Source organism: Castor canadensis, chromosome X (genome assembly GCF_047511655.1).
Source record: "Castor canadensis chromosome X, mCasCan1.hap1v2, whole genome shotgun sequence".
Taxonomy (NCBI): Eukaryota; Metazoa; Chordata; class Mammalia; order Rodentia; family Castoridae; genus Castor; species Castor canadensis.
In genome coordinates, this window is record NC_133405.1 from 105,237,773 (window position 1) to 105,381,951 (window position 144,179).

General features: G+C 37.5%; 1 protein-coding gene across 5 annotated transcripts; it reads right to left on the reverse strand.

Annotated features, from left to right (window-relative positions):
• Window positions 1-10,051: 10,051 nt before the first annotated feature.
• Window positions 10,052-107,033, reverse strand: Usp9x (ubiquitin specific peptidase 9 X-linked). 5 transcript variants are annotated; one of them, XM_074062245.1, is made up of 45 exons: window positions 106,895-107,033; window positions 82,235-82,488; window positions 77,763-77,908; window positions 75,536-75,615; window positions 73,284-73,396; window positions 71,691-71,909; window positions 66,357-66,472; window positions 65,921-66,172; window positions 65,677-65,815; window positions 64,491-64,643; window positions 63,279-63,383; window positions 62,029-62,235; window positions 61,226-61,362; window positions 59,367-59,500; window positions 56,013-56,100; window positions 53,028-53,370; window positions 51,696-51,791; window positions 50,515-50,726; window positions 49,366-49,606; window positions 48,913-49,062; window positions 48,041-48,161; window positions 43,433-43,563; window positions 42,934-43,212; window positions 40,996-41,121; window positions 39,901-40,026; window positions 38,466-38,632; window positions 35,136-35,244; window positions 34,453-34,599; window positions 33,454-33,600; window positions 32,465-32,687; window positions 30,684-30,904; window positions 28,289-28,479; window positions 25,597-25,770; window positions 23,965-24,106; window positions 22,650-23,403; window positions 22,032-22,155; window positions 21,234-21,459; window positions 19,710-19,839; window positions 17,626-17,811; window positions 16,856-17,076; window positions 16,679-16,767; window positions 14,013-14,169; window positions 13,642-13,854; window positions 13,178-13,273; window positions 10,052-11,630 (listed from the first exon to the last, which is right to left on the reverse strand). In XM_074062245.1, the coding sequence occupies exons 2-45, from the start codon at window positions 82,328-82,330 to the stop codon at window positions 11,493-11,495; spliced, it is 7,665 nt and encodes a 2,554-aa protein (XP_073918346.1). In that variant the 5' UTR covers window positions 82,331-82,488; window positions 106,895-107,033; the 3' UTR covers window positions 10,052-11,492. The 5 variants fall into 5 exon arrangements, with proteins under 5 accessions (XP_073918346.1, XP_073918343.1, XP_073918345.1 ...); XM_074062242.1 differs by having other exon boundaries at window positions 13,594-13,854; XM_074062244.1 differs by having other exon boundaries at window positions 59,367-59,515.
• Window positions 107,034-144,179: the final 37,146 nt, after the last annotated feature.

Here is a 144,179-nt window from a genome sequence, read left to right on the forward strand (position 1 = left end):
CAACAGCAGTTAAAGTGCCTCTAACGGAATCGCTTCTATACAAACACATCTTTTAGTATTCTGTCCTCTCAGGGATCACACTGATTAAATAGTGTCCACATAGCTGTGAAAAGCCCATGACCTCTCCAGAGAAAAAAATATTTAGTTTTTGTCTCCAGTGCCATGCCATAAATATGGAAAACGTTTCATTATTAAACACTGACAAGGGCTGACAAGTGGTAGGAGCACCTGCCTAGCAATGGTGAGGCCCTCAGTTCAAACCCCAGTACCACCAAAAATAAAAAAGAAATAGAAAATTAAACACTGACAAATTGCAGTCTGAAGGCGGGACCCAAGAGCCCCAGTGCTCAGCACCATCCATGAGCCAGGGAGTGAATTTGAAATGACACCTCCTGTCTGTTATTTGGCCAATCCTTTAATACAAAGAAAAGAATTTCCTGTTTTTTTTCTCTTCCTTCACAGCAGCCCCAGATAAGCTGTTTTGAAGTCTTTGAGCTGAAATTTCTTCAGGTACAAAACAAGAAAAGTTGTCCCACCTCATAGGGTTAGAATCAGGGCTATCCTACAGTTTGCTAAACACAAAGTCACCCAATCTTTTTGTGCAGTTCTATTCCAATAGAAATGGCAAAATAAAATGCTACCTCTAAATATCACTTAGCAAATCAATGGGGAAAAATCCCAGTTGAAATTTCCCGGAGCAAACAAAAAGCCAAACAAACTGCCATTTGGTTGGTTGTCTATGAAAATCACCCCCAAGCACTCTGCAGACTCACTGGGTGATGACGAGCATCATTCAGGCAGATATTAGGTAAGATTCTTTTTTTTTTTTTTTTTTAATTTATTTTTATTTTTTTTTTTCATTTTTCTTTTATTATTCATATGTGCATACAAGGCTTGGTTCATTTCTCCCCCCTGCCCCCACCCCCTCCCTTACCACCCACTCCACCCCCTCCCGCTCCCCCCCTCAATACCCAGCAGAAACTATTTTGCCCTTATCTCTAATTTTGTTGTAGAGAGAGTATAAGCAATAACAGGAAGGAACAAGGGGTTTTGCTGGTTGAGATAAGGATAGCTATACAGGGCATTGACTCACATTGATTTCCTGTGCGTGGGTGTTACCTTCTAGGTTAATTCTTTTTGATCTAATTAGGTAAGATTCTTGTGGCTAGTTTCAGCAAGCAAGCCAAGGTTAAACACAAAAACACAACCACAGTAATACCACAGCAAACTGTATTACCAAAACATCTTGAATAAAAATAAATTGTGTTTCTTTCTGAGATGGAAATTGGTTTTTGCTAAACTTCAGGCTTTGTTTTTACTTTTTATTGAAGCAGGTTTATAAACACAGATGGCCAAAGGTGCTATTTCATTTGTCGTTATTTGTTCAGGGAACACTGCAAAGCTGCAAAGCTGGGATGAGGACTTGGAAGGGAGGAATTAATTGCCTTGGGTACAATTAAAGCCCCTCGTTACAAGGCTCTGCACTAAGTGGGTCTGGGCGCTTTCTTTCTTTCTTTTTTTTAAAGGAAAATGTACCAGATTTCAGAACCATCTTTTTCTTGCTCTTGGGACTTGAACCATAGGTGAGAAAAATCCCATGACTAGAAATCTTGTCTTCACAAACCAGGGAAGGCAGCTATGTTATGCACATCTGTGGAGAGCACCATTTTCCAGTCCAGGATCCGAGGACCACACGTGAAGAAATATCAGCAAGCCCTGTTTACAGGAATCTAAGGCTTGTACTGCTCGGCTAGCCACTGAAAACCCGGGGCACAGAAGTTAGTGGAAGGAAATTGATTCAAGGCCGGCCCTGAGTAAAATAAAGGACTGAGGTTTAGAGGAAACTTTTCTGTCTCCAATTTCTATCTTGGGGGCAGTCAGTCTTTTATGGGACACAGGTTACAGTGAGACAATGGAGGGGAAGTCCCTTTCTGGGACTCTCTCCAGAGCCCAGTCTCTTCTTCTTCTTTAAAAGTAGATCTAGACCTGACCTCTTCATTTTATTATTATTGGTACTAGGGATCAAACCCAGGGCCTCATGAGTATTAGGCAAACACTTAACCACTGTACTACATCCTCAGCCCAGTATTTTAGAACTGACTTGTCAATTTTCTTTTTCTGCAGCACTCGGGTTTGAACTCAGGGCCTCATACTTGCTAGGCAGGTGCCCTACCACTTGAGCCACAGCTCCCTGATCTCTTCATTTTGTTTCCAGGCAAAGTCATTCTTTTTCTGCAGATGAAGTCGCCGGAGCTGCACTCCAGAGGCCTCTCAGAGCCGTGCTGCACTCCCACCGGTTTTGGAAATCTTTAAGCCAGATCCTGCTGGTCCTTCTCCGGAAAATGTTGCTTCCAGTTTTCCCTGTGAATTCCTCAGCTTTGAGTACTGTGGCCTCCTGGCCATCTATAACAGGTACTTAAAAACTGCTTTTGCCGAAAAGCACCGACACCTTATTTGGGCCCTCAAGTTAACTGAGAGCAGGAGAAAAGCCTGGCATCCTGGCCTCCATTTCGTATCTGTGTCCTTTGCTCTGAGCCATCCTCTCCTGCAGTCACCTGGCAGCCATCTCGGAATCCAGGAAGGGCAGGACTGATGGATAAACATTCTGTGACAGGAGACAAAGCCACCCCTGCCAGGTAGTAATGACTCATTGTAACAAGGCCTTGCCTGATCCATCCTGAGACACGGAGCCACCCACCGCTTGTGGCTGTCACCTATGACCACTTGAATCTCCTGTGATGGGGACTGTTTAATAACTGTTCGCCCCTCCCCCTGCTCCCAGCTCTTCCTTCTCCATTTAAACCTACAGCAAATGTCTGCACGGGGAAGATGGGCCCCTTCCATGGCGCTGTGCCACGTCAGTTAAATGTCCTCTCTCTGACCTCCACTGTTACTCGTCTCTTGGCGTAATGGGGCGAGTGGCTGGACCTGACAAATGAACACCGAGTTTTGGGCTCCTGTAACACATCTGTCAGCAAAGTTGGGCACCATTAAAAACTGCCCTTGAATGATGGATGCATATTGAATCATGACAGGTGGCTGCTTCTGATACCTGTCAGAAGCAGGAGAGGGAATGGGACTGAAGACTTCATTATAATACCTGATTTCTTTCAATGAAAATAATATTTGGGAGCAGCTATGCCAATTCTGAGCAACAGGTAACGGGTGGGTGTCTGCATCCTTTTTATTTTTTGAGACAAGGTCTATGTATGTAGCCCAGGTTGGCTTCAAACTCTCCATCCTTCTACCTCTGACTCCCAAGGGTTGGGATTACAGATATGTAACACCACACCTAGTTTACTTCTCTATATTTGCTAAAACCCTTTTTTTTTTTGGTGACACTGGGGGGTTTGAACTCAGGGCCTCATGCTTGCTGGGCAGGCATTCTACTACTTGTTACTCTGCCAACCCTGTTTTGTGTTGAGTATTTTCAAGATAGGGTCTCGAGAACTATTTGTCCGGGCTGGCTTTGAACCTTCTGATCTCTGCCTCCTGATAGCTAGGATTACAGGCATGAGTCACAGGAGCCCTCCCCAAATGATTTATGTGGTGTTGTGAATGAAGGTAATGAGTTTAAACCCACCGTATGCACACTTACACTTAACGCAACTGCTCACAGAAAACCACTCTTTGGTGATAGGTAGCAGTACGACAGGAGTGCTGGGATATTATAAAGGGAACTCAAAAATGGAGAATCCCTGGTTCAGTGTAGACGTGCTGAAAGCTCTGTTCTCCTTCATGACCTGCAAGTTAAACTTTTATAGGCCTAGGCTTCTGGCTCCACATTCTTGTAAAACACCTGCTGAGCACCCTGCCCCCCAAATGACTGACAAGGAGAAGGCCCGACTAACTTTGCTCTGGAATGCATACGCATCATTTATGGCCCTGTGCACCTGATTACAAGTGAAGAAAAAAAAGATCTAGTCCAATCTGGTTAAGGTGGGCTACTTTGACCCAGTTGCCTTTTGACAATTACCATGTCATTATAATTTCATTGTACTTTGAAATATCCCACCCCACCCCCCACCATGTTTTTTTCTTAGGTGGTCATGGGTAATTGCACGTGCAGTGATTCTTGAGACATGTAATTCTTTGACAACTTCCAAGTCAATCACTCCCTGTAGGCTGGTCCAAGCCCCCTCAACTTCAAAAAAAAAAACCTGTGCAGCCTCATTGTTCTCGACCTCTTTCTGATATAACCCACTTTCACCTCTGAAAGTGTCTTTATAAACTTCACTATTCTTTTTGTGGAACTGGGATTTGAACTCAGGGCTTTGCACTTGCAAACACACCTCCAGTCTATGTTGCTCTGGTTATTTTGGAGGTAGGGCTCTGAACTATTTGCCCCAGCTGGCCTCCAACTGAGATTCTCCCACTCTTAGCCTCCCAAGTAACTACAATTACAGGCATGAGCCACAGGCAACTGGGCTTAAACTTCACTTTTTGGTGGTACTGAATTTGAACTCAGGGCCTCCCGCTTGCTAGGAAAGCGCTCTACCACTTGAGTCACTCAACCAGCCCTAGACTGGATTTTTTTTTTGTTGCTGTACTGGGGTTTGAACTCAGGGCCTACACCTTGAGCCACTCCACCAGCCCTTTTTTTGCCATGGGTTTTCTCAAGACAGGGTCTTGGGAACTATTTGCTGGGACTGGCTTAGAACCCTGATCCTCCTGATCTCTTCTTCCTGAGTAGTTAGGACTACTGGCGCCCCGCAAGGAGGTGCATCTTTAATCAGTCACCACGGGAGGATTTCTATGAATGGACAGTCCTTTTGTCATACAGGAAACATTCTGAGTTGAGAACTGACTTGGGATGAGCCCCACATTACTGCCTCAGACATAGGCACTGCTCCCTTGGGCAGGAGAGCTCACAGGTCAGCCTCCTGTTTGGTGTGGTACTAAAGTTACCATTGGGACCGGTGACACCCACAAAAGCTGCTGAGGGAGGGAACTGGATGGATTGGTGCTGAATCAGGGTACATTGTTAGTCACTTGAAAATAAGAGCTGCTATTTTCTTTTCCCCACAGGACCTGTGTTTTCAAAGAGTACATTAGTACTTTTTGTTCTTATTCCAAGTAGCAGCTGAGATGAGCTACCCCTCACGTGAGCTACCCCATGCAGTGTCAGTACAACTTTTCAATATACCTATTCTCAAATGAGGTTCAAAAATCAGCTACAAAGAGAGCAGACTTCTTCAGTTTTCAAAGTTGTCACATCAAATTTGTACCAAAAGCTGGGTCTTGGTGGGAATGCACACTTAAACAAATTGCAAGAGCTACTGCAATTAAAGTAGTCTAAAATATGGAACATAGTATTTTAGGATGCTGGTTTCCTTTTCATTGAGACACAAAATGGAATGCTATCTCACATTTTATACATCAGCAAATTCAGAAAACTGAAATACTCCCTTATCCCCATTAACTAAACAGAAGGCCATGCTTTTTTTTTGGCGCAACTGGGGTTTGAACTTAGGACTTCACACCTGCAAGGCAGGCAGTCTACTGCTTGAGCCCCATTTTGACCTGGTTATTTTGGAGATGGGGTCTCCCAAACTTTTTGCCAGGACTGGCCTTGTGCCACAATCCTCCTCATCTCAGCCCCCTAAGTAGCCAGGATTACAGGTGTGAGCCATGGGTGCCTGGCCTTAATGTTTTTAAACTGACCTTGCACCAGACTTCAGTACCTAGATTTGGCTGACATCACATACACGGTACTGACGGTTCTAACTTTGTTATTTTCAGTTCATTCTGGAATTATGTAAAAATTCGAGCATTAAAGCAGCTTCCCTATGATATAAACCATTTATTTTCTATCTTCAGCCTCATTCTTAAAAGCACTTGGCGGAATTAAGTAAGACTGATTGAAATTTTCAATAAAAGGCACTAGCTCACCAAATGTAAGCAGTCACTGTCTCGGTTTCTCATGTTAAGCACAGCCTGAGGGTCTGTTTCCCTAATCCTCCAACAGAGCACTCATTGGTTCAAGAAATGTAGCACAGACACATCCTGAACATTCAGACACCCTAGAACATGGAGTGTGAAGGGCTTTCCTTCAATACACTACATGCCCTCAATGTCGACCTATTTCCTCGGTACCCTGTGTTGTCCTAACAGTCATTGTGTAGGCAGCTCTTAGGTGGGTCAGAAGGCGATTCTATACCTTTGTGAACCAAATACTTCTCTAGATCCACCTGAAGATTCAAATTTACTACCTGACCAAAATTACCCTTTTTTGGGGTGGGGTTGGGGGGTGGTGGTGGTGGTACTGGAGCTTGAACTCAGGGCCTCACACTTGCTAGGCAGGCACTCTACCACTTGACCCACTCCACCAGCCCCATTTTGCACTTTTTAACATCTATACAATTAGCTGCAATAGAACACAAATCCATTTCTATCTTGCAAGGCAGCCACCACCACCAGGTTTTGAGGGAAGGAAGGCAGTATTCTAGTTAAGCCCGCACAGGCACAATAAAGCAGTTGAAAATTAAAATCCCATTTTCCTTTTTTTTTTGGCAGAATAGAATTGGTGTTTGAATTCAGGGCCTCATGCTTGCTAGGCAGGTGATTTACCACCCGAGTCATTCCACCAACCCTTTGTGTGTGTGTTGGGTATTTTCAGGATGGGGCTAGTGAACTACTTAACTAGGATGGCCTTGAACTGCAATCCTCCTGATCTTTTAAGTGAAGTGTCTGAAACTTGTTTTGTAAAGGTTAAGTTTTTGGGCTGGGGGTGTAACTCAGTGGCAGAGCACTTGCCTAGTGTGTGCCAGACCCTGGGTTCCATCTCTAGCACTACCAAAACTCAAAAAAGCTAAAGGAAAAATGCAGGCCACTATGAATATTGTATAAAATCATCCCAAGACTATGCATATAAAGCATATATGAAACATAAATGAATTCTATGTTTAGATTTGGGTCTAAACATTTGGGATATGCCAATAGCCAAAGTCCAGGAAAAAAAACTTAAACACTTTTGGTCCCAGACATTTTGGCCAGTTAAATTTCAAATGAAAATGGTATAATCCAACTAGTGTTTTCCAAAAGGGAGAAAAAGATACTTAAAAAAAAAATCAGAAAAATTAAATAAAAACTTGGGTGTCTTTAGCAGTCATCCTTGAACCTACCTAACTTTTCAGAAGCACCAATGAGTTTCTATAGAAGTCATATTCCCTTGGAATATGACAGTGAAGAGTTACTTTTTATATAGTAGATACTGAAAAACAGCGGATGTGTCTTTTTTTTTTTTTTTTTTGGTTGTACTGGGGTTTGAACTAAGGGCCTCATGCTTGTTAGGAAGGTGTTCTTACCACTTGAGCCATTCCACCAGCCCGTTACTGAATTTTCGCTACTGTAACTTTCCTCAAAACATGTTATCTACTTTCAGATTTAAAAGAACCCTGAAACACCATCTATTGAATCATCTTAGAAGTAATACATTAGGCCAGCATTCAGATTACAGCTCAATCTTCTTACATATGAAAACGCTTTAGATCTACACAATGACTCTTCGTATTTCCCTTAAAAAAAAAAACAATTTCCTGGGCTGGCGGTTGGGGGTGTAGTTTGGTGGGAGTGCTTGCCTAGTATGCCATGCCTGAAGCCCTGGGTTCCATCTTCAGTACAAAACAAAAAACCCAAAAAACCCCACAGATCCTAGAAATCCTATTTTAATAAATAAAGGGAAAAACCAAAATTTAATTTATAAAGTTTTATTTTTGTATATGTGCTAAATCTTAGGAAGTGTGGACAATCTTTATGTCAGTCTGTTGGCTTGTAAAAGGCTAAGAAGTATGTGTGATTTGGATGGTGAAATTGTCTTTTGGGAATGGATTTCAAAATAAAAAATTTGCACTCATCTGTGACTTTAAAATATGGTGCACCTTCCCCTCCCCTTTTCTTATACCTGTCAATCCAGAGGAAAAGTACTACATTTCTGCAAACACAAAATAATTGTTATAAATACAACTGGCAATAAGTTCTTAATACATTCAGCACTTCCGTAGTGAATTATCATACCCAAAACATTATTTTCAAACACTAAACACTCACGTAGGTGTAGGATCAATTCCGGTTGAGGCCCTATGATGAAACTGACTTTTCCTAGGCAACACAAAACCTGGGGTGAGGGGGTGTTGTCTTCCTTTATTGCAGTGTGTTTGTCCTCGTACCTTTAAACTAGAGATCAAAACTGGGCACTTATGAAAAGGCAATTTTCTTATCCAGTCATAATTCTAAATAAGGCAGGGTATATCCACCAAATTAACCACAAAATTAAGCCAAGTAAAATAGTTCACAGGAGAACGTTAAGGTGGAAAAATATTAATAAAAACCTGAAAGAACTATTCTTAGTCATCTGAATATCCAGACGGTTGCTTTCCTTTACAAAAATAATTCAGTACAAGGATTAAAGACTTAAGTTACCATTAACTAATAAAAGTTAATCATGAAAAAAATAGAAAACGTTTTGATAATTCTAAATTCATATACATCACAGCTAAAAGATACAGCTGGGAAATTATTACCAATCAATGAAAGAAAAAAAATCCAATTATGTTCTCATTTCTGCCTGTACGATGCTGAACATGAAAATCTGGTTGGTGGAGGGCTTAGAAACAGCAGCAATTCGGTTTTTACCAAGGTGTACATTGAAGTACTTAGATCCAACAGGGCCAAAGCCCCAGTTCACACAATTTTACAACTAAAATATGTTTAGTTTTTACATTAATAGATTCTACTGTCTTCTATAGGATTATCATGCCACTTAGAAATCTGGGAGTATTTCTTTCAAAGGAAGACTAGCGATTCTGCAACAAACATTTAAAGTAGGAAATGTGGCTCCAAAAAAAAAAAAAAAAAAAGTTGAGGGAGAATTAATAATCTTTAGGCACTTTAAGACTTGAAATTTAAAATGTGCCTTTTATGTTTAGGAAAAGACTTCAAAACCACCACCATGTTGCTCTTACAATGATGACATGCACCTTAAAATTTCTGATTATACATTAATGCTTGCCTAAGAGTTAAATAAAATAATTTGCACAAACAAACAAAAATAACTCTGTTCACTCTTCCTCACTCCTGGTCACAACATAGACCCAGTCTTTCTCAAATGGAGGGAAACATGAAAAAGCAACTAAAGAGAATCTCCCTCCAAAGAGAAAAGTTCACAGCCTTTTAAATGTCAAGTTTTTCTTATCTAGGAAATCCTTAAGTTTTAAAATTAAGTACATTACATACTTTTGTTAAGGAGCAAGAAATATGAAAATCACCTTTCAGATGGTGTAATTAACAATAGTAACATCAAAATAAGGTTAACCTACTTTACTACTTGAGAAAGCTAGTAATTGAACTTTGGAAGTTCAGTGTCATTTGGAAGTCAAAACTTCCAAATGGAATTGCAAACACTATACAACCTTTGTTCAAACTTCAATTCAGGCTAGGGGTGCAGCTCACTTGCCTAGCATGCGCCAGGCCCCAGATCCCTAGCTCTACAAAACCAAGACCAAAATCAATTCAGATGTAACATATTTAAAGTAAAAACAGAACCTTATCCGGTGTCAAAATTTCCTAATACTACAGAAAACCTAGAAGCATAGACTGACTATATATAGAATATTGCAAATAAGATGCCCAAATCTTTCCCTTAAATACCTGCCCCTTTTAATCACAAAATAATGCAGTGCTCAGTTTTGTTCAGTTCTAACTATAGCCTTTTGATAAGACATTTTCCTATTAACTAAACTGTAAAAAATACAACCAAGCTTGTGCTCATTAAATATACATGTATATAAAAAACATACAAAAAGTACAAGATTATTAGGAAACTTTTACAGTGTTAACATCCTGTTTTCTCTTAAGTCTTTAGTAAAGGGCCAAAGGTCCAATCTTTCTGTGCACAAAAACGCAGTATGACTGAAATCCTCAACTCAGTGTTATGCCTATGCTTGCTATGCACAGAATTAACTTTCCATATATAGTCCTTTAAAAAAAGAAAGGGGGGGGGGCAGGGAGACAAAAAAGTAACCAAAAAACCAAAAACACCACAGGACAAATATTCTTCTTAAATCAAATTCTATTTGTGAATTCAGCAAAATAATTTCTATAAAATAAAACAGCAAAATATTTAAATAGAATAGGGTGGACTGTATCTGTTTGCAGGGTTATTTGGTTTTTAGACAGGTTCCAAAAATTACACACATTCAAGCCACCAATTTAAATACAGTATTAACTGATACGTTCCTTATCTTTAATCAAATGTTTATTCTGAAATTGTAATACCTCAATTATATTAACTAACCAGTAGTTTCTTTTAATTAGACCCTGCTTTGAACGTTAAAATTTTTGGAATAATGGAAAAGGAGCTAGGACAATTCTCACTTTCAAGTAAAATTGTGACTGAGCAGAAAATCAGCCAGGTATCTTGGTGCAGAGGTACTCCAAGTACTGTGGGATTCTGATGACTTCCACATTATTGGGATTCAGCAGAAGGAAAGTTTTAGAAGATTCACCTAATAAGCTCTACCAAAGAAACAAAACAAGCACACCAAATAGTCTTCTATTATGCTCCAGCATCCTGGCATAGCAAATTTTTGCATATTTTTTTAAGTCTTTCAAAGTCCCATTACTGATACTTAAGTGTTTTTATCCCACCCAGAGACTGAACTGTCAAACATTAGAAGGAACATATGTGCAACTGAAAACTGTCATATTTCTCCCCTCGTTTTATATTTTATATTCTAGGTGTAAGAAGGAAAAGCTCTGAGCAATGCAGCTGTCCTTTGAGACAACTGCAGTCATTATGGTAATTTTTTCCTCATTGGCTACACTAACTTGGTGTGAAGCCATGCTAAATGTTACAGCATAACTATAGCTTCAAAGTGATTAACCTAATATCAGAATAAAAAGGCAATGAAAAAGATCTAGAAACAATGTTACATCACCAATTTTCCACATCAACCAAATAATTTAAATGTTACCAGCCTTACATTGTTCATAGTAAAGTTGACTCCAGTGGCAAAGAATTAACATGAAACTATTGTGGTGTGGCTGGCATGAATGGGCTGTTTCGTTGCTGTTGGTTTATTTTGTTTTTATAAAGGAGTTTGATCCGACTGCCATGAGGCAGGCAACACTGGCTGCATAATGCAGTGGGTATAACAAGAAAATTATTTTCTGTAGTTTTTGTAGATCTGAGTCTCATCAAGAAAAAGGTTTCTTGCTTAAGAATTAACAGTCAAACATTAATATACTATATACACCTTTGCCATTTACACATTAGCATCAGGCCATTTATTACAAAACACTATACACTTTCCACTGCAGGCGGGTTATATATTGACAGCAAATTTCTGCAGATAAGACAGTGAATAAACTCTCCACTCCAATGTTGATTAGGAATAGTTTTTCTAGTTTTAAATATTAGCCAGACACAGAAAAAGGTTGGACTGTAAGGCCTGGGTGCACAGTCTTGATGGAACCAGTTAATTATGTGCATTTCACTGATCCTTGGTCTGAGGTGGGGATACTTCTTCACTGCCTTCATAATTTTCTTGTGCTCGTTGGCCAGTTCTCTGAGGGTTGTTCATGTGATGTGCTGCTGGGCCTGTATATGGCTGTCCATGCACGTGATTATTCTGGGAAGGGAGAAGAGATTTGCACATTAAAGCTTTTCTCATAGTAAGCAAACTTTAAAATCATGAGCTGAAGTTTGTGAGAACTTAAATCATTTGGGCTGGTGGAGTGGCTCAAGTTGTACAGCACCTGCTTAGCAAATGTGAGGCCGAGTCCAAACCCCAGTAACCACCAACAAACAACAAAAACCCAAACAACCAACCCTCCCCCCCTCCTTTAAACATATTTGGGCTAATAATGAAAAAATTAATTTAAAAGAAAAAAGGCTAGTGTAAATACAAACCCCAAGCCTGCAAATAAGATCAAGTGATTGTATGTCTATACAAATATTTGTCAAAAGTGATTTTTAGTGGCCGTTTAGCCCATTATTGCTTTTGGTTAAAATTCTCCACAAAGAATGGTTTATGAGCTAGCCTACATGAATTTTGACTTCCAGATGATAAATCTAGCCAATGAGTCAACAAAATCTGCAAGTGCAATGACCATGAGTACAGAACAATGTTAATGAAAAACAAAACAGCAGTATTTGAAGACCAAGTAAAGTGGCATGATTTATAAGCTTTTTCAGGGCTGAGCAAAGTTAACTTTTCTCTTGTGGATTTGGTTCTTTAACCTTTTTAAATGCCTGAACCCTTCAGGGCTCTCATTTTTTTGTGTATATCCCCACCAGCCAAATTAAGATCTTCAACTTTACTTTCTACAATTTGCATTCTGAAAATAAGTATGTTGACTATGCTCTTAACTGTTCGGTATGCTTCTATTTATACCCTGAAATCTGAGAAACAATTGCTTAAATAACGTTTCTTAAATTTTCAGACCAGCAATACCACTATCTAGGAACTTGTTAGAAATGTACAGCACCTGCCAGAGACCTACAAAACCACACACTCTGGGGTAGGGTTTAATATTCTGCCCTGTAGCAAGCCCTCTAGGAGGGCCATATCTGGGTTTTAGAAAAGTTCTCATTTAGGGTATTACTTCTAACTTTTTGTTATTTTACAGTTAATCACTTGTGGAAATCTGCCAAATCCTGTATTTTTTTCCCCCTGTAATTTTTATTGTCACTGAAATCTCAGGATAAGTATGCAAGGAATGCTTACTTTATTGCCACACCTTAAGTGTCTTCAGAATTCGTTGGTGAATTGCTGGAGGCGTGGCTCAAGTGGCAGAGCACCTGCCTAGCAAGTACAAGGCCCTGAATTCAAACCCCAGTACCACCAAAAAAAAAAGAGGCACACGATAGTCTGAAAATTTGTTGGTGGCTTAGCCTATTAGAAAATGTCATAATCCTCTGCACTAAACAATGATCATCATTTTATATTGACATGAGTTGTATCAGTTTTAGTAACTATCAGCACCAGAGAGGCAGCTATTTGATAAGGAAACCAGCACTGGGACAAGTTCAAATTTGTACCATCACCCCATTCCTCTTCTGATCATGCCCCTAAAGCTGGTTTAGGTAATTCCTCTATCACTTCACAATCACAGCAAAAATTCTGTCCATCCGTGAAGCATAACAATTGGTTTTAAAGGCTATGTGACTCTTTACCTGCTGATACTGAGATCCAGGTGAATGAGGGTATAATGGGGCATCTTCGGGTGGAGGCGACTCATGCTCATCTGGGGCATCTTGGTCATCTGGCTCCTAATTTTAAATATTTAAAGAAAAAATTATGTAGACAAAGTGAAGCCCATCTTTTTAAGTTTTTCTATTTGAACTAAAATTTCAAAATCTACAGATTTTCTACTGTTAGTAGAAATTTTCTAACAATTTCTTTTATTGTAACTAAAAACCCTGATTTGGTTTCTTTTAGAAATACATCTCTTAGGTAATTTCACAGAAATTTCTCTCCAGAAGGCAGCTCCCTCATTAACTGACCACAACATACTCTAAACAAACAAAAACTTTCTTCCCTTTACACTATCATCCATATATAGACACTGGCCTATAAAGTAAAGAATTACTTTGCATTCTTCCATTTCTATCTGCTGCACACTGGTGGCTTTTTTTACCTCCTCTGGACAGAGTTCACAAGCCTTTGCAAGTGTCATTCTAGCGCTATGTGATCTCTCTAAGAAATAGCCATTTGATGTTTCATTGCTTTGCACTGGGGGAGACCAATTGTTGTAAGTGTATTGAGGATTGCCAGTGTATGGTCTTCTTTCAAGTTCATCTCCGAGCCATTCAACTGCCCAGGTCCACTTCCTTTTAAGATCTCCATTACCCTTCAAAAGAAAATAAGAACACACATGTGGTAACAGGATTTTGAATACTTCAAAGGTAACTTAAAACGACACCCCCCAATTCTCAGAATTATCTTCTTTTAAAACAGAATTTTAATTCAGATTCAGAAATCTACAAAATTTTAAGAAAAAACCCTCACCTGCAGGATTTGGTAAGCAACAGGACAATTGCTAAAGAGAGCTACCATACATTTTATACACTGGTATGCTCTTTTTTGATAGTGATTCTTGGAACGCTGGATTGTGTCAAACAGTCCATCTCGGTCATCTGGAATTCCTTTAAGGGCATTATGAATTCTGAAAGATAACCAGATACAAGAAGATTAAAAACTTTTAGTTGGGTGCTGGTGGCTCATGCCTGCAATCCTACCTAGTCAGGAGGATTGTGGACCAAAGCCAGCCCAGGCAAATATTTCACAAGACTCTATAGCAAAAACAAAAACAAAAACAAAAAAAACCCCCAACTTCACAAAAAAGGGCTGATGGATCAAAAAAAGATTAAAAATGTCTAAAATTACTAGCAGCTAACATTTATTGAGTGTCTATTATAGGCCACTCAATAAATGTATGTGATAGAGTCATTTAACACTAGACAGTGGAGTAGGTACTATTATTAAAAAACCATTGAATGGGTGAGAAAATGGGTAGTTCTTTTTTTTAAACTGGTTACTCAAGGTCATATACAACTAGCAGTTAGACTCAAGTTCACACTCTTATTTGTTAATAAAATATGAAATGATATTACACAAAAGTTGATTTCCCACATTTAATTCAGCACATGTGCCTTATTATTGTCACTCCCTCTCCAATGAGCCAAAAGAGCTAAGATGTGCCTGACTTGTTTAAAGCTATAAATGTTGTAATAGTTTAAACAGAAAAATAGTAAATATCAGATCTCATTAAAATTAACTCAGATGTAATGTTTCAAATTCTTTGATCATATAATAGTACTGAATAATGCCTGAAATCAATGTCAAGAGTTTGGAATTACTAAATTTTGTGGCTCATGAAGACTGATTTTTGACTTAATGCTATTAATGCTATTTTAAAAATATAATTAGTACGAGGACAATTTGCAAATATAAAATAAATCCTGGTAGTTGCAATCCTAAAACTAAAAAGATTGTTAACATTAACATCTTGTTATAGACCTTGTTTCCTTTTTTCTTTTTGCGGTACTGGAGTTTGAACTCCGGGCCTTCATACCTTCTAGGCCCAGCGCTCTACCACTTGAGCCATACCTCCAGTCCTAAAACTTGCTTGCAAGTTTGTTTTATACTGACAGATGGGAGGCAGTCTGCTACATATATTTTTAATGGTTTCCCAAAGTGAACTATTACACTATAGTCTCTATGGAAAGAAAAGTCATGAAACTTGACAGAGTTGTCAACTTGAGATAATTTAAAGTTAATATATTAAGCGTCTACTACAAAAAAAACACCCCCCCCCAAAACCAAACAAAAACAAAAAGTAAATAGAGGAATTCTGGGAAAAGCTTGAGAGCCAGTTAAGCTGGAAAACCTTAAATCAATACTCGAGGTGCTTTGCTGGCCATCTGCGAAAATGTGTAGAGCAGCAAAAAATTCGGGTTGCTCAGTCTGTACTTCTCTAGCAGAAGTTGAAAAAAGTGATGCTCCCTCGTTTTAGCTTCAACAAACGTCTTTCTCTGAGGTCTATGGATAGCACTAGAGTATTTCTTAGTGATTTTGGTGTTTTAAAAAGCATCTCCACAAACATAGCGCATGCTGTTGAGTGTTCCTAAACTATGATGTGCCTTACAGAGAACTTGCTTTAGAGAAGCTCAATGCCAATGAATTAACAATACATATCAAATATAGTGTCTTTAAACAGAAGCACACATTAAAATCATGCCTGTCAACCCCAGTTCCAAGGGAGGCTCCAGGCCACCCCGGGGCTGAAAAGTTCTTGAGATCCCATTTCAAAGGAAAAAAAAGGCTGTGTGGTAGTGGTGCATACTTGTCATGCCAGCTATAGCCGGAAGCCTAAAGTAGAAGCACTGCAATCCAACCCAGCCTGGAGAAAAAGCAAGACAATACCAGAGAAAAATGGGCTGAGAAGGAACTCAAGTGGTAGAGCACCTGCCTAGCAAGTGTGAAGCCTTGAGTTCAAACCCAAATTAAAAAAAAAAAACCCACCAAAAAACCACAAAACAGCAGGTAAATAGTGGTTCACAGGAACCCAACTCTACATCTTGTCCTAGAAGCAGTGGTTAAGTATCCACTATCAGTGTTTGCAATGACTATAGAATGAAACAACTATAAAGAGAAAATGACCGTACTTACTTAAGGACTACTTTTAGGTAACCAAATGTTATTTCATGTAATTAATTCTAAAACTAATACAACCTAAACCTAAAATAATCCTAATATTTACCAAAAGTATGCTAGTTTAAATAATTCAGTTTAAAGAAGAAATTTTGTATTAAGTATGAAACTTGGGCAATGAGGAAAAAAATGAAATTAAATTTGAGGGAAAGGGAGAACTTGTTTTTCACCTTTGTCTTGAGGGTTTTTTGTTTGAACCAGGGCATTATACTTGCTAGGAAGGCTCTCTACTGCTTGGGCCACTCCACCAGTCCTGTTTTGTGTTGGGTATTTTTGAGATAGGGTCTGAAGAATTATTTGCCCAGGTTGGCTTTGAACTGTGATCCTTCTGATCTCTGCCTCCTGAGTAGCTAGGATTACAGGCACAAGTTACCGGTGTTAGACTTGTCTTGAGTTTTTTAGTTAGGTGTAATACCTGGGCAAGTCTAATTATTCTAGCAATAAAAAAGAAGAGCATCCACCTGTGAGTCTGCCAGGAGTCTTCAATCAGTAAGATTTGTAAAAGCAGATCCAAATAGGGCCGGAGTTCGTAAGTGTAGGAATATGCAACCTAAAAACAGGTGAAGACACAGTGAGTAATATATTAAAAGAATAACAAATCAAATCAGAGATGTATGAATATTTATTTTTCCTTTAACCTGCCAAAGAAGTTCACTGAGCACAGTGGATGAGAACTGAGGATTCTCCCAGCAGCAAAAGCGAAGCAATTTGACGGTTTCCTCTGAGTTACTACAGTCTTCGATGATTTTTTTCACATAACTTGTTCTCACAAATAAAATGTCGGCCACATTCTGCTGAATTGGCATTATAGGTTGTGATAAATTAGGATCACCAAAAGGATTGGGAAGAGGAGGATTACCTAGAACAGATTTGGCATCAATGAACAACTAATAAGCCTCTCCACAATAATATAGACTTCACCACAGAAAACAGACTATTAATTATAGAAAAATGACATTGAAAATCAAATTTCTAAGTCAAATGAAGAAAGTAGTATTTGTTATAATAAGATATACCAAGATGATATAATGCAGTACTGGGGTTTGAACTCAGGACCTAGCACTTGCTAGGTAGGCGCTCTACCACTTTGACCCATGCTCCCAGCTCAAAAATTAATTTTTTATTTTATCATTTTTACATTTACTTACATGTGTATACATTATTTGGGCCATCTCAACCCCCCCTCGAAATTAATTCTTAAACTACATCATATAAACAAGGTGGCAACCTCAGCAGCAAGCAGACAGAAAAAAAAAAGATTCCTATTGAACATATTAAAAAGGTACAGAACCCAAATATTATAAAATATTCTCAAGTATGGACTTTCCTTCAGACTCTTAGATCTTCAGAAGTACATTTAATCCAGTACTATATATATATATCCAGCAGTATTAAAAAAAACTTTTACCATTTATTGAAGATTGCATTCTTGATGAAACATTGCAACAGCGAATCAGCTGTGACACTACTGAATATAATTTGCCTAATTCGGCATACTGATACTTGATTGGAGGACCTGGACCTTCATCTAAAGACACAAGCATAAAGGTAGCAGGTACACTCAGTTTTAGCAGCTGTGTCTTCTCTGCCACACCTATAGTAAAGGAGGGGGGAGAAACAGGAAAAAACGGATAAAAACAAGACAGGAAAGCATTAGGATGGCAAGCACTTCATGAATAAAAAAGGCAGTTATTCAAATTATTTGTCTTCAGTTTTATGCTAAAAAGCATATCATTTTTACTTGGCCTTCAGAGACTTATTTAACCAGGATAGAAAATTCACCAGTTGGGTAGATTTGAATATTAAAACCATTAAACAGTGACCATGACCACAGTGTCATACGGGCCACAGAGAAGATGAACTTTCTATGGCCTGGAGAATCTAAGGACTGACCTAGACTGCAATCTTTATTCTAAGGATGACTTAAATTAAGTGACAAATAAGCTTATTTTTGGAGACAGAATCCCACCAATGCAGTCCAGGCTGGAAAATTCAATTAACCACAGGGACAAATGGGAAGTAAAATACATTATATATACATTTATGGAAATATCACAATAAACCCCACTGCACAATTAAAAAAATGTGTTTATGAAAAACTTTCTGTCAACATCTGGTACCCGAAAGAGCTGTATGTTCTTCAGTTAAGAAAATTGTATCAACAGTATCCATGGAGAGAAATCACTTCATTTCTAATATGGTCATCCTATTCTCCCCAGTATTTATCCTTAACTGAGTAAGTTTCTGAAATCACTTCGGTATGCATAGTGAGTAGTTTTAAAAAACCAAGACACTGTTTTCCTGGCCCATCTAACATTAAACTGTGATACTGGCGGAATAAAAAGGTGTGTGTAGGGAGGCCCGTATTAGTAAGTTCAAACAGAAAAAACCTGAAATGACGGGACATACAACTTAACTTTGAATGGAAAGTAATGCAAAAATCTGAATGCTATCAAAACATAACAGCTAAGCTAAAGATGGTATTTTTAGATAAAGTTTTATTAATCACTAAAAAGAAATGATCAGATGTTACAACAGTCTACTTTGAGGAGAGCTGTCATACAAAGGTAACAAATAGTAATTTCATGAATTTTTGGGGTTGGGGGCAGTACTCAGGGCCTTGAATTTGTTAGGCAGGTGCACTACCACTTGAGCTACTGTGCCAGGCCTTAAGTGAATTCTTGACTTTTCTTCTTCTTCTTTTTTTTTTTGGTGGTGCTGAGAATCAAATCCATAGCCTCACATGTGAGGCTACACTCTCAGCACCCCGAGTGAATACTTTTGAGTATTTATAATCTCTAAGTTTAGTTTACTTCAACAAAACTTGTTAAAGATCTCTACTCAAACTTGAATATCAAGACCAGCTTTTGGAAAATACAGATTCCTTGCACTAACTTTGGGATTGAGTCAATCAGCTTGAGACAGGGCCTAGAATGAGTATGTTCAAAAGCAGCCAGATCAGCACTTGGGGATGAAAGTGGTAGAACACTTGCCTATTATGTTCGAGACACTGGGTTTAATTCCCAGTACCAGCAGACAGATCTGGCAGCACTGCTTTAAATAAATAAATAAAAAATAAATAAATGACACACAGATTCTCACTTGTGTCTACTGTAGAGATAAGACAACTATAAAGTACACAGGGAAAAGCGCAGTGTTCAGATAAAATTCACAATAGGTTTTATGGAAAAAAACAAAACTTGCTACTTTATTTGTCTGAATTCAGGGCCTCAATGCTTGCTAGGCAGGCGCTCTACCACTTGAGGAACTCTGCCAGTCCATTTTTGCGTTAGGTATTTTTGAGATAGGGTCTTTCAAACTATTTGCCTGGGCTAGCTTCAAACTGTGATCCTCCTGATCTTTGCCTACTGAGTAGCTAGGATCATAGGCATGAGCCACCGGCACCTGGCCTGTTTCTACTTTAGGTTATATTTCATCACTTGATCTAAATAATTTCATCATTTATGTTAACATGAAAATCTAAATCCTTACCTAAATTGGCATACATCACGAACAAGTTGAAATACTGCTGTAAATGACGTCCATGCTCTGAAACTTCCCTCCTCAAGAGATTTAGTACTGCTCTTAGTAAGTGATCACTCAAGCTTAAATTGTCGTAAGCCTGTAAAGGATAAAATATTAGCTGTTGCTCCCCAGCAAGGTATAGGCATAATTCTATTAGTACAAAAAAGTGACATGTATATATACGCTGAATACAAGCACAAATTTCTTAAGGACTGATTACACAAACTATTAAAACTGGTTGCATGGTCATATACAAACTCAGATGTGGAACTACTCTATGGAACTCAGGGAAAGAGGGAAAGTAAAATAATAACAGAGCATCAGTAATATCACATAACATAAGATGTGAAGGTAGAGACTATAAGGATTTGTATTGAAAGCTGTTGAAATATGGGGGGTAGGAGGGAAAGGATTAAGGAGAGTAATGGAAGGGGTTGAATAGACCAAATTAAAGTATATCCACAGGGGGCATATGTTGAGACACCCCTTTGAACATCAGCTTAAATATTATTAAGGAAAAACAGGTACAGTTTATGGGGGGGTATTAGTGGGAAAGGAGAAGGTCAATGAAGGAGATTAAGGTGACAGTATATGGTAGATGGATTTCATACACCTGTATGAAACAGAACTAAGAAACCTCTTGCAATTGCTTTATGTGGGGCAGGGAAGGGGTTGAGGGGAAGAGACGATGGGGGCAATGTAACTATGAATCCCCCCCTCAATACAATGAATATATCCTAATAAAGAAAAAACAAAAGAACAAAACTGGTTGTCTTGTTGAAGTCTGAGGCAGACTTCATTGTTTTGCCTGTTTGTTTTTTTGAGACAGGGTCTTGGTATGTAGCCCAGGCTGGCCTTGAACTTTGTAATACTGCCTCAGTCTGAGTGTTGGGATTATAGCTGTGAACCATCAAGCTGGGCTTCAGATTTCATTAAAAACCCTTCACACAGTTGTAATTAAGAACAAACATATCCATTAAAAAAACCTTCGCGATTAAGAAAATGTGTATTTTTTGTGTGTGGTACTGGGGCTTAACTCAGGGCCTGTATCTTGAGGTTCTCCACCAGCCCTTTTTTGTGAAGGTCTGCCCTCCTTCCCCACCCCTGCCCCAGTAGGGTCTCATAAATTATTTGCTTGGGTTGGCTTTGAACTGGGATCCTCCTGATCTCTACCTCATGAGCAGCTAGGATTATAGGTGTGAGCCACTGGCACCCGGCAAAAAAATGTATTTTCAACAGTAAGTTTACAATTTAAGTTACTGCATATAACTGAGTAGGGAAAATTCACTTATGTTTTTAAACAGCCAATAATCACTATTCATTGCCATGCAGTAATTTTAATGCAATTCACAGATACTAGTGTGTGTGTGTGTTTGTGTGAGTGATAAAGGCAAACATATCAAAGAGTTTTATACAAGTTTGTGACTTTGAGTTCCAGAAAACACTATTTTTGATAAGCATTAATCATTAAAAAGAAAAGTGTGCAATTACCTGACTAGAAGGTCCAGGAGATGCAAAGGGTGAAGGACATGGCCCATCTTGCAAGGAAAAATGTGCAATAAAAACAATAAGTTTTGCAAATGCACCCCTTACTTCTGCACTAGGACATTCCAAAAGGTATTCAGAGAAGCGATTTGAAACATTAAAAAGGACATTATGAGCAAACCAAAAACGTACATTCTTGCTGTGACGAAGGAGAATACACAATGCATCATACCTAAAACAAACAAACAAAACTTATGACTATCAATTCAGTAACTTCTTTACTTAAGTAAAGGGATAGATCCCTATGAACCAAAAAGAAAGACCTTTTACTGCCAGAGAGAGAAGCAGCAGTGGCTGCTTATAGTACTAAAATTAATATTATGACTTGGTCTATTCTGAGTTATAGAATAGGTAAAAGCTCTATCAGCCTCTAAAAATCCATTATCAAATTGTTCTTTTTCCCTGAACATCTTACTTCTGGATGAGTAAAAACTGTTTTGTTTTATAAGGTTTTCTAATGGCTTCCATACTTTTACAGTTAGAAACTTAAGAAGACCATTTAAAATTTTTATCCTTTGAATCTATGGTAAAATTTAACCTAGGAATTTAAAACCTAATAATTTCTCAATTAAATAGCTTGGACTTTTCAATCTCATTCTTTAGTCTTTTATATAGGGATGTCAAAGATAGGATACAATGTTAACAGAAGCACAATACAGCTTCTGAATTATACTGTACTGCTACCACTGCTACAAAGAACCCTTAATGTTAGTATAATAGGAATGAAAATCCATCACTATGTACCAATCACTGGCAGAGCCACGGACTATTTTCTTTGTGTGAAATCCTGTAGTAAAGAGAAACCGAGCAGCAAGTTGAATACTAATCATAGTAATTTCTTCTGCTTCAGGCAACAGGTGATCTTGCCCTATAAAGAAAAGGCAGATTAAAAAAAAAAAAATCACATTTTCAAACAAGCTTATATTTCAAGAAGTCCTAAATTTCTTAAAAAGACAAAAACAAAAAACACCTTCCTCAGGCTACTTATGAAATAGTCTTTATTTCTGATTTTAGCAGCTCATTATGTTTCAAACTAATGTTCGAGTCAAAAACAAATTGTTACATCAAAAGCTCCTGCCTTCAAATAGTAAGTCAATACATACTGCTAAAAGGTAAAAAGTTAACTTAAATGTGACTTTAAAAGTAAAAATTTAGACCCACCGAAAGTAAAAATGTTAATTTTATGAACTTAAAATGTGTTGATGCCTGCTGAAAAAATTCTACAAGTATGTATTATTCTTTATTACTAAGAAGCTAAACTTTTTTTTTTTTTTGGCAGTACTGGGGGTTGAACTCAGGGCCTCATACATGCTAGGCAAGTGATATACTACTTGAGCCATGCCCCAAACTCTTGACACTTACCCGGAGGAGGGTTTAAATAAACCCCATTACATGTAAGTAGTTTTTTCATAAACTGAAAATACTCCAAACTGTACTGCATTCGGTTATGCATGAACTGTACATTCTGTTTCCGTACACTTCTCTCAATGGCTGACGGCATAATAATCTGATGGGGTCTTGTAGTGATAGCAAGCTCTGATATGTATCTTATCAGCTCTTCATCTTGGTCTATTGTATCCATTCGTTCATAAAAAAGTATATAAGCATTCCACCACCTTTTCTGGCGCCTGTATGACATGCGCTTCATCATGTGATCAAACACTTCTCCCATGTACTCTCCACCAAAACACTGATTTTTCATTTCTTCGTCGTCATCCATTTTACATTCTGTTACATCTCCATCATCAAATTTATACCAGCGATTTCTCTCACCATCTCCACCATTCCTTTGAATGATGTAAGAATAATAATGTCCCCCACTTGCTTGACCACTGTGTACAAGTACACCAACAAGTCTGTATTTTGTGCTTCCTGCTATATCACTTTCAGACTGCTCATTCTGTTGTATCAACTGACTTTCTTGGTTTACATTATCTCTTTCCAACTTAGCAACACCTGCAACTGTGTAAGGTTCCATGTCCAGTTCACGAGGAAATTCAAAATAATCATTGAACTTGATTGCACATTCTCTTTCCCAGTCATAGTCGAATCGTTTTAGTTGGATCGCAAGAACAGGAGGTAATTTTTTAATTAGCAAGCGCTTTACAGTATCAACCTAAATAAACAGAAGTTGTTACTGGATATACTCCACTTCAAAAAAGTGAACGAGGAAAAAAAAAATCCAAGAAATCTTTTAAATACTATAAAGTTCTCTTAAGTCTTACTTGAATTGCTAACTGTAATGAATGTAAGTAATCAAGGTAATTTTTCACAGTTGATTTAAATGTTAACTATAATAATTAATATGGAAATGACAAAAATCAGGGATACAGATATTACTTGTTGCCTGGTTTCAACAATGTCACTGCTATGTAGTCATTATTACTTACTTGATGTTTATTGTTCCTCTAATGAAGGTTATTGCTGTGGGCAAACTGAAGGAATACAGTTAAGTACAGTAGCTACTATTTATTGGGCAATTAAATGGTGGGTACTATTCTGAAAGCTGCACAAGTAGTACCATATTTGATCCTTATAACCTAGTCAAGGAGGTAATACCAAACCTTAAAGATGAGGATTAGGAGTTCCCCCGCCCCCCCCCCCCCGAAAACAACCAAATTCTTCAAAATCCATTAAATGTCAGAATAACTTTTTTTAAAAAGTGGACAATCCATACCTTTTTATTGCATTTTTCACAATGATATGCATTTGCTCCTTCTAATAAGTCTCCTTTGACATACTGTTCCAAAGAATCCAGAAGATTTTGGTGATTTCTAATGTCTACATTCAGAGTCGTAAAAGATTCTTCACATTCGTACCTAATTAAGAAATGATCAAAAGGAATTTACTCCTTTTCTCAATATTTATCTATGAATACTCATAGAATGTTACCAATACTGGTAGCTAGAATTTATTGGTTATTTATTCTGTATTGGTCACTGTATTAGTTGCTTATACACTGTGTATACTAGGTTCTTTGCCTTCATGACAAATTTGCTGGAGAACTATCACCATCATAACTTCAGGAAAACAGGTTCAGAAAGGTTAATGTGGTCAAGATAACTAGGTGAAATGGTGGTATTATTTTTTAACCAGGGGAAATCACCAGGGTCAGCACCTCTGGTATGCAATGGATAAGCTCATCATCTTCATAATCATGGTATCACCCAGCCAGGTAAGTACTGAAGTTTTTATTTATTTTTTGCGGCACTGGGGTTTGAACTCAGGGCTTGGTACTTGCAAAGCAGGTGCTCTACTGCTTGAGCCATGCCTCCAGACCTCAAATGGTGTTTGGAAGCTAGGTCTGCCTCGATACACAGCTTAAGCTCTTCATAGTCTACCATGCTGTTTCAACTGTAGTTTAGACAGTAATAATGGTCTCTGGGTAACTGCTCAATTCTGTCATTGTAGTAAAAGCAACTAGCCAATATATAACTGAATGAACATGTTCATTATAATAAAACCACAGAAACATGTAAAAAGGCAATAGACTGGATTTAATCCCTACTCTGCAGTTTGTTGACTGCTATTCTAGGTAAACAAAGCCCTGTAATAGACTTGGGATCTTTAAGGTATGAAAGAAAAATAAGACTAGTTTAGTTGTTTATCAGGTATTAAGGATCTGACTTTAAGATTATGTTCTTTTAAAAATTTTCACTTGGCAAAGAAAACAAATCTTTCCAAATAATTTGAAAAACTATTTAATACAGTTTGGCCTGTACAAAATACCATCTTACTATGATAACTTGATGAAATGGAATTGCAAACCAACCATTAATTGATAAATGTGTTAAGTCACAGAAAGTAAAACTTTGATGTGATAGGCATAAATGTGTTTATCAGTGATGAACTGATTTAGACATCCTTAAATCAAACAATTTTCTTTTTAAGTTAAAAGTTTTCTTTTCTCAATTCTTGCTGTTTTGTATGCACGCATAACTTAATAACTGACACTGTTCTGAAAGTATTTAATTTGAATAGGAAATACTACTTCAAGCCTGTCACTTACTAAATGATGTATTTACAACATTAGGTTAGTAAGATAAAGGGTAAATTTTAATTAACACCTCTAGCTATGCAAAATGCCATCTTATTTCATACTCTTAAAAGAATTTAAAGAGTATGAACTAGTAAGAAATTAAGCAGAGTAAAAGAAAAAAATTGACAAAACCCAAAAAACATACCACAGTAGTCAGGTGTGTTTTAGGTATTTAATAAACATTAGCACACTCTACCTTTGCATGTAAGAATTTTATTTTGGTTAGTATGCGAACACAGTATGCATTTTTGCTATGTAATTAGCACTTACCTATGTGGACAGCCTTGGCAAATCTTCTGATCAGCGAAGGACCCTCCTAAGACTTTACTTAGCATAGCTGGATGTCCTAAGGCTTTTAAAGCTTCATCTAAACTATCTACCAATGAATTAAAAAACTCCAAAGCATCATGTTGTTCACGAAGATTAACAGGCTCACCCCAAAGCCTAAGGAATGAATGGAATAAAACATGTAACACTCATAACAATTATGTGTTATATTTTTTTTGGGGGGGGGGAAGCAACATAACTACAAAGACAGTATATAGAAACAATTACATGAGGAATTAGGGAGAAAAAAGAGTGCAGTGGAGAGAGTGATGCTCATTGTAAAAGTGGTAGTCCAATGGCAAAGAACTGCCATGAAACTATTGGTGTGGTTGATTAGACAGTTTGGCTCCAATAAGGGTGATTCCTTCAGGTAATATGACACATATGTGCATTTTGAATCCAGACGAAGATGCTATTAAAATGAGGTGGTGGATCTCTCATACAGATATTGTATTTTACTTTTATTCTGTCTAAATTTTGGATTACAAACAGTAAAAAGAACCTATTTACCCTTCATTAAACTGATTTTCCAAAGTGAGAAAAGGTTTGACTTCTTGTAGTATTAAATCTCTTTTGGGTAATCTGAGGACTTAAGTTAGGCAAATCAATCGTGAGAAAACAATCACTTTTGTGTGCTACGAAATGAGAACTGGAACTGCTAAAGTTCAGGCACTGCTGGAAACTATCAGTGACATCTGACTTTGTAACTAACAAAGAGAATGCAAGCATATTCACTTTGACCAAAAGAGTCAACAGATGAATTTTGACTATGCCAGAAGAATAGCCTTTTGATAAATTCTTCTATGTGGCAAATGATCTCATCTTAATCATATTTTACACAAATAGTTTTTATGCATTAAGTTTAAAATCAGATATATCAATATCATTATTTGTGAAACCAATTTCATTTATTAGAAATGACACCAGTCTATTCTTTTTACTCTCAAACTAAAGCTGACTCCCCATACTTTCAAACATGTACACAGTTAACTTATAGAAGAGTAAAGGTGGACTGGAGGTGTGGCTCATACGATACAGTGAAGCCCTGAGTTTAAAACCCTGTACCACAAAAAAGAAAAAAAAAAGCTATCCATTGTAAAGTTATTCTTTACAATGGAGAGATCTAAGAAAACAAGGAATCAGTCATATCATGAGCAATTCAACAAATGAATACCATGTACCCCTCAAATGCAATGAGAAAGCTGATGGCATCATTAATGTACTTTTTGGTTCTCCTTCCTCAAAAGTTTAATCTGAATCTAATCATGAGGAACAATCACACAAATGGAAAAAAAGACATTCCGTAAGACAACTGGCCTGGATGCGTCAAAAAATTTCATTGCCACGAAAGTCACAAGGTAGTCAGGCACTGGTGGCTCACACCTGTAATCCCAGCTACTTGAGAGGTAGAGATCAGAAGGATGGCAGTTCAAAGTCAGCCCAGGCAAATAGTTCACGAGACCCTATTTCGGAAATACCCACACAAAATGGAGCTGGTGCAGGGCTCAAGTGGTAGAGCGCCTGCTTAGCAAGCATGAGGCCCTGAGCTCAAACCCCAGTGTCACAAAAAGCAAAACAAAACAAAACAAATCGCAAGACAAGGGGATGATTTTAGATTAAAGGAAAATAAGGAAGTAACAAAACTAGTGTGATTCTTTCCTGGATACCAGATTGCAAGACCCCCCCCCCCGCCCAAAAGCTATGATGATCCCTTTGAGGAAATATATACTGGTGATTAAAGATTATTAATTTAATGCCAAATTTCTTGGGTATGGTAATTATATGTAAGTAGGGAAAACTGCCTTATTTTTAGAACATACATGCTGAAAGTATGCAGGGATGAAGTGCCATGTTTCTAAAAGCACCAACACTAAGCACTTATACCAGAAGCAGGGAACTGAGGAAAATAGGATATACATTCCGCAGGGATCCCATCAACAAAATCCAAACTATGAGAAAACTTACAAGGTGCAACTGCCAATAAATAATTGTTAAGGGGACAAAAAGAGACTAAACAAAGACTCAAGAGTCCTTATTAAGCTGGCAGAGTGGCTCAAGTGATAGAGTACTTGTCTAGCAAGCATGAAGTCTGAGTTCAAACCCCAGTACCACCATAAAAAAAATTATTAACCAATTGTGGTATATGGAAAATCATTTGAGATAATTGGGTAATTTCACACACTGATCATATTTGATATTCAGGAAGTTTTTTAAAAAAGACATTGGTGTTACATACTGAAGTATCTGTAAGTGAAATTATGTATCTGGGATTTGCTCCAAAATAATGTAGAAAATAGGTAGGAATATACATTAAACAAGACTGGTTGTACGTTGACAACTGTTCAAGTTGGATGATCAGCATATAAGGGTTCATACTATTCTATTTGTGTTTATCAGACATTTCTATAACAAAGTAACATTTTTAGACTAAAGAATGCTAGCATCATATAGTATCCCATGAATATGTTCAATTTTTATGTGCTAATTAAAACAATTAACAGAAAAGGAAAGGAGAAAAAAGAATGTTGCCCGTCCTTACTATGAGTTTCTGAGTCCTATGGGGACAATAAAAAACATCTAAAGACACAATATTACTATTACTTAAATACTGAATATAAAGATGTCTTTAGTTTACCTGAACTGTTTCCAAAATCCTCTGGGTACATAGTATTGTAGTCGAGAAGCAGCTAAATGACCGAAGATGACCTGAAGGTGTCTTAGGACACCAATATTGTACTCCTTCCTATCTTCTGTTTTACTTAATGCTGGTTTGTCTTCAAATTGTTGAGGATATCCAAATACATCATCTCTGGGATCGACATTGCTCTAGAAGCCAAAAAACTCATTAATGAGCTAATTTAACATGTGTTAGAACATGATCGAACCTTGATGACATTATGCCAAAGCCAGGCATGGTGGCTCAATGCCTATAATCCTAGTACTTGGGAGGCTGAGGGCAGGAGGATCATGATTCAAGGCCAGCCTGGGATATATAGAGAACCCTGTCCCAAAAAGAAAACATAATAGGCAAATACTTTGATTCCACTTACTTATATGAGGCACTTACAGTAGTCAAATTCAGAGACAGAATGGTGGCTGTCAGGGGTGGGGTGGGGTGGGTAGGAATAAGAAGCTGTTCAATGGGTACAGAGTTTTAGTTTTGCAAGATGAAAATAGTTCTGGAGGTATATGGTTACATGAATACAGTTAATATCATTTTAACGATACATTTAAAATTGTTAAGATGGTAAATTATGTGTATTTTACCACCTTGAAAAAAAACAGACCTGGGTGCTACAGAGAGTATGTTCCCAGTTACTTGGAAAGCTGAGGCAGGAGGACTGCTTGAGCCCAGGAATTAAAGGTCAGCCTGGGCAACATAGCAACATCCTGGCTAATAAAACAAAACAAAATGAAGCAAGTAGTAGTGGTAGAAGATGTAACATGAAGAAAAGAATTGTTAGTGGTCATGATTGTATGACAGCTACAGAGAATTTTGTTTACAGCTAACTGAACATCTTTCTGTATGTTCTGAATTCTGAAACCTTTTTTTGGTACTGGGTTTGAACTCAGTTTTGGCTTACACACCTTGAACCACTCCACCAGCCCTTTTTATTGTGAAGGATTTTCTTGAGATAGGGTCTCATGAACTATTTATCAAGGCTGGCTTTGAACTGCGATCCTCCTGATCCCTGCCTCCTGAATAGCTAGGATTACAGGCGTGAGCCACCAGCATCTGGCCTGTTTGAGACTTTTGAAATAGAAACAGACAATATCCAGTCTCTGCCCAAGAGAAACTTAAAGTTCAGGGAAGGAAAATAAAAACAAGCAAAATCAAAGCACATCCCATCACCCGCCCCAATCCTACAGTGTAGTTGAGTGCTAGACAACACAGAATAGAGGTATGGCAAGAGTGGGGTTCATGCCTGTGAGTCTAGCTATTTGGGAGGATGACAACAGGAGCATTGAGGTTCCAGCCCAGTTAGGGCAGTTTGTGAGACCCCCATCTTCAAAACAACCAGAGCAAAATGGACTGGAGGTGTGGTTCAAGCAGAAGCATGCTTTCTTTTGAAGGAGGAACCCCTGATTTCAAACCCCAGTCCCATTCAAACAAAACAAAAAACATAAAACATAAAACAGAGGTACCATGGGAGCAAAGGTAGGATGCCGTATTTTGTGTGCCTCATTTTTTTCTTTTTTATGTTTTTATTTTAGTAGTGCTGTAGATGGAACACAGGGACTTATACACAATAGATAGTACCACTGAGCTACATGTCCTGCCTCTTCATTTATTTCTAACCAGTATAATTAGCTGTATTTACTTATGGTGAGAGATAGAACTAGAATTTGAATTCCAATTTTCTCTCTCAGACCAGTGATTATTAACCAGGTATGGATGTACCCAATCCCCATGAAGCCTTTTTGTTTTTTTTTGGTGGGACTGGGGTTTGAACTCAGGGCTTTGCATTTGCAGAACAGGTGCTCTACTGCTTGAGCCACACTTCGAGTCCATTTTGTTCTAGTTGTTTTGGAGATTGGGGGGTGGGGGGGGTGTCTCACGAACTATTTGAAATCCAGCAAGGTGAGTCCATCCCTACTTCCAAACATATTTTAACAAGTCGGATGAAAAAGTACAATACAGTCAACCCTTTATATCCACTGACACTGCATCTACAGATTCAACCCCAGGTAGAAAATACTGGAGAATAAAAATATTCTGTACTGAATATGTACGTTTTTTTTCTTGCCATTATTCTCTTAACAAAAAAAAATCAACAATTTACAATGTATTGGAATTAACATAGACATGATTTAAAGTATAGGGGAAGATGTGTGTAGATTCTATACAAATACTACTTTTTTTTTATACTTGGGACTTGAGCACCCACACAGTTTGGTATTTTGGGGGTATGGGGTGGGGTCTGGACCAGTCTCCTGGTGATACTGAGGGGCAACTGTGTTCTCTTAAGAGAGAATGCTATCTGGTATCAGAACTTCAAACACAGAAAACAGAAGTAACTAAAACATACCTCATTGTCTTGCTTCTCATCCCCGGACATGTCATCATCTACATCACTACCTGTGCCTTCAATTGCAAGAATACCATTCCTGATGGAGGGAATCATGTAGAGTTGCTGAATCACGGAATTCATGTAACAAGTAGCACCAGCATTTTTCAGCCCCACAAATCCTTTCGGTGGGCGGGGTCCAACAGGTGGCAGATATTCCCACTCAGTAAGTGCTTCACAAGCTGGGAGAAGGAAAGAGTATTGCAGCAAGAATACAATCATTTTGTCCTTTCATGCTTTATTAAGCTGACAAACAATAATTCTACCACTCCTATAGCCACCTTGAGGTAGTGCTCTCATTTGGCATTTCTACCTCAATATATCTTTGATTTTATCTTTACTGTTTAGTCATTATTAACTTTCTTAACTGTTTATATTTTTGCTCAGTTTTAAATAATCCCAAAACCACCTGGGTTCATGTCCTGGTTCTGGTACTCACCAATTCCTTTTTTCACCTTAAGGTGAGTTTGTGTTTCCTCCAAGCAAATAGAATAAAAGTAACGCTTGCTTTGCCTATATCCACAGTGCTATTTTGAGAAGTAAACCAGGTAGTGGATTTGAATGTTTTGTGAGAATTGTACATCAATATACATCTCACCTCCCTCCAGCTAGTATTAACCTGGAAACACCGTAAATGCCATCATTTTCTAGTGGACCAGTTAAATACATGACTGAACTGAAAGGTATACAACCAGTAAATGGAATTAGGTAAATATTTAAGGAACAATGACAGAGACATACTAAGTGGAAAACAAAGTAAAAACCATTGTACCATATTCCAATCTGGCTGAAAAGTTAAACAAAACTTATTTTACATATACAGAAAAGCTGGGAGGAAAGATATGAACTGATTGTTAATAGCCATCAAAGGGGACTGGATGGGCAGAAACATACTTTTTAGTGTATACTCTCTTTGGCACTTGAAATTTTTGTCATACAAATATACTACTTAGAAACCTCATTCTATATATGACAGAATTTCTGAAAGTCTAATTTTTACCAGTCTATTTAATCAGAAACATTCAAGATGCTATTTAAAAACTTTATATTCTGAAACACAACATAAAAATAATATGTTTTCAAAGATTTACTACAATGAATTTCTTTTTTTCCTTTTGGCAGTGGTGGGAATCTCAGTTATATTCTTAGCTACTGTAGAAGAACTATGGTTTTCTTAAAATGAAAGCCTCCAGTTGTATTTATTTTTGCTTTTGGTTATTTTATATTTTTGAGTGTGTGTGTGTTTGTGGTACCGGGCTTGAATTTAGGGCCTCATACTTGCTAGGTAGGCCCTCTACCACTTGAGCCACTTTGTCAGCTGTTGTTTCTTAAGATCTGGAGCCTGCAACCTGTTTTCATGGGCTTGATGTTGGTATTAACAGACATCATAAATAAAATGCACTAAAACAGTATCTTCTTACATTCTTCTTTTCAAAACCATCCAGATTTTCTTAGAACCCCAATGTTGGGGTACTTGGCTAAGCAAGTACTTTACCACTTGAGCCACATCTCCAGGCTCCTTATTTCAGAGTTGAAAGATGACATTTAGAAACACTTGAAAATTTTCTATAAGGATCTCTGCTTATGATGATGTTTAACTATACATCCACTTATTAAAAACATTAAGCTAGTAGCCAAAAGAAATAACATGACCCTGAGGATGTTTACTAAAAGAAAAACCAGCAAGCAGAATTTGACACGTGAAATTATCAATCATCACAATTACATTTTAAAATACTTACTAGTTATTGCTGTGCCAATGTAATACATTTCAGTCAAAGAATCTACTATCTGTTTGAGATTCCTCACACAGCCAACAGCTAATGCTACAAGTAACTCAAAACCAGCATTAATTGTAGCTGGTGAACTACAGACTGGGATAGCCTGTTCAGCTGGGAGCTCTCCATTTCTCATGTACTGAAGGTAAACGTTGGATGCAGGAAAGATGAAATCGTCGATTAATTCCTGAAGAGTTGAACAAAGGATTATAGATTAGCAATGACAGAATTAGGAAAAGAAAGAAATGACCTGTAGGAAAATAATTAAGATTACTTATCAGAATTATAGATTTGATTACATCTTAGAAAACTTACTTGAATTTTCTAACTAAAAATCCCACTTCAAAACGCTATTACAATTAAACATACCCAACTTCCCATGTTAAAAAAATTTTAAGTATTAAGATAGAACTGAGTGTAGTACTTAAACTAATTTTGAGTACAAACATACTAAAATGATTGAGCTACCACATACAAGAAACTCATTCAATAAATGATGCAGTCATAAAACAGAAGCTTCTCTTATTTTTTCTTATTTAAATAGTCGATGAAATAAATAATGTACTTTTTTTTTTTGCAGTGCTGGTGGGTCAAACCCAGGGCCTTGTGCATGCTAGCCAAGTGCTGTGCTGTACCCACTGAGCTACATCCCCTTGCCCCTAGATTTTCTAAAGAGAAAAATTAAGTATCACTTATCCAGTTCTTGAATAATGTAAGGCACAAAGCCATTTTAAAATGGATTTTAAAGTAAAAAAGTCAAGATAGTACAAAGACATAATAATGCTAGTGGGATTTAATAATAAACTTACCTTTTTTTGATGGTGCTGGGGATTAAACTCAGGGCCCTGAGTTTGCTAGGCAGGCACTCTTACCAGTTGAGCCACTCTGCCAGCCCTCATGATAAGCATTTACAAGGATATGATATCTAGTTTAGCCAAGAACACTGAACTTACTTTAATGAGATTAGCACCTCCTTTTTCACAACCAATATGAAACTTTTTCTCAGGAGTCTGAAAGGCCAGTAACTCTTTTGTTACCCCAAGATGGCCTTCCAAGATTGTCTCTTCTACATCTGTTTCACCTGTTCTTTTAACATCATCCTTCAAAAAAAAAAAAAAAAATTAAATGACTAACTTCTTAAAGGGAGGTAAATAGGAAAGAGAATCTAGATCAAGACAGAGCTGGAGGAACATAATTGCTCTAAACATTTCCGAAAAGTTTAAGTTCTCTTCAGAACTTTGTAGAAGTATGCTTTACAAGCTTTACAAGCTTCTAGAAGAAATGCTAGTCTGAAGGTTAAAGCTATAAAAATTCTCATATAATTCTGTTTAAGAGTTACAATCAAAAGTGCGAGCCTATGTGGTTCTTTTTTTGGCGGTAGTAGTGTTTGAACTCAGGGCCTCATGCTTGCTAGGCAGATGCTCTACCACTTGAGCCACTCTACCAGCTCAGATTCATTTTTGATGAAATCAATTTAATAATTTTAAAAAAAGATGACCATGTGCAAAAAGGTCCAAGATACCAAAATGGAAGTAGCCAAGTATTAGTATTATAAATTTCATGTAAGCAAAGCATTTTATATAAATAGTTATTATTAATTCTGTGAATCACGAATTACTAATATCCACCAACGCAGTGTATATTCTTTGGTTCATTTTATTACTTTGGAGTTTTCTATTTAACCAAAATGCTCAAAACTATAAAGCATCTATTAGTAAGATTATTAATGTTAAATGAGTTTTAAAGTAAAACAGTCAAGATAATATACCAAAGACATAGTACTGTTAGTAGGATTTAATAATAAACATTTACAAGGATACGGTATCTAGCTTAGAACCAAGAACACTGAACTTACTTTAATGAGATTAGTACCTTTTTCACAATCAATATGAAACTTTTATACAAGCCAATATTAACAATGATAGCAAACACAGTTATTAAGTACAACTTACCCTAATTCTTTTTAGCCAATCGATTTCATTATTGAGAAGAACTTCAGCATTGGGTACATTAATATTACTATTGTAAGCATAATTAAGAAGGTGCCTTAAGAGAATGAAGTAGTCGCCTGAATGTTTAGCTCTTTCTCTGGCTGTGCTCTGAAAACAGTAAGTATGAACAATAAAATATGAATTTACATGTTCCTGCTCAGCATCCACTTCTCAAACACCCAGAGTTAACTAGTCCAAGTGACTAAAATAGGGACAGAAATTTCTAATACTTATTAAATACAGACTGACCTTTTTTTGAGGGGGGAGGGAGGAATATTGAAGTTTGAATTCAGGGCCTGGCACCTGCTAGGCAGGCAGTCTACCATTTGAGACACATTGCCAGTACTTTCCACTGTGTTTTTTGAATAGGGTCTTGCTTTTATGGCAGCCTGAACTGTGGTCTTATTTACGCTATCCTTGTAGCAGGGATGACAATTGTGTGCTACCATATCCAGATTTTTTATTGGTTGAAACGGGGTTTCACTAACTTTTTTGGCTGAGCTGGCACTGAACCACGATCCAGTAGCTAGGATTATAGAGTGAGCCACTGTCAGTTTGACCCAACTTTAATAAAAGCACAAATTCCTGAATGTCCTCATTCAAAGAATGAATCCCGCTGGTAAGCGTATTAAAAAATGTCTTACCCCCAAAACGGTAAAGAGCAGAGTAATGAAGAAAAGTAGAGGCCTGTGTCCCATGCAACATCTAGTGCACATTAAAAAGAATTGCTCTTGTGCCACCTGACGAACAGTTCTGAAATAGAAATGTACCATATTTAATACGTACATGTTAAATATTCAGCTTTATGTTCAGTCTGTAACTTAAAATTGTTCCTAGGTTTTGAGGGATGTCTTGTAACATTTCTCTCTCAACAGCCTAGAAATGCTCCTCTAAATACAAAATGTTCTGCAAGTAAGCCATATACATCTTTTTTTGGCCTTTCACAGAATTTTCATTCAATTGTGCTTTAGAAAAACCACTCTGTGGGAATTCTGTTGCAATCACAATAAGGATTCTTCATACTAGTGGTTTCAAAGGCATGATCATCGGCATCACCTGGGAACTTGTTTAAAAAAATTATATATTATATAGACCTCACTAGAATAAATGCTCCCAGGAAGCACAGACATCATCTGTTTGTTTAACACTGTGGTAAAAATCTAGAACAGTGTTCAGCATATATAGGTGTTCAAGAATCGGTTAACAAATGTAACAGTACTATTTGTTTACAAGATGGTTTGTCTCCATTAGAAAGTAAGCTCTTTTGGGTGGAGGCTTTGCTTTGTTGATGTGAGTTCCTAGTCCCTAGAAAAATATCTGACAAGTAGTAGAGGATTGAAAAGGATCTTTTGACTAAGCATTTGTGTATAACTGTTTCTTTGTGGAACTGCTGGAGAGCTGATTAAGTGTAAAGGACTTGACAATATATTTTGTGTACTACCTTCCTTCCTGGATGTTTGTTTAAGTGGTTTCTGAAAACCATCCATGGACCAATAAACAAGAGGGACTCAGCTGCTCATAAAATTTTTGTGGGTAAGTTTGGGAGTATGAAAGGTGTATATTACTGCTGCTGTCTGGTTTACTTATTTTGCGGCAAGTTACATATGTAGTAGCCCAAACAGAATAGGGGTCCATGCAGAGCTGGTGTTTATGAATTCCTCAACAACCCCTTATACTGCTTGAAACAAACAGTTGTCAGTAACTCCTTGCCTCTATCTTCACAACATACTCAGAATGTGATAATTTCTTATCACTTCTGCTGCCACACATTCAAACCACTGACATCTTTTCTTTGGATAAATGGAATAGGTTAGCTGCTTTCCCTAATACCCTAGCCTACACTCACTATAGTAGCAATGCCAGAGCATGTCATTTCTCTGCTCAAAACCCTCCAATAGATGGATTTCCATCTCACTTAGGGTAAAAGTCAATGGTCTCAGGGTGACCTATAAAGCCCTGTAAACTGTGTTACCTTCTTTGGCCTCATCCCTACAACTGGCCCCCCTTACTCACTCTGCTCCAGCCACACTAATTTTCCTAATGTTTTCTAACATGTGATACAAATTCCTGCCTTAGGAGAGCTGTTATCTATTGTTCCTTCTGCTTAAAATACACTTCTCCCATTATCTACATGGATTACTATATTTTTTCAGAGCTTTGTTTAAAGGTCGCCACAAAGGAAGACTTCTCTGACAACGGAAGATGAAAGTGAACTCCACTGAGCTCTGTACTCCTTATTGCCCCTTACCTTTTTTTTTCCTGCTTTATTTCTCTTGACAACATTTATAATATACTGAATTAAGTTCCTTGTGACAACATTTATAATATACTGAATTAAGTTCCTTACTAGGGTTTGAACACAAGGCCTTGTACTTGCTAGGTGAGTGCTTTATCATTTGAGCCATGCCCCTAGACCTTTTTTGCCTTTGTTATTTTTCAGGGAGGATCTCGTTTTTTTTTTTTTTGGCCTGGGCTGGTCTCAGACCCATAGCTGGGGATGACAGATGTATGCCACTTCACTTTGCTTATCAAAATGGAACTCTCACTAACTTTTGGTGCAGGCTGGCCCCCAACTGTAATCTTCCCAATCTCTGCCTGCCGAGTAGTTGGTATTACAAGTGTGTCCCACCACAACAGCCCCTAAATTCCTTAATACTTATTAGCCTAAGAGGTGAGACACATTTGTAATTTAAGGATGTAGAAATAAATACAGAATATGCAATTTGCTACCTCCAGGTTTAACTTCATTAAAACTGTTGGTTAATCATTTTTCTTCTCACCACCACCTTACCCAAATGCATTATTAACTGGAGTTAGATTGGTTTAATCTATTTATCTTTTTCAATGTGCAGAGCTGTTCAACCATGATAAAAATCTTCAGTGAAGTAGGAAGTAGCAAGTCCTCTCTCCCTGGTTTGTGGCTATTTTGTGAAAGAAATTTCTAAACAGACTAGACTGACTGTGTTCAAGGAAATTACCCAAGGAACTTCTTTAAATAGTAAACATTCCCACTTGAGACTTCACTACATTAGTGTAGAGTTAGGAGTAGGCGAGTTGAATTGTACTCTATGTACATTTAAAAAAATTTGTAATTTTTTAAATAAATTTTTTATTAGGATATAGTCATTGTATGGGGGGACATTCATAGTTACAATTCTGATTGGTCTTACATTGTACATTCTTTACACTGGCCCCATCATCTCTCCCCCTCAACCCCCTCCCTATCCCACATAAAGCAATACAAGAAGTTTCTTAGTTCTGTTTCATATAGGTAGATGAAGTCCATTTGTCATATACTGTCACCTTAATCTTCCTTCACCCTCCCCCCTCCCAACACACACTGTACCTATTTTACAGTCCTGGGTTTTTGTTATTAATACTTAAGTTATACATCGTGTATATTTTTAAAGCTTTATTCATTAGAGTTCATTTCAGCAAATTGCTTATTTTGATTTAACATCTTTCCTCGAGGAAAGTAATTTTCATATGTGACAGAATGATTCAGTGAATATTTTGTTCTTTTTTCACAAAATGTATGTCAGACAGATTAAGTATGTATTAACAGTGACATTAGAGTTTAAAAAGTTACCTTTTATGTGAAGGTAAGGATCAGATTGATGTAAGAGGATGAAAACCAACGTTTTCTACAAATCTGATTTGACTTATACAAAACGCTTGAAACAAAATTACTGCCAGTGATTAAAGAAATGCTCTTGAAGTAAAAGGGCTTTATAATGACCTTTATTCTAGTGTAAAATGCCAAATGTCCTACGGTAACCCTGTCTTATGAATTTCACATCAAACTAACTTGACTATAGAAAACCTGGCACCTAGGATTCCAAGACAGAGGCTAATAAAAATTTTCTCAATACCAATGCAGAACAAATACTTGATTTCTAGGATACACTGTGCCACAATAAAATAATTTGCTTACAAAAATAAGATTAAGTTTCTTACAATTAAAAGATACATACTTGCTATGACAGTGTAACAGTAAGTCAATAATGAATGTCTGCCAAGCCTTTTCTTTACTTAGAGCATCTAAGGCTGTTGGAATCAAGGCAAAACATAATGTCATCACTTCCAGGGCTTCACAGCAAACCTGTTCATCTTCTAAGTCCAGCTCACTGCCTGCATTAGTCTGTAAAATTGTAATTGGGAACAAATTATGTAGAGAAGCATTTAAGAAAAATCTCATGAGACTTTAAGTTAGTGCTTAAAGTTTTCTTATTCAAACCATCCTCCTGCAGTCTCCTTTCCTGCAACTTTTTTTTTTTTGTTGTTTTTTTGAAACCGGGCCCAGGCTGGCCTGGAACTTGTGATTCTCCTGCCTCAGCCTCCCAAGTGCTGGGATTTCAGGTGTGTGCCACCATACCCAGCTTTCCCTATAGATTTTGTGGTCCCTTTGGAATAGTCTGGCAACAAGTAGGAAAAAAAAAAATGAAGTCTAACTCCAGTATTTTTCTATGCCCCAAAAAGGGCTGAAGGAGCACACTGATCACACCATCAACTACTTTGTCCTTCAAGCTCCTAGAGACCTTCTGAACTGTGTACTTCTGTACCATCAACCATTCCTTTTTCACAAACCACATTGCCATAGCAGTTAGGTACTTTTGACTAGTTCCATTATCTATCTGTCTTCTTGGGACAATTGGTCAGGAAGGGCTTGAAAGATTTTCATAGCCTAATATATGCTTTTGTGACTTTATTCATTAGAAAGTAGTAACTAGAATATATGCCTGAAACAGAATACAGATTCAATTGTTTGCTAAGTGAATACTAAGACCAGTACCAGATACATACTATGGGATACCAATAGTCATGAGGCAAATGAGGGTTATGGTAGCTATAAAAGGGAAGCTCTACCAAACCAGAGAAATCCCTATACCTCAATCTATATGCCTCTCTGGGTCAGGTATGTATGACAGAAAATCAAAGAGCCAAGCTCAGCTTCCCTTTCTAGAAATAATTTGTTTACTCTAACAGCAGGTAGGGTATGATATCTAGATAGCTAATACTTTTCCTACTTCTGATTGTTTTAAGAGATCAAATAAAAATAGTTAAAGATCATGATTACGTAACTGGCTATTAAGTAGACCTTAAAATTACACAGGACTAAAAAAATGATTAAAGAATAAAAAGAATGTGAGAAAGCAAATTTAATATGATACAATTATATCCAATCCCAGTGAAAAGCAGAAAGAGTTTCATTCAAAAAGCAGCCTCATGGCAGGATTCTTAAATAATTTTCAAAGCAAAATTTTACTGAATTCTCAATTATAGTTACCAGTTAATTTTTAACCATTAAGATGCAAGTGACTGAATTTTATATAGTAAATAAAAATTTAGCCATATGCACAATTAAGCAACATTTATTTAAAAGTACTATATTTCAGTCACAATTCTTACCTTCTCATAAATTTTAGTGATTTCTTCATTTGGGCTAAATACTAACTGTAATGCCCCACATCCTGATGCCCAGATAATTTTTTGTATAGCTCTTATCACACAAATATCAGGCATATATCTTGAGGCCTGCAAGATAAAGAGTAATTAAAATTTTTGATGGAATATCAGAGTGAAATACTTTTTTAAAAAAAGAAAAAGTTTCTCCTTGTAAAGGCAATAGGAAATGTATTATCATTGTCTTTAAGGTCCACATTTTTTGTCCTAATTTTTGCTGAAACAGCAATATGACTAAGTATGCTCGCCAAGTTAGCACCTGGCCCTGCACTATCTTTATCAGCATCTTTAGACTACAAAGATGACAACCATTCTAATCTCAATTGCTTACCCAACTATGTGCAAACACTTGTACAGAATGTTGATTAGCAGCTTTACTCACAGCCAAAAGACGAAACAATTATATGAACAAAACATGGAATATTCATAATGGAATATTCAGCAATAAAAAGGAAATAACTATGGATCCACACAACATAGGTAATTCTCAAAATCATTATTCATTTGTTTTTTATTTATTTTTTTGAGACAAGGTCAACCTACAATAGCCCAGGGCTGGCTTTGAATGCATGATCCTCCTGCACGGGTCTCCTGAGTGCTGGGATTATAAGGTAGCATGACCCTAACCAGCCCTGGATGATCTATTTGTGTAAAATTCCATACAATGATTACCTAGGATCAGAGCTACAGAGAAGAATGAACTGCAAACAGGCATAGAGAAAGAGTGATAGAAATATTCTGTCCTAGGGCTGCATATTTGAGGCCCCGGGTTTCATCTTGGATCCTCAGCACCGCAGGAAAACAATCTGTGCAGTGTTCACATGAATGGGTATATTTGTCAAAACTCACTCAACTGTATGCTTTGGAAGGATGCTACTTATTATATATAAAGTTGATTAAAAACTAAGTACTAGTAATAAATAAAACAGCGAGCAAAATGACTGTCAAGAAAATTAAAATTGTCCTTTTATTAATACTTTTAACACATTAAACATCATATATATAAAAACCACAATGTTTTTAGTATTTTAAAATACTAACCTCATCAGATATCTGTTGAGCAAGACGAACAGACACATTTCTAAGCATGCACTCAGATGACGGGTTAGGAATGCTCTGAAGGGCACTTTGTAGCACCACTGCTTGATCATGAGTAACTTGGTTGATCTAGAAAAAGAACCATTTTATTTGAGTAAATAATTTGTATATAACCACAACCAACCATTTGCACCTTTGTCCATCAAAGCTCCCTGAAGATGACTTCTTTCCACATATACATTGTTGAATCTACAGCAATTTACACAAAAAGCTACTCTTGCTCTGATTTGCCACTATCAAACTCTTCTTTGAAAACAACAATAAAAAAAAATGTGTATGTATGTGTACATTAAAGATAGCCGTGCTTTTAAGCAAATTTTTGACTATGAAAAACAAATTGATTTTATTAAGTAGCTAGTTAGGAAATTGTTGGGTTGTAACGCCCCTTCTATGTTTTGTAACTAGGTCTACACCATTTAAGATACTCTGCATTTTACCATTTTTGCATTTAGATTTTTGATGACTGCAAGTTGAGATTGGAAGCTATTATTCACCTTGGTACCTTCTCTAAACATTGGGGAAAGGCAAAAAGGGAAGCACGTGACTGGTTTGTGTACTGTATTGAACCTTTTTTTTTTTTTTTTCCCATTTTTTTCTATTAAACCTACCAAGGACTACTTTTTAAAAATTCCAAGAATACCAGGCTGGGGGTGTGTGGCTCAAGTGGTAGAGTGCTTACCTAGCAAGCTTAACAGATTTTGAGTTTAAACCCCAGTATCACCAATGAAAAATAAAAGGTCAATAAAAACCCTACAAAAAAACGGAGTCACAACTAAAAACATAAAACAAATTATATTTTTTTAGGGAAAATTTCTAACACATGAAAGTGGCAATAGTAGTATAAAATGAGCTCTCATGTACTCATTTATTATTCTGCTTAAGCTATTAACAATAATGAACCAAAAGTGTTTTATCTAATCCCTCCCTCCCTTTCTTTCTCTTTTTGGTGGGATTGGGGTTTGAACTAAAGGCTTCATGCTTGCAAAGCAGGCATGCTACTGCTTTAGCCATGCCTCCAGTCCATTTATTTTTTTTAAGAGATGGGGTGTTTCACTAACTATTTGAGAAACTAAACTATCTTTATTATTGTTAACTATCAACATTCCAATCTTCCTCAACTAAGACTTAAGTCATTGCTAACGAAGAAAATCATAATCCCAGCTAGTTGGGAGGTATCAGGAGGATCATGGTTTAACGCCAGATTGGGCAAAAAAGTTAGTAAGACCCTATCTTAAAGAACAAACCAGGCGTGGTGGTGCACATCTGTAATCCCAGTTCACAGCCAGCCCAGGGCAATAGTGGGAGACCCTATGTGAAAAATAATCAAAACAAACAGGGATAAGGGCATAGCTCAAGGGGTAGAGTGCCTGCCTGGTAAGCAAGAGGCCCTGAGTTTCAAACCTCAGTACAGTCAAAAATATATTGTTAAAAAAGCAGAAAAATCTCTTCCTTGACACTTTTATCATTAACTTTTAGTCAGAACGAGCTCAGAAATGTAGATCAAGCCAATCAAAGTAGGAAAGGAAGCTGGCACTAGGTTAAATCAAAACTCTTACAACCACTGTTTTTAAATATATGCCAGGCACAAGTTAACAAGAGATTCATATGGAGTTTTTGTGAGGTTTAAAATAACTGAAAGTCAAGAAAGATTTAAATGGGCAGGAAGGAACTGCCTTCAAATTAGTAGCATGGCCTGGGAAGCACATTTGTACTTTTGATGCAAATATAGTTTAACTCCCATTAATAAGGTAGATACCTTATTAATGGAAAGGAACTCTTAAGACTTGGGCATCAACTTTGAACTCTATACTGTAGAAGTGCTGAGAAATTTAACGTCAAAAATTACTATCTACTGAAGAGATTTTTAAAAGTCTGTATTACCGATGTCATAGGATTCACGCCTTCTACACCTGGTTGACAAGCTTCTGCCACAGCCCGAACATGGCCATAGCCAATGGCAGTTAGCAACAGTTTGGCTATTTTAAGAGCATTGAGGTAGGCACCCCTTCGAGTTTCCATATCTGCATTTGGTAGGAAGTTATTTCTGGTTAGCATACTCAGGACAAGGGGTAGGCCACCACTTTTCAAGAAGTGAAATTGAAAATCAGAGGAATCATCAGCCAGGGGTGCACCAGCAGGCATTAACAAGGCATAGACTACCTGGAAAAAAAAAAAAAAAAGGAAGATGTGGGGGAGGGGGAAAAAACTGTATTAAAAGGTTTTTAAAATATATTTAACAATTTCCTTTTCTGCTATCATTACTGCCAAGAAATTCTTGACCAAACTTATCTCACAGTAAATTTAATTCATATTCTTCCATTAATACATAAAATAGTCAAATTTAAAGAACATGAAACAGATTCAAAAGGAAAATACCAACCTCTGTTAGGTATAGCACTTGTGAGGCTGAAGGACCAAAGAAAAGTGAGTCAAGAGATGGACTAAGGCTGCTTTCTCCAAGTTTGGCATGGTCTAAACAAATAGCTCGTAATTTTTCTATTGTTGTACTATCTGTGAGAGAGAGAGACATGGTCTGAAATAAAACATCTTTCATGTGTTCATGTTTCACTGCTGATATTAAGAGCATTTAAAATGAAATAGCAAGCCTGGAAGCAGTGGTTCACACCTGTTATCCCAACTACTCAGGAGGCAGAAATCAGAGGAATCTGAACCAAATGACTGCTTTGCTGATATTCCACCTCCTACATTGTACACCTAAAATGATTTTAGGTCCCTGATTTGTGTATGTGTATATATATATTTTTCATTTTATTACAAAATATAGAAGACAGAAAAAAAGTTAAATCACCCACAATCCTGGTATCGAAAGATAGTTAATCTATAAACTTATTACATAAGTGTAAGCAATGACATTATAAAGCACCATGCAGTGAACAACTTACAAATAGACTTTGGCGGGCTGGAGGAGTGGCTCAAGTAGTAAAGCATCTGCCTAACAAAAAGACTTTGGCATATTTAGCTAATATTTTAAGATTTTAGTTACACCAACCTATTATAAAGGAAGCACTTAAGAGGAAAAGCAGGGAAGAGGGTGGCGGGCTATAGAAGAATGGTGGGGAGGGGTGAATTAAAGTATGATATATTTAATAAACCGGGACTAGATTTTCAACCATAAAATACTGTTATATAAGATACATTAACTCAAGAATTAGCAAAAATAAGGTTGGATAGATTTGATAACAGTATGATATTGGCTACAATTTCTGATTTTAATACTTTGGTAATATAAAGAGAGATCCTTATTCTTAGAAAACACATACTAAGGTATTTATGGATAAAAAGATGAGTCTACAATCTGCACCAAAGGTTAGAGCAGACAGAGAGTAACAATTATGGCAGAATGTTAATCTAGCTCTAAATCTGAAATTATTTCAGTATAAAAAGTTCCTTAAAAAATAAAAGGAACTTAAAGTGAGACAATGTTGGAAACAGAAAGAAAAAAAAAATCAGTACTATATACAGATACAGGTTCTATTATGCTGTAACATGAGTTTCTACAATCACAATTAGCTCATATTTGACTGACAAATACAATGTAGTATAGTGTGAAAAGCGAGTACTCAGATGTAATTTCTCCCAGGAAATTAGAGTCAGAATATCAGGGGGTAAACTGCTCGTCTTCAACAAAAACAAGAAAAAATTTAAAAAACCCTTGGCTTGGCGGTGGCCCAGGCAAAAGTCCGGTTCAACACAATTTTTAGGAAAATTTAGAGAGTACTTGCACACAGGGCTCACCCTGGATGGTGTAGTCCCAGATCTTCTTGACTCTTAGAAGATTTTACTTCCTCTTATGCTCATTTTACTAGCAAACCCATCTGTCTTAGAGGTGCACTTTCACCTATAGTATCTCAGCACTTCCTCCCTATTGATTACATGTCTTTTTACTTTTTCCTGGCCTTTCTTCATGCACATTGAACTATCTTCCTGGGCTGTCAAGATTGTCTCTGAATATGCTAAGTATTATTTTTATTAGTGCTATTAAACTCTACATGGAAGGGATGGGACAGTACTATATACAGGGAATTAAGGGATCAGGTTGAGGAAAAATCTAATACTCAAGTAGTGTAAAGGGTGTTCATAGGGTAGAGCAAGACCCAGGACTGACAGCCAGACCCCGGCAGAGAGAAAGAGGTGTGGTAGTGATGACTCATTACCTAAGGAGGACTGATTAAAAAGGAAAATGAAAGGATAATGGGAGCCAGGCTTTTCAATGTCATAGAAAGGAGCTATAAATATGGAGAGAAAAATCAGGCTGAACCTGTGACAGCTTAGAATTACATGAACTAGTGTGATCATATAGTTTTCAAAATACATATGCATGCACACACATATATATATTTGTGCCCGAGTGTGTGGACAAGGAACCAAGTCTACTTGGAGAAATGGCCAATTCTAGGACTGGGACATACATAATACAGAAGTCAGCCTGGAACATCTTCAGCCAAAAGTACCCAAGTGCTCCAAGAATGATGAGAACATGTGAAAGTAACAGAAATCAGCTTGAAGGGACTCTTTCCAGCTCCTAATTAGGTATGATATGCATCAAAATAAGTAACAGGAACAGATAACTTCTTGAACATAAAAGTAACCATGAGTTCATACAGATATAAATGAATTAGCTGTGAGTGGTGGTGCATACCTATAATCTAGCTACTCAGGAGGCAGAGGCAGAAGGATTACAAATTCAAGGCCAGCCTGGGAAAAGAGCACTTATCTAGCATGTACAAGGTCCTGGCTTTAATCCTCAATACCACACACAAGTTGATCAGGAACAGTGTAAACAGATTCAAAGTACCTTTGCACTAAATACTTATTTATGAAGGAAAGGAAGTAATTTTAGAGTGGAGAAGTGAGGCAAAACTCAAGTGACCATCATGAGTAATAATCCATATTATTGACTTGTATTTAATCATGGGGCAGAAAAATCAAAGACTATTCTACACATTAACTAGCTTGAAACTTTCAAAAGCACCATGTTATGAAAGCCAAAGTTTCCAAAATGAAACCAAAGAGATATGTCAACTAAGTACAATGTATTATTTTGAACTAGATCTTTCTGCTCTGAAGGAGATTATTGGAGACACTTAGATAGAGTCTGCTAATTAGATGGCAATAGTGAATCAACATTAACTTCCTGGCTTAGACAGTTGTATTTTCATTATATAGACAAACACCCTATTTGTAGGAAATATACAATAAAGTATTTGAGGGGTGATGGAACTGAAGACCAGCAAATTACACTCAAATGGTTCCCCAAAATAATTTTAACTTAAAAAAGTTGGGTAGGATTGAATGATGTGACATCCCCCAGTCCCATTATTTTAACGCAGAATTTTGTAGATTAGGTTTTAAAGGAACACACATGTATTTAGAGCAGAAATTCTGAAATGTACTCATGAAAAAATTCTATGGAAAAAGTTCACTTGGAGAGAAGACCTAGGAAATTTAACGCTAGAACACATGGAGGGGGAAAAAGTGAACAGAAGAGCTGGAAAAATAAGGTAATCACTGCAAAGATGGAATAAAATTGAGAAAAGGTTATGAAAATCACATTTAGTAGACTCAATACCACATTTAACAGACACAAAAAGCAAAACACAGACAATAAAGCTACAAAAAATAAAATATAAATCCCTTACAACCGAGGAACCTCCAGGCCTATTGAACATGCACACAAAACAGATGTAGGTCCACCAAGGCATATCATGCAATTTCAAAACTCAAGGATAAAACCAAATGTTCCAGAAACAAATATCGCATGTAAAGGAATAGAAACTAAGATATCTTTGGTTATTTACCAGCAACACCACCAGCCTTCACCTTGAGACACTCCACCAGGCCTTTTTTTGTAAATGTTTTTTCAAGATAGGGTCTCCTGGGCTGGCTTCGAACCCCAATCCTCCTTATCTATGCCTCCTGAGTAGCTAGGATTACAGATGTGTGCCACTGGTGTCTGGCCCATTTTCAACATAGCATTCTGTACTTTACTACTCCAATGTGGGGGGTTTGGCTGCATTCAGTTAAGTCATATCTCAAAAACAAGTCTACCATCTACATACCCTTTCTAACTATAGGAGCGTGTACTTCAAAATGAAAGACCATCTCAATAATGGCCTAAAAACTTGAAAAAGAGGAAAAGTTACAGGACAACAGAGGAGCTGACAAGAGTACACAAAGCACAAAATAATGGAAAATTATTTGGAGAACACAAAATTAGAAGGTATGTGAGAAGAATGACAGATGTATAAAAAGCAATAGAAAGGGAAAAATATTAAATCTAGTAATCTATAGAACTATTTCGCATGCAGACCTGAAAATATTGAAAATGGACTTAAGTAAATACTGCGAGGATTGGGGCGGGGGGGGGAAGAGCTTTCATCTACACAGCAGAAAATCAACATACAACTAAAAGTGACAAACAGCTATATGACGGTACTATTTACTGAGATAATATACATATATAAAAATAACAGGTAAAGTTGCAAGTGGTTTTTTCTAAGGAATAAGAACAGTGCTGTGGATGACATGCAATCCACAGTAATATAGGTACAGGCCAACTTTTCTGTAAAGGGCCAGAGACTAAGTATTTTAGACTTGTGGGCCACATGGTCTCTACTACAACTACTGAGCTCTACTACTGTAAGACAAAAGCAGCTGTGGTTTGTAAAGAAATGAGTGGGGCAATATATCAATAAAACCCTGACTATGGACACTAAAATTTAAACTTCAAATTTCCCATGTGTCACAAAATAGTGTTTTTAAATTTTTTTAGCCATTCAAAAATTCAGAAACATTCCTTAGGTGTTGGGTTATACAAAACAGGTGATGGAATGGATTTGACCAGGCTATAGTTTACCAGTCTTTGTTACATGGTCCATTTAAAAAAAAAAAAAAAAACACAAAGAAAAAAGAATTTGCTAAATTAGCAAGTTCTTTATTGTCCAGCATGTATTTTATTTTGTCTTACCTGGTGGCATAAGTTTCATAAGCACTCTTGCTCCATCTCTAAGAGGTGGCATATTTAGGCTGCTACCTAAGTCTGCAACTTGCCAAAGGAAAGATATATATCTGGGATGCAGTGACATTATCTAGAATACAAAGTACACAAAATAATTGCATGTGAATTAACCCTTCCCCCAGAAAAGTTTGCTAATCTTCATATCTTATGTCATTTCTAGTCTCTAAAATGGTTGGCCTTCCTTATCTTACCTTTATAATCCTTCACGATGCAGAGTGAACACATCTGAGCTACCTCTAGTTATGTTTTTTGATATTTCTCTCATACATACAACTGAGACTCTGGACATAGAAAAGGCTGCCAGGCACACTACTAAATTCCTAATCCAGTTGCTGTATGGGGCAAAATCCTCTGACACTGGAGTGGCTGCAATTATTGTAGCCATTAAAATTCTTGTGGAGAGTGGTAAAAGGAGAGGGTATAAAGGAGGAAGTCACTCTTGCAATGGATACAAGATATCTTACTGACAATCTGAACAAGATGACATGTATTTCCTTACAGAAATAGTTTTAAAGGTACAAATACATAAGACAGTGGTAGTTTTCTAAATTTATATGTTCAAATATTACAATTAAGCTCTAATAGATCTGATTATACATAAACATAACCATAGTCTATCTATAGTATTCATGCTGCATTTTATTGTAAATTTCAACTGAGTTACAATCGCTTTTCAGAGGAAACCACTGTGAAGTTTGATGGTTAACTGTATTTTTTATTTTGTCACATTAAACTGTAAGGTCCTCAAGAAAAAGTGTTCTGTATACTTCTTTATTCTCAAAAGTTCCAGCATAATGCCTTGCACAACTGCATCTACTCACCACTCCAGGCAAACAGCTTTCCACTTCAGGATTGGGGCCATCACTGTAATGATTACCATGGTTTCCAGGAGATCCAGTTGAGGAATCAGAAGAGCTATCAGGGCTTGAAGGCATATTGGAACTTATTTGTGTAAGTTTGGCTGTAATTAGCTGAAAATGATATACTACATTAGTATAAAAGACATAGAAAAACACTTAAAAGCAGAATTCAGAATATTGACATACCAAAAACAAAAACCTTCATACTACACTTTCAGATAAGCACTTTACAAGTATTACCTCATATAGTGATTTAATTTTAGAAATCCTTTATTCAGATATATTACAGGTATCATGATATATATTTTATTGTTATAACCCAAGCACCTAATACAAAGCTTTACACATAGCAAATAATTAGTATTTATTAAGTAAATGGTAATGTTAAAAAGTTTGGTAATTATACACACTTACCGATTTATCTTTTAGGTTTAGTTGTCCAATCAACTTTCTGTCATCTCCAGGATCTATGAGCTCGCCACCCACAAACAGCTCAATTTTTGTATGTGCTACATTGGCTTTAATGCGACTGAGAATACATCGTCGAACTGAACCAATTGTATCATTTGTATGCGACCATACCTCTAAATCATCTACCTGTCTGCCCTGGTTTGGAAATCGAACTATAAAAGAGAGGTGTTTACCACGGAAAGCTCTGGGAGGGGGAGAAAAGGAAAACAACATCACCGTCAAGAAAATAAAGCTGGGAATTTAACAATGAATATTTTCTTATTAACAAGAGTGAGATGAAGATACTTATTGTTTTTGGTATTCTGAAAATAAAAACTGGTCTACATATATTATAAGTAATCTTCAAAACACTAAAATAGCCATATTCCATTGTTATTACTTTTGTATGGCTGTAGAAAAGGAGGTATCTACTTGTAAGAAATTAAGACAAATGCAGGATGTGGTAGCACACACCTGTAATCCCAGAACTCAGGAGGCTGATGTATGAGGATGGAGAGTTCCAGACAAGTCTGGGCTACATAGTGAGAACCTTTGTCTCTAATCCCATTCTCCCCAAGAAAAACTTTAGACAAACCAGAAATTAAGATAGATACATGGTAACATTTTCATTAAGTATCATTTGAATTACATGGCAAAACTTAACAAGAAATATTATTAGACCATTTGAAAATATTTCTTGCTATGTTGGTTTGTGTGTCAAGTAAGCTTGTAATGACTCTTTCCAATTATTCTCTAATCTGGCCATCCTATTATTTTTAGCAGTATTAATGAATGGCATCAAAATTAAAATAATGGACAATAATGTCAAAGGCAAAGAAGCTGGACTTAACGAGAATGCCTTACAGAAAAACACAAACTAAATAAAACCTGATCTTGAAGGAATAAAAGGTCAACTATTAAAAAGGTTCTATGCTGGATGACGTGGCACAAACCCGTAATGTCAACCTGGGCTACATAATGAGACTGTCTCAACATGATATCCCTCCCCATCTCAAAAAAAAAAAAAAAAAAAAAAAAAACAGAAAAGAAAAAAAGGTTCCATAAGATACTAGTAATTAAGGATTGGCATTAGTTGATCAGTTATTCACAAACCTTGACATAGGTAGAATTGTTCTTTCCTCATGATAATCGCTGTCACATTCATTTATATATTCCCTTAAAACAGTTAATACTCGAACCATTCGAACAGCTTCCTGTCTTGCACAATTAATACTGTCTTTGTCACCATCCAAAACACACAAGGTGTCATAAGAAGCTTTCAAACGATCAAAGCAAGACTGAATGAAGTCTTCATGGATCACCACCTACAAAGAATGGGCCAAACAAAAGATAGCTGAAGTTGCTTTGAAATGCAAAAATTAAATATATAACATTAATACAGTTAAAGGCAGTAACTGGTAATTTAAAGTTGCTTTCAAAAATGGTGTTTAAGTAATCTACTCTGAATAGGTATTTCTTAAAAGAAAGCTAGTGTATGTAAGCTAACAAGGATAAACTAAATAGTAAAAAAACAAGCTCTACAGGATTACATGCTAGTTATCAAAATAAGTTCAGTAGAATTTCTGCCATTTCAACATATACTAAATAATTTTATTCAAAATAACCCGATCACTACTAGACAATTATCAAGGCAAGATTCACTTAGTATTACATATCAGAGAAATATGGACTCAATACACATTTTTTTTTTTTTTTTGACACAAGGTCTTGACCTGTAGCCCAGACTTGACTGGAACGCCTGGTCCTCCTTTTGTCTACTTCCTGAGTGCTAGGATTATAGGTATGTACCACCATGCTCAGAGTGAAAATAAAACCCTAATTATTTCTGAATTAAAGAAAAAAAGTTCCTTTTTTTTTTTTGGTGGTACTGGGGATTGAACCCAGGATCTCACATATGCCAACTCTACCACTTGAGCCATGTTCCCAGTCTAAGAAAAAGAATTCTTCTAAAGAAGGTAACACATATGTACAGGAAAGTAATGCGAGTCAACTCACTGTATAGCTATCCTTATCTCAACTAGCAAAAACCCTTGTTCCTTCCTATCATGGCTTATACTCTCTCTTCAACAAAATTAGAGGTAAGGGCAAAATAGTTTCTGCTTGGTAGTGAGGGGTTGGGGGCGGTTAAGGGAGGGCATGGGGGAAGAAATGACCCAAACATTGTATGTACATATGAATTAAAAAAAGAAAAAAAAAAAAAGAATTCTTCTAAGCAATAGAATACCAGTATCAATTCTATTATATAGAAGTTTTTAATGCACATTGATTCTCACCTGATTGACCTGTAGCCTTGGACCAAGGTTTGTGTATATCTCTTTAAGGAGATCTATAGCTCTGCTGGCAATGTCATCATTACTCTGAATCACGACCTATGTTCAAAAAGATTAAAGTGTTAATCTTCTCAATAAGTTTTAATTGGGCATTTAAATTAAAACCATATCCTGAGTTATTTTTAATACACTAATTAGTTAGTGTAAGCTAACTTTGATAATCAAGTAAAATTGAGAAACACAGACCAAAAAAATAAATGCAAAATGTAATTCTTTGAATAAAGCCATTTAAGACAGATATTTTACTAAAGATAAAATATGCCTCAACCAGTATCATTTAAGGCTGCAACTTAACATCTTGATAACCAAAACTGTGAGTTCAAGGTGGAACTCAAATTAGTTGGAAGGAAATAAGACTATATGAAACACAGTTTAGCATAAAGGGCTACTGCCTCCACTCTTAGTTTGTACAAATTTTTATCACTTGTGTAATTATATTAGTGATTTTCAAACAAGAGAAAGAGGTATTTGCTATGTATCTCAGGCTGGCCTGCAATTTGCTTTGTAGTCCAGTTGGGCCTCAAACAGGAAAACCTCTTGCCTCTACCACAACCAACACATACACCTGACTTTTAATTCTCTTGTTAAATTTGTGTGTGTGTGTGTACATGCATCCCTGTTGGGGACTGCACTTAGGGCTTTATACATGCTTAAGCACATGCTAGTCCCCAACCCCTTTGGCTTAAAACTACAAACAACTTAAGAGGTGTTAAATACTTAATACTTAGTCTGTGGTTTACAAAGAAGTATTTCATAGAAATCTAAGAAACACAAAGAAGTATTTCATAGAAATCTAAGAAACACACCTAAGAAATGTAAACCTGCAAAATGTAAACCTTTTTTAACATATAAAAGTTGTATGGGGGGATATATTGTGACATTTACACATGTGCTTACAATACATCTTAATCAGATTCACCTTCTCCCCCGGGGTCCTCTATTTTAGTGTCAAATGTATAACCTTAACAGATCTACACTGAATGAAAAATGGGATAAGGTAATTAAATTCCATGGGGGAATCATGAACAATATGGATGGTTAATATACTCCTAAACATATCTGAGAACATGGACTCTAAGTTCAGACAATAGGAGTACCAGTGGCAGAAAAAGGGAAAAGAAAAGAATCCTTAAGTGACGTAAGATAAAGATGAACAATACTATCCTAGACAAGCATCAGACAATACATGCATAACGTATAGGCAGTCATAATTCCTTACCATTTCAGAGAGCTATATCAGATACAATACTTACAGAGTTCCTACATTTGACTTACCCTCCAAAGATAGTCTAATCCTATCAACTCCAAATCATCCATCATATAGGCTCTCCTTTTTGCTACTAGTTTTCCTTCTCGGCAATTTACAGCTTTGAAGAATCGCTCAAAACATTTCATTCCGTTTTCAGTTAATAGTGAAGGATCAAGCTGAAGCACATTACTTTCAAAGAAGTCCTTATTAATATCAGGATCTAAGTCTGGTTCATCCCCCATCAATTTGGAATACCACTTAAAACAGGCTTCACGATCACAAAGGTAAACTGCATTTTCAGCTAAGCATTTCCATATTTGTTTTGCCTGAGGAGCACATAGCCAGAGTTGGCCATCCTTCAATAAAAATCTTGGAAAAAAATTAAAAATTAGCCATTAGATTTACATAATTTCTATCTCAAAAGGCAATCTGTTTATGTATGAAATATAGTTATCACAACCACATTTTTAACTATAGATTAAAGAGATGTTAAAAAGATGTCAGTTCTCTCAAAACACCTGTACCTGGTACTAAAAAAAAGAAAAAACAAAACAAACCCCTAGATATTAATTCATTCACAAAGCCTATACTTTAGTATCCACTATGAGCCCTATGCCACTCGGCTAGGTGATTATCCATTCCCTGAATTCATAGTTTAGCTTTTGCCAATTATTTTGAAAGTATCATTAATAGGCAAATTGCGTTTAAAAAGATATAAGCACTCTACTTAATATACAGTACTCGCTGAAAAAAAAAATGAGGTATTCAACTCTTAGTTGACTTTCATAGGTAACTTCCCCATTGATATTTATAAGTTAAAATTACTTAAATTTTAATACTTTCTGATGATCTATTATTTATCACTCAGTATCCAGAGCAACATTAAACACAGTAACTTACATATGACTTAAACATTATTATGTCAATCATCAGCAAGATGTTTCTCAATTACTCAGCAATGTTTTCTAGGGTCTTTCTAGTTTTGTGACTGTTTATTCATTAAAATCAGACCATAGTGAGGGTGAATTCCACTGTGACTGCAGTCTCTTCCTTTCATTAGCTTTGTAATTTCTTTTAGCATTCATCACCCTCCCTTGTCCTACTATGTCTGACAATGACAAAGAATACCTCACTTTATTCTGAGTAACATGTAATTTTTAGCTAACATAATGGTAGCTGCACACCTAGTTATAGAAAAGGTACACTTTCTATTTCTAAGAATTCTGGGATTTGAATTCTAGGGTCCTTTGACATTTTCGTAAGATTTCTGACCTAAAAGAGGGCTTTTAGCATGTAGTTCTACCTTACCTTGCCCCCATCTATAATTTACAGGTAAGGACAGAGGTCCATGTGATAAAATGCTTTCAATGTTTTTTTTTAAGTTTGTTTTTAAAGACAGAAGCAGAAACATCTTCGAGTGAAAATCCTACTTGGAAGTAGGATGTACAAAAGCAGAGCTTGCTCTAGTTGTTGAGAAAGGAAGAAGTGGGGAAAAAAACTTTTCACTGCTTATTTAGAAATCTTAAGGGAGCCTAAAAGCTCTGACCTGAAAAACTGATCTAATAGGAACAATACAGATTTAGTCAGATGCAGTTGAGTAGTACCGTGTGACTTCAAACAAGTCAACTCTAAGCCATCTGAATCTTGTTTTCTTACTGATCAAATGGGAGTAACACCTACCTCACTGTTGCTATGAGGCAAAAATGTAGAGCGTTTAACACAGGCCAAATATACAGGTTTCTCTGCCTTGAGTGAATTGCTAAAAGTCATACAGGTAAGTACTAACAGAGTAGGAGATACAATAGGTTCTCTGATTCCAAACTTTAATGTGGCAAAAAGGGCTTCAATCACTTTCTATTCTAGTAAACCAAAGGAATGGAGACACAGGCCAATCAGTAACAATGGCTCACTGTAGCAGCACTTCTCAATCTGGGAAGGCAGGTCCTTGTACTCAAATGGTTGAAAAACAAAACCAAAACAACTTTAAACAAATGTTAACTTTCTTAAAATCTAGTGTAGTTTTTCTTAAGGTAAAATCATTGTGTAACTAAAAATTTCTCCCATAAACAGGTTCAATAAAAAAGAAGGCTTTAATTAACAAAGCCCAGGAGAATACGCTCTAGAACCTGCATCAAAGTAACAAATGTACTGATAATCTTGGCACTTCTGTTAGCACACTTATGGCAAGAGTAAACTCTTGCTACGTGGCTTTTTTTTTTGTGTGGTACTGGAATTTGAACTCAAGGCCTACACCTTGAGCTGCTCCCATCAATCATTTTTCTTGTGATGGGGTTTTTCGAGATAGGGTCTCACGAACTATTTGCCCAGGCTTACTTCGAATTGTGTTCTGCCTGATCTCTGCTTCCTGAGTAGCTAGGATTACAGGCTTGAGCCACCAGCACGGGCTTATTTTGAATTCATAAGATACCTCCCTCATTACCAAAACTTTAAACCATAAAGGTACTTTTCAAAGTATAATTATTAAAAACTAAACACTACTGAGCATATCCTGTTTTGGTTTGGTAGAATAAACCTATTTTCCTCATCCTGATAAAAAAATCATGTTACAACATTTCAGATTGCTTTTGACAGCTATTGTTAACACAAGACAATACAGCACTCAAATCACTCTTTTAAAGTACTGGTCAAGGAGCCTTTCTTCCAACTTTCTTCGTGTATATGATATTGTCAGTATAGTTCTCCATCTGGTTGTGCCAAAGTATGGAAACTTTTCCTTTAAAAATAAACATCACTCCTAGCATAAACAAATATGACAAGTCTACCCTAAAGTTTAAAATGTGTTTTTTTCAAATACTGAAAAAATTGAAACTCAGCCAAAAATTCTGAAGTACTGATTAACATAAGGAGATGTTGTGTGACTTTTATGTGGGAAAACAAAGGGTGGCAAGGGGAAAAGACCATCCAACAAAGACCAAGCTATACAGCATATTTACTCTGCATTCCTCATCTATATCTTAAAGAGAGCAACACTAATTATATGTGAAACAAACCTAAGGAAGTTAAGCCGTTCTTGAACTTCTTGAACATGACTGTATCTACTTCCCAGCCTCACAGTTTGTGGGTCATAGTCTTCATGGTCTGCAAATTAAGAAAAAGCATGCATTACACATATGGATACCCATGCCACCGCTGACTTTAAAAGAACTGTCAGTTAAAAAGTCATTAATATTTTATTGTCAGAAGGCAACCTGAAATGTAGCAACTGGTGGTTTGATAATTGTTGATTTCTATCCATCTACTCTCTCCACAAAAACTTCCTTTTTATGTAACCAAAAGAAAATGACCTGTTAAGTGTGCTATCAAAAATAATTCTCCAGGGCTGGGGGTGTGGCTCAAGTGGTAGAGCACTTGGCAGGACCCTTAGTTCAAATCCCAGCACTAGTAAAAAGGTGTGTGTGTGGGGGGGGGGGGGGTAGTCAGCATAACCCTTTTACTCAACCTTCCTAGTAAAAATGAAGCAATTTATGACTATCGCCCAGAAAGAAATGAGTCATCTGTAAAAATGAACGAAGACAAAATGATTTTTTTCAATTTCCTGCTTATTGTACTAAAAGCTGTCTTCTCAGGGAAAAAAGTTATTGTTATAAAAGATAAATTATATTACTAATTGATACTCAGGAAGTTAGGGTAACAAAAGATGCTATTCTACATCACAACCACTTATACAACTATCACCAACACCATGTTACAGATGCCTAGAAATGTGTAATTTCCCTTTACCACTAATTACTGGTTATTTCTATACCAGACCCTGGATTTTACAGAATGCATGTGATATTGGCCAAAGACCTCTAACTGCATGAGGCCTTTTGGAAATAGTACAGGTAATCAATGTCTTCATAGACAGTGAGGCTTCTTTTCTGAATAAAATCTTGACAAGTTATAAAGATGGGATATTTATAGTACTTGGGAAATACTGTTCTTGATGCTTTGGTGAAAAAAGAAGCCCCATCCATTATGACTATTTCCAATTGCATATATATTAGTATCTCCCAATGGTTCTAAATGTGTAATAATGTTTATTTCCATCAAAGTCAATTTCTTTTCTGTTTTTTGGGGTGGGACTGGGGTTTGAACTCAAGGCCTCACACTTGCAAAGCAGGCACTTTACCACCATTTGAGCCACACCCCCAGTCCATTTTTGCTCTGTTTTTGGAGACCAGGTCTTGTGAACTATTTGCCCAGGGTGACCTCAAACCTCGGTCCTCCCAATCTCAGCTTCCAAAGTATATAGGATTACAGGCATGAGCCAATAGTGCCCAGCAAAAGGACATGTCACCTAGACAATGCAAAGGGCTCAGGACATGATCCACACATGCCTTTCTATTCTTGTTGAATCTATAAAACTTATCAAACTTTTTGAAAACTAGAAGCCAACTAAATTTGGGCTTTTATCATGCACCCTCATAATTAAACTCAGGCTATGCATTCTGGCCAATAATACCGCAAAAATGATGCTAAGTCCTTTTCAGTGTGTAACTGAACAGTGTATAACTATCAGCGGACACATCATGTTGCTTTGTGGCAATACTCACATGCCAACTTTGATTACATGGTTAAAATAGTTTCCATCAGGTTTCTCCACTGTAAAGTTACTATTTTACCCACTAGTTTTAGCAACCAACCCCCCTGCACCCTTTCTCTATTTAATTGCTCACACCCTGGACATAGGGTAGAACTTGAAGGCTAAATAATAATGAAGAAACGTCGATAAGGTCCCTCCGTCGTATAGGAATGGAGAAGCCTTCTCACTACACAGAAGTGTCAAGACTCTTTGTTTTGTTTTTAATACTGTAAATAGTTCCAAACAAATTCCTCATACAACAAGGATGAACCATTTCTGACTTGTGTTGTCTAGGTGGTGATATCTTACTGCAAACAGGAGTAATTAGATTAAATTAACTCAGGTGTCTTAAAATGTATGGGAAAAGGTAGTGAATCACGGTTGAGACTGACATGAATTGGATCTTGTTAATTGATTCAGCAAGTTGCCTAGTGCCCATTTTAGAACTTATTATAAAAGATATTCATTTAAAAAAAACCTTGAAATATTCAATTATCATAAATCTACCCCCCTTTTTTTTTTGAGTACTGAGGCCTGAACTCAGTGCTTCGTATTTGCCAGGCAAGTGCTCTACCACTTGAACCACACCTCCCGCCTCATAAATCTACCAATTTAAAGCATACACTTCTTCAGTGGGGTTATATAATTAACATCATAGTTATGAATACAACATTTTTTCATCATCTCAAAAAGAAGCCTTGTACAAATCACTCCCCCCATTCTTTCCTATTCCCCTATGCTTATTTGAGACAGTATCATAAAAATGTAATCATGTGTTATAGCACATATATGGAATTTTCATTGTATGGACACATCATATTTGATTTATTCTGTCATGGACTAAGACATATATAGGTTGTTACCAGTTTTTGGTTATTATGAACAATGATGCTATGATGTTTGTGTCCAAGTTTTTTCATGAATTTATGTTTCTATTTCACTTGAGTATGGGTTGTAAAAGACCACTGGTACAGGGCTCCACATATGGTAGATACTTAAAATGGTCTTTGAAATTATGGAAAACTATATTATGCCCCCCAAAATTTCACACTTTCAAAATAAATGTAAGCATTAGGATTCTCATAGCCTCCCACTTCAATTCATGAATTTTCACTTTGTAAAGTCTGAAGCACTTATGAAACATATTTACATAGATAAAAACTATAATATATTCAAGAACATACTCAAACAAAACAAGCTTCCTTGAAAAGCTAAAGATGGCCAGGCACCGGTGGCTCACGCCTATAATCCTAGCTACCAGGAGGCAGAGATCAGGAGGATCATGGTTCAAAAGCCAGCCAGGGCAAATAGTTCGTGAGACTATCTTGAAAAAACCCATCGCAAAAAAGGGTTGGCAGAGTGGTTAAGGTGTAGGTCCCGAGTTAAAACACAAGAACCAAAAAAAAAAAAAGAAAAAGCTAACTAGTATGAAAACAAAGGTTGAAAATAAGTCAGATACATAGCTATAAAAGAATGATCAATTGTAGTACAGACTGGCAGAGCTCTCAAAGTAGGAAAGAAAAAGTAATCAACGTACCAAGGCAAGTGGGGAAGGAAAACACTGAGGAGAGAGAGCCTTGAAATATTGGACTGCAGTTTAGGTTATCTAAGATAGGGACTTAAAGTCTGTATCTTTAGGAACCATAGCCTCAAAAAGGAAAATATTTCATGAAACAAACTATCTTGTATCTTCTAAAATAAATTTTGTCATTCTTAAGGTAATTAATGCAAAAAAGATAATGGTTATTTCCCACAGTTCAATTTATCTTATAATACATACCTCTAGCATACAGTCTCATGCTTTCCATATAAGTTGCAAGGTTTTCTGCTACTAAAGTAACTAGGGCATGATTGTGCTGAAGTTGATTGATTAAGTCATGACGATAAAATACATGGGGACTTCGCTGAGTTTGACTGAAACGAGAAGAACTTAACAATATAATTAGGCAATTAAATTCTGCCATAATCAAGAGTTTATATTATCTAAATTCTTAGCTACTAAAAACTTAAGAAATTATAGTTTTGCTCATTTACTTCTGTTAATGTTAGTATCAAGCAATTTAAAAGAAATTAACCAATGCCTCAAAAAATGAGAGATTATTTTTACTTTACAAGAAACCCACACACCAGTATTCTCTGAACTTCAGCCCATGGGAGTCTACTTCACCAAGTTCTACTCCAATATTGTAGTAATACCAGAGCATTTGTGGTAGGTTACAGTGTTATTTGTGAATTATAAAAGAAACATTCTTTGCAAGACTGGCATTGTAACTGTCAGTGAAGAATTCAAACAAAGAAAATGTTTACATAAAAACTTTTATTACTAGCTATTTAAGGTATATACTGGCACACTTGGTTTGTAGCCAAGTTTGGTCCCTAAGTATCACCAGACCAGAAAGATACCTAGTTCCTTTCTAATCTGTTTTGCCACATTTACAAAAAAAAACCAGTTAACTTTCACATCCAGTAGTACTATTCTAGTGAAGATGAGGCAACTGTTTCTTAGGAGAGTAATGTGAACAATTATCTGCAATAAATGGATGTATTCAAAGAAGGCCAAGTAGCCTATGTACAGTGGGCCAAACAAACTCCAAATATGTCATTCTAATAAATGTTACTATTAATATGTCAGTTGTTCCAGTCCTTATCTCTATAGCTTTTTCCAATATCTGTTATTTTTCTAGCTTTGGAAAAAAATGAGATAAAGTTTAACTGTTCACATTAAAACATACATATAAACCTTTTTCATTTGTGTCTTAGGAATAATCATAGTAATTCAGAGCCATAGCCAGTCTTTCCAATCATTTAATCTTATACATAGGAAAAATATTCTTCTGATACAAGGTTCATACTCCATTTGTGAATTTTCTTTCCTCTACTCTTAAGCATTCTTTTTCTCCACCATTTTCCCTTTTTGTGTTATCAGTTCCAACTCCATTACCAGAAAATATAAGGAAAAATTATTTCAGTAAGCAGATTTTGGCATCTGAGATAGTATAAAGATAGCTATTAAAAAAGAAATTTAGCTAAAATAAATATTTAAAATTATGGCTTGCCATTTTCCATCATTTAAATGTCACTGCAGTTTAATCTAACTTTAAAATTTGGTTATTAAAAATCAAAATAGGTTTTACTTTGAAAATTATCCTGTAGTAGTATGAAGTTTCAAAATTAATAAAGGCAGAAAGGATAAAATAAAACAAAGAATGAGATTAACAGATACAGGACATACAATATGAAGCTATCTGGCATACTTGCTGGAAATGAGAGAGCTCTGAACCAAGAACCTGAAGGTAGTATTATCATCTTGATTCTGATACTTATCAAACTAACTCTTCTCTTAGTCTCCTATCATCTCACTAATTTTCTTCTTTTAAAATTTGATCTTGCCACTCAGTAAGATCACAGTTTGAAGCCAGCCCCAGGCAAATAGTTCATCAGACTCTATCTTGAAAACATCCAACACAAAACAGGGCTGGCAGAGTGACTCAAGTGGTAGAGTGCCTGCTTACTAAGGATGGGGCCCTGAGTACAAACCCCAGTGTTGCCAAAAAAAAAAAAAAATTTGCCAACTGATATGCTATTTCTTTTCAACAAAATACATAAATATTAATATTGCCTAGGTTTAAAAAGTCTTACCTCAAATTTTGAGGTGCTTCACCAAACAAACTACAAATTTCTCTAATTTGTTTCAGTGCGGGAATAACCCATTTGTCATTTGTGCGAAGTTCTTCTATAAAGCGATCTATCCACTGGATCTTTTGTGTGTCACGGTCCTTAAACAAACAATTTCAATGTTTTATATAGATTAATACTCAGGAGAATTCTACCTTCATTTAGAGAATTATAAAAGTTCTTCTTGTAAGATTAGTATTACAAACATTATGCTATAACTGTAGTAAAGAGTTTAAAAAAAAAAAAAAGCTTTAAGTATGCTTGCGTCTCACTTTTACTACCAAAACTCCAAGTAAAGCACTATTATAAAATTTCAATATAGCTTAATTTTAAGTTTGGCAGAAGGTACTGAGTTTTACCCAATGTTTTCAGAGATTCTACCACATCACAGACCCGAGCATTAAATGTTTTAGCGTTCAAGAAATCCTATTAATTGCTCTTAACTTCTTTCCCTATGAGTAAAGAAAACCTAGTTTCTCTTACCTCTAAAGTCCCTATGATCTATTTGAAATTGGTATTCCTTCACCATACATTAGATAATACTATCACTAAACAGCCTACTGTCTGTACTATCTTTCTCCCAAGTAGATTCAGATGATCCACAAAGCTTTGATGTAGAGAACTTGTATGAGTGAATTCAATTCTTGAAGATCATTTAAAAAGTAACCATTTTCAAACAACCTGGAATTATCCTACAGTTAAGCCATTCTAACCATGAAGGAGAAAGAGAAAAGTCACACGAAGTGAGAAAAGCAGCAAACCCTTACCTGGGAGCAACTATAATCTAAAATTTTTATGTGGGCACTAAGAGCCAGGTCCATGATATCTACAGGCACATCATCACTGTGCGCCAGATTCCACAGAAGGTTCAACACCTTGTGTGCCATCACACCATCTTTATCATCTTCCGCAAGACGACGAATCAGCTCAAGTAGCTTTTCACGTTGCTTTTTACTTGCATTTGTCCAACTGGCCTAGGAAAAAAGTGATACAAAGACAACCTTGTAAAGATGTTACAAGGTTAACTATATTCAACTCACTGTATAGGTGAGCACAGAATTATTCAAGTGATAACTGAGAGGCAATCATATTATGCATATGGCAAAGTTAAAATTCCGGGGGGAGGGAAAATTCTATTTATAGGAGTAACTTTTAGCATTTCTAAACTTCAGTATTCCTGAAATTTGAGGCTAGAAACTGTTTTGCTGTGGGGTCTGTCCTGTGCACTGTAGGATATTTAGTAGCATCTCTGGCCTCTACTCAGTAGAAGCCAGTATCAACTCCTCTCCCCATACCTTATGAGTTAAGATTCTTATACTTTACCAGAAATACCAGTTTTCCAAAGTGGTTACAGCAACTTCAGTTCCCACTATCACTCAGTATAATTGTTATTTTTTAAAAGAAACCTTAGTAATCTAATACCAATTGTCAATAGACTATCACTTTGTGAACACTGCCACAAGGTCTTATGTACTTTATGCACAAATTCACTAACCACTCAAGCTTTTACAAGCTCAACCCTAGCCATTGATGACTGTTATACAACATGGCTTTTTAAAAAAAGCACATGACGGCATCAATGCAGCAGGTAGTCTTGGGGCTAACTTTATGAATTACATTTCAATTAAATCATGGTTTGGTAGTGCACATCCCCAGAATACCATGGTATTGGTATTCCCCTTGCTGTGATCTCTTACTTTTCATTGCAATCAATCATCCTTCCCTACCATCCTACAGTTCACGTCAACCTATTACCAAAATACAAACTGCCAGGGGAAAGAAATCCAAATTGCTAACCTAAGTTTTGAAAAGGGTGATAATTCTCATTTATGAGAGCTATCATTACTATTACAAAAATGAAAATTACATTCCCCCTAGAGAAGGAGATGATGGCAAAGTATTTCACACCAGAGGTTGTCCAAGGAGATTTAAGTACTGGCTAAGACCAACTCATGGATCTAACAAGTTAATTCTATTTCAAATAAAATTGTAATAACTTGACTATGTTAACAATTACCTTAAAGCAATCAAAAAGATGATCAAGTTGTTCAGGAGAAAAATCCCATGCCAATTTTGCCAGTAGATCATGTACATTCTTCACAATAGCTTCATGTTTTCCTGCCTATTGAGGAAGAAAAAAATCATAGCACACTAGAATTTGAATAACAGATTATACACTGATTGCTGACAACTATTAGTAAGTTACTCCCATCACCTTTATTTAATTGTGCAACATAAAATTCCTAAGTAGTAGTGCTTTAAATCTAAAACCTGGCAGCTTCAGGTTGACAGTTTGTGTGAACTTTATTGAATTGAACATACTGATTCTAATAGTGTAAGTAAGAGAAAAACAACGTACACTAATAACACTGTTCTAAAACTGGAACCTTAGTCACTAAAAAGCAAAACTATTTTCTATATGTCTATAGATTTAAAAAGAAAACCAAAGCTTTTTCTTTTTTAACCTAGAACTCAATGCTGTCTAAGTGATCCATCAGTAGAAACTTATTATGATAATTGAAGGATTTATGCAATTCCCGGCTCTGAAATGAATAATCATTACAGGTCTTTATACATAAGAGATTTAACTTTCCTGATATTGGAGGCATTTTCTGTATTAAATAGTCTATGAAGAAATCAATTACAGATGTCTTACACTCTTACTACACATTCACTGACTGACTGACTCACTCACTGTAAGTCTTGTACATGCTAGGCAAGCACTCTACCACTGAGATACATCTCCAACCCTTGCTTTTGTGTGACAAGGTGTATAGCCCAGGCTGGACTCCAACTGGTGATTCTCTTACTTCTGCCTGAAATTATAGGCAGGCACCATGCAGCTTTTTGGTTTTTTTTGGACACAGGGTGTCACTATGTAACCCAGGCTGGCCTCCAATTCTGCATCCTCTTGCCTCTGTCTCCCAAGTGCTGGGATCATAGGTGAGCACTACTGTACTTCCTTTATTTTTTATTCTAGCATTTTTCTCTTATTTAAAACCACCTACAAATTGACAACTTTTACCAAATACAAGTGATAAAAGTCTTTTTTTTATTTTTTACTGGCCATTTCACGTAGTTTTCTGACAGGAATTCTAAAACATTTAAATGCTTGTTACATTTACAGAAGTGAAACACAGGCATACATCCCATTTCATGACGACTACTGTATTTTAGTTTTTAGTACTTTCTTTTAGAAATAAAATAACTACTACCTTAAATTCCTTACCTGTGCTGCCCAGATATTATCAAGATCTTGCAAGGTCAGAGCTTTTTCTTTGATGACAAAACGAAGAATCTTCTCTAGCTTTTCTACATACTGTGGTTGATGAAGACTATCTCGCAAAACTATGGACAAAATATTGTTCTGCTGTATCCATTCCTAAAGGCAATTTAAAAAATGATCTAATGGTCTCAAAGCAGCATCTAAAAGACATTTTTTTCTATTTTTTAAAAGTACACACTTAGGAAATATAAATACACTAAGATACAGTGTGCTTATGTACTGCTGTAATGGAAAACTGTAAAAAAGGAAAAAACAAAAAAAAAGCCCAACAAATATTTTTTTGTGGAACTGGGATTTAAACTCAGAACTTCATGCTTACAAAGTAGGAACTGTATCACTTGAGCCACAACCCAAATCCATTTTGCTCTGGTTATTTTATAGATGGGGGTCTCAGGAACTACTTTCTCAGGCTGGCCTCAAACCTTGATCCTCCCGATCTCAGCCTCCCAAGTAGCTAGGATTACAGGCGTGAGTCACCACTACAATAATTTCTTTATTATTGAACTTTTGCACTTTAGAAATGTTCCCATGAATTAGAAATAATGAAATCATTAAAAAGTCTACACTCCAGGCCCAAGTATAGCTAACTGGTAAAACAGGTACTCTGTGCAAGGCCCTCAGTTCAATCTCCAGCACATTAAAAAAAACAAAACAAAAGAAAAAAACAGAGGGGTGGGGAGAAGCTCTACACTCCAGCATTTACACAGAAAAACATTTTAAATGCAACAATTACTATGGTTTAGATAGGATAAGTACAGGACCAATTTAAGTATTTTTGGATCCTTACACCAATTTTGCCCCAGAATTCTGATCTTGGGTTAAAAGCCACTTTTAATTTTTTAACCGATTACCACAGGCCAGAAACTATTAATGCTTATCAATTAGCTCTTTCATCTTTGAAATAATCCTAGTGAGAGATACACTATACTACACTACTACAGAATAGTAAACCCTCGTACCACTGCCAAATAATAAATGTATTATTACAAAAGGTCTCAGGACTAACAAAGTTGTAAAGTGATAACACTACCTTTCAAGTTTATAGCTTAATTTAAAATACTAATATTACCAATTTTAGCTATTTTAATTTTTGTGCTAAGTAAATTCTTAAAAGAAACAAAAGACTTACTGCCATTCGTTCAGCAGTGAGCCACTCTTCTTCCTCTGGATTGCCGTGCCGATGGGTATAGTATGATACACTGGATATCACTTTATTAACTTCATTCAGTGCATTCATCTTTCCATTAAAAGAAGAAATTTGCAATAATCTATAAGAAAAATTCAGTGATTAATCATGATTTCTAAAAAATTCACCTATGTAAAAAAAAAAAAAAATTCACCTATGTAAATATTTCTAGAGATAAGTAACTCACCTAAGTATCATTTTTAACCTAAATATTTCTAAGTTTTTTACAGTTTCTTCTTGTCCTGGAACCCTTGAAGCTAAATTCTTCAAAGATTTAATAATCATCGAAAGGGCATCATTTTTGGCTTCATTCTTTGCTTCTTTTTTCAGTTCTTCATCAGTTAAGTTCTCTAAAAACTGTGGAACCATTTCTATTATTGGAAGAAAGTACTTCTTCACTGTATGAAGAGTGAGAAATTCATAGCACTGTCCAAATGGTCTGAAATAAAAAGATAGTAACTCTTGTATTATCTTCTTAAAATTAGTTAACACTAAACTCTCAGAAAAAAATCCAAGTAACAAGTTCAAGCAAAAATCCACATTTGTATATCTTAATTTTTAAATCAAGTATTAATACTCAGTTTCTACAGTACACTGAACATTCATCTTAAACTGCAACTTACTTAATAAGGGCTGCTATTATCTGAACGTTTAATGCTGATCCATTAATAAAACGATCGTGCAATATCTGGAACCCATTTAAAGTGCCAAATTTGTTGAGAAGATCCACTAGCCAACCCTGCAATGCAATTAATGAAAAAAGTTAACTTCCTCTGCTTTTACGGAAAAAAAGTACTATCTCAATTGCCACATACTAGAGCAATACATTCAATGAAATCAATTATGTCCAATCATCTTTGAAAGACCTCAAAATACTGCATTTTGTTCATAATAATCCCACCTCTAAAAGAGGCGCCACGTTAAGTAGTAAAAACTGAGTAGATCACTGGGGCACAGCTCTGTTTGTTTATACCTATACAGCTGGTGGGTGAACAAGAACTAGAAGCCCTGCTTCTATTTCAGTGATCTCATAAGACAATGATTTTTTTTAATTAAGTGAAAATACTTTGTATTTAAGTAATTGAGGTAAAAACACTTAAAAATAAATCAAGTAAAAGCTTAGCAACCCATAACAAATTCTGAATCTATCAAATTTTTGTTGTAAACATTAAAATTTCTTTATAAATACAGTAATCTTTTAAAGCCTGGGAGCCCACTGTCAATTAAAAACTAACCCCAGGGCTGGAGGTATGACTAAAATGGTAAAGCGGACACTGGAAGCTTCAAACATCAGTACTGCCAAAACAAACAAATCACCCTAACCAGTGGTGGAATAAAAGGATATGGTGCAGTAGTAAACCGCTCACATACTAATGTGTGAGGCCCTAGGTTCAACCTCTAGTACCTCAATTAAAAAAAAAAAAGGCCCACTAGATATTAATAATATATCTTGTATTCCTATCTGTAACATGATGATCAATACTTTTGCTGATTTATACGAATACATCCAGTCCTCCTCATCTTAGAGGTGGCCCTATACCAGTATGGATTATCTTTCAACCTCTTAAGAAAGAGCAGTAACTCAAAGTACTGTGCAGCTGGGAGAAGCAACAGTTGTGCAGCTGAAAGCATGCCTATATAAGAACTTAAATGAATTAAAAGGTTATGTAAGAATCAAACATATCTAAAACCACCTTTTATATCTTGCTGCCTTCTAAAAGGCCACATTTTAGAAGCCACTTAGGGAAAAAACATGGGGAAAAAGACAATTTACCTACTAAGCCTTAAGCAAAAAAAGTTTTTTGAAGAAATATGGTCACTAACAGTAGCAATCTTAACTAAATTCTCTAATAAGTCTACCACCATATTAAAGTTTACAAAAGTATTTCCCTACCTTTTCATTTGGTCTTAAAAAGCTCATTCAAAATAATTAAAACTTTGAGTACTTAATTCACCAGATCCCTTTTGGGATTCAGTAATTGTTAGAAAGTACATGCTTATTATATAATATCATTTCTTCAGTAACTAGATACACTTAAGTTATGTAAATAGTATGTGTGTACACAGTGAAGAATTAGTTGAAATCAAATCTTTCCATATGTTTTCAGCTGCGATGTATGTTTATGTACTTATGAATACCCAGGAATATGCACAATGCTTCAAACTGACATGCAATTAATAAGCTAGGTTTAGTGACTACAAATAAGAGCCTTCCTTATTTGGCTGTAAGTTGTCAAGACTGGCAGGGGCAAATCAATGGTCCCAGATAGAAAAATTCAAAATGATCACATAACCTAGAATGTGTCATTCTTTAAATGTAGTTTTACCTGTTAATACTGCTACAAGTTCCTTTTTTCAAAGACAGCATAGGACAATTTTACTGGAGACCTCTTGGCTCAACAAATCAAGTTTTAACTACATTTTAAACTTTTTTTTTTTTTTGAGGAGGGTGTGTATTGTGGTTTGAACTTGGCCTCATGCTGCTTACTAAGGCAGGTGGCTCTACCATTTGAGCCACTCTGCCAGCCCCATTTTAAACATTTGAATAAATAATCTCATTTAAACATCTTCAAAGATCTTGGGAGGAGATGGGAGGCAGGAGATGCCACCAGTCAGATAAGTTACACTCTCTTAGGTTCTTTAATTTTGTCATGAGTCAAAAACTGAGGCTGCATAAGTTCAGCAATGGGTGTGGAGGGTTATAGAGAGAAGTAAAAGTTGAAAGGATTATCTACCCAAAACTCTAGGGGATGATTAAGTAATAAAGCTCAAAAACATTCCTAGTAAAAACAGACTTGTAAGCTCTATAATTTGAAATTTTTCAAAGGTAAACAGAAGTCACTACAAACAGTATGTTATTTTTCAGTTTAAAAAGGTTACTTGTATCAGCTACCTTTAATGATCTGAATTTTGCCACTACAAGTTAAACATCCCTAACTGAAAACCATCCAAAATCCAAGACTTTCCGAGTGATGACATTTTAGATTTTTTTTTTGGTGGTATTGGGGTTTGAACTCAGGACAGACTTCATGCTTTCTAGGTAAGGCGCTCTACCACTTGAGTCATTGTGCCAGCCCTTTTTTTGTGTTGGGTATTTTTAAGATAGGGTCTCTCGAACTATTTGCCCAGGTTGGCTTTGAACTGTGATCCTCCTGATATCTACTTCCTGGGTAGCTAGGATTTCAGGTGTGAACCCCTAGCACCTGGCTCACATGTCAAATTTTTGGATTAGGCTTGCTCAACCATGTAATAGTCCAAAATCAGAAGAGAAAAAATATCCAAAATCTAAACTACATCTGACTCCAAGCCCTTTGGATGAAGGATACTCAACCTTTGGAGAGTAAGGAAAAAAAAAATATATATATAGGCATTTACATTTCCTTTAGGTTCATCATATTATGGTGTCTGCATCCAACTAGGGACATAACTGAAAAACTGCCAAATATATCTTTTCATCAAGTTTTAAAAAGGTTATAGAAGACTTATTTAGCAATGAGAAAACACAAAGTTTCTGATTTCAGTAGGAAGTAAATGAAGGTAACTCCATAGAATATTCTTCTTGATATGGTCAAGTATTAAAAAAAAAAAAAAAAAAAGTACTCAAAGGCTTTAAGATAGTCTTTTACAACAATCAGACTTCAAAGATATTAAAGTATCTTCAACAAGAAGTCATCCAAAAACACTGTAATAGGCATGCTAAGAATCGAGTTATTCCTTAGGAGTCTCTAAGTTGTAGATTACTGACCCAATGAGAAAAGAAAAAGTAAAATAAAGAAATGCATGTATAGATAAGAATTTTGGTTTTGAAGACTGTCTTTTCAATGGTGACCTAATCTACTCAAACAAAAATAAGCCATCTAGTGGCAACAGTATGAATTGGGAAGTATCAGCTCTAAGTTTGACACATTTCTGATGACTTCAGCTTCTAGCAAAATAAACTAAGCATCATATAGATAACTTCAAATTTCTATGGCTGGTTAGAAAAAGGAAAAAAAAAATTCAAGACTCACAGTATTAGAAGTATCCCCCTTGCTAGAGTACCACAGAGGTCTACTTATGGTGGCCCCCAAACCCCTTATCATACCACCTGTTCCTATGGACAAGAAATGACAAGCACTGAAGGAATCTTACAACTGTCTCACATCAGAGGACCTTGGTCCCTTCTTTTTTGCTTTTGCAGTACTGGGTTTTGAACTCAGGGCCTCGTGCTTGCTAGGCAGGTGCTCTACCACTTGAGCCACTTTGCCAATCCTACCTAGGTGCTCTGTAATTCTCTAGTCCTTCTCCACTTCACTTGTCAGGTGTCTTAGGATATTTGTGGGAAGCCATTAAGCAAGAGAGAACTCTTGTTCTAGCCCAGAATTTTTGGAAAATTTGGGGAGGAAATGCCAGAGTACCTAGGATTGGAACCTTTCTGCCCTTTTAGCTTGCAGACTGCCTTTTGTCCCAGAGCAAACAAGAAACCCACGAAGCTGACATTCTGAAGGATCCAACTTAGGTTCTTCCATTAAGGCCTCAATTCTCTTCCTTTACCCAGGGGCAGTCTTAGTGCCTATGGCCCTGAAATACACATTTACCCTTTCTTTCCCAGAATTCATTAGTTCCCCCATTCCCCTCACCAAGCACCAGAGTGTATCCTTTTCACAAGTGAAAGAACCAGAATAGTTCTATAAGTCTCTTAGAAATGAAACTGTGCAGTTTTCCTCGAGGAGCAGGAGAAAAGGTGTTTCATTTGCCTTAGGGCTGGGAAATCATTTCCCTAGGCTACTCCTCTCCCTCACCCACTTCCAAACAGTATTGGCCATTGACCTTAGCTTCTGGGCCTCTCTGATGTCTTTCCTCTCCTCTTACCAGTTCTTCTGCCCTCCTTCGAGCTCTGTTGAGAGCTAAGTTTTTCTTGTGCAGTTTTTTTTCCCTGACCAGTTGTTTTTCACTTTTAAGAAAACATTGGCCTCCTTTCCCGCTCTCCTTCCAACGTTAACAAGTGTGGTAACACAATGCAACTGCTGATTTACTGATGTATTTAATGTAAGTAAAAAACAACAACAGAAAAGGTTTCCTTAAATTCTACTATTTAAAACCCACATATTATTAATTTAATGCTTATTAAAAGGGTAGTTTAAGATACATTTAATTATTTTTGAGGGGAGGGGTTTGAGACAAGGTCCATTATATACATGTATAGAATTATCACAATGAAACCCTTTTGTATAATCAATATACACTAATAAAAATGTCAAAAAATAAAAAATGTATAAAGACTTTATACTGATACAGAAAATTTAGTTACACACAGAACATATATATTTAAGTGAGATTTAAAAGATTTACCATCTTGCTTTCATTTGATAATTTCTCAAATTTTATTTCTGTGACATTATTAAGGGTTTATAGGATATACTTGATTTTTGTAGTCAAAATCTTAGGATATATAAAATGATTACAGCCTTATAGATCAACATCTGAGGTCTATGATTAAAAAAAAGTAAATCTCGCTCTCTACTCTCATTACAAAGGAAAAGATAGTTTCATATTAACCCAAATAATGACTATTTCTAATGAGGCTGAGAAAAGACAATGGGACCTTAAAAAAAAAAAAAAAAAAAAAAAGATGGCCACAAGCACTGAAAATGCTATGACTATGGAAAAAGGCTCCTAGTTTAAAGTCTCAAAACACTTTTGGCAGGTGCTTAATCACTTGAGCCATGTTCCCAACCCTCAAAGCACATTTGACTGTTCTTAGCAATTATTTCAACACAGAGAAACTTAGTAGAAACAAAAGGCAAAACATAGCTTTGGTACAAAATAAGGAATTCGAGCTATAAAATAATGCAGAATCCCATTAAGAATAGTAATAAATTACAGCTTGCCATGTTAGCAGGAGGTTCAGATTATTGAAAATTCTGTGGAGGAGCAAAACCATTGTATTTAATTTTGAAAGTAACAAACCAACATACTTTTGGTGATCGAGGGTCTGGAGAACGTGCAAAGAGTTCGTCTTCAGGCAACTGAACACTTGAGGAAACTGATTCACATGGACGTGTACCATTGTAGATATGGAACTTGCAATGAGGATTTAAGGCCATGGCAAGAAGTTCTAGAAGTGGAAACCAGTCTTGAGACAACTTGGCCACACATAGCTCCACCAGGCGATGAGTATTGTTAATAATACATCTCTGTTATATATGGAAGAAAGGTGATTTAGAATATAAAAACAGTGCCAATTTCAAACAAGTATCTTATAATCCTAATTACTCTTAATATTAAATAATCTGTTTTTCTATAAAAAGAAAAATTAGCATTTGCTTACTTCGTAATTTATACAGTACCTACTTTCAAAAGCCTTTGTCGTATCTTGAAAAATGAAGGTGACATAAATTATCAATTCCTGCTCTACAGCTACAAACAAGATATAACCCATATATCAGAGGTGGCAATTCTAAAATCTAAACAATACATCAATTACCCAAGATGGAGCAGATTAGCTATCCTCAATGATACAAATTTAACATGTTAAGTCAGAAGATGTTGGGAATTTTATGCCACAGTTGGAAAATAGTTCATGACACCACAAAAATGTTATTTGCTTTACAACTTCTATTTCACAGTAAAACAATAAACAGAGTCTGGATCAAGGCTCTTTATATCAATGGCATTTTATCAACCTAAGACACATTTTTTTGTGGGACTGGGCTTCAAGCTCGCAAAGCAGGTGCTCTACTGCTTGAGCCACAATCTCTGGAATCTGACTGTACCTTGTCAACAATGAATACTGAGGTGTTTGTATAGAGGATTTGTGTTTGCCTTTGCTAGCCACTTGGGGACAATACTTACTAAGACCACTTTAAATTCTCCATCTAAAAGATTTTTTTTTTTTTTTTTAATGGTGGCAGGGAGGAGGCGCTGAGATAGGGTCCTGCTATGTAACCTGGGCTGTGGCCTCAAATTTAACAATCCTTCTGCCTTAGCCTCCAAAGTGCTGGGATTATACAGACAGGCACCATTACGCCAGGTGTAAAAGAATTATATATGACAACTGGGATTTGAATTCAGGCTATAAAGCTGTTAAAATAGTGGCTTATCATTTAAATTTTTACTGCTTCTTTCCCTGTTCCTTCACCATGTGCCAAGGTTGAAACATACAAAGTTTCTCTGCTGCCTCTTTCTGCCTAAGTTCATTTCTCATGCAGATCTTTTTGATGTTCCAAACATGTGTTACATTGCCCATTTTGGATATTTTTCTTCCTAACTGTACATAAAATAGTGGTGCATTTTATAACTGATAGCATCATATTTTCAATGAAATGTGATGAGTTGCCTAAGGTCACAAGACACTTGCAACCCAGTAGAGATTAAACCAAAGTTTTCTAACTGTGTATCACAAGCTCACTGTAAATGACCATGCTACCTTCACAAGAATAAATTATTTTTAAGTTTCATTTTTATACTCTAACTCAATTAATGGGCCAAATACATGACCAAATATAACATACATCCCATTCCTCCTCCCCCATCCAAATCTGTTCTTTAAGATCAAATGTAAAACTCACATGAATTTCAAACTTCCAGCCACTCACTGCTTCATCTGTAAGGATTTTAGTGAATGATATTGTTAACCCATCTCGAAAAAATCGCTGACATGCTTCACTTTTAACATCAAGACCTAAAGGGAGAAACACATTTAAAAAATTATTTCTCTAGTTGTTTTACAATGTCCAGTTATATGATGCGAGGTTAACAATGAGGGCTAACAATTGCAAAGTACCTTTAGGAAAAAACTCACAGCATTATTATAGAGGTCAAAAGGTAATTTAATTATACTGTCAAGTTAGCCATTTCCATGGTCCTGTATGTCAAAAACGTTGATTCAGGAAGAAAAGTTAAGAGATACTGAACTATGCAAAAGTATACTAAATCTAGTAATATCAAGACTAACTGAAAGTGTTACAAATTATGATACAAGGTGTTAAAACATAAGGTGGCTGTCAGTACCATGACAGGGAATCTTCATACAGTCTTACTCCCTAAAAATAAACCTTACACTTAAAAACTAACCTTTCACAAGTATTTCTAAAAACTTTTATTTGTAAATCCATTTAGCACCCATATCCTTATACTTTTCTGAAAGTATTTGATCAAATAAGATGAACTGTTCTGTCTCCTTTATGAGTCTCTTTTCACTGCCTCCCTATCTATGCCTCTTTGTATTTTTGCTTTATTTCATCAGATTTCAAAAAGGTAACAATGTCATATGTCACCAAAGAACATCTGTAACTCTTAACAAAATGAAAAAAAAATATTAAATTTGTACAGAAAATATCTGATTGTACAAGAGGGATGACATTTAAACTTAAAAAAAAATCTGAACCTTGTCTAAAACTATGATCCCAGAAAATAAATGTGAGAGGGATATCCAGTGAATGTTAATGCTATATTAGATGAAATACCACCGTTTATCTTTATTATTCTGCAGTCAGGACATAGAACATGACTAGCACAGAAGTCTCAAAAAATCTGAATTGGTAAGTAAATGTGTAAATCAACAAAATAAACTTGAGTGGTGGAAAACATAACTTATTTTCACAGTTTAACAAGATTAATAAGGCATGAGAGGCACCTTCACTAAATACATGAGGGATAACTACTTTAAGATAAAAGAAAAAGGGAGGGGGAAAAAATGAGATTTTTCCTTGCCAGGGAACAAGATACTCAAAGCAAGGTACTGAAGATGTTAATTTTGAAAATAATTTCAATTGTTATAGTACCTATTTTTGTAGTATGTCCATGGTGCTATGATTAAGTGTTCCCAAAAGGTTTTGTCCCCAGGCTGTGGTGCTATTAGGAGGTGGCAGACCCCTTAAAGAAGTGGAACCTAATGGGAAGTTTTAGATCATTGGGGGCATGACTCCTCTCTTTTGCTCCTTGGATACCAGGAGGTCATAGGCTTTTCTCTACCACATACTCTACATTCTATACTGCCTTACCACAGGCCTAAAAGCAACAGAGCCAACCAATCATGTATGAAATCTCCAAAACTGTGAGCCAAAATAAACCTTTCCTCTATAAGCTGTTTGTCTTAGGCATTTGTTACAGCAACAGATAGATATCCTATTTCAAAAAATGAAACATTACTGTTTTTTATACTGATGCTTTAAAAATGAAGAGAGCATTACAATAGTCCTCTGCTAAAAGAATTCAACTGCACCTGATGCAGACCAAAGTAACTGATTAAAAACACCAGATTCCTTTTTATTGGCTTTTTATTATTATTTTACACAGAACCTCATCTTTCACGTCTTTAAAGAAGACTTTTCTGTGTATAAAAAATAATGTAAGCTAGAGTTTATTTTAAAAGTACAATATTAGTAAAACAGCAATTTTCATTCAAAGGATCATTGATGAAGACTCACACGTACTTTTATTCACTGGCATGTCAGTAAAGCAGTGAAGGGACAAATATAAATAATTTGTAGGTTTATGTAGTACATATGTCAAGACCAGAAATGGTTCAAGATAAACACACACACAGAGCCAGCAATTGTAAAATGTTCTTTTGTGTATAGTATTTCCCATGACAACCCCATTTGCAAATCTGAATGGATCAGTCCTTAAAAATATGTACATGAATTTAATGTCTAACTTTATAGTCCATAAGCACCCTTGAAAGCTGTCCAAGGAATATGAACCTTGCCTGTAAGCCATAGCAAGTATTTACAACAGAGGATACAGAAATTTTCAGGCACAAAATGAAAGTTTATCTAGTATGATGTAATAAGGGAAGCATAACATCACTGAGACTTACCTTTCTTACTAAGATCAATTGCAGCTTCTAAGAGCACTTCTAATTCCCCTTTCGGCAAAACTGGAACCACCCATCGAGGCCTAAGAATTTTTATAAAGTAAAAAGAGGCTTATTGGTTATGAACTAAAAGAGGTACTATAAATGAGTCACTAATTATAATTACTCATTTACCTTGCTATGAAAATATTAATACTAAAATAACATTAAAATATTAAAATAGTAAGGCTGAAGAATATTTGCTTTATGCAGTTAAGTACCATTTGTTTCAGATATCATCAAACAAAAGATACAGCAACGAGGAAAGAAAACTAAATTATTTTAATGTAAAGTATGAAACTACTATAATAATCAAATATCCTTTAGTTACCACAAATGTTTACTGTTAAAAGTTCATAGGAAAAGACTCTTATAGGATTCAGATTAGAGGAGATAAGCCTTGAACTTCCTCAACAAAAACAAAAAATTTAGTAGGCAAGACTGATTTATGCCTCATAATTCATTAACTTTTTCTGGAGGCTAAGTGAGCTGTGGGTCTGTAATCTCCACAGGTGCTGATCCCCGAACAAGGACAGAACCAACCCTCAAAGTAGTAATCTCTCTCTGGCCCCAGTGCAGGCCCAACCATCTAACTGTCCATCCTCTTTCTACTGCTTCCTCCTCAAAACCACCCAATTCACCCACTGCTCCTCAGAAGAGTCAGCCTTCTTCTATCCATCCTTAATCTGTCCTAAGAGCTGACAAAAGAATCCCTAAATACCCCAACATTTTAATAAAAGGCACCCCATGATCAAATAGTCTTTTAAAAACAAGCAATTACCATTGGCATTGTTTATATTTACATTTAAAAACATCCTTTGTAGGACTGGGAGCAAAGCTCATGTGCTAGTGTGCTTGCCTTTAGCAAACTGGATGCCCAGAGTTCAATCCCCAGTACACACACACACACACACACACACACACACACACACACACACAAACCCATTGTTATTTTTCTTCCCTTTAAGGACTGTTAATACGCAACCCAGTTTCTAGTCTGCTTAAGAAGTACTTTACTACCAAACTCCAGACAAATATGAAAAAGGAACAATACAATCTTCTGCTATGATGTCTCTGCTACAAAGAACAGTCAGGAACCATTACAAACATCGCTATACAATTTTTGTTTGACTATAATTCACTGAACATAATTACTATAGGCAGTTGCCAGAATATTATGTATTATTTTAAATTATTCCATCAAAAAGAGTTAACTATTAATAGGAAAAATACTCAAGATGATGAAGTGAGGAAACCAAGTTATAAAATTATAGTAAGAATTTCCTATTTATAGAAAAATTAATACATACAACGATAGTAAACACAAAGATAATCTGAAAAAATGTACTCCATGATTATTAATAACAATTTCTGGTTGATTGTGAAAGGGGAAAATTTAGAGAAATTTACCCAAATTAAGAGAAATTTACCTACATAACATAGTTCTATGTTTATCGATGCATACTGATTATTTATGTATTCAGATTTTTTTAAATGAAAAGGATTATTTCTCCTGAAATGCCTTTAACAGTGTCGACTTATTTTCAGAAAGTGAAAATGCAACAGAAAGACTTAGTAAGGCAAGTGCCTGTAAGAGTGTGTAAATTTTCACCACTTTCCTTCTTAGGGTTGAGGGGGAATGTGTCACACCTCTATAGCATTCACTTCTTCAGCCTATATACAGCCCAATGAAGACCACACCCACATAGGGTTCCTTGACATGCTCTTTTTCTAATCCCTTATCATTTAACATTTTCTTACTCTGCATAGCAGCTTTAAGTGTCACATTTTTTCTTTTTTGGTAGTGCTGGGGTTTGAACTCAGGACCTAGTGCTTGCTAGGCAAGCTCTCTACCACTTGAGCCATGCCTCTAGCCCTTAAGTATCACTTTCTTGAGGCATAATTCTAAAAGCTTCATAAACTGCACAGTTCTATTCAGTAATACACTAGCTGAGGCCATTGTGGTTAATTCTAAAAGTTTTATTGATATTCTCACCCCCCTTTTCCTTATTAAGAACCAAAGTACTTGGCAATGATTAAAATGTAAAGACTTTTTATTAAGGCAGCAATAGGGTTACTGTGACATTCCACTTCACTATTTTTCTTTTCTTACCTACTACCAGACACAATGCTGAAAAACATGGTTGGCTTTCTTGTAGATTACCTACATTAAAAAACAAAACAAACTGACCTGTTGATCATATCATCCAACTTTGCCAAGTCAGTATGGGGAAATGCAGGTTCCTCATCTTCAATCTGCGGCGGGGCATCACCTTGACCTTGTTCATCTGGAGGAGTTGCCGGGGAATTTTCATTGGAAGAATCAGGCGATGGAGTCTTGATTAAAAATTAAATATGCCATGTTTAAGTTTTGTGACATATATACAATATTCAGTACTTCAAGCACCAAAAATTAGTGTGGATTTAAAAAAATTTTTGTAGATACTGTAAATTTTCACAAAGATATTGAAAGTTTGTGGTGCTTCAGGCAATCCCTATGCTATTGTGCTTTAAAAAAATTTCATTGAATCTTCAACAGCCTAATGAAGTATTCTATGGCCTTTTAATAGACAAGAAAACAAACTTGGACTGTGAGGTCACAGTCAGGATTTCAATCCAGGTCTACTGTAAAAATTTGTGTTCTTAACCACAATTTATACTTGTTCTCTGCTTACACTTACCTCCACACTGTATGAGTCCTGTTGTGATATATTCTTGTATGAATGTGAAACATCACATTTTATAGATTAAGAAGTTTCTACTTTTTTTTTTTAATGAGGAAAGGAAAAAGTATTTTTCAGCAGTTCTGCTACTCTCAAAGTATTATTGAACAATAATCTAAAATTCCATGTCTGTGGTTTCTAAATAAGTCATATCGCTTTCAAGAGGGATAATTTTCATTTCAAGATAGGTATTTATTTTTGGTGGTACTGGGGTTTGAAATCTACCTCTTGAGCAACTTCGCCAGCTCCTCCTTATATTTTACCACATCTCTTTCCCCCTATTTTTAGTTGTAAATGATATTTTGGCAACTAAATGAATGAACTTTTATGACCCTTATTCTTTTGCTCTGAAGTGCTGGGATCAAACCTAGGGCCTCAAGCAAGCACTCTACCACTGAATCACATCTCTAGCCCATGACTTTTACTCTTGATTGGAAAGCTGGTGGTATTATTCTCTTTTGAAATGAAACCAAACTAAATTTTAAGTTAACTTTTTGAAGCATATGTTCTTGAATTTTTCTACTCACTCTAGGTTGACCACCCCTTTAAAAAAAAAAAAAGGGGGGGGGAGGGCCTTTTCCTTATTCATGCACCTACTGAACAGTTATATAATCAGAGTTGTATAAGTAAATGACTGCATGAGGACAGCAAAATAATCTACCATTAATATGTTCTATCTACAGTTTTACATGAATTCATATGACCAATTAGTAACCAAATGAACTTTTACTTAAAATGAACGACAATGTGCAAGTGGGATACAGCTAGACTCAAAAAACAGAATTCGAGTGTAAGAATCCCAACAGAAATAACTGATTTAAAGTACGTAACTTGAGAACTCTTATTTCAAGACAAACAACCCCAAGAACTTTGTCCTGGTATATCTATATAGTATATACATGCTCACAGACAACATACAATTTTAAGCATCTATAATACCATACAGTGCCATCAATGACATTAAAATTTTTCAATAAAAGTGGGATTTTATCTGATTATATGTATCCTTTTCCAATGAATATCTGAGCATTCAATTTCCTTAATTACTAAGAATCTTTTGAAAAAAAAAAAAAAGGCCGGATAGCATGGCATGAATTAAAAATTAAGGAACATTTAGTCTCTTGTACTTTTTACTGCTAGCATAAACAGAACTGCGATGAATACTTTCATATATAAATCTTTGGCAAAATTTCTATTTCTCCTTAGGATAGGATCCTAGAAATATAATTACTACAACACTATAAACAACCTTTTAAGGCCACTAATATATATGTGGCCACATTCCATTCCAGCACCTTCCCAGCAACCACGTCGAAGAGTGCTTACCCCATGGTACCTTTACCAAGCTGTTTTACTTGTCACTGAATTCTACTATATACTAGAGCCTAAACTTCTCTCTATAGGAATATACTTAAAAAAAATTAAGTGAAAAATCTGACTTTAAAAATCCCCTTTATGTCAATATGTAAAAAGTTTATTTAAAAAAAAAAAAAAAAGAACCCTAAGTTGGGCAGTGAGTAAATGCCTTGGTTGCTCCTTTATGGTCCCCAACAGTGTCAGATCTTGTGAAACAACTAAAATCCTAACATTAAGAAGTAGAGAATGACAAGATGAAATAGCAGTAATTTGTTTTTGTTCCTATTGTTTTAAAGTACCAGTCATCTTCAAAATAGAAAAGAACATTAATGTGTATATAAATAAATATAGACAATACTAGTATTATAAATTCAATAGTTTTAAAAGTCAAGTATGGCTGGCAGAGTGGTTGCTCAAGTGGTACAGTGCCTGCCTAGCAAGTATGAGGACCTGAGTTCAAACCCACTACCACCCCCCCAAAAAAAAAAAAGTCAAGTAGGTCTTAAAAGGCTAAATAAAAGGTTTCATTTTCATTTTATTCACACAAAGCCACAAACATTGCAAAAGAGGTTACAATTCCATGCAAAATGTAGGTATAAAACGATAGAGTGGGAGAGATACTGGAACTCTAACTACTAGCTCCTGGTTTAAAAACAGTAATCTTTGGGGCATCCAACACAGTTCTTTGACTATGTTTAGAGAAACCTGAATACTGCTGCAAATTTATGACATAGGAAAGATTTAACTCTGCTCAAGACCTGTGACCTAAAGGAAAAAAAAAAAAAGACCTGTGACCATATGTTTCTATTTTGTATTTTAAAAGTGGGAACTGGAAAGGAAAAGGAATAAGGTTGATACATTTATTGAGGTGGAAAGATCTGGTTTGCTCATTTCTCTAAAATGGCAGAGCTTTGAAGGAGAGGAAGGTGAGGGAGGGGTGAGAGAAAGTAGTTCTCATTAGTGATAGAATACTTAATCTGCAACAGGTGAACAATAAGAACTTATCCCCAAATGACAAATATGAGTAAAATAACACTTTTGCCTTAAAACTTATCCACACAGATTGTACAAAAACACATACTAACTGTAAGCAGCATGTTTGTGAACCACATACACACACCTCAGCTAATTTACTTCTAAGCACCATTTGAGCTGCAAAGCAAATTTTAATGTTTGTCTTATTCAGTGCAATACTTCATAATGTAAAACTATATATGTTAGAAAAGAAGGATGAAATCAATTGTCTAAACTTCCATTTCAGAAAACGAGAAGACGACCATCAAACTGAACCCAGTGGAAATAAAAACAATAATCTGATAAGGACAAAAGCCTGTTCTGTGTGTGGGAATGGGTGGGTTGTTATCAAAGCCAAATAAAAAAAAAAAAAAAAGATTTTTTTAGGTTTAATGAAATTGGTAAACTACTAGGAAGACTGATCCGAACATATAACACAAACTAGCAGTATCAGAGATGAACAAGGAGATACTGCCATAGGCCCCAAAACACTAAAAATAAAAAGAGCCAGGCATCAGTGGCACACGCCTATAAGCCTAGCTACTCAGGAGGCAGAGATGAGGAGGATCGCGGTTCAAAGCCAGCCTGGCAAGTAGTTCGTGAGACTCTATCTCAAACAAACCCTTCACAAAAAAAGGGCTTGTGGAGTGGCTGGGGGTAGCTCAATGGTCATGTGCAAGGCCCTGGGTTCTATCTCCAGCACACAGGCAAAAGAATATGTTAAACAAGTATACCTCAATAAACTTGACATTCTAGATGAAATGCATAAACTCCTTGAAAAAGACGACACCAAAAAATAAATAAAATCAGAAAACTCCTCTTTTTTAAAAATAGTTGGATTTACAAGTAAAACCTTTCCCCAAATAAAATCCCAGAAGGTTCCACCAACAGTCTCCAAACAATTAATGGGAAAAAACCCAGAAATTCACCCAGAGAAAAGACAAACTATTACTCTAAGAGCTTTAAGGCCAGCACAAAACCTTGATACCACAATTTATGTTAAGTCTTTTGCAAACATTATTTTACCCGATTCTCATAACAATGCTATGAAGTTAGATCCATTATACAGAAGAAACTGAGGCCAGAGGTTATATAATTTACCTGGAGTCACAAATCTAGTATGGTGCATTGCTGAAATTTGAACACTAGCACTATGACTTGAGTACGTTTAAAAAAAAATTATGGCAAACTGACTATGCATAATTATATGTATTTACATGATTCTATAGGCTACACTAAATGACAGTGTTTTCCCCCAGAATTGACACAGGGCTTAAATATTTATTTTTAATGATGACGGACAATATAAGTTACCAGAAAAAGATGACCTATATAACTCAAGCATCACACATGAGGTTTCTTATTACTGAACAAGACCATATTTACTTTTTAAAAAAAAATTAATTATCATGTTATTGCTGTACTGGGGGTACCCTGTGATATTTATAAAGGTGCTTACAATATATCTTAGTTACCATTTTATGGTTACTTTACAAATTATTCAGAAAATGCTTCCTCAGTACCCCATAGTAGACATACCAATGTAGCTTTAGGGTCTTGAAAGTCTTACCTGATTCTGTTGGAGGGGGGGCTGAGACTGTCCATCAGGAGCCTGGCCCTGGTTGTCATTCCCTCCAACTGGAGAGCCACGAGTCGTGGCTGTCATACTCGACACAGGGCAGATCTTTGCAATTTTGTCTGCTTATGTAGTTGTCTTGAGAAAAGAAATTATAGTCCACTTATAAAAGATGAAGTACCAGCATTTGTCAGTCTTAAAAAGCTCCAATTCAAGAATAAACCATCTTGCAGAGACCATTGCATAACCTGCAAATGAGGGAAAAAAAAATGGAGATTTGTTTTAGTAAGAAAAAAAACCCCATGAATTAAAATTAAAGAACTGTTCCAACTCAGTACCACAAAGTGAACCAAGTCAACAGAAGGTGGCTATAAATGCCAGGAGAAAGTGAAAAGTTAAGTTTCATTACCACATTCAACTTCATAAACTGATAATGTTCCAGAAGCCACTATACGATTTCAGTTTTCTCCTGGAACTTGCTCCAAAGACAATTATCATTATTATACTTAGTTGACCTTTGATTAAATTATGGAATGGCAAACCATGCTCAATCTGCTTGCTCCATCTGCTAATGTCTTAAATACTCAAGACATTAAAAAAAGTAAGACTTCAAATAACATTTCAGGAAAGATTGTACACCTAAAATTTATCACCAATGAGGATATTATGAATGGTTTTATTAAGCTTACAGGTGGTTTTAACATAAGCTTTTAACACTTTGGGGAGAAACTCCAGGGGTGTACATATAACAGAGGAAAAGACCACTAAGCCAAGGAGAGAGGCCTGTGAGAAAAACCAAACCTGCCAACACTTTGAAATTGGACTTCTAGCCTATAGATCTGAGGGAAAACAAATTTCTATTATTTAAGCCCCCTAAACCCCAACAAACCTCTTTGGAGAGTGCAAACTACATACTACTACTTCAGTATAACTGAATTTGTCAAGTGACCTCAGTATCCACTTTTGGCAAGGTTTTGGCCACAAACACCCCTAAAGCCCTATCAGGGCCATAGGCCACCACTGTTTAATAACTAGAATTCTTTATAACCTGACCTATTAAGTTTCATCTTTAGCTGCACAGTAAAATCATCAGTACTTTCAATAACATTGATGCCCAGCTTCCTCTCCAGATGGAATAAATTACATTATTTAGGAGTAAGGCCAAGACATCAGCCTTATCAAAAAAAAAAAAAACAAAAAAAACCAAAAACCTCTCCATGACTGATTCTAATGGGCCATCCGATCAAGAAATTTAACTGACTGATTATAGGTATTAGGTTGTAAGACACCACAGCTCCCATTTTCCGAGTAAAGTCCATAGGAATCCTAAAATTCTAACTCATTGGTTTGCAGAGCTGGAAAGATATTTCCCACAAGCATTGTAAAGTTGTATTTCTAAGCTTCCTACTCATAACCTGGTTATGAGTCTTGATATTCAAGACTGAATTTGGAACATGGTATATAAAACACCAAGGGTTCCTTTGTTTCAGTAATATTGATATCCAAGTATTATAAGATACTTAGATGAGTGTGAAAGGGTCACATCTGTAAAATACAAGGTCTGTAAGTGCTTTGTCACAACTCATTTGATTCTCACACCCAATATATGCAGTTACAGAGGGTAGGCATTATTATTCCCATTTTACAGTGTCTAAAGTAAGAGCTACAGAAACTTTGCCAAGTTATGCAGAGCCTACTCTAATTCATATCTGATTGTACAGCTTCTTCAAGTCAAACACAGTAAAATAAAGCATACCTTATACCACATACAAAGAATAAATTATGGGAAGATTAGTGGGGAAAATGCAAACAAAACTAAAGAAGTATTAGAGGAATATGTTTAAAACTATATTTGAAAAAAAAAAAGTGCACACACAAAATTCTGACTTAAGATATACTCTCCTGTAGGCAAAATTCAGAAACATCAGGGAGAAATCTGACAGATGCTCTGTAAAAATTAAAAGTTAATGACTGAGAGTGTAGCTCAGTAGTAGGGCACTTGCCAAGCATGCAGGAGACCCTGGGTTCAAGCCCCAGTACTGCAAAAATAAAGTTAAAAGGGAAATAGGGTAAAAAAGTATCTGTAATATGTATGCCCAAAACATTACAAAGTAAGAAAAGGAGAAACCTCAATTAAAAAAAAAAAAAAAAGGTATTAAAAGCCTGAAAATACAAACAACCAATAACCATGTGAAATAATATCTAACCTTAAAACACAGCTTTTCGTATGTCAGGCACTGTTTGAAGCACTTTCATCCTCACAAATATATACAGAAAGAACTTTAATCATTCCTCTTTTCAGATGAGAAGAGTCAAAGTAAATTGCTTTTATCAGGAGGTAAAAAAAGTGGGATTCTAATCCAGGGAGACCATAACTCTTAACTGCTAAACTATCCTGTGTCTTAACCTCATTAGTAATTGTGAAAATGAAAATTACAAAACCATGATTTTATTTCACTGATCAATTTGGCAAAAGCGAAAAAAAAAAAAAATCCAGAGTGAAGCTATGAAGTCATAGAAGCTCATTATTAAGCCATCTCTCAGTTTTATCTTCCATTTTATACACCCAAAATTACAAAGTGTTATACGAATTTTTTTTTTGGTTGGGACTGGGGTTTGAACTTAGGGCTTCATGCTTGCAAAGCAGGCTTTTACCACTTAAGCCATACCTCCAGTCCATTTTGCTATGATTATTTTGGAGATGGGGGCCTCTAACTGTGATGATGTTCCTGACCTCAGCCTGCCAAGTGGCTAGGCTCACAGGTGTTAAGTCACTGGTGCCCATCATGAAGTAGGTAATCTTTAAAAACGAGAAACTTGCCTAACATTCTTCTTAGCAATTTTGGGTCTACTGACATTATTTAAATAATTTCTTTCCTAGGCATTCAGAATAACACCAAACCAATTCAACTTCCTTCTCTACTTCAAATTTGCTCCCATTTCTTCCTCTTGTCACCCAACCTGGGTTTGTGGTCCCACTGTATACACTTCTTCAATGGACGATGCACCGCCACTCATCATCATTCCCTTTTCCTGGATTGCTTTTCTTAATCCATGCTTGAATCTCCCTGTGTTAGTTTCTCATTGCTGTGACAAAGTACCTGATGTGAACAACTTAAGTAAAGGACTTAATGTGACTCATGGTGTAAGTTTATGGTCCTTGGTTCCACTGATTTTTGAAGACTATGGGGGCGGAAGCATGTGACAGTCACTACTTCCCTCATAGCCTTCAGGATGAAGGAGCTCTCCCTCACAACAAGATAATAGCCCCCAAGGATCTATAGCTCCTTCAGCTAGACCTCCCTCCTAAAGTTTCCAAAACCTCCCAAAACAGTGCCGCTAGCTGGAGACCAAACCTTTGACAATGAGCCCGTGGGGACATTTCACATTCAAATCAAATCTCTACTGAGAGCCAGCAATCTCTGCTCTTTTCTACTTAACATGCCTTAAAGAATGCCTTTCTTTTCCCTTTCACTTCTTCCTTTCTCTCCCATCATGGTCCAACCTACCAAAATTGCTTTAAGCCAGAGGGTCTTCCTTTTCTTATTTTTTTGGTGGGATTAGAGTTTGAACTCAGGCATATTCCCTTTTTTGTTGTTGTTGTCTTAATTGAGGTCTATGAATGTGTTTGAATTATTTTAAAAAGAGCATACAAAGCTTGGTGAGTGTATGCACTGGGGGAAGAATGAGGAGAAGGCAAACTGGTCCACAGATCAATGCTCTAGTTATTCATCTGGTTTCCCACCTTTTCACCATCAGACACAATTGGCTGCCAGTAACCTATCCTCCCCCTCCCCCTTCTTTAAATTCTTAAGCTTCTTAAAGGAACCTGGATTCCAGGTTGCTTTTCCCTCTTCTTTTCAAAGGGAAAGGGTGGCAGGTAGTAGTGATGTTCTGGATGGTAGTTTTGAACACAGAAACTAAGGTTAAAAACCTACATATTCTAGAGACAGCTGACTCTAAGTGTGGAATATAGGCAAAACTTCAGGATCTTGAACTAATTATTCATAAAAGAGTAGAAGGAGATGGATTCATTAGCACAGCCCAGGAGGGAAGATTTTGTTTTCCCAAAATAAACACAACCTCCTTCTGAAAGAAGTGGTGTGTCACAATTTGGGGTGAAGGGGAGAAGCAACATAATTTATTCCAAGTACGGGGAAGTGAGGGCAGGGGCCTAAAGGCACACCAAAATCAATGTGGTGTTCTTTAGGTAATCTTTACAGTTTATAAAGAATTTGGAGCATTTCTGTGTAAATTAGAAAATTGAGGCTCTAAGTTATGGGATTTAACTGAAGCACAGTTAGAAAATAGACATGCCTACAACTATTTCTATCACCTTGTCTACCAAACCAACCATCTTTAAGTCTCTACAGGAAACAACTCAAATGTGTATCAATGGATGGATGGATAGATATGCAAAATGTTGCATACATATATAATGGACTATTCTGTGTTTCAAAGGGAGGAAATTCTGACACGTACTGTAACATAGTTTAACCTTGAAGACATTATGCTAAGTCAAAAAAGGAAACATTGCATGATTTCACTTATAAGGGAACCTAGAGCAGCCATACTCATATGCGCAGAAAAGAAAACAGTGCTTGTTGGGGGGTAGGGGGGAGGAAATGTGGAATTAATTACTATTTAAGGGACACAGAGCATCAGTTTAAGAAAAAGTTCTTGAAATGGATGGTTACTGGTTATAGGTATCTGTGATATACCTCAATACTTTTAACACTTCATAATTACAAAGGTCTTATGAAAAATATCTGTAAAGCAGATCATAATATGCTAGTATACAGAAGAAAGAGGGCAGAATTTAAATTATACTGGCTTTAAATTATTTTGTTGAAGGACATGGTGGTACATACCTATAATCAGAGCACTTAGGAGGGAGAGAGGCAGGAGGATCAAAAGTTTGAGAGCAGACTGGGCTATACAGTGAGACAAAACAAAACACCAAACATTGTTTTGTTTATGTACAATATCCTTCTGTCTACAAGTATTTCAATAATAACAAACAAAACTATCTGGCAAAAGTGAAAAGAAAAACTGTTTCAAAGTACTATGTTGTACTTTGTAAGTAGTAGCTATGTAGTGCTTTTGTACATATGTACAAAGAGACTTTAAGGCAAATGGGAAAAGTGGCAGTGTGAAATTTCTCATTTGCTTCCTATAGGACATTCAATACACATGGCCTCAAGCTGCTCATCTCTACTTCTTTTTTTGACATAGGGTCTCACTATGTAACTAAATATTTAAAGATGTCCTTCTCTTTTTAATTTTTTCTCTTTCCATCCAAAAATAAAAGATTTAAATAAAAACTCAAAACTTAAGTCATCTGAGAAATATGTACTGAGCATCTACAATGGACCACACATTGTTCTAATCATAGAATACTGCTGAGAACTATGCATCAAATAACTGTGCTCTTATGATACTATCATTCTGTAATGATAATATTACAGAATGGTAGTATTGTCTGTTAAGGAAACAGACAATAAGCAATAGTAACTCAATTACCCTATGAAACTATTTCCTTTACAAGACATCAAAATAAGTTTCCAGGAAACAATTTGATCAATCACCCTTAAACTCATACATGGAAATTACCTTGTGAATTTGCCTATTCTGGTTTTGTGTGTCAAAATAAAAGAGCATTATACATTAGCTTTTCTTCTTTTCCAGTCTTTTTAATTGACATCTATAAGCATTGTTTTGACTTTCTTAAAAAATTTGATTCACCAGAGACAAGAGACATAACTGCAACACAAGTTGTACCACTTATTAGACCTCACTACTTTTAACTTTTAAACTTTAGTTAATTATGACTGCCTTAGGTAAACCGTAAGTTGTTTTGCAATTAGTATGCTAACATATAGAGGAAGGTCATAACTTATGCTTATGCTGGATGCAGTGGTGCACATCTGTAATTCCAGCACTTGGGAGGCAGAGGCAGGGGATTGTTGAGTTTGAGACCAGCCTGGGCTACAGAGTGTGTCCCATCTCAAAAACATGTTACACTGGTTTAAAATTTTAATATAAAATGTATAATAAATTGTTTCATTTTTACTATAATCCAGTAAGAAGCATCTTTTAAGTAATTTAAGATTTTAACAAGAGTACTTAAGACCTTTTTCAATTTGAAATTGTAATTTCTACTGCTGGGACAGAGTCAATGCTTTTAAAGGCAAACTGTTTATGTGCTGTCATCTGGAAGAAAAAGCATCCTCTACTACAGTAGTTTTTCTACACAACATGAGAAATACTCACCAGTATTGTAGGCTTGATGGACACAGAGAAATTGTCCAACCCCAAAACTGTATGAAGCAGAACACAAACTCAAAATCAGCCTCAACTTATTTTCTAACTTTTTCTTTCATTTCTCTATTTCAATGCTATTTGCAGCTGGGTTGATATTCTTTGAATTTTAAATACAATTTTCCTTATCAATAGTTAAAAATCTGAATGTTTACTTTATGTCAGGGACAATTTAAAGCAAGTTATTGAATCCTCAGAACCATATTATTTAGCTCTATTTCATGAATGAAGAAACTGGGGCAGGGGAGAAGAGGCTGTCCAAGTCAGAGATCCACAATTTGAGCCCAAGCAACACAAGTTCCATTGTCAACAGTACCACCATACCCCGGGAAAATTAAGGGGAAATTTTTTACCATTATTCTCACCATACCCTCAACTCCAGAGATAAATGCTTAAAAATTTTTGGTGCAGAAATGTTTTACAAAATTTGGGCTGGCGGGGTGTCTTTGAGCAGTACAGTGTCTGCCTAGCAAGCATGAAACCGAGTTCAAACCTGGGTATAGCTGAAAAAAATTTCACAAAATTTATTTTCCCACCAATGGTAAGCATTCTTGTAAAACATAAATAGTATATTCCTAAGAAATACTATGGCTTAATAAAACATCATGCTATAAAAATTCTTCAATGGGGGGGGTGGCAGAGTGGCTCAAGTAGTAGTCGGACGCCTGCCCAGTAAACCCCAGTAGCACACATAAACAAAAACCAAAACCCAACAACAAAATTGTTCAATGGGAAGAAGAAAGGTTATGTTGAAAAGTTTAAAACAGCATACATTATTTTTTAGCAGCTGTAATCCTAAATATCTTTAAGAAACTAAAAAATATAACCGTTCCTCAAGGGCAAAGGATTTTTCTTTTCCTAGTTCCCAGCACTTTCAATATCATTCTTATCCCATATTATGATAAATTAAGACACAAAGCCAGTCAAGGCAACTATATTAAATACAAGGTTTCCCCAAGTTTAATTCTAGTCCCAGACAGCCTCATACCCAATCAATAATTCAATAATTCAGAAAACGTAAATGAGATCGCCAATTAATTTTTGTTAAACTCAAATTTCACTTGCGCTAACCCTTTTGCCTAAATTTTGTCATTGTATCCATCCATGGCTACTTTCTAGGGATAATTTCCTAGAAGTCAATGCAACAGAACTGCATCCTGCACTTGAAATTCTTTGTGGCAGCAGAAATTTACTCATTTACAAACGCTTGATAATTGGCCAAATTTTTTTTTTTGTGGAACAGAGGTTTGAACTTAGGGCTCTGTGCTTGCAAAACAGGATCTGTACCGCCTCAGCCTTACCTCCAGTACATTTTGCTCTGGTTACTTTGGAGATGGGGTCTTGTGAACTATTTACCCTGGGTGGCCTTGAACTTCGATCCTCCAGATCTCAACCTCTCAAGAAACTAGGATTACAGACATGAGCCACTGGTGCCGGGTGTGGTTAAACACTCGTATTACTCAAACTTAATGCTAAAGTCTGTGAAGTCTTGTACACGTAACTAGAGTACCAAAAGCTTTTAGACATACGTAAAAGCTTCACTAAAATTTGGCATGTTTTCCAAGGCATTCTCAAATACCGATTTTTAAGTGGTTGTAGTCAATCTGAGTAATTTTAAATTAAAAATGACTTCTGAATTGGTGGCATCAGAATCTGGCAGTTTCTCCCATGAAACCACCTTTCTTTTTTTTTTTGAAGTTTCTAGAAATTGTCCTAAGGGCATATAGCAAATGATGAAACTTTCAATCAAGAAAACCTACCGCTCCTCAGTAAGATCAGAGCCTGGCGTTTAAACCAGCTCAGCAGAACAGAAGCTCCATTCCAGGAGTATATCAAAGAACGCTAGGCTCTCTCCTCTCTGCCAGTTGATGGTATCCCTCCCCAGAAGAGGAAAGCAGTCAGCATTTCTCAATACCTCCAACTCTGAGTTGTAGAGGACCCATCACAGGCAATAGTGCCAGAGAACTGTGGGGCTCTTTTCTTCCATCCAGCCCTGACCTGTGGGACAGAAGCTCAACCTCAGGCGCAGCAGCCAGTAATAATGCAGTTCTAATGGCCCTCACATCATCTCACCTATAGGGTCTGGTTCTAGGACTGCAGATAAGCTTTGGGGAAAGGCTCTAAAAACAGACCTCTGTGAAGTTCTAAAAGTAATCTGATTTCATCTGCATTAATTGATTGGTAGTTACATGAAAGGAACAACAAGTTAAAGCACCCACTCTAACAGTTTAACAAAGAGTACCAGGAAAAGAGAGAACTAAGAACAACCTTCCTAGATTAGAATAAACCTCAGAAACAGGCATCAAAGATTATCCCCGAAAGACATAGAGAATTTAATTGGATTAGACTATGGGGCAATTTATATCCCAAGGCATCAGGCAAAACAATAGAGCAACCAGTCAGCAATTAGTAGAGGCTAACATTTGCATGTGAAAGAGATCTCAGAAATTCACAAAGAAAGTCTGGCTAAAACCATTGTCATTCCCCAAGTGATTGTGAATGACTAAGACTATGCCCCCTAAAGAACAACATCAGGGCACTGCCAGTGCCTGTAATCACAGCCAATTTAGACATAGGCAGGAGATGGTAGACCAAGACTGGCCTCCAGCAGAAACATGAGACCCTATCTGAAATATAACTAAAGGCAAAAAGGACAAGGGGCATGGTCAAATAGAGCCCCTGCCTAGTAACCACAAGGCACTAGGTTCAACCTCCCAACGTCACAAAACAACAAAAAACCTTATAGGACCATGAGAAGCAAATATAGGGATAAATCTCAATGCTTTCAGATCTGGTTATGGGTTCTTAAAAGCTGTAACATCAAAGCAACATTTGGTTATGGATTTTTTTTTTTTTTACAGTACTGGGGCTTGAACTCAGGGCCTTCACCTTGAGCAACTCCACTGGCCCTATTTTTTTGTGTGTGAAAGGTTTTTTTGAGGTGTGTCTTATGAATTACTATTTGCCCAGGCTGGCTTTGAACTGTGATCCTCCTGATCTCTTTCTCCTGAGTAGCTAGGATTACAGGCATGAGCCACCGGTGCCCGGTTGGTTATGGATTCTTAAAAGCTGTAACACCAAAGCACCAACAACAAAAAAAATCAACTTTACTGAAATTTTAAAAACTTTTAGGGTTGTGGGGGGGGTGCAACACACTTGTAGAGTGCATGATTATGTGGGTGGGTCCTGAGTTCAATCCCCAGCACTTAAAAAAAAAAAAAAAAAAAAAAAAGCAAAAATTAAAAAAGACTTTTGTGGTCCAAAAGACACTAGAGAAAAATGGCAAAGAGACAACCCTCAAAAAGTATTAAAAAAAAAAAATTACAAACACATATTTAGTAAGGGATTTGTACCTAGAATATATAAAGAATTTGTGCAAATCAACAATAGCAAAGACAGTTAAACTGAAAAACAGGCAAAGGCTCTGAAGAAGCATTTCTTCAAAAAAGATATACAAATAGCTAATAAGAACATGAAAAGATGCTCAACATCATTAGCCATTAGAGAAATGTAATACCCCCCCACGCCTACTAAGATGGCTACAATAAAGACAGAAAAATAACAAGTGTAGATAAGGATGGGGAGAAACTGGACTGCTTGTGTGTTGCTAGCAGGAATGCGAAACGGTGCAATTGCTATGGAAAAACAGTATGGTAACTCCTCAAAAACACAGAACGTTATCTATCATATCATATGACAGTTCCTCTTTTTCGTATGTACCCAACAGAATTGAAAGATTTGAACAGGTATTTGTTGTACTCCCATATTTACAGCAACATTACTCACAGTACCCAAAAGGTGGAAGCAACCCAAACACCCATCAACAGATGGATGGGTAAACAAAATGTGGTATGTATAATGAATTGTTATTCTGCTTTTAATAAGGAAATTTTGATACACTACATGGATGAACTTTGAAGAGATTAAGCAAAACAAGCCAGTCACAAAAGGACACAAATACTGTGATTCCACTTATATGAGGTAGCTGTGTTACCAAATTTGTAGAAAAAGAATGGTGGTAGATGTGAGCTTTTCCCCAACACTGTTTTGCACTCACAAGCAACAAACTGAATGCAATGTGCAGGCAGAGGTTACAGGTCTAGACTAGATACTTATCACCCCCATAATCCTTCTCTTCTTGATTTTGTCTTGTCACATGCTCTCTTTTAGAAAAGATTTATGCAGTTCCAAGGCTGGAAGAGTGGCTCTAGTGGCAGAACGCTGCAGAGCATTTGTCTAGCAAGCACAAGGCTGTGAGTTCAAACTCCAGTACAACCAAAATAAATAAATTAAAAAAAAGAAAAATTACAAGATTTATGTAGTTCTACCTGATCTTTATGTATTTTTACTTGTCTCCTTCCTAACTCAGTAACCTCAATCCTTTCTTATACTTTCCCCCTTCTACCACATTACCTTTGTAATTAAAAAGTCCCATATTTATTAAAAGTTGTGCTGGTTTTTTAGAATTTTTATCACTTTGTTAGTATTCTAACTACAAGCAACATAGTTTTTGAACAGTTTCTCTTAATTCAATTGTTTCCTATAAATCCTGTTTTTGGTGCATGATTTTGCAGAACATGGGGTTTTTTAGCAGTGCATATACTGCAATATAACAGTCCTACAACATTGATGCTTAATCTTCAAGTATCATCTTGTTCCCTAAAGGTGGCTAACACCTCCAGACATTGTTAGAAAGCTTTAGTGAGAGAATATATGTGAAACGCCAGGCACAAAGAAGGGACCCAATAATGGTAGATATTTTAACAAGTGCCGGTTATTTCTCTCTTGAAATGCTAATTAGATTATTACCCGTTCTTGACAATTCTTTTCATTGAAACTTCAGAGGCTTCTTATGAATATGATCTCCAGCTCACCCCAGGGGAAATTACTCTCCAAACTACAAATTACCAAGATTTTCTGCTCTTGATATATGTTATTTTACAAGTGCTTAGTATGGTTTTTAAAATAAACTGAACAGCTTTACTAATGTTTGTTTTTATTATTCTATTGCATGAACATAAAATCCTACCATATTTATAATTATACTGTCCTTCTTAAAAGGTAAATTTCAAATCAAACCTATCTTACCCTCTCTCTGTAATATAATTCATAGCACACTATTCCTATCAGAGTTTATACAGGCTCTAAAGAAAATGTGACAGCAGGGAGAGATTAAAGAAACCAGTAATAAAACTTCAAAGTTATGTGGTTCTACCCAACTTACTAATTATCTGTTGAACGAAAGCATATACAAATGAACCACCATTTTAGGTAGGAATGTAAGTATCTTTTCCATTTAAAAAACAGAAAAATAACCTAGTAAATATAGAATTGTAGTGCCAGTTCCAATCGCCCAACTCCAAGTACCAGGTTTCTAAAACAATATCAAACTGGCTCAAGTTCATCAATTTTGGTTCTATTTTAACAGAATTTTTTAGAGCTAATTACTTTCTATTTCCATGTTGCTTAAATATATGCAGAAATAAAATTAGGATTAAATTCCTTATGTTGCTCTTAAATACCTATAAAACCAAATTTATAAACAAGATACAAACAAAATGGTTAATATTAATATAACATGACAGATGGCAGTGTAGTTCTGACTGCTAAGGCATGGATTCCTTGAAGTTCTGCATGGCTATGCAACTACCATTATATGCCATGTGAGAGACTTAGCTCTCCTTCTATTTCAATTACTACACCACTCTGTACACATGGTGTGCAGTGACATACCTTGCCCTTGGCACCAACACATCATTCATGTGTTAAGTCTGTTATTCCCATTATCCCACAAATCAAATGGTACAGCTGAACACCCAGACATTAAAAATACAAAGCTAACTTAAGTACTGAAATGGTGTGATAGTTCATGATTATGAGGTAATCATCCAGGTAGTCCAAAATACATGTACTCATGTTCAAGAGTACCATAAAAACAGTAACAGACTTGAAGACAGACTAATCAAAAATCTAGTTCCCCTGTCACTAATATATCTAATTAGTTATAGTTCGGCTTTCTGGAACAAAAAGTTAGTATTCACTATTATTCACATTATAATCCTTCAAAATACTAGGATTTATTGTGCACCTACCCCTGGGTCTATTTTCAAGAGAAAGATATACTTTCACTTAAGTATTCCTTTATTTAGTAAATCCTTACAAAAGGTGCAAGGTCCCAATAAATCCCAGTCCCTAAACAAATCAGCCAATAAAGGTAAGTGAGCAATGTTGATTTAAAATATTAAGACTAGTCATCTATCAAGTAGGCAGACCTTCTGTAACATTTATCAGTATACTCTTGAAATGGCAAATTAAGGTAATCATCTCAAAGTTACCTACTACAGCATTTACCAATCTTTATCAAAATTATTAACACATTTAAAAGTTACTAATCCAATCATGAAATGCTGGTCTGACACACTGAAACAAAGACCTCCTTTCATTTAGCCAACACTTTGAACACGGCAGATAATTAATAATTAACAACTTTATGTGTCTTTTTTTTTTTTCTGGATCTTCCACAATTAGACTGGTTAGGTCACAAGTGTAGAGGAGTAAAGGATCTGAAAAGGGAAACCAAAGAATTTAGAGATTCTTTTTATTAGTAAGATTATCTTCAATGTATTTAACAGCCTTGAGATCTAATTCACTTGTCATACAAATCAGCCACCCCAAGTATACAATTCAGTGGGTTTTCATATACTCAGAGTTACACAATTACCACCATAACCAATTCTAGAATATTTTTATCACCTCCAAAAGAAATCCCATACCAAGGCTGGGGGTGTAGCTCAGTGGTAGGCTGCATGCCTAGCATGTACTAGGCCCCGGGTTCCATTCCCAATGCCAAAAAGACAAAAAAACCTCATACCCATCAGTAGCAGTCACTACTGTGAGCAAACAGAATGGCTAGGTGCTAGTTCTCTTACGGTAATGAAAGTCAGGCATCTTTGTTTTCTCTGAAACCATCTGTACCAGACCAAAATCGCTGCTACTGTATTTACCTGTATAGTTTCATCTTCAATTCAGAAAAATAATTTTCCCTTAATTATTTTTTCTAGCTGGCGATACCACTTTTTAGCAGCAGTAATGTCCTTAAAGCTTAAGCTAGATTTCAGATGAAAACTAGTTTTGGGCTGGAGATGTAGCTTAGTGACAGAGCGCTTGCCTAGCATGTAAGAAGCTCTGGATTCTAGCTTCCAGATCACATTATCAATAAAAACCAGAAAACAAAACAAAAATTAACTAAGCTTTAAGTTGCTCTGTCAAAGAAATTATACTCCTCACTACCAAATGTATGATATCTAAATTCACATTATATAAGCTACTGGCCAACCACAATTAACCCACAGGATTTTAACTAAAAAATAAAGCCCTCCAGACTCCACTCAGGCATAAAAGCAAGGGAGAGGAAACATTCAAGTTGTTAAATTATCCCTCATTTACTTGTCAAAGTAACAACTCCTAAACCCATTAACCCATTTTTACCTGTACTTCAAAATTTCTCTTCTCTAAACTCTAGTGTTTTCCCATCTAAGTTATCTCTTGTATAACACCCTGGTTTTGTAGGTAACACAAGGACGATTCCAGTATCCTACCATAGATTACACCATTCTCACTTAAAAAAAAAAAAAACCCAAAATAGGAAGCAATAAAATTATTAGAGCTACCATAAACAATAAGATTCACCAATTTTTGCACAATAAGCTATTTTAAAAGTAAAAAAATAACACCTACACAAAGCTTTCTGGGGGCTGGGATCCAGCCCATTGGAGGATGGGACAAAGGTGAGTGATAAACACCTGTTTTGATAGTCTGCCATTTAAAGTAAGTAAAGGAACCACATGTTGGGAGAGTAGTCATTCTGTAATCCAGATTCCTTTTTTACTTTTGGCAGTATTGGAGCTTTAACTCAGGGCCTCAGGCTCACTATACAGGCACTCTAGGACTTGAGCCATTCCACCAGCTGTTTTGTGTTGGGTATTCTGGAGATAGGATCTGGGCTGGCTTCAAACTTCGATCCTCCTGATCGCTGCCTCCCTACCTTGGGATTACAGGGCTGAGTCATTGGGTGCCTGGCCTCCTTTCTTTCTATGACCTTTCAACACATCTCAGTAGACAGCTCAGTGAGGGAGGGAATTGGGGTTAGGAGGAGGTAAAAGAGAAGACGAGAGGTATTTTGCTCAGAATTTCATTCAGTGTCAGAGAAGCCAAAGTCAAATTAACAGCACCTCCCTCATACAGTGGGAGCCCCACAGATCTCATTCCATTATTTCATTCTTTCAATCATTTATCACTTAGCAAAGCTATTAAAATACTGTCAAATTCCCCTGCTTCCTAACTCTCCTTCAACATACCTTCCATGATGCATTCAGAATAATCTTTAAGAAACAAATGCCCTCCCCAACACCAATGTCTCCTTTCGCTTAAACGTGAAGACTCATCTATCATTACCCTGAAACTAAAATATAAGTGCTCTAACATGGGAAGTCCAGCTAATACTTTTACCTTTTTGTTTTCCACTCATTTTAATGAAGGGCAAAAATACACCTGAACTTGCAAATGAACACACATGACACTGCTGTACAAACAGCAAAGCTTCTGAAACCAAACTGTTCTTAGACAGCCATTACCACTTTGCAAAAAGAAACATCTTTCATCAGCTAATGCACACAAATCTGAACTTGACCTAAAGGGAGGTTGGTTTAGGGTTGTTTATACATATGCATAAAAAATGGAGACTACAAAAAGTCAAATACATCACAGTTGAGAACTAGCTAACATTTTTCAAAGGGAGAAAGGTATAGAAACAGGAAGCAGAGCTCATCACAAAGTTCTTTTAAGAGACCCTCATGCTTCATACTCAACTGTAATATACACTATCCTCTCCTTTCCCAGTCCAAAGCACATTAACAAGCAAAGAAAGAAAGACCAAAACAGTAACTTACAACAGTGAAAGAAGTTATTGAGAAAAAGACAGCTTAAAAAAAAAAGTAATTCAAAATAGCCTGAAGCCACTTAGTATACTTGTGAACCATCCTCTTAACTCAACAGTCAGTGAAGATGAAAATCAACAGATGCAGGGTCGAAAGGGTGTGGCTCAAGTGGTAGTGCCTGCTTAGCAAATGTGGGGCCCTGAGTTCAAGCCCCAGAACTACCCAAAACAACAGCTGCATAAAATGAAAACAGTCCAAAGAGCAATTAAATTATGCTCATTGACTTTAGCAAACAATGGGAATCCCCTAAAAAGGATAATGGAAAAACAAAACTACGTAAGTAGAAAAACATGGGTAGAGGGTGTTATGGAGAATTGGAAGAGTTAAGTAAATGGAAGGGGGGGGTGGGGTGTGTGTGTGTGTTTGTGTTTTAAAGTGGGAAATCAAGTTGGAAAGTTATATTAAAATCAACTGCATGATCAGAGTTTTGAGCAGTATTTTAAATAGTGTTAAGAAAAACCAAAAACCCAAAAACAAAACCCAGGAGGGGGAACAGAAATAAAATTCTCTCAGGGGAGCATGGCAGTGGCACATTCTTGTAATCCCAGGTATTTGGGGGGCTGAGGCAGGAGGATCCCTTGAGACTAAGGGTTCAGGACCAGCCTGGGAAAACATATACAGATCCTGTCTTAAAAGTGGGGCTGGGGAGGAGCCCCTCAGGATGAACAAATGGCACATACTCAAGTTCTGAGGCAGAAAACAGAAGATCCATAAAAATATGATTTATTAAACTTATCATGTAACTCATGAGAACCTATGATTTAACATATAAATCAGAAACCCAGAAAACCATTTACCCAAATGTTTATCACAACATAAGAGCACAAAATAGGGCTGGGATGTAGTTCGGTGGTATAGTGCTTGCCTAGCATTCGAGAAGCCCTGGGTTTGATCCCAGCACCAAAAAACACAAAAAACCAACCAACCAACCAAACAACCCCCCCCCCAAAAAAAAACCAAAAACAAGAGCACAAAATAGGAAACAATTTGAATAAAAGGCATCCAGGGAATGCTAAGTAAATGATAAACACATTTAATAGAATATTACAGGGCCATGAAAATGTCTTTTTGAAATAAAATGGAAAATTAGGTTAGTAATAAGACCTAGCAAATAATACTGCTACCTCTATATGATGAAATTATCAGAGGTGGGATTTGTGTTTCTATGCCCTTAAGCACTCCAATGTTTTTATTTTTTGTGGTGAGATCTGAATTCAGGACTTCATGCTTGCTAGGCAGGCACCCTACCACTTGAGCCAGGCATCCAGCTTCCAATCTTTTTCAAAGGAATATTTTAATTTCATAATCAAATAAAAATTACACCTTTCAAGTGCTTTCCATCAAATACTAAATTATAGCTTACCTATTTGAACACAAGCCTTGGTATTCTGAAAATTTATGTAGAACATTATCCCCCAATATACCAAATTAATTAAATACTGCTGTATTTGACAAAGTCCTTTTCCAATTTAGCTTACACTACTGTCCTGCTTTCAAAATGGCATTCTTTGCCTCAGATTCTAACCTCCAAAGTGTTTGTAGAAACTGCTTTTGAAACCACTTTAACCAGCATCGATGGCAGAGGCAACTGTTTTTCTTACCTTACATTCTTGTGACCTGGTATAATACCTAATATATAATACAAATACCAGTACAAAATAGGCATTTAATACGTATTATTGTTAAACTTAAAGTACAAAATAAAGGATTCAAAATAGAATTAGACAGTGATAAGCTTGAAGAAAAGTAGGATATACTGGAATTACTCTTTAAATCAGTAATCTCTATGGGTGATTCCTTACCTAGGAACTTATTAGAAATGTACACTCTATGGCTCCATTTCAGACTTACTGAATCAAATTCTAGAGGTGGGCATAGCATCTGTTTTAACAAGTCCTCCAGGCTTGAGAACTATTGCTCCATAAACCAGTAGCCAACAAACCATGGTCACAGATTAAAAATTTGGCCTCCTGTTTTTGTTTAGCCTACAAGCTTAAGAATGGATTTCACACAGGAACATTTGCAATCAATTTGATGATAGGGAACATTAAGTTTAAACCCCAATTAAGTAAAATACTGATTATCCCCCCAAACCAAATTGTTCTTCTCATTAGACTCAAATTATACTTAATTGTACCCAATTATCATTATATTTTTAATTTCATCATACAAATTTACCCAATGTCCTTGGATTTTGCCTCTTAGCCCAAAGTCCAAAACATTATCTGGCCTTTTAGAGAAAAGGTTTGCCGATTTGTGCTCTTAACTCGAGGTATTATCGAGAGGAGCAACCAAACTCTTCTATACCTAATCTTATCAGAGACAAAAATACTCTGCTGAAGTGGAACATGGGTCTAATACCATATGGCAATTTCCACACTGTCTGGTGTCAAAGTTAATAATGGGTACACTTAAGAAGTTCAAATAAGCTGGGCAATATGGCTCACAGCTGTTATCCCAGCTACCCAGGAGGTAAAGACTAGGAGGACTGACTTTCAAGGCCAGCCTGGGCAAGAAGTTAGATAGATCCATCTTAACAAACAAGCAAGTGGTTCACACCTGTTATTCCAGCTACTGGGAGCCATAGATGTAAGAAGATTGCCAGCCCAGCAGTCTGGGAGAAAAGGGAGACCCTCTCTGAAAAATAACCCAAAAGCAAAAAGGGTTGGGGGTGTGACTTAAGTGAGAGCCCTAGACAAGTTCAAGGACCTGAGTTTAAACCCCAGTATCGAAGGAAAAAAAAAAAAAGTTTAAGTAACTAGTTAAGACGAAAGACTAGGAAAGAGACATGTACTGAACCAAAACTTACAACTCTCAATAGCCACCAGCCAGCAGGAAGAAAATGGGCATAAACATCAGAAACGGTAGAAGTTCCCCACTCCCTTTTTCCTCATATTTTCTTCTCTTCCCAATTCAGACTGTAAGAGAATTGGGACATCCAAGACTACCAGTTCAAGATCATCCGAAGGAAAACAATTCTTTTGACAATAGTTGACTAAAATGGATAAATTGTAAGGTATCATAAAATGATGCATCAATTCTATACAAGCAGTTCAAGTACTTTAAGTCAAATACAGCCCCAGATTCTGCCACTCAGGCAATCGTTAAGCATTTACTGCAAACAGCGTTATTCTAGGTGCTCTGTAACATCCAAATGTAAACGACAGAATCCCTGACCTTATCCATTACCAGAGGAAAGAATTTGTGTTTTATGAGTGACTACAAAGGTAATGGTTTAAAAAATAATGTGGTATGTTTGATATGAAAATAGCTTCATGAAAAAAGTAGTTTATGAGTGCTATTTTGGTCATATTTCCCTATTTCTTTGAGCCATTTTCCTCACTTGAAAAATGAGAAGTTTGACTAGCGCTAAGATCCATTCTATGACTCATCATAAAAGACCTATCAGCTCAAGTGACTCCCCAAGTAGTGAAGATTAGGAAAAAGCAAAACATTGAAAAAAATTATACCAACAATATGGAGAACTAACTACATTCATGCAACAAACAGTTACTGAGTATGTGACAGGCACTTTCTATGTGCTAAGGCTATAGCTATCTATCAGTGACTTAGGATCTTTGAGTAGATAGAAGCTGCCAACCGAAAAGAATCTGGATGACAAAAAAAAATTGGTTTTTTTTTTTTTTCCCTCTTTTCTTTGAGACAGGGTCTTACTATGTTGCTCAGGGTGTCTTGAACTCCTGGGTTCAAGTGATACTCCTGCTTCAGTCTCCCAATTGCTGGGATTACAGGCCCATGCCACTGCATTAGGTTTTGGAGGACAAAATTAATCAAGCACCTAAACAAAATGAATAAACCCAAAACACAAAAATAGTGTAGCAAAAATAGAGCATCAACACAGAAGAAGAATGGTAGGAAAAAGGGGTACATCAGAGTATGACATTTATGGCCAAAAATTAAAAGCATCGTTAAGCTTAGGAATTCCTAAAGCCAAGAATTCTAAAAAAAAAAAAAAAATCCATTTCCACTACACTTGACATTTGGATTCAGTGGAGAAGACAAGTTCAGAATAAAATTCCATTTCATTAAAAAAACAAAAACAAAAACAAAAACCTGAAATAGGACAATTCCATTGACTTATGCTGTAACAAGGTCTACTTATTGTAATAGCTTAACTTAGTCTCCTATGAGTCAAATACAAGAATGAAATTGGGTTCTAGGACTTTCAGAGATGAGCCAATCAACTGCTCTCACTTTATACAATATAAGCTTCTAGACAACAGCAACTGCTAGAACACAGTACTGAGCATACAGCAGATACCAACTATCTGAATACATAAAATGGATGTCAATGCTGCAACCAACATATATTAATTAAAAACAGTTTTAGAAGTGGAATCGTAACTGAGAAGGTGCTCAGAAGTGTTAAATAATGTGAATTATAGGTGTATGAGTGGTGTTTGTGTGTGTGTGTAGCCCTCCTTACACCTAATTAATCAAGTGTCTGAACTATTTATTTGTGCTTGAGTCTAGAACTTTTGGTAATGTGACTGACAAAGACTAAATTTAAGCAAGAGTATTGCTGTCTACTGGTAGAACAAAAAATGCACAGGGTCTGAGATCTCCCCTTTCCCTACAATGAATTACTCGCCTGTTGAGTTTTTTTTTTTTTTTTTTTAAATGCCCAGTTTCGGCTCCAAATTTACTCAACTACAACCTAAAGAGTAAGACCAAAGTAAATTTTTTTTCCCCCTTTCTTTTTTTTTTTTAATTTTTATTTTATTCATATGTGCATACAATGTTTGGGTCATTTCTTCCCCCTTGCAAATTTATTTTTAAAAAGTTACATACTGTTTCTGATATACAATTGAGGCAGAAAATCACTGTTAGGCAGTGACTGAAAATAAAACTGGAAGCTTAACTAGGCATAGGTTAGCATGCACCTATGAGTACCTTTGTCCAAGGTACTAAGGACTCTGAGGGGAGATAATCACGTGAGCCTAGGAGTTAGAGACCAGCCTGGACAAACACAGCTGACATTGTGTCTCAAAAATTAAAAGGGAACTCATTTGCTGCTGAATATACAAATAGGGTTTGCAAGTTTGAGTGTGTGTGTGAGGGGAGAGTGTGTGTGTGTCACAGGACTTACCATGAATGTGTTTAGGTAAAATATCCCATTCTAACAACACATTTTTTCATGTAAGAGTTCATAGCTTCCACTAGTAGGCTTCCTCCTTCTATACAGAATTTTGTAAAATAGATCAAGGGGATTAAGAGACACAAACACCAAATAAATGTCTCTTATTGCTATTTTGCTCATCCCATAAAACTATTATGAACCAATGCTACAAAAAAATGCATCATGAAGGCTAGCCCGATGGCTCACACCTACAAGTTATTCAGGAAGATCAAAGTTTGAAGCCAGCTCAGGCAAAAAGTTAGCAAAATCCCCATCTCAACCAACAAGCCGGGCATAGTGGTACACACCCGCAATCCCAGCTATGTGGGAGGCATAGGTAGGAAGATCAGAGTTGGAGGCCAGATCTGAGCAAAAAAGCTGTGACCCTATCTGAAAAATAACTAAAAGCAAAACAGGGCTGGGGCGTAGCTCAAATAGTAGGTACTGAGTTCAAACCCCAGTACTTGGGGGGGGGGAGGTAAAATTAAACCTTTGTTTTTAAAAGGTTTTTTTTTTTTCTTTTTTGCAAACATTAAATTATATATATTTTTTGTTTTGATGGGGCTGGGGTTTGAACTCAGGGCTTCATGCTTGCAAAGCAGGCACTCTACTACTTGAACAATACCTCCAGTCCATTTTGCTTATTCTGGAGATTGGGGGGGGGGTGTCTCATGAACTATGTGCCTGGCCTTGAACCTTGATCCTCCAGATCTCAGCCTCCCAAGTAGCTAGGATTACAGGCCTGAGCCGCTGGCACCTGGCAGATTTTAAGCTAAGTTAAATAAAACTCAGATTTCTCAAACAGAAATAACTGAATTTCATGATACATGTTCATTTATGCGATAATTTAAATTACCAAGAGACAAATGCATTTTTACATCTTTCAGGAATGTTAAGTTGCCTAATACTGTTTTAGTCACAAGCAAATCCACCAACTAAACAATTAATTTGAATGTGCTGGGAGACATGGAAAGCAAAGTATTATTCACTACAAAATCTTACCATCTCCCTTGGCCAACCAAGACACTTCTCAAATTGCAGACTATTTTGACATCTTAAAAACAAAACTAAAGCTATTCTGGCACAGCAAATAACCCAAAAGTTCTAAATGCTTTTGTTTTTTTAAACAGTAGTAAGTACCATTTCACTGGTATGGCACAGAATTTGAAATATCACTTGGATGAAGCTGACAGTTTCTCATAGTGGAAATAATACTATTTACATTATATAGCAAATTGAGATGCTTACCATTGTTGACATGTAATTAATGCTTAGTAAATGGTAATTATGCTGGCAATTGAAAGTAGATGGGAAAAATCCATTTTCTTATTTATCCATTTGAAAGTTCTACAGTAATATGCTAAAAACAATAACCCAGTGGTTTTCAACTCTGACTGCAGGGTTAATCATACACAGTGCTTTTAAAATATACCTCTGCCCAGGCCCCATGTCAAACTAAACTGATTAGCCTCTGAGCATGGGACTTAGGGATCAATGTTTAAAAAAATTTGTTTTTAAAAACCCAATTCCCCCCAAGTGATTCTAACACGCAGTCTGAGTTGAGGCCCAATGCATTAACTCTTTTCTCAAATACTATTAGATTATGTTAAAATAATGGAAGAGCTTAGTAAGGAATATGATGGCTTTTAAAGATACAGCTCCTAAAACAAACACATGGAAACTGGACTCTTGTTTCTCAATTTTTTGAGACATTTCAGGATTCAGAAAACCTATTTCAGGATTCAGAAAACCTATCAACAGGAGTAGTAATATAATGCAGGCTATCATCAACGTATTATGTTCTTTTGAAACAAAAAATCAAGTAGCTCAATAACCACAGGGTAAGATCTGACCTCCCCAGTTTACTGTTCAAAAGACAAAAGGACCAAACCTGTAATACACAAACTCCTCTACGTTTCATGTAACTTTCTTTAACCTGCTTTAAACAAAGATGGGTTTAAATATTAAAATTACCGAAGTATAAAAACATTAAAAATTGATCTAAATACAAAATACACTGAAAGAATACTTGTATGTGTCTAATCAAGAACTGGATGATGGGCATATTCATGAGGCACCCATTTTTAAAACTATAAACATTATTAATACCATGTGAAAGAAAAGTGATCTGAGAAGAAATCCACTAAATCTCTCTTCTTGAGGTATCTGAAAATGTATTTCAAGATCCTGAAAGACAAAAGACCAAAGTAAATCATACTTGAGCATTCCATTGATATTAAAGGAACTATGGAATACCAACAAGAGATCTCAATAATTTGGTGAAAGGTAAAATCTGACCTTCAGTTATTTTTTGAAAGAACTTAAGATTCTCATGTGTACTGTTCTTGCTCATTAGTTCCTCCAGAAATTCTCTCAGAAACTACCAAGGTCAGCAAACAAAAGGAAGAAACAGCATGAGAACATTAAGATAACAAAAATTGCAACAGTTAAATGTTCTTGTGGGGAAAAAAAATCTTAAAAAAAGCATCACGAGAAGAAATATGTATAGTCTGTAAATTGTATTTCTAAATCAGAGAAAGCGAAACATACTAAAAAATATAAAAAACATTTTGAGCTCACCCTTGGAACATCAATTCCAATTACTTCAGGCTTTCATTCTACCCAAACACTGGAACAATAAAGTTGAAAGGGTTAAAAATTACAAGCATGACAAAGCACATGAATTTCAAATTTGAGAAAAGAAATGTTGACACCTTTGTATATTTAACACGTAAATCTTCCAAGAATTTGAAAGGCGTTTGCTGAAAGCAAAATGGCAGCCCAGTGAATCAGTAGGCCAGAGACACCTAAGGAGCTTGTCTCTATTTTTAAGTTCAAGTGTACGGTTAAGAAAGCCAAGCTGATCATGGTTAACTTGTCCGTATCATAAAGGTGGACAATGAGCTCTAAGAAAGGATTAAGTACCTGCTGAACAGCTTCCTAATCGGTGCACCCAAAATTATTCTCCCTGAAAAGTGAAATTATACAAAGGATAGGTAGGTTTACGAGGCTCGTAGGTTTCCAGGTAAAAGGACGCCACAAATACATTCTGCTCCAAAAATAAAGGACGAATATTTAGTGTACAACTGCAAGTCCCTCAGTAAATTCAACGCCAATCTGAGGCAATTATATGCACCTGTAAACTGCGGCGTGAAAATTCAATTAACGCTAGAACTCCGCAACTCCCCACACTAGCGCGCCGGAGCTAAGCAGGTTCTGAGGAAAAATCTTCAGATCCCCGTGGAAATCCCGGTCCTTGCAGAAATTCACACAAGCGGCGGCAACAACAAAAAAGCTAGCCACCCGCTTCCTAAGTCCTTCGATATTTCCCAATGAATGAAAAGGCAGCTCTTTCGCACAGCTGGGGCGTCCCAGCCCGGGAAGCGGCCGGGTTTATCGCTCACAAACTTGCCCACGCTGGGATTTCTGCTGCCGAAACTGTTGAAAACGGGAAGGTGTAGGGTCCGAGCAAGCCTGGGAGCAACAGCTGCATCCGCCACCGCTCCGGCGGCGCCGGCCCTAGGCGACTGAGGGGGCGAGGGCGGTGCGGGAGCCGAGCGCCGAGTGGAGGCTCCGACGCCCCGCGCACCGCCGCGCACCAAATGCGGGTTATCGCTGGAGGGGGAGGGGTGGGGGAGGGGGAGGGGTGGGGGAGGGGGAGGAGAGGCGGCCGAATCGGGCTCGATAGCCAGGCGTAGCCGAGGCCTAGCTCGACGACTCCAAATCACTCCACCTCAGTAATGGCGTTTGGTGTCAAGTGGAACGAGACTTGAGGAGAGCGGCGGGCCCCCGGGTCGCCTCGCCCCCCGCGCTGACCCGGCCCCCGGCGCAGAGGTGGGGGCGGGCGGCACGCCGCGCGGGGAGACTCCATCCTCCTCCCTGGCTCCAGACAGGACGGGAAGGGGGAGGAGGGGGAGGGACGGAGCCGTCAGCCATTTTCCCTTACAGTCCAAAACACACACACACACACACACACACACGCTCTCGGGACGCCGGCGGGGCAACGAGCTGGGGCACGCGCGCCCGCCGGGCCCCGGAGCGGAGGAGGGGAAGCAGGGAAGCCCCCGGCCCGGCCGCCGCCACCGAGGGAGGAACCTCGCGCACACACTCGCACACCCCTCTCGCCCTCCTCCCCTCTCCCACATCCAGCTGTTGGCCCCGGAAAGGCGCGTCGCCCCGGCGCGCCTGGCTACTCACCGCACAACACAGGCGTCTTCTCACAACCAGGACACGCGGAGGCGGGACGGCAGCCGGAGACGGCAGAGCTGGGTCCCGGTACACGGCCTAACCTGGGTGCATCCCAGGCCTGGGGGGGGCGACGGGCGACAAAGTGTGTCTAGAGGCTGCGGCGGCCCGCTCCCGGGCGTGAAAATGAGGGGGCTGCACGCGGATGCCTGAACTCGTTCCTCACTGCGCCCGCCCCACAGCAGCAGGGGCCGCAGCCGCCTCCTCCTTCTCCTCCTCGGCCGGCGGCGGCCCTCTTCCCCCTTCTCCCCTTGGGCTGGGGCACTCGCTGAGCTCAGACGGGCTCCGGGCGGTGCGTTTCTCCTGCGTCACCTCCTCCTGCTCCTCCTCCTGCAGCGGCAGTTTCACCTTCCCCGAATCGCCGCCTCAGTCCCCGCTCCCAGCACGGGGCGCTGAGGCAGCCGCCTCCCGCGAGAGAGGCGGCAGCAGTGGGTTCCCGCGAGGCCTGGGAACAGTGCAAGGCGGGGAGGGGCTCGGCGCAGCAGAGGCCGGGGGCCGGGTGCGGCGAGGTTGCAGCTCCGGCGGCGGCGGAGACTACCTTCCGCAGTCCTCGTCAATATGGCGGACCCGGCAAATCCAAAAAATAAAGAAAGAAAAAAGAAAAGGAAAAAAAAAAAAAAAAACCGCTCGGCCAGTGGCAGCGGCGGTAGCGGCGGCAGCAGCAGCGACGGCGGCGGCAGCGCAGACTCTCACTAGCCCCAGCGCCGCCCAAAGCCCGGAGGGTCTCCGCCCCCGTCAGGCCCCACCTCCTCGAGATTCCGCCTCCCGGACCTCCCCCTGCCCCTGCCCAGCCCCCTCCCGCTCAGCTGCCCCCTCTTCTTCCCCTCCACCCGGGGCTGTGGAGCCAAGGAGAACAGCGCGCACCGCCCGCGCCGGCGTAGAGACGCCTGGAACCCTTGAGGGCTGGGTGGGGGAGGGGAAGACAATGCGGTAAAGATTGTTCACGCAATAACGTTTCTTCCAGCCAACCCCTCTTGGGGCGCGCTACGACTAGAAACTAGAAACTGTTCCATACCCCTCGGCTCAGGAGCGGACAAAGGTGGCACGAGGACGAACCCAAGTGGAGGAAGGGAGGCCCGAGATTTCGTGTGGCACGCGGGAGAAGGAGCTGGACGGCGGGGACTAACAGGGTGTGTGGACAGGAAAGAGTTAATTGCTGGAGCCGCAGCCGCGTCGCTAAGTTCGATTTGGGCCGCTTGTTTTTGTTCCATTGTGAACCGTGGCTCCGCCGCCGAGTGCCCGGATGATGACGTCACCGGTCTCCCCCTTTTCCGGGATTGTTGGGGGAGGGGTGGCAGAAAGTTGAGATCCCCAGCCCAAGCTCTAGGCGTTGCCCCCGCGGTGCCTGGGGGGGGGGGTCCCAGCGTCGCAGCTGACTCGTACCACGTGACACTGGAACGGGCCGGGCCAGCGGGCTGTGGCGGTGCGAGGTCCCGCGAGTTTGGCCACCTGCTCCTCGCCGATAGGGGGAAGGTGTGGCTATATCTCCTTCAGCGGGAGGAGGAAACATTGGGAACTGAGGGCCTGGTTCCCACCCTATGAGGGAGGAGCTATGAGAAGCTCATTCACAGGATCCTGCATCATCAGTACTTGGAAGCATTTAGGCTTTTTTAAAACCTAACTGTGACCAACTACCTTTTGGATCCCCTAAAACAGACCAGTAAAGACAAAAATTATACAGCGCCATGGACGGCACAGCGACTAGGCAGTATTAAATGTAGCAAGACTAACCTCCTGCCAAATCATCTGCATTATTCAGTGTTAAACCCGGAAGGGAGTTATAGACGCATCCGCTATGTCATGGACTATTTTCTACATGTTTATAATCCAAAGTGCAGGCTGCAGAGGAAAAAATTTAGGCAAATCTCAATTCTACAGTCTATCATGCACAAATGAGAAAATAAATACAGTTTCTAATTTGTCACATTTCCTTTTGATTTAAAAATGCTTATGAGCACCAAAGCACACACATAATCATAGCAAAACCCTACAAAACAAGATCTATTTTGTATAAGACAGTGTTGAATTAACTTAGGCTATAAGTACATTACTTTCTAATAAAGGAGTGTTAAAATGGAATCCAAACTAATTCAAGTGACAGAGCATGTTACTAGTGTCTTAAATTTTTAAACCATTTCTCTATACAGCACTAGATTGTTTACGAAAATTAATACCGTGCCCAAAACACATTATTCATAGTCCTAAGAACTCTTTAGCATGTATTGCCTTGTTTTTATAATTGTTTCCATGCATGGTTTACTGGTACCTCCTGGGTTCCTAAAGATTAGACACTGCTGCCCATGTACACTGTAGCTTTGTTTGGTGCATAATAGTTTTCTTTAATCCTCAGACCCTTGCAGTAGCCGGAACATATATTGCTGTCCTTGATTTTAGATGCAGAAACAAAAAAAAGGTAAATGGTTTGTCCAAGATCAACAGACAGTATTAGCAAAGTGAACATGGGTCTTTTAACCCTATCAAAAGTATGCCTTTAACAAAAATGTCCACACTCACAAAAATGTTCTATTTAACATTATGCTTGAGGTTCTAGCAAGGCAAAAAAAAGACATGAAAGATACCCAGATAAGAAAGGAACGATTAAATTCTCTCTACTTGCACACAACATGATCTTATATATAGAAAAATTCTGGTTAATCCACTATAAAAAAATTAAAGCTAATAAACGAGTTTAGCAAGATTGAAAGATATAAGATCAATATTTAAAAATTAATTCTATTTTATTCATTAGCATTAAGCAATCAAAGTCAAATTATGAAAATTCCATTTACAATTGCATAAAAGAATAAAATACTCAGGAATAAGTTTAACAAAGGAAGTACAAGACTTATACACTGAAAATTACAAAGCATCATTGAAAGAAATTGAAGAGGACCACAATGAATGGAAAAACATCCCATGCTCAAAGATTAAAAGACTTGAGATATCCCTGAGTTTGGTGGTACACACCTGTAATCCCAGCTGAAGCAGGAGAATCAAGTTTGAGGCCAGTCAGGGCAACATAAACTTAATACTAAGGGTCAATGCAATCCATACTAGCAGGGTTTGGGACAGAAACTGACAACATCATGAATAATCAAGGAACCCTCTTCAGTCCTACAATAGCCAAAACTATCTTAAAAAATGAGAACGAAGTTGGAGGGCTCCTACTTCCTGATTTCAAAACTTACTACAAAACTACAATAATCAAAGCCAGTTTGGTACCCACATATGACAGGGATATACACAATGGAATGGAATGAAGAGTCCAGAAATAATTCTTCACGGATATGGTCAACTGATTTTTAGCAAGAGTGTCATTGTTTTCCTAGCATAACTGGAGATAAATATATGTATTAGGTTTTGAAATATCTATCTATCTATCTATCTATCTATCTATCTATATATATATATACACACACACTGATGTTGAATTTTACCTCGTATCACGTAAAAATTAACTCAAAATGGATCAAAAACCTAAACAGAAGAGGTAAAACTATAAAACTCTTAGAAGAAAACAGGGGGAAAGCTTGTGACATTAGATTTGGCAATAATTTCTTGGCTATGACAGTAATAGCACAGTTGGCAAAGGAAGCTGGGCGTGGTGGTGTACACCTATAATCCTGAGACAGGAAGATCTTGCTAGCCTAGGCTATAGTGAGACCCTATCTCAAAAAACATTTTATTTTTTTTTTCATTTTTCTTTTATTATTCATATGTGCATACAAGGCTTGGTTCATTTCTCCCCCCTGCCCCCACCCCCTCCCTTACCACCCACTCCGCCCCCTCCCTCTCCCCCCCCCCAATACCCAGCAGAAACTATTTTGCCCTTATTTCTAATTTTGTTGTAGAGAGAGTATAAGCAATAATAGGAAGGAACAAGGGTTTTTGCTGGTTGAGATAAGGATAGCTATACAGGGCATTGACTCACATTGATTTCCTGTGCATGGGTGTTACCTTCTAGGTTAATTCTTTTTTGATCTAACCTTTTCTCTAGTACCTACAAACAGGCAAAGGATTTGAATGGCATTTCTCCAAAGATACACAAATGGTCAATAAGTACAAAAAAGATGCTCAACCCCACTAGTCATCGGAGAAATACAAATCAAAACCACAAGGAGATACCACCTCACAGCCATCAGAAAGGCTATTAGCAGAAAAAAAAAAACAATAGAAGCCTGGCTAGAGAGAAATTATCTCTATTCATTGATGATTTTTGTGTGTGTGTGGTGGTGCTGGGGATTGAACTCAGGGCCTTATACATGCGAGGCAGGTACTCTACCACTGAGCCACATAGCCAGCCCCAGAACTCTCCTACATTGCTAGTGAGAATGTAAAAGGGTGCAGCTGCTATAGAAAAGAATGGAGCAAACCCTCAAGAAAAAAAACAAAAACAAAACTAAACATAAACTTAACATATGACCCAGCAATTCCCCTCCTGGGTATAGGAACATACTAAAAAATTGAAAGTAGAGAGACAGGTACTTGTACACCAGTGTTCACAGCAGCCTTATTCACAATAGCCAAAATGTGGAAACAATCCAAATGCCCAACAGATGAACGAATAAATAAAATATGGTATATGTACATGATGGGATGTTATTCAGCCTTAAAAAGGAATGGAACTGATACCCACATGAATGAACCTCGGAAGTGTAATGCTAAGTAAAAGAAGCCAGACACAAAGGTCTACCTATGATTCCGCTCCTGTGTGGTACCTACAGAAATCAAACTCATGGAGACAGAAAGTAGAATAGAGGCTGCTGGTGGGTTTGGGGAGAGGGAAATGGGGAGGTACAGTTTTGGGGGTACAGAGTTTCTGTTGCAGATGAATGGTTGTACAACATTGTGAATTGTAGTTAATGCCACTGAACGGTACTTAAAAATAGCTACATTGGTCAATTTTATGTGTATTTTACCACGATTAAAAAAAAATGAAAGACTGAATGGTATAGCCCAGTGGTAGAGTAGTGTTTAGCATGTGTGAAGCTCTGGATTCAATGCTTAGCACTCCCTCCCAATAAAAACCAGCTAAATACTGGTAATTTCCTATGATTGAGTCTATCAATTACACTCTTACCAGCAGTTCTAGGCTCAAGTCAAGTTCACCAACAAGTCCTTCTCTGGCTCTTTGGAGCTACTGAAAGTGTGTACTTAGCTCTCAGGATGGGCATGGCCTGCAGGACTGCCCCCTTCCACTCAGTAAATGGGATAGGAAATGAACAGTTCTGAGTTAAGAGAATTAAGTTCAATGCCACGGTGCAACTCAAATTAAAACTCATATAGTCCAGCCCTTTCTTCTTGCTTCGTTTTGGTTTCTCTTTTCTAACACCTTTCCTTTAGCTTTAAAAACAACAATTTTTTTAAACTTCCTGGTTCTACGACATTAGGGCAGAACTTTATTATATTACATTACCTCATAAAATTTCCCACTGCATTCTCTTCCGTCTCCCTACTGCTCCAGAAATATTTGGTAAGTATACACATTGTTTACTAAGACACATCTTAAAGAATATACAGAATTTCTTGGGTAAGTTGACATTACTTAATACTTTCAGAGCTAGACATTTCAAAGTAGTCCTACAGGAAAGGAGTTAAATGCTTCATATCTGCGGAAATACCTTCTGGGCTAATGGCCAGAGTAATACAGGAAAGGCGAGAGCCTTGATAACATGTCACCTAGACAAGACTTTGTGATTGAACATAAGGAGGAAAGTGTACAGTGAGTTACAATTTTTAATATAAAAACACAAGAGCTAGGAATCTGAGTAAGTTGTCCCATTTCATCTCCTTTCATTACAATAAGCAGGGCAGAAGACCTAGCTAGGGACAATATACACGATCACAGTCGATAATATGGGTGTTTAACTGAATTTTAGACACCAATGCCTACCTACATGGTTAGAAATCATCCTGCTCTGTGGGAACCTTTGTGAAACTGACCTATCCCAGCCAAGGACTTGGACACAGATCTCAAAGGACACCAGGACGGACCCCAACTTTGGGCTATCCCTGTGTTCTGCAGCCCTATAAGGTTCTAAAGTAAAATTGCCCTATACCTGCCTACTTAATGGAGACCAGCTACTTAGTCTTAATCATGACATGGGGCTCAGTCACCAACCAATATTCTGACATTACAAGATGAAGGAGGACATCAAGGGCAAGCTAGTCAAAGAGTATTTAAGATTAGGAACTACACAAAAATCTTGAGAGTTTGCAGCTCATACATGAAAGGAACCTGGTAGTTGCCTCAACTTTCATAATAATCTTAACAATATACTTGAGACTAACAAGTTGTAAAGCTAAATGCAATTTTCTAAATAAGAAAAAAAAAGAAAGTTTGATCAACCATGATTTTTTCTGGATTTTTTTCTGCTTGAATTGGTCACCTTTTAAAAATTTGTAATGTGTGGTGATTCCGTTTCTCATTATAAATAGTCCCTTTTGTATTTAATTTTGCATTTGTAATTTTGAAATGTTTTTCTTACAGAAGGCTCCCCAGACTGTCTAAGTGTCAGACTTCACAAAGCCCAGGTTTGCCCCTGTTAAAAGGGATAAGGTAATAATAATGATGATGATGATGATAAGCCAAACCATGAAGGCATGCACAGTATGATTAAAGAAAGTTTGTGTGTATTTTCTGTTAGTTTCTCTAATTAAAAACCAAAAAGAACAAAAATTCCCAGCAACATTAAAAAGCCAAGAAAAACACAACAAAACGAAATAAATGTGACAAGACAAACTCTTTTTAAATCCTGATTTTCAAAAGAACCTTGAAAGGCCTATGAGGTGGAAGATGAGCCCCCAGAACCTGGGCATCAAACTGGATGACTCTACAGGAAACCCAAAGAAGAATCTGAGGGCAGGAGCTGAAGGGCAGAGGAACCAGCTAGTAGGTAAGAAGTCCCAGAGAAGCCCAGGCCATGCACAGCTATTTAACTAGAAGTAACCTTCCAAAATTTTGGACTACTATGTAGTACATATCCTATCAATAGGACCCTATCATTCCTATTGGTGGGAAGGGACATCTTCCCTTAAGAATGAATTCATTCCCATTGTGATCTATATGTGAGGCTCATCTGGATTTGGCTAGCATGAGTTTCACCAGAGACTGGTCATCATGGGAATTAAAGATTGGAAAAAGGAGACCAGAACAGGCCAGAAGTTGACTCCATGTCAACTGGCCTCGCTGGCAACTCTATCCCCCAAGCCCCAAAGGGAAGCATCACTTAATATTTTACCAATGAGTCTATTTATTAGTCAGTGTTAAAGGCATTATGTCACTTGTTTTACTCTAAAGGTTTTGGGCTTTATTTAAAATCTGAAGGGTTTCATTTTATAACTTTTATGTAAAAGACCACAGGGCAAATAATCTGATACTTTCATTTTTACTTGGAAGCACAGTGTTGCTTATTTTGTCTGGGTCTAAGAAATGCATATTCTCTCAGTCTGTGGCATCGATTATGCATCATTCCCAACCCTATCCTACTTTTAGTAAATTTCTTGCTCCTTAACAGTGGTACAGCTCAGATCTGCCTACATACTTGTCTGGAAGATTCTGAATTTTCCAGGTGTCACCTAACTAAAATATAAACCTCATGATTTCATTGTGGACCATGAAATCATCTCGATTTTCTCAATCATTTTCACAGTCAAAACTGTGCTGCAGTCACCAAGACCAACCATTTGGAAATTCAAGTCAGACATCAAGTAAAAGCCTTGCTGCATTTTCTCTGTATCACTGCAGTCTAGAATCAAATGCATCTTGCCTTCTACCTAACCACACATTCCTATTTCTTCTTGACCAGGCTGGAAGTTTTGCAAAAAAGGAAAATTTACAACCCACTCTTCCATTTACTAGAGTTTCTTCAAAGTTTACCCTGGAAATACTATTCCTTATCCAGGGAAAAAGCAAATATTTTAAGCTCATGAACAAATATGCCCATTTGATACCAATTTATTTATATATAAGATAACTAATTTGGATCTCACTAAACTAGAACATGGTACTCTAGACAACAGAGTCTTGCCCTATCATTGGGAGAAAGGAAAAAAAGAGACATTATTCAAATCAGCAGTGTAAACAAAATTATACAAGAATTATTTACATTCTAGCCTCTCAACACAGTTGTTTTGAGAATTTTAGAAAAATCTGTTAAAATACTAAATTCCCAGCTGGGTGTGGTGGAACAGGCCTGTAATTCCAGTACTCAGGAGACTGAGGCAGGAGGATTGTGAGTTCAAGGCTAGTTTGGGCTATATAGAGAGTTCTCAGCCAGTCTGTGTTATATAGAGAGACCCTGACTTAAAACACACACACACACACAAATAAACACTAATATAAAAATATAATACTAATATAAAAAAGTTAAAAATAAACTAACTCCCCAATTATTCTTAGTAATTAAAATAGTTTCTCTAAAGCATCTGGACCCAGCACAGCAATGACCTGAGGTCTCTATTCCACACAGAATTTTCTAGAATCAAGAGAGGAAGCACTAAGGGTCTAAGTTAATGTGTTTACTCCCCCCATGTAACTCCATTGCAGGCCACAAAAGTTTAAGATCCACTTTTTTTCAGGACTTCGGAGTTCATCAGGTAAGCCCATATTTTTCTGAGTGTGTAGGTATTCATGTGTGTATGAATGTCTTCTCTAAAGACATGCTGCAATTCAAACTTTCTGCTAACTCAAAAAGATTTTCTCTCAATCAAAATTGGTGAGCTTTTGGGTGTGGGTTTATTTATTTTTGTATTCTTAGTATTCCATGTTTTATTGCTAAAAACAACAATTCTTTCTTGGTTCTTTAGGTATTGTATCTTTCCCTTATTCTTGTAAGATAAGATTTATTGTTTAGAAAAAAATGCAAATGGTGATTTATCAAGTGTCTAGCACTAATTCTCTCCTTTCTTGATATTTTTGGGTTCATTTTAGGACCTCTTGCTTCTTTTGGAGGCTGAGCTAGGTAGTTCAGCCCTCATCTCAGGTCTGTTCCCAGGTTTGCCAGCACAAGTGGCTGTTTACAGAAGGTGCTGCTGTTTGTGACTGCCTGTTCACTGAGAGTTTACTTAAGCACTCAGCCAGTCTTTTCTGCTTGGTCAAGTCCTTCAGCAAACATAGGGCTGCATATCGAAACAGTGATATATGACAGCTTTTAAATGTGTGCTGTAGATGGTTGTGGAACAGGTGGCATAACCAACAGAAACGACCTGGCCTAAGCACCATTCTTTCCATTTAGCTTATGTAATCTGGACACCAGAGACTTAAAACAAACAAAACTTGCATGTGTGTCACACACAAAATTACTGTAAATGTAATATGATGACATTACAAAATGTCTGGCAAACCCAGGAGAAATTTTCTTTAATTCCATCACCAAGCTAATGACCACTGTCATTTTTATGTATTTCCTTCTTGATTTATCTGTATGAAGTCTTTTTGAAAAAAATAATTATAGAAGTAATATAACCAAATTAAGGAAGTTTGGAAAGACAAAAATATCTCTCATAATGCTACAATGTGATTGCTGTAATTTTGGTATATTTTCTACTAATTTTTTAAATTGCGTTTTCTTTATTCTGAAGAATGGTAGGTGTGTCTGTATATAAACATACATCCACCTCATAGCGAACATTCAGCAAACATTAGCATGTTGTTTATTTTCTGCACCTTGCATTTTTTCACTTAAAATATATTGCAGATCACTCCATATTAGGACATTTAGAGCTGAATTTTTGGGGGGAGGGGAGTGATACTGGGGTTTGAACTTAGGCTACAGCTTGAGTCACACCTTCAGTTAGAGCTAACTTTTTTGGCCCATAGTGTTCCATTGGGTGGATGTGGCATAATTTGGGTAGCCAGTCCTTTACCCATGCGTATTTGGCATGTTTTTAATCTTTTGCTGTTATGAGAAAATGCTGACATCTAGTTTTTGATCTTCCATGTAAGAAGTTGGAAGTTATCACTTGTGAGGTCTCACAACAACAAAAAAAAAAACAGAACAAACTAAAAGTCAACAACTCCTCTTAGATCCACCAGAAAATTGAGGTCACAGGGCTAACTGCTGCCCCCCAAATACAAGACACAGGTAAATACAAAAAATCCACAGCTTACAGCAGCAGAAGTCTTGGAAGAGAAGCCAGAAGCTAGAGCCAGAACCAGGATAGGCAAACAACTGTGACTGATGTTTGCTGGAAGCAAATGTGGACAAGGTTGAGAGTTGAAAATCTCCAGGGAGAGGCCAGTTTTTGAGGGGTCCCACAATTTTGTGGGTGTTTGCCTCAGGAACCTACCAGGTTCCTAGGATGGGTGGTCTGCATGAGTGTATCTCCATTTGCCTCTGGGCAGGAGAAAAAAAGTAACCATTTCAAAATAAGTCTCAGTTTTCTGTTCTTAACAAAAGCATGCCTGCAAAGGAAACTTTTGCCAAGGCCTAGCCACCTGTTACCTGTCTAACCAATCTGGGTCTCCCTCTAGCCTTCAACATGGGGGAAGGGAATACCCAAACCCAGCCCCCTCTAGACTTCTAGTCTCGCCTAAAGGTGGGGACATGGAGCGGATAAGGTGCTTGCTTGCGCAGATGTACAACCCAGCTAGCTAGCTGCACAGGCTCACTAAAAGACTGAGCCTTAATTCACAGGAGTATAGAGTCCTTCCCCTCCGTATCACAAAAGACTTATTCCTTTTACTTTGTACGTCATGTCTACCTTTCAACAAAAAAATTAAGACAAACCAAAATAAATAAATAAAACAGTTTGAAGAGATAAACAAATATCAGAAGCTGCCTCAATTATGACAGAGATATTGGAATTACCAGATAGGAATGTAAAACAGCTATGATTAATATGCTAGAAGATCTAGCAAAAAAAAACCAAAAAACCAAAACAGTGGACAACATACAAGAACAAATGTGTAATGGAAGCAAAGAACTGGAAACTTTAAGAAAGAATCAAAAGGAAATGCTTGAGGGCTGGGGGTGTGGCTCAAGTGGTAGAGCATGTGTCTAACAAGCTCAAAGCCCTGAGTTCAAACTCCAGTACCACCAAAAAAAAAAGTGCTAGACATCATAAACACTGTAACTGAACTGGGGGTGTTGTTCAGTGTTAGAGCTGTTGCTTAGCATGACTGGGGCCTGGGTTCAATCCCCAGAGCCAAAAAACACTGGAACAGAAATAAAGAATGCCTTTGATGGGTTCATCAATAGCCCAGACATGGCCAAGGAGAAAAAAACCCCAGTGAACTTGAAGATATGTCAGCAGAAACTTTCAATGCAAAAAGGGAATAAAAAAGAATTAAAAAAAACTGAACAGCATATTCAAGAAGTGTGGGACAATTACAAAAGATGTAACTTTCTTATAATGAGAGATTTTCCCAGTATTGGTGACAGACACCAAAGGACAGAGACAAGAAGCTCAGAGAATACAAAGCAGGACAATCCCCCCACCAAAAAAAACCTGTATCAAGGCATATCATATTCTATAGAAAATCTTGGAAGAAGCCACAGGAAAAAAATATCTTACCTATAGAGGAGCAAGGATAAGGATGACATCAGACTTCTTTTCAAAGCCTGTGCAAATGGAGTGAAATATTTAAAGTATTGAGAAAAAACCCCACCAATCTAGAATTCATATCTACCCAAATTATCCTTCAAATGTGAAGGGAAAGTAAAGATTTTCTTAGACAAACAAACACTGAGGGAATTTGTCACTGGCAGAATTGGCTTGAAAGAAATGTTCAAAGAAGTGCTTCAGAAAGATGAAAATCAAACCAGATGTGGTGGTGCACACCTGTAATTCCAGCTATTCAGGAGGGAGGCAGAGGCAGGAGGATGGTGAGTTAGAGGCCACCCTGGGCAAAGCTCTATCTCAAAAACAAATACAAACAAAAAGGCTAGGGGTATGGTTCAAGTAGTGGAGTGCCCAAGGCCCTGGGTTCAATCCCTAGTACTACCAAAAAAAAAAAAAGAAAAGAAAGAAGGAAGGAAAATTCTATGGATTGAAAACTCAGGTCTACATTAAGAAGGGAAAATGATTAGAGAAGGAATAAATGAAGGTAAAATAAAACCTTTCATCTGGATTAGGGCACATTTTTAAAAAAGGGTAATTGATAGGCGAAGAGAGAAGAAAAAAATAATATAAAATGCTCAGTCAACTCCAGAAAAGTCAGAAAAAGAATAGAAGACAAAAAAGAAACAAAAAGCAAGAAGATTTAATGGAGAACAGTGGCAAACATGGTATGCGGTAATCCAACCATATCAGTAGCCACTTGAAACATCAGTGATCTAACTATGCCAATTAAAGGACAGAGGGGCCAGGCATGTGGTTCACTGATAGAGTGCATGCTTAACATGTGTGATGCCCTGTGTTTAATCCCCAGCACAATTAAAAAAAAACTGTCAGAGGTGATTAAGACCCAACTATTTATTGTTTATAAGAAACTCACTTTAAATATTAAAGACAGATTAAAAGTAAAGCAATGGACATTTCTCCTTGCTAACACTAATCAAAAGAAAGCTGAATGACTATATTAACTTCAGACAAAAATATTTCAGTGTGTGAAATGTGTGGTTCAAGTGGTAGAGCCCTTGCCTAGCAAGCACAAAGCCCTGAGTTCTAACACCATACTGCCAAAAAAAAAAAAAAACCCTTTTTTCAATGAATATCACTGTCCATGTACATTTTTTTTTATTTAGAAAATAGAAGCCGGGCACCAGATTGGGGTTTGAAGCCAGTCTGGGAAAATAGTTCAGGAGACCCTATCTCGAAAATGCCCAACACATAAAAGGGCTAGTGGAGTGACTTCAAGTGGTGGAGTGCCTGCATAGCAAGCCTGAGCCCTTGAGTTCAAATCTCAGTACTGCAAAAAAAAAAAAAAAAAAAAGGTAACGTGAGTAAGGCTGAGGCAGGGGGATCCTAAATTTGAGGCCGGTGTGACCTACTTAGTAAGACTGTGTCTCAAAGTAAAACAAATAAAACAATATGAGGGTAATATTCACTAAGGAGTACAGCTCCATGAAGTTTTATCTTTTTTTAATCTGGAAGTACTGGGATTTGAACTGAGGGCTTCACCCTTATTAGGCAGGAGCTCTACTGCTTGAGCCACTCCGTCAGCACTCCATGAAGTTTTATGTTCACAATACATTTCCACATATTTAATAATGATTATATAAAATAATTTCAGTATTTATCATGTACTAAACACTGTTCTAGTATTAGTTCCCTTAATCCTCCTAAATAAACCTTTGGTACTGTTATCACATTTGAGATAAGAACACTATGACACAGATTTAGCGTATAGCTAGATTTGTGTAAATAGTAAGCCCTGAGCTAGAATTCAGATCTAAGCAATCGGGCGTGGTGCCTATGGTCTTAGTCTTTCTATGTTATGACTGCATATGAAGACACTCATGGGAGGGACTTAGCCCGGTATCTGATATGCAATATTGTGTCTCACAGTATCATCATTTTTACTACTATTATTGCTATGTGTCATTGAATCTGAGGTGCTATACAACATTTTATTTACTTTTTCATGCTGAGTAGCTTTCTTTTAAAACTAAGACTTTTAGAGCTGGAGGCACGGCTCAAGTGGTGTAGTGCTTAACTAGCAAGTGCAAGGCCCTGAGTTCAAACCCCAGTACTGAAAAGAAAAAATTAAGGTGTTCCTATATGAATGTGAATACAAATATCCTTTTCTTTATATTTGAAACAGAAAAACTCTCTGGGTATGTTATAATGTTCTCTTTAATTATTTTTACTTTTTATTTTTTAGTGCATGTTATATAAAATAGTGGGTTTCATTATGACATTTTCATACATGTGTACAAAGCACTTTGATCATGCTCACTCCAGTCACCCTCTTCTGACCATCTTCCCTCTCCCATTAAACCCTCCTACCCCCAAATAGTCTCCCTGTACTTTCACGTCTTGTTTTTTAGATCTAGATTCTGCATTTGAGGGAAAACATATATTTGTTTTTCTGAGTCTGGTTTATTTTGCTTAGCGTGATGATCTCCAGTTCCATCCACTCTCTGGCAAATAACAAAATTTTGTTCCTCATGGCTGAATAATACTCCACTATATATATGTATCTCATTTTCTTTATTCATTCATCTGTTGATGGGCACCTGGGCTGATTCCATAACTTGGCTACTGTGAATAGTGCCATGATAAACATGGTTGTATAGGTGTCTATTGTATGCGAATTTTGATTCCTTTGGGTATAGACCCAGCTTTATTTTCAGGTTTTTGAGGAACCGTCATACTGATTTCCATAGTGGCTGCATTAATTTACATTCCTGCCAACAGTGTAGAAGGGTTCCTCCCCACCCCCATCCTCACCAGCATTTTTTGTTGTTTTCTTTTTCTTTTTTTTTTTTTTTCCTTTGTTTCTTTTCTTTTTTTTGTTCGGTACTAGGGGTTGAACTCAGGGCCTCACACTTGCGAGGGATGTACTCTACCAACTTGAGCCACTCCCCAATTGTTTGTTTTCTTGATGATAGCCATTCTGATTGGGTGCTATAGACTCTCAGTGTAGTTCTATTTTGCATTTCCCTTATGACTAAGGAGATACACATTATTTTAAATGCCACTAACAGAGAAAGAAAACACAGCCAATCATAATAACTGAAGATTCTGTTGAGTGTTGTAAGATGCATTCCAATTTCAAAGATGCAAAAAACTTGTATGGAATGGATAAAATTCAGTATTACTGAATATATGGTTTTGCATTTAGCATCCAGTAGCTTAAATAATCTATGTTCTGAGGGCCCCGAAATATTTATTTTCAGTTCTGAACACTCCTTTGAATGGTAGACCTGCATATCCAACTGCTTATTTGATGTCTTCACGTGGATGTTCACAGGCATCTCAAAAACCACATGCCAAACACTGAGTTCTTGATAGTCTACCCTCTTGGTATATGGCAACTCCATTCTTCCCAATTACTCAGGTCAAAGACCTCAAAGTCAACAAATTCTGCTGTCTCCATCTTCAACATAAACATAAACATAATTTGGGCACTTCTCACCACCCTCACTAACAATACACCATTGCAGAGCACCTGTGGCAGATATGCTAGCTGCTCACCTGATCTATGCTTGCCTCTTCCTTCTGGGCACACATTTCCCAGCCTCCCTTGCAATTAGGTGTCATCATATGACGATAGTATAAGCAATGGAACATGAGAACAAATTCCATGACCTCCTTTCAGCCTGCTCCTATAAAATTCCCAAGCATATTTCATCTGCTTTTCTCTCCTTCCAGTTTGTTGCAGTGGAGATGGCTGTGCACTTGCCATCAAGGATGACCTTGGCAATCATGTGTTGAAGATAGCAGAGCCTCTGTCAGCCTAGGTTTCTGAATGGGCTGTCTGGTAGAAAGCTACCCTATTGACCTGGTCACCCACTCAGTACTGTAAGACAAGCAATAAGAAAATTTCAGTTGTATTTGAGCCAGTGGGCAGCCAGGAAAAGTGCTATTGGAAGTTAGAAAGATGAAGAGTCATGTTAAAAAGTAGCAAAATTCTTGATTAAAATGTCACCTGTGATAAATTGGAAGCCATAACTTTAGGGAAAAAGGATGGAAAGCAATGCTAGGAGTGTATTGATGGTTATTTGCTGTGTTTAGCAAGATATTTCCAGAAAGAGAGAAGCCCAGACAAGAACTGGCTAGTTCGAGCAGAAATGAAAGGAAATCAGAGCTGGGAAATTTGGGAACACAGGATTAGAAAAGCTGTTTCTGCATCCCAAGTAATGAGAGAAGACTGAGAAAGGCTTTGTGTAACTAAGTGTAGGGGAATGGCCCCATTGTGACATGCTGATGACCTTACACATCTTCATGTAAGCCACATGAACAAGGTTTGACTGCAGTGTGAGTCTTGGCAGCATGCCCTATGATTGCTCCTGCAACAAGCAGAGATAAGGACTCGAGCTCCTGCAAGGCAGTTTCTTGTCCCTATCTTGTGGGAGACTGTGACAAGGCCATTTCTCACCCAGCCTCCCCCACTTCAGGGAGGGCAGCCAGTCCCACCTTCTCCAGTTCCCTAGCTAGGATACAGCAGCAGACTTCTGTGACATTTTACAAAACTGCCCTGCTGCAGTTTAGAACTGGCTTCTCTGTGGCAGAGACCTACTTACCACTTGGGTGGTTTGTCATTTGGCTCCTGAGGTCAGGTGTCATCCTAGGGCACTAGGCACATGGGGAGCTGACACCATGCTGATCTTGCTTATGTGGGTCCCTGTAAGTAATATACCATCTAAATCCATTTGGCTTCTTTATATGTTACCAACCAAACTTGAAGGATAGTAAACCGGCCTAAGAGCTGCAGCAGTGGCAGCCCCCATGCACTGCTTGGGGGCTGTTTGACCACTTGATCCAAGGAGCCATTAAGACACCTCCATTAAACAGAGGGACCCTGCCCTGAAGCAAAAAAACAGATTATGGGAGGTGGTCCTTCTTATCTAAGCCTATTGTTGGAGATAGCATTGAGGTAGCCAGCATTAAATTTTTTTTTTGGCAGTACTGGGGTTTGAACTCAAGGCCTCACACTTGCTAGGCATGCACTCTACCACTTGAGCCACACCACTGGCCCAGCCAGCAATAATTTGAAAGGAAGAGAAACAGGGGAGCAAGGAAACAGATGCATACATAAAGCAGAATTTATAACTATGTCAAGAAAAGAACTTTGGGTACCGTTTAAAACACAAATAGATTATGTCTAGAAAAAAAAAACCAGTGGACATGATTACAGCACCTGGAGCTGTCTAGAAGAAAATAGATTATGCCTAGGAAAGAACTTTGGGTATGGTTACAGTACATGGAACAGTCTAGAAGCAAACAGATCTGAGTCTTTCTATGATTTTGAGAGAATTAAATAACCAAAGAAACCAAGGATCTGGTCTGAAAAAGCTGCAAGATTTAAAATAAGCCCTGGGCAGGAAATGATCTGAGAAAGCTGATAGATTCTCCCATCCTCATCATTAGTTCTCTGACCTCATTTCCTCCGTTCCCTCTCACTGCCTCTGTTCCAACCAGCCTCCTCACCACTCCTTTTACATGATAAACACACTAACACCTCAGATCCTTGCCTTTGCTGTTTCCTCTGCCTAAAAAGATTTTTTTTTTCAGATATTCACATGGCAAAGTATAGTGTGGATCTGGATTGCAGCCGCAGGTCTCACTTGGCCCTGCAGCTACCACTCCCCTGGGCATCCAGGTCCTCTGTTGGTGGCATAAAACAGATCTAGGAATAACCTAAGTATTCTGCCACCTGGACATGCAAGGACCTTGGATCCCCCACACAGTGCACCTAATCATTTCTAGGAGTTACTAAGGGCTGTCACAAGTACTCAGGAACAAGTCCACTCTGACTCTTTGAGACTCCTCTGTCAGCTGGATACCATGCCACCATGACAGCTCCACTCAGGAGCTAGCTTCTTCTCCTATGGGACCATGGTGCTTCAGCCCTGGCACCTCCTGGACAGTAGGGTGAGGAAGGTGCTTGGTGTTTGTAGGGTGGTGAGGATGAACAGCTTTCTCCCCGTGTCATCTGCTAAGGGCTCACATCTGTAATCCCAGCACGTGGGAGGTGGAAGCAGAAGGATTTCAACTTCAAGGCCAGCCTGGACCAGTCTCCAAAGGGGGAAAAAAAGGATCCCAGACCATTGCCAGATAGGAAACACAGGCTAACACAGTCCAGGAAGTCCTGCAGTAAGGAGGGCCATGGTCCTCTCTCAGTACACTTGGAAATTGGAACTACATTTACAGATGTTTTAAAGAACACATTTTTAACTCTAATACAGTTTTTAAAATATGCATTCTTTCTGATCCAGCATTTTTAGAACTACTCTATATCTACCCTAGAGGAACGTTCCTAAACAGGAACAAAGACCCTGGGACACAGATATTAATCACAGAGCTTTTGTAGTAGTGAAAATAGAGCAATAGTGAAATAAATCATGTCAAACATATACTGGGGAATATTATGCAATAGTTAAAAGAATGAACTACATGTCACAATAAGGACTGACTTCCAAGACAAATTATTTAGTGAACAAAGCAAATTGCAAAAAGATATGTATACTATGGAATATATCCAAAGCCTACAAAATAATGCCATATATTTTTCAGTGAGCATATGGAGATGTATAAAAGCACATGTAAATGATAACTGATAACAGTGGTTGCCTCTGAGGAGGAAGAAGAGGAGGGAATCAAGAGTAGGGATGGTGATGGAAAGGGCTGTCATCTTATCCTTAATAATGACATGTCTTTCAAAGATAATGAATGCTTGTATAATTAGAAATCAAGTTTTTATAAAGCCCATTTGATGGTATAGCAAATATTATCTTTCTTTATCAATTTAGCACACACTGGTCCAATTTGCAGCTGCTAGCTCTTGCATTGTTCTGCCTGAGACCTTTCTCTTGCCACTAGAGCCCACTTTGCAGCTATAGTTGGCATTGCACCCATGTGACAGACTGGAAATGATGGCGATTAATACCCTCCCCCCCAGCAATGACTGATGGGAATTAGAGTACATGTTAGAGACTAGTCAGGAGACTGAAGCCATATTTGTGATTTTAAGGAAGTAACAGAAAGAGTAAAAAGAGAACTCGAATCATGGAGTCAGTAGCTACAGGAATAGTTATCACTTCGGAGCTGGGGGAAACAAAGAGGATGAGAATATTGTAACTTAAAAGTTTGGCGGAGGAGCCCCAAGGGACAAGGACCCAGACCCCTGGGGAAGGCTGCTGCTCACCTCATGCTGATGTTTCTGAGGGTGTTGCCCTAAGGCTGTGCCTATCAGTGTTGGATAACTGCAAGCTGGATTCAGCTGGAGACCGAGGGAAGGCCCAGCTACTGCTGGGTGAAGAAATGGTTCCTGGGGGGAAGCTGAGAGGAGCAAGAAGCTGACAGGAAGGAAGAACAGAAAGGAAGTAAAGCGCCTTTCCTTCCTCCAGACCTGCAGTCTCCCTCCTTTGCCCCTCATAGCCAGAGCCTATCAGGGAGCCACTGGCAGAAAATGTGGTTGATGGAGTCCCATCCTGAATCAAGTAGCTCAATGGTAGAGCATGTGCTTAGCATGTGAGAGGATCTGGTCCCCGACCCCAACACCAAAAACAAAAGGTAGAGTATAGAAGGGTAGGTTGAAGCTTAGTTACCTGATAGCTTAATAGCATACACAAAAATAAAGAAAACAATTTAGTGAGTCCAAATTTATCCATTGTTCAACTTCAACAATTACTACTTTAGGCCTTTCTTGCTTCATTAATTCCCCTCTACATTTCCCCCCTGGATTACCTTAAGCGAATCACATAGTTTCACTTAAACATACTTAAGTATTTATAGATACCGATTTTAAGAATGCAATACCATTATCATACCTAATAAAATTAAGACTAATATCATCTAATTCCCAGTCAGTATTCACATTTTCCTGATTGTCTCAAAAATGGCTTTTTACAGTTCGTTTGTTTGAATCAAGCCCCAAACAATGTCCATGTATTGTTTTAATCACTCTTTCTGTTTTGAGACAGGAGGTCAGTCTGTTGCCTAGGCTGGTCTTGAACTCATGAGTTTGAGTGATTATCTCTGCATAGCTCAGACCACAGACATGCCCCACCATACCCAGCTGATACATACATACATATAGTTTCTTTTAATCTATAACCCTTCTGCTATGGTTTGAATGTATTTTCCCCAAAATATGTATTGAAAACTCAATGCAACGGTGTTAGGAAGTAGGGTGTGATGCGAGGTGATTAGGTCAAGAGGTGAACCCTAAATCAGGGATTAATGTCATTATCATGAAACTGGATTCATTGTCTACAGAATGGATTCCTTACAAAAGGATGATTTCTGGCTCTTTTCTCTCTCTTGCCTTTCTGCTCTAACTAGATGCTGGTCCTTTGATCTTGGACATCCCAGCCTCCAAAAGAGTGAGAATGAAATTTCTGTCCATTGTAAATTATCTAGTCTGATATTCTGTTATAACAGCACAAAGAAGACTAAGACACCTTCTTTCGCCTTTCTTCCTCTTTTCTTTACTCATTTGTTCACTGAAGAAGCCGTTACGTGTTCTGTAGAATGTTCCTTATTCTAAATTCATCTGGTTGTATCCTGTTGGTATCATTTAACAGGTTCCCTTGTCCCCTTTATTTCCTGTAAACTGATAGTTACATTTGGAAGCTAGTTTACATTCATGTTCAGTTTTTTGGCAAGGATATTTCACAGGGTGCTGTGTTCTTCCTTATTGGAATATACAAGGGCTATTTTTTTAAAAAATTGAGTTTTAGGACTGGAGGTGTAGCTCAGTGGTAGAGCTTTTGCCTAGCATGTGTGAGGCTCTAGGTTCCATTCCTAGCACTACAATAAAGAGATAAAGAAATAAATATGAGGTATAATTTTTAAATTGAAGTCAAACTCTTAGGGTATGCTTTACCTGCAATAAAACACACAAATAAATACTAAGAAACAGACTGATGACTATTTGCATGTTCTTCAATCATATAACTACCAGTTAGGTCGAGATATAAAGCATTTCCACAATCCAGATGACTGCTTCATGAAATGGGGATTTGCCAAATCTGTTATTCTTTCTTAGCTTGAATTCTTTTATAATAAAGAACTTTTCCATCAATTCTAGAGGATCTGAAATACAGTTTTCACAAGAAAGACAAGATAAATCCTTCTTTTCCTTTGTTTGCCAATTTTATACTTAATAAGGTGGCATCCTAGCAACTTCAAAAAAGTGGACGAGATTTTATTTATTTATGATGCTGGCATTTGAACTCAAGCCTTGTGTTTGCTAGGCACATACTCTACCACTTAAGTCACACCCCCAGCCAATTTTGTTTAGTTTTTGGTATCATTTTGAACTCATGGAGCTTAAAAAAATCTCTAATGTATAAATGTACACAGTACTTAGGCTACACATTATGCCTTTTTTTTTTGCAGTACTAGGATTTGAACTCAGGGCCTCCAACTTGAGCCACTCCACCAGCCCATTTTTTCGTGATGGGTGTTTTTGGAGACAGGGGGCTCATGAACTATTTGCCCGGGCTGCTTTGAACTGTGATCCTCCTGATCTCTTCCTCTGAGTAGCTAGGATTACAGGCATGAGCTACTGGCGCATTATGCTTTTTGAAGTTCACATTTTCCTGTCTTGGGACAGGAAGAGCTCCTTAGAAAGTTGGTTCCTTAGTCCTTTCATATGACCCTTGTCGTCCTTAATTTCTTCCTTAATTCCTAGTAGGATAGGATATTCCAGGTTCATCTTTTTTGTCTCATCTAGGCTTTAATCCAGCCTCAGAGTTGGAACTAGCCATTTCCCTAAGGAGGTCTACAAGTTTGTTTTAAATTGTGCTTAATCAGCATGATCTGAATGTTGACTTTATTGTTATTATGTCACAATTTCTTTCAGGTTCAGTGCACAGAACTAGGAAAGATTTTTTAGAAAAAGAAAAAATAAATTATGAATAAGTACTGCTACTTCTAATCTAATGATTAAGGGATTTCTTTGCTTTTGTATTTGCATCTCTTTTCTCATGTGTAAAATCTTGGTTCTTAATGATGTGAACATAGTGACCTTTATTCCACTATACAGATGGACTAGTTTCAGGGTAATGATATCAATGTTACTAATAACAATTAGATCACAGGATGCCATTTAAGATTTATTCATAGTTATTTTTGTCCTCAGGATGTACAGTAAAAATACTCTGTTTATAAACCACTTGAAATAATTTTTATCTGTGTAGTTTGCAACCATCTTGATAGGCTCATTTGCTTCAGTTTGTCTTTAATTGTTAAAGACTGTCTTCTCTTCTTTTTTATTATATTCAGTTTTTAAACTATGAAAAACAATTGTACTTTTGTACAATTATACTGTGTTAGTGATGCATTGCTGCCTAACAAATTGTATAACAAACTTTGAGGCTTAAAATAAATATTTATTATCTTACAGTTTCTGAGGGTCAGGAATTTGAAGCAGATTAGCTGGATGGTTCTGGCTCAGGAGGCTCAAGAAATGCAGACCAGATGTCAGCCTGAGCTCCAGTCATCTTAAGGCTTGAGCGGTGCAGGAGAATTTGCTTCCAAGATGGCTCCTCACATGGCTCTTGTTGGGCCTCAGATTCTCACCATGTGGAACTGCTTGACAGGCAAAAAACTTTCCTGAGAACAAGTGATCCAAGAGAGAGAAACAGCAAAAAAAAAAAAAAAAAAAAAAAAAAAAAAAAGGCAGCCACACTGACTCTTAGAATCTAATCTTGTCTTGGAAGTTATATGCCATCACTTCTGCCAAATTCTATGTTACAAAACCCAACCGTGGTGCAGTGTTGAAGGGCAGGTGGGCATCCTTCGAGGCTATCTTTTACACAAACCAAGATGCATTCAGAAAGTTCTTAGCCGGTCTACCTCCATCTTTCGGAAATCACTTTTATTACTTCTTGTTTTATCTTCCCATTATTTTGTTTTCAAGACTATCAGAATAGAGGTACATATATTTATAGTCCTCAACGTCAACTTACCATACAACTTTTCTGCACCTTGCTTTTTTTCAGTTGACACCATGTATCTACGGCGATATTGTGCTACTTCATTAAACTGTATAATATAGTTACAATGTAGAATGATGTTTTATTGGCTTCATAATTTATTCTTCACCAAGTTTTGGATGTCTAAGTTATAATTCTCATCATTATAAATAATGCTTCAGCAAATATCTTTGTGTATAAAGGATATAGGTTTATTAACTTACACTACTTGATTTAAAGGTATAGATTTATTAAGTAAAAGGTAGGATAGTTTGCAATGCCTGTTTATGTATTGCTAAATTGATTCAGAAAAGCTTACAGCACGTTACATTGCCACCTACTATACAGAGAGTGTTCATTTTCTTTGTAGTCTGACATGGATTTCATTAATCTTTACTATTTTGTCAGATATAGCTAAGTATATTCTTGTAGTGGGCATATATTTTCACATTGTGCTTTAGTACTAAGTTACTTACCTCGTGACTATGTATGTCAGTGATATTCTTTAGACATTTTATGGACATATACACTTCAAATATCATTTTGAGTTTTTATTTTTCTTATATTCTATAAGTCAATGTAGACTTACAGAATATTTTTTCTGAGCTAGTAAATATTCCGCACTTACGTAAAAGACAATAATATATGCAAAAACTATGAAGTGCTACAATGATTCTACAAGAGTCATCTGATAGTCACTAAAAAATTATTCCTGCAGTTTTTGGTACACTATATTCATATATTTAGAGATAAGTAAAAACATTCAAGTTATTTTGTTAGATTTGTTGCACTATGGTTTTATTTTGCCTATAACAATAGCTATTAACCCTTTTTCACTAAGAAAATCTAAACTGGGAGTTAAAGATCTATTACTGATGAACCATATATTCAGTAAATGTTTTCAAAACAGCGCTGCCATGTTTGCCATTCTGATTGCTGTGGGGTATGTTTCTAAACTCACGTGTCATCATTCTTCATTGGATTGGCAACATGATCTCTTTCTCCTGTGACTTTTCAGAGTGATATTTTAAAAATACTTGGGCAGAGTACAATGTGTAGATCACAAATAATCATTCATATAATAAAGTACTTTTGCCCAGATCTACAGCTGCTACTGTGACTACTAAGTGTGAATGTATATTTAGGTATCTAACTGTTTTCATGAAATGTGCCAAGACAAGCCCTTTGGGGGAGGGGTGGTATTTGCCAAGAGCACTGGCAAATCATCAATCTCAGTGTTATCAATAAACAGTGTAACACACTGGGTCCAACTGCCCTGAAATTCCTTGGGCCCTGGTAAAAAGGACACACTGTTAATTAGTACTTTTCATGCCTTGATCCACAAAACAACTCAGACCCGCTGGAATTAACCCTCACAGCCCAAGAACACAACGTAGACAAAAGCTTTCCACAAAGCTAAGACTATTCAAAGCACATTTTTTGGACTACAGTGCCCCAAATAGCAAATATAGCCAATAAAACCAATACAAAATGAGAATTAAAATAAAGGATTTTTTGTTTTGTTTTGCTTTGTTTTGTTTTGGCAGTACTGGATATGAACTCAGGACCTCAACCTTGAGCTTGTGCTCTACCACCTGAGCCACCTCACCAGCCCTCATTTTTATTTTGTTTTTGAGATAGGATCTTGCTAACTTTGCCCAGACTCACCATCCTCCTGGCTCTGCAGGAGTAGCTGGGAATACAGGCATGCACCACCATGCCTGGTTAAAACAGTTCTTTTTAAAGAATATAAAAGTGATGGAAATGAACAAAACTGCTGAAGCCCAGTGTTAGTTAGAATGTAGGGAAAAGAGGCCTCTTTATTCACGGCTCAGAGAAAAAAAATGGTAGGGCCTTTCTAAGTACCTCTTGGTAATTTGCATCTAAATTCTTTAAAAGGTATATTCTCTCTGCTTTAACAAGGGTGTATTTAGCATTTCACCCTGAAAAAAATAATGGAGGATATTGACAGAGAAAAATTACTAGGGTGTTTACTGTATTAGGTCAAAATGTTAGAGACAACCGTTAAGTCCAGCAATATGCAGACTGTTTCAGTAAAATCGTATGTGATTATTCAAAATAATTTTGTGGAAGTCTATTTGCAGCAGACCTTGATGGTAATAGCCCTAAAATCCTTTATGCTCCTGTATGCTAAGGCTATTGTTCAGAGTAGCAATGTCCCCTGCTGCAGGTACAACATTGTGACAGTCCCGATCCTACTCTCCCAGCTCCTCCTGCACCTAGGGGTGGACATTTTAATTATGATCAGAGAAATGTAAGAAGCCTACTGCAGACTTCTCAAACAGTTTTGGTTTCTTCCTGAAAGAGACAGATATAGATGCCAACAATCACTACTGCAGACTTCATGAGTGAGACTAATTCTTCTTTCTTTCTTTTTTTCTTTTTATTGTTGTGCTGGGTGGGAGTATATTGTGGCCTTTACAAAAGTTCTTACAATGTATCTAATTCCTATTTCTTAAGCAAGGGTGGATCAGGTTTTCTGTTCTTTGGAGTCAACAATGTCCTTAACTATGGTGGATTCTGTGATGTGCCGCTTAGATCCCCCTCCCTTTAGGACTCCCAGCTATTGGAGGTGTTATGGGCAGTGATAGCCGGCTAACTCTGGGACTTAGATTCACTTGAAGTCAGTTCCCTGTCCAATGACAACCCCGCCTCTTCAGGGCACATCAAACAACAAACACTCAGCCTTCTTTCTTTAATTCAGGACAACGTTGCAGGGCCCTCTAAATTACCAAGCTGGAGCTTTTGTGGCTACTGCTCCATTGCCTAGAGTCCCCTCCTGTCTGATCCTATTTCCCTGCCTTCCCCCATCTGTGTTGATCCTGAAAGTGTTCCTGATAAGCTTCCTGCGAACAGATCTCCCTCTCAGAGTCTGTTTCCTGGGAAACCCCACCCACAATACTAGCAATACATTTATTCAAACGAAAAGATGTTCAAAACATATTGCTACAGGACAAGACAACAGGTTATAAAGCAGTGTGCATGATGTCATCATATTTTCTTCTTATACAGATTCTACATCTGTATAGAAAAATATCTGGAAAACATTGTAGGAGATAATATAAGAGAATATCTTTATGATCTTTGCTAATGGGGAAATTCTTAAATAAGACATAAAAGGAGCAGAACATATAGAAAGGCTTGTGCATTTAGATATGTTTAAGTTAAAATTATGCTAATCAAAGGATGCTACAGAGCAAAACCATAAACCATAACCTAGAGACAATGTTTTTGTATTTTCAACAGGATAACTGACAAAGAATTAATGTGAGAAATATCAAAATCAGAAGAGAAGAAGCCAAAGAATATGGAAAGGCAATTTGCAGAAGAAAAATCATACATAGTCAATAAGATCTGAAGAGACTCTCAGTGTCACTCTTGGGTAGTATGGTAGTATGCAAAGTGTTGATATATATTATTCAAAAACAGTCTTTGTAGGTAATTTGGCCCTGCCTTTTTAGAAAGTAACTTTTTTTTTTTTTTGGTTGGACTGGGGTTTGAACTCAGGGCTTTGAGCTTGCAAAGCAGGCACTCTACCTCTTGAGCCACACCTCCAGTCCATTTTGCTCTGGTTGTTTTGGAGATGGGAGTCTCGAACTATTTTGCCTGGGCTGGCCTTGAACTTCAGTCCTCCTGATCTCAGCTTCCCAAGTAGCCGGGATTACAGGTGTGAGCCACCAGCTTCCAGCACTGGAAAGTAATAGCAAAAATGTTTAAGAAATTGCATTTCTATCAGAGAATGGAGGAACTGTGGCCCACTCTGTGAGATCGTATGCAGAAGTTACAATAAAGAAGCCTATGTAGGTGTGCCGATATAGAAGAATCACAAAGACAAAATGTCAAGTGAATAAAGCAAGCTACTCAGCATGTGAACAGTAGGGTCCCATTTATGCTTTTTTAAAGATGTCTACGTATTTCAATGAATGTATATATGCAAATTCAAGAAAAAAAGAGTTTGGAGTGAAATCTACTAAACCATTAATAGTAGTTCCTTCTGGAAAGGAGGAAAGGTTAAGGGGGTGAGAAAGAGGGATTTTACTTTTTACAACATTTTCTTCTGGGTTCTTTTATTTTTTCTCAACATTTTATTATGAAAATTTTAACTTAAAAACATACAATAAAATTGAATTTTATGGTGAACATTCACAGAATCATTTAGATTTTACCATTAACATTTTACTGTGTGTGTATTATCATGTATTTATCTATCTCTCCATCCATTAATTTAAAAGTGAATTATAGACATCAGTACTCATCTCCCTAAATAAATACTTCAGCAGGCAAATAACTAACTAGAGTTGAATATTTCATTACAGTATTTTCATTGCTATAAAATTTACCAACAGCAAGAGAGAGATAAGTTTTAAGAGTACATTCACTGAGTTTTGACAAATGTCCTGTAATCCAAACATCTATTGAGATACAGAGCACTTGTGCTGGGCGCCGGTGGCTCATCCTGTAACCCTAGTCACTCAGGAGGCAGAGATCAGGAGGATCGCAGTTCAAAGCCAGCCCAGGCAAATAGTTTGCAAGACTCTCTTTCAAAAAAACCTATCAGAAAAAAGGGCTGGTAGAGCGGCTCAAGGTACAGGCCCTGAGTTCAAATTTCAGCACCGCAAGAAAAAAAAAATCAGGTACTGTAAGTTCTCAAAGTTTGTTCTTTTTTTAAATTTTTTTTGCATATTCTAGGTCCTTTACATTTCTATATAAACTGTAGAGCTGGATTTTCAGTGTCTACAATAGTAACTGCTGGTATTTGGATATGGATTGTATTGAAGCTATAGATCAATTTAGGTGGACTTGACATAACAAAGTCAAGTCTTTCAATTTGTAGAATGGCCTATCTTTTCATCTATTTAGTTTTTCTTTGACTTCTTTAACAATGTTTTATAGTATAGAGGTTTTGCACAGTTAAATTTATTCCTAAGTATTTCATGTTTTTGATATTATATGTGAAATTGCATTTTTAATTTTATTTTTCCAGTTGTTGGTTGGGAGCATATCAATGTATAATTGAGTTTTTAAAATGTTAACTTGGAGGCTCAAGTGGTAGACTGCCTGCCTCAAAAATGTGAAGCCCTGAGTTCAAACCCCAGTACCGCCAAAAAAATAAAAAAGTAAACTATTAACTTTGTATTCTATGTCTTTGAAGAATTAATCAGCACTTGTTGGGTATAGTCCTTAAGGTTTTCTAAGTCAACAAGCATGCCAGCTACAATATGGACAGTTTTATTGCTTCCTTTCTGGTCTGCATGCCTTTTATTTTCCTTGAGTTCCTCCCCTCCCCCCCCCCCCCCCCCCCGCAAGACTTCTATTACAATGTGAATAGAAGTGGGGAGAATGGACATTCTTGCCTTGCTCTTGAGTTTAAGGAGAAAATATTCACATTTCACTATTAACTCTAATGTTAGCTATAGATTTGTGGAGGTGCCCTTCATCGTTTTGGCAAAGAAAAAAAAAATAGTGACCCTGAAGACACAATGCATCAACTATCCTAAATTAAATACATGCAAAAGGGGCATTTAAACAAAGTAAGAGCATCAGTGAGACAAGTTTGACAAGTTTCAGTGGTTTAATATGTTGCCATTGGAGCCCTTCCGAGGAGGAGAGAGGACAGAAAAAAATTTTGAAGAAATAATGGCCCAAACATTCCACACTTGAACATTGTACATCTACAGCTCCTAGAGACTCAACAAACCTCAAATGCAAGAAACATGAAGATTAAAATTCCATACCTGGTGAAAATATCTTTCATAAATGAAAGCAATATAAAGACATTTTTAGACACATGAAAGCTGGAAGAATTCATTGCCAGTGAGCACACTTACAGTACAAGAAATGTTAATGTTTCATTCAGGCAGATGGAAAATTATACCAGGTGGAAACCTGGATGCACACAAAGGAATGGAGAGACCAGAAATGGCTGGTAACATAGGCTAAGAGTTTAAGTTGTATTTATTTATTTCTGCAGTGTGGGGGATGGAACCCAAGGCCTTATGCATGCTGGGAAACTGCTCTACCACATTCTCACCTTCATAAAACTTTTCAAAGTATTTTTTATCCTATAAATTTCCTCCAAAGATAATTGGTTGTCTAAGCAAAAATAATCACAATGTATTATGGGGTTCAAAACTTATGTAAAAGTCAAGTGCATGGAAAATTGTAAAGGCCAGGGGGAGAGAGATGGAAGGTTCTTACACTGTAAGTAATGGAGTATAATATCAATTGAGTGTGGACTAGTAAATTAAAGGTGCTATTATGAACTCTAATATAACCACTAATCTAAAAAAAATCTGTATTTATTTAATATTGCTGCATAATGAATTATCACAAAAATTTTTTTTGGTAGTCCTAGGATTTGAACTCAGGGCTTCATACTTACTAGGCAGGCACTCTATTGCTTGAGCCATACCTCCAGCCCTTTGTGCTCTGGTTATTTTAAAGATAGGGTCTCACTCTTTGCCCAGGCTGGCCTAGACCACAATCCTCCTATTTTTATGCTTCCTTTGGTAGCTAGGATGACAGATGCATGCCACCATGCCCAGCTTTTTTCCATTGAGATGGAGTCTCATGTTTTGTCTGGGCTGGCCTGGAACTTCAAGCCTTCCAATTTTAGCCTCCCAAGTAGCTAGGATTATAGGCATAAGCCACTGGCACCTAGACACATTTAATATCTTAAAACAATTCTCATTGACAGCTCATAATTCTGTAGGGAAGAAGTCAGGCCCAGTATGGCTTATGTTCTCTGCTTTGGCTGTCACAAGGCTGAGTGTAGGTTCTCGCCCAGTAGTTCTGGGGGCAATTCAATTCCAAATGGATTGTTGACAGATTTCAGCTCCTGTGCCTCTTAAACTAAGTTTTAAATACATTTCCTTGGTTGTTGTCCACTGTGGGCCATTCTCACTGACAGAAACTGCCTACATTCCTTGACACAAGGCCCCTCCATTTTTTTTTATTGTTTTGCTGGGTGGGGGTACATCTCCTCCCATTCCTGGAACAGTTTCAACAGATCTCATTTTTTTCATTTACATACATGTGTACATGTACATATACATGTATATTCACCCTTCCACACCCTTTCCCCACATCCTCCCCCCACACTGGTACCGAAGCCCCCAGGCAGGACCTGTTCAGTCCTGTTCTCCCCTCCATTTTTAAGAGACCAATGACAGTTGAATCTTGCCTGTACTTTGAATCTTTGACTTCCTCTCTGTTATTAGCCAACAAAGATGATAAAATAGAATCATACAAAATACTCAATGGATCTCCCCAAAAGCAAATAAATAAATAAAAATAAAAATAAAAAAGGGAACAAAGAACAGATGGGATAAATTGGAATCAAATAGCAAAGTGATATCTAACATATCAAAAGTCACATTAAATATACCTGGTTTAAACTTCTCAATTAAAAGGTAACTATATAATGGAAGAGTGAATATGCTCAAAGTACATTATATAGGATCTATATATGATATATATTTATATATGAATATCAAAGGACATTATATACATTTATGAAAAAGTCATAATGAAATCCACTATTTTGGGTATATAATTAATATATGCTAATATAATTACTATTAAAAGAAACATTACACTCCAGAGCACACACTTAGGAAAGTCTTGCCTCAATAATGAGCAATAATTAGCCCTAGTCTGACAATTGCTCCAGACCCACCTAACAAATCATGAAAGTAAAACCCAAAAGGATTCAATTATTTTGGATCCTTTGGATTCTCAGGAGAGGCTTAAGAATATTTATAGAAATCTGAGAACATCTGGTCTCCGACAAGGTAAAATTCACAATGTTTGCAATCCAGAGATCACCAGGCATGCGAAGAGGCACAAGAGTGTGATCTTGGGTTAGGCAAAGATTTCTTAGCCATGATGCCGAAAGTACATTTCCACAAATTGTCAACTGGACTTCCTCAAAGTTAAAAGAAATTGTTCTTTAGAAGAAATACTTTGAAGAATACTGGGAAGAAATACTTACAAAGTGTACATATTTTAAAAATTTTGATTGTAATAAAAGACACATAACACAAAATTTACTATCTTAGTAATTTTATCTATCTATCATCCAGCTATCTATCTATCTGTGTATCTACCTATTCATCTATTCATTTATTTATTTTCAGTGCTCAGTATTGAGTCCTGGGCCTTGTAACATATCAGGCAAGCACTCTATCACTTGAGCCATGCCCCTAGGCCTTTTGTTTGCATTTTTGGTTTTGAGAAAGGGTCTAGCTAACTTTGCACAGACTGGCTTCAAAATCAAAATCCTCCTGCCTCCTGAGTTGCTAGGATAACAGGCGTGCATCAACACACCTAAATTTGCATCTTAATAATTTTTAAATGTTAAATATATTCACATTGCTATGCAGCCAATCTCCAGACTGATTTTTTGTTTGTTTGTTTGTTTGTTTGAGACAGGGTCTTGTTATGTAGTCCAGGCTGGCCTCAATCTTCTGATTCTCCTGCCTCAGCCTCCCAAGTGCCAGGATTACGGGTGTATGCTCTCATGCCCCAGCCTTCAGAACTTTTTTTCTTTCTTAATTTCTCCTCTTCCTTCTCCGTTTCCCCTTCCCCCAAGGTCTTGCACATGTTAGGAAACCATTCTACACTAAGCTACATCCCCAGCTTAACTTTTCCTTTTGCAAAACTGAAACTCTGTATCCCTTGAACAATAAATTCCTATTTTCCCTTTCCCACATCCCCTAGAAACTACCATTCTACTTTCTATCCCTAGGAATTTGACTAGTCTAAGTACCTCATATAAATGGAATCATATAATATTTGGGTTTTTTGTGTGTGTGACTGCCTTATTTCACTTAACATATTGTCCTCAAGGTCATCCATGTTGTAGCATGTGTCAGAGTTTTCTTCTTTTTTAAGGCAAATTATATTCCATTGTATGAACATACAGCAATTTGTTTATTCATTTATCCATCTATGGACACTTGGGTTGTTTCTACCTTTTGGCTATTGTGAATAGTGCTGCTACAAACATATGTTCCCAAGTAGCTCTTTGAGTCTCTGCTTTCGACTCTTTTGTGCATATACCCAGAAGTAGAATAGCTGAATCATATGGCAATTCTACCCTTAATTACAAAGCATTATTTAGTAAGGGACTTATGTCTAAAATATATAAAGGACCCTCAAAACTTAATAATAAGGAAATAACCCAGTTACATTTGGACAACTGACTTAAAAAGACATTTCACTAAAGAAGATACATGGATAGCAAAAAAAAGCACTTGAAAAGATGCTTGACATCATTACTCTCATTAGGGAAATGCAAATTAAAGCCACAAGGTACCACTATCCACCTATTAGAATGGCAAAAGTAACCAAAAAAAGAAAAAAGACTATGCCAAGTATTGGCGAGGATACAGAGAAACTGGAACTCTCATACACTGTGGTGGAAATGTAAAGCAGTATAATCCCTATGGAAAATATTTAGTGGTTTCTTAAAATTGAAACATACACCTGCCTTATGATCCAGCCATTCTACTCCTGTGTGCTTACCCAAGAGCAAAGAAAGCATATATCCTCACAGGGGATTGTACTTGCATGTTCACAGCAGCTTTATTTGCAATGGTCAAAAATTGGAAACAACCCAAATGCCCGTCAAAAAGTGAAAGGATAAACAAAATGTGGTATTGCCATGTAACGGAATGCTACTTGACAATAAAAAGGATGGCAATTACTCATACACACAACAATGTGGATGAACTGCAAGTGAATTCTGCTGTGTGAAAGAGGCCAGTGCATAATTAGTACATTTACAGAAAATTGTAGAAGATGCAAAAATAATTTATAGTGACAGAAAGTAAATGAGCAGTTGTCTGGGGGAGAGTGGGGAGGGGTTGGAGGGAGGAGTTTCAAGGGCAGCAGGAAAATTTTGAGGTGATTAATATGTTCACTATGTTGATTGTGGTGATTTCATTTCGATGTGCGTGTGTGTGTGTGTGTGTTGTCAAATCATACATTTTAAATATGTGCAATTTTTTATATACCAATCACATCTCAGTGAAAACATGCAGAGAAACTCCCAGTTTTGAGTTAATTACCCTCTCCCTGAAACAGTGGTTCTGTTGTCTTACACAGTCTTGACAGCAGGGAGAGAAAAATTTTGGCAGGGGCTTATCTTTTTAAGTTTTTTTTTTAACTCAATAATTCATTTTCTAAGAGGTTCCCTATTCAAGCATGAGTCTCCTTTCAGTAGATAAGGCCCACCAAACCTAAATAGAGAGCGACAGAGTAATACTTTCTTGATGAAATACCAAAAGACACTGGGACTTCTTTCCGGGAAGATGGAGTAAATACACTTTTCCCAATTGAGGAATGGAGAGGAATTGTGAAAGTACAGCTACATCCCCTAGTTTCCTATGTAAAATTGGGTGGAGAGAAAAGTCAGACCTGTTAGGGAGCCTCAGAACACGAGGAAGAACATAGCTGCAAATTTCCAGAGTTTTCTTTTTGTCTCATATCTTCCAGGCTGGTGTTGGGAAAGAGAAACCCAGAAACACCAACAGGCACAAACCAAATATTTCAAGAAGTCTGCTTTTTATATCAGTGGACCAGGAAAAGGATAGCCTAGGTGGACAGAAAACTTTTAGACAATAACTGCTCTACTCCAGTCAAACGCTACAGGAAAAAAACAAAAAAAGCCAGTGGCCCTTCCCTACCAGGAAAGGCCAAGTGAGAAGGCTGGACTTCCGCCCTCACCTCACAGTAAAGAGATGCCCCAAACCACCCCGTGTCCCCCCCAGGAGGTATCAGAGAAGGCTGGGTGGGAAGGCAGGAGTCACGTCCCTGCTGGGTCCTGTGGAGCCTCCACACCTGGGGTCAATGGAAACCACGTGGGCAGCCTGGACTTTCATCTCTACCCGGCAGTAACCAGGTGCCCCTCCCTCTCCTCCCTGGGTGATGTCAGAACCTAATGGAGACTTTGAACTTTCACCAGGTTCACTGTGTTAACGAGGTCACCCCCAAGCATGGCATCAGTGGAGGCAATAATGAAGCACCAGACAGGGTGGTATCCCTGGAAGCCTGCTGGGGAGGCTGACCTCTCACCCTGCCTGGCAGTAACAAGGCCCATGTGTACAGGTCAACCAAAGCTGAGTGGAGACCATGGACTTTGATCCTAGTCTAGCAGTAGTGAGGCAGCGTGAGCAGCGTCAGGGGAGGTCTGCTAAAACCCAAGATTTAAGTCATATTTGGAATCTTAAAACATCGTGCCCAAAAGACCCAGGTTTCAATTTAAAAAAAAAAATCACTCTTCATACAAAGAATCAGGCAGATCTCAACCTGAATGAGAAAACACAATTAACCAAAATGGGAGAGTTGTTAGAATTATCTGACAAGGATTTTTTAACCAGCTGTCATGAAAATGCATTGGCAAACAATGACAAACATGGTTACGAGGCAAGATGGATAGACCAGGGAAAATGAGGCCTGGGAAACGGGAGCCAGGAAGTCATAGATAACACTGCATTAATGAATAGCTTGGTTAAAAGCACTCAGGCACTATTTTCTTTGTTTTAAGCCATGCACTCCCTCAATAAGCTGCAACAGTTAAAAAAAAAAAAGGCAGGGGGAGGCTGCTCTTTCCTCTGATCTTGCCTGCTTCCCCAGATAACTAGAAACCGAGGAAGGCTATCCAAAGAGAGACACTCATCCTAAAAAGGACTCCTCTGGGCACAAAAAGTGTCTGCAAAGGCAAATACTTATCTCAAGGATGGACACCTGCTTTGAAGGGAGCATCTGGCAGGACCCAGCCTTTGTTTAAAGGGATGCTCAGACAGCTATGTCATAATGACCCAAATTTAATAAGCAGGCCAACCTTGGGATCTCTGGGCCCAATGGATACAACAGTGTAACAGCAAGAATGACAAATATACCAGGTGTCAGAACAAAGGGGGGCACTAATCCCAGGGTAAATTTGAACCAAACCCCCAACCCACTTTTTCTTTTTTCACCATAAATTCCCCTGATGTTAGAGCTCACATTTCACCTGTCATCAGATGTGCCCACACCCATATCTGGATTGTGTACTATCCTTTCTTTGCTTTGCTTTACTCTTTGGTGGAATTGGGGTTTGAACTCAGGTCTTCATACTTGTAAAGCAGGCTTGAACCACACCTCCAATCCATTTTTTGTTGTGGTTCTTTTTTTTTTTTCTTTGTGGTGCTGTGTCTTGAACTCAGGGCCTCACACTTGCTAGGCAGGTGCTCTATCACTTGAGCCACACCACCAGCCCTGTTCTGGTTATTTTGGAGATGGGGGTCTGACAAACTATTTGCCTGGGCTGATGTCAAATTGCAGTCCTCTGGAGCTCAGCCTCCCAAGTAGCTAGGACTAAGCTGTGAGCCACAGGTGCCTGGACCTTTCTTGATCTCTGTCTTGATGTGTCCTAAAATTATTTTTTGGCAACAATGTCACAAACTTAGTACTCAGGGGCCAAACAGAGGTCTCCTCCCTTTTGGAGACCTCCTTCTGGAGCCTCACCCGTTCCATAATGCTTGAAACAAATGAAACAAAAAAGATAGCTTCAGCAAAGAAATAGAAGATATAAGGAAGTTTAAACTACAAAGTATAATAACTGGAACAAAACGCAACGCATAGACTCAATAGTGGAATAGAGGCCTGAGGAAAGAATCAGAATTTGAGGATAGACTAGAATTTACTCTAACTGAACAGCTAGAGAAAATAGACTGAAAAAACAAACAAACAAACAAACAAACAACAGAGCCTCAGGGACATGGAAGATTCTAACAAAAAAAATCTTAACATTTGGGATCACAGTGGTTTCAGGAGAGGAGAGAAAAGGTGGAACTAAAATAGTATTCAAAGAATTAATGACTACAGATTTCTGAAATTTGGCTAAAGACAAACATACAGATTCAAGAAGTTGAGAAAACCCCAAACAACAGAATCTAAAAGAAATTCATGGCAATGTTCATCATAGTCAAACTTTTGAAAATTAAGACAAAAAAATCTTGAAAGCAGCCAGAAAAAAACATTACCCCGTAGAGAAAAAAACAATTCAAATGATGACAGATTTCTTCTTATTAGAAACCAGAGAGTCTGGAAGAAAACAGTGCAATATTTTTCAAGTGTTGAAAAGAATTTTTTTTTTTTTGTGGAACTGGCGTTTGAACTCAGGGTTTCACAATTGCAAAGCAGTCACTCTACCACTTGAGCCACACCTGCAGTCCATTTTGCTCTGGTTATTTTGGAGATGAGGGTCTCAGGAGCTATTTATCAAGGCTGGCCTCAAACCTCTATGTTCCTGATCTCAGTGTCTCAAGAAGCTAGGGTTACAGGCATGAGCCATGGGCACCTGGCTTGAAAAGAACTTTTGCTAGGTATGGTGCATCACGCCTGTAATTCCAGCACTTGGAGTCCGAGGCAGGAAGATCTGGTACTTCAGAAAGCCTGGGAAAGCCCAGGAAAGCCTGGGCTACCTAGCAAGACCCTGTGTCAAAGAAAAAAATTTTTAAAAATTTCAATGCAAAATTGTATAGCTAGCAAAAATGTCCTTCAGGAATGAAGGGGAATTCACAGTATTTTCTAATGACAAAAAACTAAGCAAGCTTGTTGCCCATAGATGTACACTAATGAAGAGTTAAAGGAAGTTCTCTAACAAAGAGAAAATGATAAAAGAAGAAATCCTGGCATATCAGGAAGGAAGAAAGAATGACAGAAGAAAAATCTGGGGAAATACAATAGACTTTTGTTGTCCTCTAAGGTTTTCTAAATTATGTTTGACAGTTGAAGCACTGGCTTATGTAGTAGAGATATATTATGAATGGGGGAGGGTTAGGAGTTCCACAAAGAAGTAAGATTTCTCTACACTTCACTCAAGCTGATAAAATGTTGACACCAGTAGACTGAGTGTTGCGTATATAACATAATATTTAAAGCAACCATTAAAAATGCCATACAAAAAGATATTCCCAGCTGGGCACAGCGATATGTTCCTGTAGCCCCAGCTATATGGGAGGCTGAGGCAGGAGAATTGCTTGAGCCAAGTTGTTCAGGGCCAGTCTGGACAATATAGCAGGGAGGCCCCATCTCTCTCTCTCTCTCTCTCTCTCTCTCTCTCTCTCTCTCTCTCTCTAGCACTGGGGTTTGAACTTAGGGCCCCATGCTTGCTAGGCAGGTGCTCTTACCGCTTGAGTCACTCCACCAACCCTTTTTGTTGTTGTTGTTTTGAGATACGGTCTTGTGAACTATTTGCCTGGGCTGGCTTCAAATCGGGATCCTCCTGAGCTCTGCCTCCTGAGTAGCTAGGATTACAGACGTGCCTCACCAGCCCTCGGCTGAGACCCCAGCTCTTAAAAAAAGTACCACCAAAGAACACTATAGCTAAATCAACATGGAATTGCAAAAAATATTCAAACAACACACAAGGAAAGCAGGGACAAGGCTATTCTGGGAAAAATGAGAGGCTGATGGAAGTGAGGAGCTCAGCACTAACCTGGATCCATTTGTCTGCGGGAGTGTAGTCCGTCCCGTTGATGTGGGGTGCACTGGGAAACTGGGGATGGGGATTGGAAAAGGAGGCTGCCAGGCTCTTCCACAGAACTGTGCCTTGGCGGATTGGCTCACAGTAGTACTGTTTATACTAATACTCAAGGAAGGCTCTTCTGGAGGCCAGCAGGCCAATCTGC

Bases quoted from the DNA above. Each gene is read 5' to 3' on its own strand.
- Usp9x (XM_074062240.1), bottom strand. From the start codon at position 82,330: ATGACAGCCACGACTCGTGGCTCTCCAGTTGGAGGGAATGACAACCAG. The intron at 30,905-32,464 runs GTAAGTATTTTA...TCCTTCTCCCAG, and splicing joins CATTGGCACAGCAATAACTA to CTTGTGAAGCACTTACTGAG. The intron at 19,840-21,233 runs GTAATTGCACAC...TATCCTTTACAG, and splicing joins CTCCTGGACCTTCTAGTCAG to GCTTACGACAATTTAAGCTT.